The 121,896-nt window shown below is 39.7% G+C and overlaps 1 protein-coding gene across 2 annotated transcripts; it reads right to left on the reverse strand.

Annotated features, from left to right (window-relative positions):
* Positions 1-1,984: 1,984 nt before the first annotated feature.
* Positions 1,985-120,931, reverse strand: kirrel1b (kirre like nephrin family adhesion molecule 1b). Of its 2 annotated transcripts, none has more exons than XM_057857318.1 (15): positions 120,622-120,931; positions 47,008-47,157; positions 37,589-37,738; positions 35,724-35,881; positions 33,508-33,658; positions 31,573-31,678; positions 31,353-31,501; positions 30,666-30,793; positions 28,738-28,864; positions 26,315-26,415; positions 21,673-21,889; positions 17,659-17,766; positions 14,432-14,559; positions 13,381-13,491; positions 1,985-13,267 (listed from the first exon to the last, which is right to left on the reverse strand). In XM_057857318.1, exons 1-15 carry the CDS (start codon positions 120,695-120,697, stop codon positions 12,674-12,676), a joined length of 2,454 nt encoding a protein of 817 aa, XP_057713301.1. In that variant the 5' UTR covers positions 120,698-120,931; the 3' UTR covers positions 1,985-12,673. The 2 variants fall into 2 exon arrangements, with proteins under 2 accessions (XP_057713301.1, XP_057713303.1); XM_057857320.1 differs by having other exon boundaries at positions 1,986-13,267; positions 13,381-13,455.
* Positions 120,932-121,896: the final 965 nt, after the last annotated feature.

Genomic DNA, 121,896 nt, shown 5'->3' on the forward strand with positions numbered 1-121,896 from the left:
CAATACGGTATTTAGTCAACAACTAACTGTGCAAATTCTCCCACTTGAAAATATTAGACAGGCCTGTAATTGTCAACATGGGTAAACCTCAAACATGAGGGACAGAATGTGGGAAAAAAACAGAAAATCACATTGTTTGATTTTTAAAGAATTTATTTGCAAATCATGGTGGAAAATAAGTATTTGGTCAATACCAAAAGTTCATCTCAATACTTTGTTATGCACCCTTTGTTGGCAATAATGGAGGCCAAACATTTTCTGTAACTCTTCACAAGCTTTCCACACACTGTTGCTGGTATTTCGGCCCATTCCTCCATGCAGATCTCCTCTAGAGCAGTGATGTTTTGGGGCTGTTGTTGGGCAACACAGACTTTCAACTCCCTCCACAGATTTTCTATGGGGTTGAGATCTGGAGACTGGCTAGGCCACTCCAGGATCTTGAAATGCTTCTTACGAAGGCACTCCTTTGTTGCCCTGGCTGTGTGTTTGGGATCATTGTCATGCTGAAAGACCCAGCCACGTCTCATCCTCAATGCCCTTGCTGATGGAAGATTTTCTCTCAAAATCTCTCGATACATGGCCCCATTCATTCTTTCCTTTACACAGATCAAAGTCCTGGTCCCTTTGCAGAAAAACAGCCCCAAAGCATGATGTTTCCACCCTCATGCTTCAAGTGGGTATGGTGTTCTTCGGATGCAATTCAGTATTCGTTCTCCTCCAAACACGAGAACCTGTGTTTCTACCAAAAAGTTCTATTTTGGTTTCATATGACCATAACACATTCTCCCAGTCCTCTTCTGGACTAGCCTTTGTTACTGTGGTCCCAGCTCTCTGTTGGTCATTCACTAGGTCCCTCCGTGTGGTTCTGGGATTTTTGCTCACCGTTCTTGTTATCATTTTGATGCCACGGGGTGAGATCTTGCATGGAGCCCCAGATCCAGGGAGATTATCAGTGGTCTTGTATGTCTTCCATTTTCTAATAATTGCTCCCACAGTTGATTTCTTTACACCAAGCGTTTTAACTATTGCAGATTTAGTCTTCCCAGCCTGGTGCAGGTCTACAATTTTGTCTCTGGTGTCCTTCGACAGCTCTTTGGTCTTGGCCATAGTGGAGTTTGGAGTGTGACTGACTGGGTTGTGGACAGGTGTGTTTTATACCGAAAATGAGTTAAAACAGGTGCTATTAAAACAGGTAACGAGTGGAGCCTCGTTAGACCTCATTAGACCTCGTTAGACCTCTGACAGCCAGAAATCTTGCTTTTTTGTAGGTGACCAAATACGTATCTTCCACCCTAACTAGGTAATAAATTCTTTAAAAACCAAACAATGTTATTTTCTGTTTTTTTTCCTTTTTTTCCCCACAGTCTGTCTCTCATGGTTTTGGTTTACCTATGTTGACAGTTACAGGCCTCTCTAATCTTTTCAAGTAGGAGAACTTTTGGAGCACAATTGGTGGTTGCTAAATACTTATTTGCCCCACTGTACGTATTTCAAGTGGGTCTTAATGTTGTAATGTTCTGTGATTTACAACATTAAGTTCATTAAGTTCTGTGATGCTGAACTTTCAATTCGTGGTATTATAATAAGTGGCCATGTAGTCTACTATTATTGTTTTTCTTTTTGTTCATTAGTCTTCATGTCCATTTGATGCCCTTCAAAATGACAGTTGATCTCTGTGACGCTAAAGCTTGTAAGCCTCACTGTTGCGGGCATGTGCACGTTGTGAAATGATGTTATGATGACCTTTATTATTTGGATTTAGGGGCCCGGTGATAATCAGTGCCTCTGGCCCGGCGCTGATTGTACCACCAGTGACCTACCCCTCCCAACAGGAATAAGAAAAAAGCGGAAACAAATAGCCATTGCATGTCCACTCATGTGCTTTACTGTCTTTTTCCACAAGATGGAGACAGCTTCCTACCAAGACCCTCGAAACCCAGGAGGGGGGGGGGGGGGGGGGGGAGTGGGCTCATCAGCCTCCCACACATAAGACTGTGATACCATGTGCACGGAAGGATGGGAGGGGGACTTCAGTTTTTTATCAGAGGGTGTGCGAAGGACAAACGTCTTGAATTGCATGACATCATTTTGCACTAATATGATAATATATCTTCGGCGGTGCCAGCCATGAGAGGGGCCATAATCCGTCCGACGACCGCTTGAGATGTGAAGGGGGGAATAAATGGGCAAGTAGGGGAGGAAGAGGAGGAGAAGTGGAGCGCTGAAGGTTATTTCAGACATTACTCCTCAGACGGGAGGAGAAAGCAGAACATTGGCGACATCACGTTAAGTAAATATGGGACAGCAGAGCTCCTTTTCTTGACATTTTTCATCTCGGTGAAACAAGGTGAGACAAGGAAAGGAGTATTCCTAAGGTGAAAGGGAGAGGAATAAGTCAGGAAAAAAAGAGGGATAATGGAGAATTAGCAGAAGTTAGAGAAAGGAAAGGGAAATGAGGTTGCAGGAAAGACAAATGACGGAGGTACAGGAGGAAGTTAATTTGCTCCAGGACCTTGTTCATAGTGCTGCAACGATTAATCAATTAACTCGAGTAACTCGACAAGAAAAAAAATTCAAATTAAATTTTGCTGCTTCAGGTATTCATTTAATTAAAATGGCGTTGTAATGGTTTGTTATGAAAGTGTTGGCATCTACTTTTATTGATTTGGGTCTATACACTGCCTTCTAGTGGCAACAGTCAGTATGACATAACCCATTTCACATGGCTGAATCCATCTGCTCCCTGTTAAGACCAACATAAGCTCTTAAGTTTTTTTTTGAGCCAATGTTTTTTAATGCATTTGTAATTTAGTTTATAGGTATATTTAGCCAATTTTTGTGGGAATGTGTGTTCAAACCATTTGTTTAGAGCATTAAAAAAAAAAAAAACTAGCATTTTGTAGCATTCAAGCGAGCGGACTTTTGCTATGTAAGTTAGCCAATTGTTCTTTAGTTGTACTTAGATCCTCATTTATTTATTATCTATACCGTTTATAATACCTGAGCTGATCTTCAATCCTTTATGTTCCTTATCCGATTACTTTATTATTTGAACTAACTAGTTCATCGATTAATCGACTACTAAAATAATCGATAGCTGCAGCCCTACTTGTTCGTGAGCCGAAATTGTCGTATGTCAAGCAGGATTTTCCCATAAGAATACATTATATTTCCATTAAATCATTCCACAGCCCAAAAAAATTACACTAAATCCTTAATATACTATACTGCTGGTACTATTACAAATGGCAATTACACGTACTAGCAAAACAAATAAATTATTAATAAAAATCGCAATAATAATTTAATAATAATTATAATTCCTGTAATAATGTAATGAATCGGGTTCTAATGAGGGACGTTTTTTTGCTGTACTTGAACGCACTGCGCGGCCGACGTGGCAGAGAGAGGGAGCGGTGAGGTCGAGATTTTACTTTCACTTTCAATGTTTTCTTGAGAACACCGTCAACTGCGGCGGACAGTAAGCGTTTTGAGTTGGAAAAGTTCTGAAATAAATGATAAAAACCTGACAAAGCTGGCGATTTCTTTGGCGATGTTACCACAATAATAATTGTCACCTTAACTTGTAAAGACTGACGAACGATGGAGATGTATTGTTGGGCCAGTTCACGGATGCGCACCCCACGCTCATATTTTTCTATAATTTGCATCATCATTTCAATGGTAAGCGTCACCCTTTTCCTTGTTGCACCACCTCTACCAACTTTTTTGAAACCTCTGTTGATTTCTCTCACAAGAAAAACCGCCGTGCGTTCGTCTGCGGTGCTGTCATGTCGTATTTCGAGCACATCGTTGGATGTAGAAACAAATGGCGAGTCAAATTTTACGTCAGGTGTCGAAAAGATCATGTGTCGAAGCGATCGTATGTCGAGGTACCACTGTATTGTGAAAAAAAAATTCATCGTGGATAATCAACAGACATATGCCAATTTAAAACAAAATAAAATAAAAAATAAAAAAATTCAGCCCAGCGCAAATAGCCTGTTATCTTGAGTGTACAGAATAGACTAATTGGTTGCTATCAGAGTTCATTGAGAGTGGTTATGAAAACCTGCAAACTTCAAACGATTAAACCAGTAATCTCCAAACTAACTCCACTTAGAGCTGCAGTGGATGCAGGATTTTGTTTTGACAAAACAAGACAAAACCTTTGCACCAATCTGGTGTCTTACAAGTGTAATCATTTTATTGCAGTCAAGTGTTGCTTGTTTTAGCAGAAACCTCATTGGTTAAAGTGTCTGTGCTCGATCGGTATGAACAAAAACTAGGACCCACAGCAGGCCTTGAGGACCGGTATGAACACCCTGGGGTTAGACCAATACAAGCTACACACCTTGCCACAATGTCACTTGCAGCGACAAATCAAGTCAGAAATCTTTGCGTAATTATTGACTCAGACCTAAAATTTCACAGCCATCTAAAAGTTCGTCACCAAATCTGCCGATTACCACCTAAAAAAATATAGCCAAAATTAAGGGGATTTAGTCAAAACAAGACATGGCAAATTTTATCCATGGATTCATTTTTAGTAGAGTGGACTATTGCAATGGAATATTTACAGGCCTTAATAAAAATCAGTCAGGAAGCTGCAGCTAGTACAGAACGCTCCTGCCAGAATCCTTACAAATACAAGGAAAGTGGACCATACTTAACCAGTTATGGAATTGTTACCCTGGCTTCCAGTGAGTCGAGGGATAGACTATAAAATACTACTTCTTGTATACAAAACACTTAGTGGCTTTGGACAGAAATACATGCTTGATCTGTTTGACCCCTATGAAGCATCTCGTACTTTGATTTAATGTGAGTTTTACAAATAATTTTATCTCTGTTTGTGGATCTTCATGAGATGTAAAGCACAGTGAATTGCTGTGTTTAATTGTGCTATAGAAATAAATTTGCCTTGCCTTGCCCTATGAGATCGAAAGTACCAGTCACATGATTGCGCATGTGCACACATTCAAAACAAGACAGCGATGGCAGATGGAGAAGACCAGAGTTCAACTGCGGCCCGCTGCCCAGTGTTCAATGGCCCGCTGCAAATTATGAAAATATCATTGAATACGGCCATACAAGTCCAGCCTCCATTCTGTTGTACTATTCAGCTTTAAGCTAGTTAAGACTACTTAAAGCGCACCTTTATATTAGCTCAGGAGTGGAAACCAACATGTTTTATGTAAACTAAAATAATGGATTGTTCTGCGTTTGTCATTTTTTATCTGCTCAAATAAATCCTGGTCTTTTTGCATGCTTTTTTTTACTTATCCAAGCCAGTCGGTCTTTCGTGACAAGTAGCTTAAAAATTCCTACTCCCTCCTATCGTCTTCATGATCTGAAGCCAAGTAGGGAGCAGTTGACCCCTGGCATCATTTGTGAATCCTTTTCGGAAAATGTTTCAGATTATTTCTATATCATCTGTGAAAAAAATGAAACTCATGCAAACACCAAGCACGGCTACTTGCGCACCTTTGCCGCCACGTTACCTGCCATAAACACTGCACTGCACAGACAACTGACTTCAAATTCTTCAAATTTGTAACGACATGGGACTGGTCGATTGGCTACTGTCCTGCCAGAACCTGGACAACGCGCCTGCCTGGAAAACATTTTAACGTCTGGATATTGTGGAGGATAGCTGGGGTAGATGGCGGCCGCTGTGTCTCACCACACTCGAAGAGGAACGATATCGAGGATGTTCCTTTTGGTGCGCTGCTGGCAGCTTCTGATTGTGCCAGGTGGGACAGTGATTGCTGGGACGGTCCTTCTGAAGGACCTAGCGACGCCAGTCCCCCAGGCCATGAGTCCACAACCGAAATGGCGATGCAACCTACTACGAAGCTGCGCAACCTTGAGATGAATGTTCGTCGGGAGTCAGCAAATAACGAAAACTGCGACGAGGATTAAGTCAACAAAAGGAGTGTGGCGGACACGGCCTACCATCGGTCCTCAGCTATTCTCTATCTTCTGGATCGAATTAACTGAATAAACTAAGTACTAAATTATGAACTAGTCTACTGGATCTAATCAACATAACGAGCACATCGATCTGCTTCTCCCGTCAGCCCTTTTCTTTTCGGGTTGAATTAATTGTAAACACATATACATGCTGTATGTTTGTTTGGATTTGTCATGCCTGAAGGGGAAAAAAAATAAAAATAAATAAACCAAAATACAGAATTCCACCTTTAAACCTTTCCTTCATGAACTTTGCTGCCATTGACGACGAAAGACATTCCAAAGGATTTGATGTACGTATGCTGCTGTCAATGGCAGCAGATGAGTTAAAATGCAAAACACCTTAACTTGGAAAACAGGCAAAATTACATTACTTTGAAAAATTACCACCGAGCAAACAAATGAATATATGTTCAAAGGGTATTTTTTTTTCTTCTTGTTGTATGAAATTCTTTTATTTCTGAAATTGTGTGAAAAAATAATTTGAAACATGGGGAAAAACATTTTTAAAAAATGAAAGAAAAATTGCGATCATACCGTATTGGCCCGAATATAAGACGACCCCGATTATAAGACGACCCCCTCTTTTTCAAGACTCAAGTTTGAAAAAAGACTTTTTGAACACCAAATTAATTTTTATACAGAAACGACCACGGAAAGCTTTTCTCTGACTGTGAGCATTTTTTAGGCGATCTTTTTGAGCTCTACATCTCCGTACATTACACTCTGTGACACCATATTTCACAGCCGCTTTGCAGTTGTTTGAAGACACCGCCTCATTTATCACCATCAACTTGAAGTTTGCGTCATAACTTCTCCTCAGCTGCCGGTGTTCTGCCAAAATGTCCTACATCGGCGAAACGTCCTACATTAGTCGAATTTGACACCTAAATTACTACCGTGTGCTCTAAACTTGTTTTGTTTAGATGCATACAGGAATAACGTACTAAAGAAATGCCTGCAGAAAATACTTAAATGTAGTTATGTCAAATAAGGACGGTTTAAATACGCTACGTGACTAATGTGGTCAACTGCTTCAAAGCTAACACAAAAAAACACAATGGTTAAAAGTATGAGAGGGTAATACATGCAAAAAGTATCTTTGAGGCTGTGAAAAGGTTCTAAATAACTAAATAAAAACAAAAATAGTGAGTACTCGCCGCTTCCAACCGATGTGCGCATGCGTGTGAATGCATATGCAAGCGCCCTGAGCATTGTGTAGGACGTTTCGCCGCGTAGTAAGGAATGGCCAAACACCGGTTAACCTGGCCAATCTTCGACCCACTTTTCTCCAAATTGTCGCGAAGTTTCTCCATTTTCGGTTATCTCTTCTATTACCGGTATTTTCTTCTCTTTTCCTTCTTACCACTTTCTTCTTCGTGTCAGGGGTTCGCTTTGGCCGCCCGAGTCGCGTTCAGCATTCGATTCATTGATGACTGGCGCCATCAAGCGTTGTGAATGGGTATATGTCTAGGCCGCAGTTTTTTTTTTTTTTTTTTTTTTTTTTTTTTTTTTAGGCCGCAGTTATAAGACGACCTCCTCTTTTTCAATCTTATTTCAGTGCAAAAAACATCGTCTTATATTCGGGCCAATACGGTACGTCATGAAATATTACATGTGGACATCACACAATATCAAACTCAAAACTGGACCATCAAGGTTGTATTTGTACATGTTGATACGACATGAGCTCTTTCATTAGCACGCGTGATTGGTTGCTATTTTGATCAAAACAAGACGTTTTTTTTTTTTTTTTTGTCTTGCGCGGCTATGAGTGATTTTGTGCAACACGTCAGTCAATACAGTGGGGCAAATAAGTATTTAGTCAACCACTAATTGTGCAAGTTCTCCCACTTGAAAATATTAGAGAAAGAAAATCAACTGTGGGAGCAATTATTAGAAAAATTATTTCTAATAATTATTAGAAAATGGAAGACATACAAGACCACTGAAAATCTCCCTGGATCTGGGGCTCCATGCAAGATCTCGGCCCGTGGCGTCAAAATGATAACAAGAACGGTGAGCAAAAATCCCAGAACCACACGGGGTGACCTAGTGAATGACCTACAGAGAGCTGGGACCACAGTAACAAAGGCTACTATCAGTAACACAATGCGCCGCCAGGGACTCAAATCCTGCACTGCCAGACGTGTCCCCCTGCTGAAGAAAGTGCACGTCCAGGCCCGTCTGCGGTTCGCTAGAGAGCATTTGGATGATCCAGAAGAGGACTGGAAGAATGTGTTATAGTCAGATGAAACCAAAATAGAACTTTGTGGTAGAAACATAGGTTCTCGTGTTTGGAGGAGAAAGAATACTGAATTGCATCCGAAGAACACCATACCCACTGTGAAGCATGGGGGTGGAAACCTCATGCTTTGGCGCTGTTTTTCTGCAAACAGACCAGGACGACTGATCTGTGTAAAGAAAAGAATGAATGGGGCCATATATCGAGAGATTTTGAGTGAAAATCTCCTTCCATCAGCAAGGGCATTGAAGATGAGACGTGGCTGGGTCTTTCAGCATGACAATGATCCCAAACACACAGCCAGGGCAACAAAGGAGTGGCTTCATAAGAAGCATTTCAAGGTCCTGGAGTGGCCTAGCCAGTCTCCAGATCTCAACCCCATAGAAAATCTGTGGAGTTGAAAGTCCGTGTTGCCCAACGACAGCCCCAAAACATCACAGCTCTAGAGGAGATCTGCATGGAGGAATGGGCCGAAATACCAGCAATAGTGTGTGAAAAGCTTGCTAAGAGTTACAGAAAACGTTTGGCCTCCGTTATTGCCAACAAAGGGTACATAACAAAGTATTGAGATGAACTTTTGGTATTGACCAAATACTTATTTTCCACCATGATTTGCAAATAAATTCTTTAAAAATCAAACAATGTGATTTTCTGTTTTTTTTTTTTCCCACATTCTGTCTCTCATGGTTGAGGTTTACCCATGTTGACAATTACAGGCCTCTCTAATATTTTCAAGTGGGAGAACTTGCACAATTAGTGGTTGACTAAATACTCATTTGACCCACTGTACATTGCGCGCACACACACACAATGGACACTTTACTGGCAGCCCGTCTTTTGGTTGCAGTGGAGGGAATAACTTAGTGGCTTCAGTGTTGGCTTTGCAGGAGACTGTGTCCTGGTTGTAAAAAATAATAATCTGGGAAAATGTCTTGATTATCTCCAAGTACTGAATGTTGCTGGCCACTTAAGTGTTGACTGAACATGGAATGTTCTGATGAAAGCTCAGGAGATAATAGGAGGGAAAATCAGGTTAATTCCATCCTAATTCAAACTTGATAGCACAATTTGGATCTGTAACCCTACTGTGAAACCCTAACCTGGTCTTAAAACCCTGAATTAGCAGCTTAATTTTGCCATGAAAACCTAATTGGAATAAACTTGAAACTGTATTTTGGAAGCCTAACTGTGTTCATAACATCATCTTAAAGCCTTGATTTGGAACAACGCTGTTTGCAAACCTCAGAAGTTAGAACTAGCTGTTTAAATAAGTATCTCAAAGTTTGGATAACAAAATAGGGCTTCAAGTCATGGTTAGGAGTTACAAAATAGTGCTCCGGACTGGGGTGGGGCTTCAAGGGTGGATTAAGGTCCAAAATGAGGTTCCTAAACTCAGATGAGGTCTCAAGTTTAGTTTTCCAAATTGTGGCCTCAAGTCTGTTCGTGTTTTATACATACAAATATATGTCCATATTAGCCTTACAAGACTGTGTTCTGGCTTTAAATTAAAGATTCATTAGTAGATTCCAATTTTGTTGCTGAAACAATTCTGACACTGGTATGCGAACCATTCTTTTTAACAAAACAGCTTTTCTTAAAGATATTAGCTATATATGGGTTTTGATCGATATGATTATGCTTAACAAATCAATATATCGATCAGCTCAATTAACGTCTACAACCTTATTAATTAGGGTAGCAGGGCAGGGGTTGACAACTGAGCAATAGTTTTAAACACTAACTCATACCTGAAACCCTAATTTAAAACCATAAATGTAATTCGGAACATAGGCTTGGTTCATACTGCAGGTCTTAATGCACAAATCTAAATTTTTTGGGGTGTTTTTCCGACTCGATTGAGGCATTAACTTGACAGTGTGAACGTGACAAGTCGAATAGAAGTGGACCATTTCAAATCCGATCCGGGTCACTTTCGTATGTGGTTCAACTCCGATCCGGGCCACATTTGTCCAGAATGTCGCAGCGGTCAACTGTCAAGTCTCCCAAATCGGAATTCATGCAGCAATTACGTCAGCAAATAGCGAGAGTGGCAGGCAAGACAGCGCTGATGTAGCTGTTCATTAGCATTAGCGCCTAGCTTTTACGACGCAGGAGGCGGGCTTGATCACAGTCATAAAAAATACAATGAAGAAAAGGGTTAGCCTGATAATGCTCGGTTTCTTACTGTGTGCCAAATGAGCAATATTTCAGTATTGCATATTGCAGTATTGCGTATTGCATACATGGCTGAGTCGGGGCAAAGTGACGCACAAACAAGCGTAGTTATTTGTTTAGATGCTTCTGTGCATGCGGGTCAGTTTGCTCAACACGTGTCGGACTGCGAATTAGTGCGCATGCGTAATACTTGAACGGGCTCAATGGACAAAGGCAATTTGAATGGACACACCAAAAAAAACATATGATAAAAAAATTTGAATCTTGCATCAAGACCTGCAGTATGAACTTAGCCATAGTATAAACACAGATAAGTTCCAAATTCGGATTTGGAACCCTAACTGTGGCTTGAAACCATAAAATAGCTTGAATCCCAAACCCTTTAAACAGACACTGGATACTGGCTTCATTTAAAAGCCTAACATGAAATGATAGCTAACAAACAAAGAACAAAAATACATTTAAAACTCCAGGAAATGTAAAACTTTATGTGATCTGATTCTGTTCTGTGATTGGCCAGTCTGCATTTTGAAAGTATAATTTGACAAATGATCCATATACTATATAGTGTATGAATGGGACACCAGCTGTATACACAAAGTTGATCACTCAGAAATAGCCAAAATTAACAACCATAAAGTAAAAAAATAAATACAAGACATCAAAAAGCAAATCCCATTATTTTAGTTTTTGCTGCAGTGCGGAAGCATTTGTTTCATAAGTCGTTTCCGTCCCCCCCCCATATTCTTTGTTTACAGAACCAAAACAAGATCTGGAAGCATCTGCAGCTTGATATGTTAAGACTACGACGTCAAAAGAGAGCGGTCGCCTGTTGTCCAATCCATCAAGTGAATGCCATCATAAAAAGGCATTGCAGTCATTGGGGAATTGGTGGTCTGGGAGGCCTTGCTTTAACGAAATAAAAAAATAAAAACAAAAAAAATTAAATAAAACATTTGCCCCTTTTCACCTCCAAATTCAACAAAATCGTCCTGGCGAAAATGTTCTGTCGTAAAAATCCCAGTTCCCTTCACGCAAAATTCTGAACCTTTGGTCCGCAACTTTTTTTTCTTTTTTCTTTCTTAATAAAAATACAGTTAAATGTTTTTTATATATACACACACACACACACACAGATTCCTCACAGTTTCAGTATAAATATGAAAAAAACTATTCTACTGTGCAAGTGACATGAATCATATTTTAACACTTGAGGATTTAGGGTGCGGAGGTATTCTCTTTTTTTCGTACAAACTGCAAGTCATAAAATGGGCTAAAAAGCCAATGTCGAAATATGTGGTCAAAAATCAGCACGACGCTTTGCTACCTGCTGACCCTCCCGCCCGCCACCACCGTTTTCTGTGGTCGACAAGCTGCCATGTTGCTGCAGTGCATGGAAAGATATGTTTTGTTTTGATACAAAATTTCAGAATAAAAGCAATGAATTTAGCACACAAAACAAACCTTCTCAAAATCTCAAACTTTTGACGCTAACAATAGGTGGAAATAATTTTTAGTATCAACCATCGGTCCAGCAGACTTGTGTCTGGCCATCAGACCAGGTGCCCACATGCCTGCCTAGAAAACCCATGTGTGGCAAACCTGCATTCCTACCAGTGTCTCTGATACCCATAGCCGACAAGCTATCTCGGACACCCATGTCTGGCCGGTTGACTAAAATCAGACAGGATTTCTGTAGTCGAGATATACCCAAACTGACCGTTGTGGTTACTTAGACATTTACCTCTATGCGGGTCCCGTCATGACAGACCTGCTCACTGAATGTCAATAGGTGAAACTTATGACAGGAGGTACACTTGGGGACTTAGGCACCATCATAGTCCGTCATAGTCTGAATACGCCCCTAAATGGCTGATTCAATGCAAAATGGCCAACTTCCTGTTAAATTTTGGAGATGGGTGATTGTGACTATTTCGTTTGTCCACTGAAGATAGATTCGCCCACCAAATAGATCGACTGTGGAGGGGAGGACTAGTGCTTAGAACCATAGACTTTATGGACGCTTGGATAAAAAATGGCCAACCACCTGTCCAACTTGGGACAAGGTCTTTGAGACCTCTGTGGCTCGTCATGACAAACATAGCCATTGAATTTGATGTCAATTGGCAAACTGGTTTTGGGACACTACCACATGCATTTTTGGGAACATTTAAGGCCCCCGGAAAAAGAGCACTGCTCATCTTCGTCTTCTTCGCTGATTGTAGTTAGCGCTGACTAGCGTGCATATTGCTAACGACAACTTATGTTGTTTTGCCTTCACACGTGAGTCTGCATCCTCTGCGTGTGTCTTTGTGATTGGTCAGAAGGGGGCGACGAGTAGGAAAAGCGAGTGGCCGCGTCGTACTTCCCAAGACCCGCCTCAGGGCTCTGCTGCTCGGGTCCGCTCCCTGGTCCTGTAGGGTACATCTCGTAGGCCGGGCCCTCTTCCATTGGCGGTGCAAAGGCCACGCGGTAGCCGTGGTACTGCGAGGGGTATCCGTAGTTATCATAGGCTAGTTGGGTGCTGCCGTCGAGCAACCCGCAATCCCCCGGGTAATCTCCGGCTGGATTGGTTGCTGCCTGCTGGGCAGCCGCCGCCCGAGACAAGGTGCTGAACTGGGCGTAGGTGGAGTGGGACATACGAGAAGGGGGGCGAGGGTCATAGCAGCCGGCCCGGGAGCCTGGCACCCCACTGGGTGGGACGGCGCCACCGGGGGCCGTGGTCGGGGCGGCAATGAGAGCGCTGCCGCCGCCCGGCCCTCCACTGGGTTTCGGGGAGCGGAAGTCTCCTTGATAGTGGACGGTGCGGGATTGAGGGCGTGCCTCATCGTGAGTGGTCGCTCGCACGTTGTAGTAGCCGTTGGTTGGATCCTGGAAGCACAAACAAGTAGATGAACGGGAAAAATTCTCTTCAAACTCCAGGCGGAAACCCTAATTTGCCACTGTTCAATCGAATCGTTCGATCGAATCGCACGTTTGCTGACCTTGAGCTCATAGTCATCGCGCGAGTCGCCTTCGCTGCGCACATCCTGCTTGAGGTCCACGTCGTCTTTGAAGGGCTGAGTGGAGGGAGAGAGGGAGACAGAGGGCAGAAACTAAACCGTCAAACGACAAAACATACAGACGGACGATGGAAAGAAAGAAGAAGGGAGGGAGAGACGTCGGAAAGGAGGAAAAGAGGGAGGAGAACACAGTTGCAACTTTTATTCATTTAGCTCAGTAGGATAGTTGCTTGATTTAGTTGTTGTAAATGAAGTCAACAGTCTGACATAGTCATGTAACATGTTTTGTAATTTAATGAGAGATGAAAAATAATTTCTTAAAAAGTATTACATTATTTAGTTTTAGAAGTCTAAAACATTAATTTAGCTGATTAAATAGAAACTTGTGAACTTATTTTTGGTTAAAAATAGCAAAAAAAATATTGGTGGAAGAGATATTTTTTACATTTGTTATTTTAAAAACTTTTATTTATAATATTTGATTTAAAATATTTCAGTTGGTTAATTGAATTTAATGCAAAAATATTACTGAAGATAAACAACTGTACTTAACATTTTCTAGAATGTATTATAAAATAAATCAGAAAGACATTTATTCCAAATAAAATTTAAAAAGGAGAACCATTTTAGCAACAAATGAGTTTACACATTTAATGTTTATTCCTTTTTAATACGAATTGAACATGAATGAATGAATTTTATGAAAATCAGATTGAATTGTTAATGTACCAATAACGCAAACTCTTTGGCACACATTTGTTCATTTCAAAAATTCATTTATCCAATGGAATATTTCGATTGATTCATTGCAAATGATGAAATACAGTGATTTAATGGGTTAATGCATGCTAGTAAAATACAAAACAGATAATTTAAAAATTAAGGGAATTATTCAATGATTTAAACAAATATTTGATATTTCACACTAAACCTGATTCCCAGACCAACGTGTTGATTTGCTGCTCCCTGACGTAGCTGCTCCCTGCAAGTGACTGTTACAAGGTTTTTTTGGTCAACTTTCTCAAGTTCTCACCGAGTACATAGCCTTGACCATGCGTGTTGCCGTAGAGACGTTGGCTGCCTCTTCTTCTAGACTGTGTGTCTCCTTGTTGACCGTCTCTACTTTGATGTCGGCTTTACCCAGAGTCACTCCTCGACGACCTGCGAGAAGGTTTCAATTGTCACCAAGTAGAAGTTTGAAGGTTTTTATTTATTTATTTTTTTTAAAAAAATAAAAAAGTATCTGAACCTTTTGGAATTTCGCACATTTCTACATAAAATCACTCTCAAATGTGATCTGATCTTTGTCAAAATCACACAGTTAAAAAAACTGTCTGCTTTAACTAAAACCACCCAAACATTTATAGGTTTCGTATTTTAATTAGGATAGTATGCAAACAATGACAGAAGCGGGAAAAATAAGTATGTGAACATAACATTTAACATTTTGTGGGCCCCCTTTGGCAGCTATAACTTCAACAAGATGCTTCCTGCATCTGCAGATCAGTCTGGCACATTGATCAGGACTAATGTTGGCCCATTCCGCTCTACAAAACTGCTGTAGTTCAGTCAGATTCCTGGGATGTCTGGCATAAATCGCCGTCTTTAGGTCATGCCACAGTATCTCAATGGGATTCAAGTCTGGACTTTGACTTGGCCACTCCAGAATGTGTATTTTGTTCTTCTGAAACCATTCTCAAGTTGATTTACTTCTGTGTTGTGGAATAGTCTTGTTGCAGCATCCATCCTCTTTTTAGCTTCAACTGTCTGACTGCCAGCCTCAGGTTTTCCTGCAAAACATCCTGATAAACTTCAGAATTCATTCTTCCATTAATGATTGCAAGTTGTCCAGGCCCTGAGGTAGCAAAACAGCCCGAAATCATGATGCTCCTCTACCATGCTTTACGGTGGGGATGAGGTGTTGATGTTGGTGAGCTGTTCTAGTTTTCCTCCACACGTGACATTGTGTGTTACTCCCAAACAATTAAACTTTGGTTTCATCAGTCAACAAAATATTTCCCCTTCCCCTTCTTTCCCTTGTCAACAGGCCCACCACATGATGTTAACCGAAAATACATCTAGCTGACGATAGCACCAACATATTCATAGTTAGTGAAGGCATTCAACGTATTTCTGGTTTTTGTTTGTGTTTCTTTTGTGTTTCTCTTCTTTTCTTCTGTTCCACTAAAACCCCTTCCTGTTCGCTGCTTTGTCATAATAAACAAGGTATGTGGAATGATCACAATGGGAGTATGTCTTACTCTCAATGTGAAACATTAAAACTGTTCAGACCATCCGGACACTTACACTTCCATTCTCCGTGTCAAACAGCAAAGTATGTGGAGACAAAAAAAAAAAAAAAAAGTTCACAAAATATTTTGCCAAAACCTCTGTGGAGTGTCCAAGTGCCTTTTTGCGAACATTAAACGAGCAACAATGTTTTTTTAGACCGCAGTGGCTTCCTCCGTGGAGTCCTCCCATGAACACCATTCTTGGCCATAGTATTACATACACAGCAATTGATGTGTGCACAGAGATATTGGACTGTGCCAGTGATTTCTGTAAGTAGTAGACACTAGTAGTAGTGTCTTTAGTAGACACTCTAGGGTTCTTTTTTACCACTCTGAGTATTCTGCGCTGAACTCTTGGCGTCGTCTTTGGTGAACGGACACTCCTTTGGAGAGAAGCTACAGTGCCAAGCTCTCTCCATTTGTAGACAACTTCTCTGACTGTTGATTGATGAACATCCAGACCTTTAGAGATGTTTTTTCTTTCCCAGCTTTGTACAAATCAACAATCTTTGATCGCAGGTCTTCAGACGGCTCTTTTGACCGAGCCATGATGCACATCAGACAACGCTTTCCATCAAGACACTTCTTACCAGGTGTGTGCTTTACGCCAATCATCAGTGATTGGGCACACACCCGACTTTAATTCCCTGGTAAAAATTGGATTTAATTGCTCTTTAAGTCTTCTTAGTCAGCGGGTTCACTTACTTATTTTTCCCCCTTCTGTCATTGTTTGCATGTTATCCTCATTAAAATATGAAAACCGATAAATGTTTGGTTTTAGTTAAAGCAGACACTGCTTTTACATCTGTGTGATTATGACAAAGATCAGATCATATTTGATGGTAATTTTATGCAGAAATGTAAGAAATTCCAAAAGGTTCAGATACTTTTTCATACCACTGTAGATTGAGTATATGTCAAGGAAATTCTATCATCTCATTCCTATTGACAGCAGTATACGTCCATTCTGTTTAATTAAAAGAGCTTGCATTGATGATTCACGGTGTAGATAAACATTTCCATTTATTCACACAAATACATATCTGTTCATTTCATAAGGTTGTACATGGTATTTTTGAAGCTGTACTGTATATTTTATCTACAGTACAAGGACTTCAGCTTTTTTTGTTTTGTCTAGCTATGGGTGGCACTACACAGCGATATAACGGGTATGAGCGCCGAGATTCGGGGCACTTCTCCGGGGGTCACCTCGTGATGTTTTGGGAGATGTGTCCTGATCGATCAGCTTTAAATTTTTTATTAAATGCATTTTTATTAATGCTTCGTTTTTGTTCCTGAATTGTGTGTCGTCATCTCCTGTTCATTGAGAATTAGACAACCTGTAAAAAGGAAAAAAAATCGACTTTCTTTTCCTTCAACGGCCAGTGCTGTCAGTTGAAACAGATTAGACATCTATGGCTGTCAATAGTAGACAATGAGTTAAAATAGAAAATCCGTAACAATGACAACTGAATAAGAATTTCATCTTCTCATATTTTTTAATCATACTGTATCCCATGTTTTTATGGTTCAAATCTTTCTATGATGCAAGTCCCACATTTATAGATTCATTTTGAAAATGTGCATCCATTAATTATTTTATTTTTTTCTATCCCACACTAATGTTTTCCCCCACTTTAATTAATTGTGCAGCTTTTCAGTTCAGCGTCAGCTCTTGAGCATTTGCTGGCAATATTTTTCCTCAACACAAACAGCATTCTCGAGTTGGATGTAGATGAATGTTTTGAAGACAGCGAAAATTCATACATTTCAAGCCTCACCTGGTCTTCAGCTGCTTTCTCAAGTTGACATTATCAAAGATTATTCCAAGAATAATAAGAAGACGGTGTGTAGGCGTTTGGAGGCTGTTTGCCACGTTTGTATGAATATTCACGAGGCTCATTTGAATAAAGCGCTAAAGTAGACGACATATGTCGCAGAAGCTGTGTGACAGATACGAGAAACTCACTGCTTTTGCGTTGGCGGTACAGGAAGAAGGCTAGAGCCAGCAGCAGCATGAGCAGTAGAATGGATGAGCCCACCGTACCCCCGGCAATGATGCCCACCGGGACGATGTCTGAAAGGCACAACAAAAGCAACTAAATAATGACAACCGTATTTGACAAAAAGAGAAATCCAACAGATAACATAGCCTACAAAGAATCATTCCATTTAAAGCAATACGTTGTTACTTTTACGTTTAAGTCGATTTTAGCGACGCCGGTGGACAAAAGCGGTAGTGTTTTGCCTCAAGGAAGACTGCATTTCCCATGAGGACCATCGTTGTGTTCCCCTTGAGGACCAGCGCACGCCCGCATAGTGTCCTAAAATCATGATGGTCGCCTGGTGATAGTTGAAACGACATTTCTGTTTCCAGTGGCTGTGTGAAGGATGAAAAGCAATAAGGCAATGAATCTAGTTGTGGCTAAACAATAGCATATGACAGCAACCATGTGGCTTAGTGTAGCTAACGCCCACATCTCATCCGAACTCATCAGCTCTGAGGAGTTCAGTTAGCGGGCGTCATGCCAGTGAGTGAAAGCCAGGCAAATGTTTATTCTGTATGTCCTGGTAACCTTCTTTTTTTTCCCTCCTCAGACAAAACTTCTTTGTCTCTTTTGTTGCTCTGCCATCTTTTTGGAATTCGCGCGGATGCATTCGCATCAACTTCCATATTTATAATGAATAGGGAAAGGGGAAGTGACATATGCCGTAAAGCTGTCAGCACATTTGTAGTTTTTTTGTGTGGGAGGGTCCTGCCAACCTCCTCAAGCGATTCAGACCAGGGCTGCAGCTATCGAATATTTTAGTAGTCGATTAATCGATGGACTAGTTAGTTCGAATAATCGAGTAATCAGATAAGTAACATGAAAAATTAAAATACCCGAGCTGAGCCTGAAATGGAATAAAAAAAAAAAAATTAAATTAAATGAAGATCTATGTGCACCAAAAGAACAATTGGCTAACTTACACAGAAAAAGTCCGCTAGCTTAAATGCTATAAAATACGAAAGTTTTTTTTTTTTTTTTTTTTTACAATGCTCTTAACAAATGGTTCAGACATATATTACCACAAAAAACGGCTAAATACACCTATAAACTAAATCATGAATGCATTAAAAACATTAGCTCAAACAAAAACTTAGCTTACGTTGGTCTTAACAGGGAGCAGTTGGATTCAGCCATGTGAAAAGAGGCAGGCCAGAGAACAGTGTATCTACCCTAATCAATAAAACTAAATGCAAACAATTTCAAAATAAACCATTACAACGCCACTTTAATTAAACGAATACTCGAAGCAAGAAAATTTTATTCGAATATTTCTAATCGAATACTCGAGTTAGTCGAGTAATCGTTGCAGCACTAATTCAGACCCCCTCAAGATATAAAAGAGGTGTCATTCAACTAGTTGTCAGTCGACATATTATTACAAATGTTGTGAAAATATTTTATAAAGGTTGAAAAGTTACCTGGTGTTGCTTTAATACGTTTTTTTTTTTTTTTTTTTTTGCTGAAGGGGGATACCACAACATCAAATTAATTGATTTTACAAAAAAAGAGGAAAGAAACCAACAGGTTTTGGACTTTGGAGGATCAGCAGAGAAACACGTTGCCCTAAGGCAGGGACCCCCAGTCTCGTCCTCGAGAGCCCCTATCTAGCTTGTTTTAAATGTCTCTGTCCTTCAACACACCTGAATCAAATCATCAGGATCGTTATCAGGCTCCTGCAGAGCTTGCTGATGAGATGAATATTTGATTCAGGTGTGTTTAAGGAGAGAGACATGGAAAACAAGCTGAATAGCGGCTCTAGAGCAGTGATCCCCAACCACTGGGCCGCGGACCAGTACTGGTCCATGGCACATTTGCAACCGGGCTGCAGAGAAATAATAAATCATTTGTTAACGATAGTGCTGGGAGTAACGCCGTTATAAATAACGCCGTTACGTAACGGCGTTATTTTTTCAGTAACGGGGTAATCTAACTAATTACTTTTTCCACCGTTACAACGCCGTTACCGTTAGTGACGGTCAAAAGTGGTGCATTACTTACTCTGAATAAATTGAAGAAACTACCAGCCGTGTCGAGTCGACTCTCTGCTCTGTTGATTTGTCATCCAAGACTTGGGGTGTGTTCAGGTTTGAGAATCGCGCACGTACTTCTGACTCCAAGCTGTTTGTCCCTGCTCATTCAATTAGACAATGCTTTCCAAAGTTTGGTAACGTTTCTGTGTTTGCTACACCTGATGCTAGCCTCGTATCCATCTCCCACTGTCAGCCAGCAATAATTCTGCTTCCATCTTGAGGACGGCAGACGCTTTGAAGGTGACGTGAATTGTCGGGAAACTAGCCTACCTGAATGCAGCCCCTCGAGAGATGCGATGGAAGTGATTGTGATTGGCTGAGGGTTAGAGCCATGTGTCGTTGTAAGCCAACCAGAGCCGGTGATTTCACAAGCAAACCGGAACAGCGCGTGTGGCAAACACACACGCAAAACAGATGCACAGTGTCGGGATGGCAGAGCAGTCAGAAGAAAAAAAGTCCTTTAATCGGTGGAGATATAGAAACTAGTTCAAATTTGTCGAAATTAAAGGAAAGAACCTGCATATAATGTGTAATTTATGTCCCGGGGCAAAGCTTTTGTCGACATCTGTGGTAAGCAATTCAAATCTGCTGAAGCACCTAACAAGTTAACTACCTGTCTGTTCTTCTCTATTCCACTGACTCGAATACTGCTCAGAAAATTTCAAATTCTTTGACATACAACAAGTTCTTTTTAAAGTAACGGAAATAGTTACTTTCCCTGGTAACTAGTTACTTTTACTATAGAGTAATTCAGTTACTAACTCAGTTACTTTTTGGAAGAAGTAGTGAGTAATGTAACTAATTCCTTTTTTAAAGTAACGTGCCCAACACTGGTTAACGATCGCAATCTGGCCTGTGCCTATGGCCTTGATACAGTACATCAATATCCCTGTCTACTCTATAGAGTAGACTAATCAGAGTAAAGCTTTGTGTAGTTCGTCATCTAGTGGTTGACCGCAATTACTGGTGTGTTTGCTCAGTGTAAACAGTAACTTTAGCCGCTGTTGACTGTGCGTCTCGGGTGTCTTTGGACAGCTTTTTTTATGGGAAAAAGGCCACCTGCTAAGCCAGAAGATGAGCCGACAACCAAGTCCATTCTGCATAATATGTGGCTAAAAGCTAGAAAACGAGGCAACAAAAGCGAATGCACTGAACGCATCATACCTCATGGCAAACTGTATCGCTAAAGCCAAGAAACCTCATTATGCTTGCGACCACGGATATTTGCCGTCCAGTTTTAGGAGACGCCGCTGTTAAAAAAGGTTCATTCAGCGTATGGTGAGTCACATTTTCCCTGCACTTAATATTCATTTTTAGCTCCGTCATATTATTTTGTATTTACTGTCATTTTCTGCCACATATTACTGTTCCGTGGTGCAAAAAAGGTTGGGGACCACTGCTCTAGAGGACCAGACTTGGGGACTCCTGCCCTAAGGTGAAACTTTGAGTCAACTCAAAACTCAGCTGAAAAGTAGAAACCCGAAAGCTTGTTCGCAATACAGTACTAAAATAAATAGAATTTAACTTGAAAAATAAAATGAATCAACCCCAAAAATGTCACTTTAAAAGCAGAAGGGAATTTTGACACTGTGATTGTCTTCAGTGGGAGGTTTTTAACTAAAAAGATGATCTCCATGCTAGTTTTTCATATACTTAGCCAAATAAATAATTTGATAAAGCTTACTTTCAGTGGCCCCTAACTGTTGTCCCTAACTGTCGACCAATCACATGCATTCCCCTAAACCCAGCAGTAACTGTAAAGGTTAGGTTTAGGGGAATGCATGTGATTGGTCGACAGTTAGGGGCCACTAAAAGTAAGCTTTACCAGTTAACTTTACTATAAATTCTTAAACTTATGTCAGAAAGAGGCTATGGAATTGCCTTTTCGTTGGGTTTTCATACCTGTCTCCTCTAGAGTAATGATCATGGTCCGGGGCCCAAAAGAGTTCCAGGCTGTGCAGTTGTAGGGAGAGTGAAAGTCAGACTCCATGACGTTGTTGATGGTGAGCGTAGAGAGGACGGCGCCACCCTGCGACGGTGGCTTGCTCTGCTCTACTGTGTAGCGCTCCATCAGTGTGCCTTTCTCCTTCTCCCACACATTCTCTTTCCATGCCCACACCTGCAGTATAACACACCCACATCATTAGGAGTTAATGTGCCTTGTGACCTCACAATTAGGAATGCGGGGGAAGAAAAGCCAGATACATATTGACATGCCATTATAATTGAATACAACAAACTGATATAATTTCAGATTGAAATGCAAAAAGATTGTCGTACTGTACTGAACTTAATCAAATCATATAGCAATTGAAGCAAACCATATCATACTGTATTTACCAACATTTGGAGGAAATAGTTTAGTATGGCCACGACCCTGGAATAAAATGTAATGTAACTGAAGTGAATTGTGTAGTATCTGATTGTAATTACCGAACCGTATATCACACTTATAGTAAATTAAAATGTAAGTAGTCTAATACTCAAAAGTGAATCATATTACATTATAACTTAAAGGGGACAGGCAGCAGCTAGTATAAATGACCTTCATGTGAAAGACAGTTACTGAAAGCATTTAAGTAAGCAAAAAGTGCATTTTGTAGACCTCTGATAATAATAGAAAATCATGTTTAATCATGAGCAAGGCGGGCAATCCGGTATACATGCATTTGATTGGGTAAAATAGCACCTGCTTTAATAAAATGTCTGTCTCCATGCAGGCAGCCTGGAAATACTGGCTTTAACTTACGTTTTTTTCTCCATACTACCCATCAGAAAAAGGAAATTGTGTGTTTTTCTATTTGTTAAACAAAGATTCTTACCGTTGGGGTGTACATGATAGGGATGTACAGTGATCACTCAATTATCGCTGTTAATGGGGACCAGAACCGACCGTGTAAAGTGAAAAACCGTAAAGTGGTTACCCCCCCATTTTTAACATAATTTTTTTTGCGTATATGTAATATCAATAAGCGTACAGTATCTAAAATAATCTGTTATCATTACAACATGAAAGAATGCTTTGAAACATGTACCGTATTTTTCGGACTATAAGTTGCAGTTTTTTTTCATAGTTTGGCTGGGGGTGCGACTTATACTCAGGAGCGACTTATGTGTGAAATTATTAACACATTATGATATCATTTCACATGTTATTTTGGTGTTTTGGAGTGAGACTGATGGTTTGGTAAACTTGTTAGCATGTTCTTTATGCTATTGTTATCTGAATAACTTAATAGCTATGGCCACGTTCGCGTTCTGCCTTTGGCAATGTGTGTACAATTATATTATTGTCTTTTATATTGAAATGCATGCTTTTAGTTTGTGGCGCTTTCACGTCCACGTGGGGGTGCACTTGCACTTGTTTACGTGAAGAAGAGCGCTCACACACCAAAAGAAGACCAACAGCTACGTAGCTGAGTAAGTGGGCGAGTTAGCGAGAGAGAAACACGGCTGCGAACCTACGTTCATTGTTTATGCTTGTAAAATATCTCTACAGAGGCAACACCTGTGTGTATCATCTTTTCTGTTGTTGTTGTGTGTTTTCCACCTGCGATCGGACACTTAGAGCCAGTTGTGTGGTTGTTTGAACGATGCGCTAATGCTAGCGAAAGCATGCTAACAGTTTGTGTCATGTCATTGCTGTAAAAGCACCTAATTATCATTTATTTACGTCGATGCAAACCTGTTTGGTATCGAGGACGAAATTGATTCAGCAAATTATACGGGCGTCCAGCATCGTCATTTGGGAGTGTAGTCCACTGAATAGCCAGGACCGAGCCGTAACGTCCTGGTGAGGAAAGTATGTTCGCATTTCGTTGTTCATGCACTGTACACTGTACACTTATTCAGCATGTTGTTCTCTATTGTATTTTTATATTAAATTGCCTTTCAAGATGACATGTCTGTTCTATGTGTTGGATTTTATCATGTAAATTTCCCCCCAAAATGCGACTTACACTCCGGTGCGACTGTATGGTTTTTTTCTCTTCGTTGGGCATTTTATGGCTGGTGCGACTTATACTCAGGTGCGACTTGTAGTCCAAAAAATATGGTAAATAAAATATTAATATTCTATATAACATACATAAACTTTAGCAGGGTCCTCAGGGTTCATGGCAGTTTGCCCAACCAGTCTACATCTGGCTTGTGGACTCGGAGGAGGCATTCGACCGTGTCCCCCAGGGAGTCCTGTGGGGGGTGCTCTGGGAGTATGGGGTATTGCAATCCCTTATACGGGGGTTCCTGTCCCTGTATGACCGGTGTCAGAGTTTGGTCCACGTAGTCCGTAGTAAGTCTGATCCGTTTCCAGTGAGGGTTTGGGTCTGTCACCGGTTCCGTTCATAACTTTTATGGACAGGATATCAAGGCACAGCCGAGGCGTTGCGGCGGTCCGGTTTGATGGCCTCAGTATTGCATCTCTGGTTTTTGAGGGACGATGTAGTTATGTTGGCCTAATCAACGTGTGACCTTCAACTCTCACTGGAAAGGTTCGCTGGCGAGTGTGAAACGGTCGGGATAAGAATCAGCACCTTCAAACCTGAGACCATGGTTCGCAGTCAGGAAAAGGTTGAATACCCTCTCCGGGTCAGGAATTAAGTCCTTTCCCAGTGGAGGAGTTTAAGTATCTGGGGGTCTTGTTCACGATTGAGGGAGAAATGGAACGGGAGATCGAGAGGTGCAACGGTGCGGCGTCTGTAGTGATGCGGACTGTGCATCGTTCCAGTACGGTGCAGCTAAGTCGAAAGGTGAAGCTCTCTCTTTACCACTCGATATACTTTCCTACCCTACAATCACATATGGTCATGAGCTGTGGGTCATGACTGATAGAACAAGATCAACAAGCAACCGAAATGAGTTTCCTCCGTATGGTGTCCGGGCTCTCTCTTAGAGATAAGGTGATAAACCTGGTCATCCAGGAGGGAATCGGATTAGAGCCACTGCTCCTCCGCATCGAGACGAGCCAGATGAGGTGGCTCGGGCATCTGATTAGGATGCCTCCTGGACGCCTCCCTGATGAGATGTTCCGGGCACGTCCCACTGCGAAAAGGCCGCGGGGACGACCCAGGACACACTGAAAAGACTGTCTTCCGGCTGGGCTGGGGATGCTTTGAAATCCTCCAAGAAGAGGTGGATGAGGTGGATGGAGAGAGGGATGTCTGGGCTTCTCCGCTGAAGCTGCTGCCCCCATGACAGGACATAAAATGTATGAATAATATAAATACATACTGTACATTCCTCACTCACTGTCATATGATACATGTGTGAGGGTGTGTGTGTCTCGTGTCTCTTCTATCTCTCTAGCCTCTCTGCCGGAAACGCACGTGACAAAAGAGTTCCCCCCCCGGAACACAAAATCCCCCACATAAGTTCCATAGGTGAATTCTGTTGCGAGGTTGTGGTCACTACAACGTACATTAAGTGTGGATAAATATGCTTTTAGAACTCTTTTATTCTTATAACAAGATACGTATCTCATATCTGCGATAAACTGAGGGCACGAGAGCTGAGCAGCAGATTAGCGAGGGATCTATGTATTCTGTCCCGATGCTTATGCAATTTGTTTCATTTGGATAACAATTGGTGAAAATGGTATCATATAAAGCATAGTATGGTGTCGCATCAAAATTGGAATGAGTCATATTGCAGATACACTGGATTTGAAACTGGAGTAAATTGCATTGCATCATTGTCAATGTGACTCCTGTCATTTCTGTGGTGGAAAAAGACTTCCTTGGTACTTTTTTCTTAACAATGAATGACATCATTCACTCAAAGGACTTGGACATTGATTGGTGGCAAAACAGTAGACAAGTTAAGGACAACAATGGTCAAAACAATCCTTAAATCTGTTGTAACCCGCATTACAGAGATTGCAACAACTGAAATATAACTGAAATGTGATTAGTTACGCCCTAACGGTAGCAATAGTCCTTTCCACCACATAAATTCCAACAGATTTACCCTCTTTATGGAGAATAATGCGCACACAGACGGATTTATTTAGGAATATCTAGTGGTGCACACACATTCGCACATTCCATTTTTTATAAGTCCCTGTGTCTGTGCATTAAGCCGCAACTATAATGTCGTATCACATTATACGCTTGCAGCTCCCTGGCCATGCGGCGGGGTTTCTGAAGCCTCCTAAAAGCTCTGATTTCTGTCATGTCGGCGCAGCAAAAATTGGATAATTGCCGCTGAGAGCTGCAGCTGAAACGTCGTTTTTTGGGGGGGTGGCGGGATAAGAATATTCTCACGCTTGCAAGCTTTGAAATTCTCCTTCACTTTGTGCTAGAGTGTAGTTCCATCAAGTGTTCTTTGAAGGGGAAAAAATAGGGTTAACACATTTCATCAAAGAATAAAACTCACACTGCATTCAGGAGGTGGCAAACACAACACTCAACGCACAATAATCCGAGCTGGCGTGAAAACAAGCAGTTGACTGTGTCTTTTCTTTTTAATGCCGGTTATTTGCGCCAATTATATTTCGTACGATCAAAAAGGCGAAACTGAGAGACCGACTCCATGCGAGTAGACTTACAATTTTATCGGGGGGCGGGGTGCTGGCGATGTAGCACTTGATCTCGCCTCGCTCTCCCCGGACGGCGTACTGGACTGGATCGCTGGAGATTATGGGCGGCCCTGGTCAGGACAAGTCCAAAAATAAATGGACAGCAAATATGTCAAAAAATTATCTATAGTAAAAGGAAAACATGTAATTTGATTGGTAGCAAGTATATTGGCGCTGGAACTTAGAGGTGACGCCATATAGAGTTTCTAGATAAAAATGTATTTTTTTGCTTTGATTTGCAACCAAAAATTCGACATACAATCTCTATATGGAAGCACCTAGCTAAATTCAACTCCCTTGACAATAAACAGCAGTTAATGGCGGATAAATAATTCTTCAAAAGAGTCCATACGCTTGCTTCTATTTGTCTGCTGCAATTCCAAGTTCAAGTCTACTGTCAAACTACCGTAATTTTCGGACTATAAGCCGCTACTTTGTTCCTTCATTTTGAATCCTGCGGCTTATCGTCCAGTGCGGCTTATTTGTTGATTTGTTTGGGTTAATAGGTAACACTTTATTTCACAGTGGCGTCATAAGACTTTCATAAGACCGTCATAAATATGACATGACCCTATCATGCGCATTACTCAATGCTTATGACATCTGTCATTAAGTGTCCGTGGCACATTTTGTCAGTAACTCCATTTATGTCCAACTTAGATCTTTTACATCCATCCATTCAAAAGTGAGATAATTTGCAGGATAACACTAAATGACATCTGTTATAAGCATTCATTACTGTTCATGACAGAGTTGTGTCAAAATTATGATTATCTAATGACAGTCTTATGGTGCCTCTGTCAAATAATAGAGTGTTACCAAATACCATAACTAGCAATTAATGAAACAACTGGAACATTAACTGAAGAAATAATTAGCACAGAACATTGAATTTGGATTGTTATTTACATCTGTAGCGCTGCAATGCATGCTAGGAGGCATGTTGGACAACAACAGTGTTGACAGCAGGTTGCAGCAGAGGTTCACTGTCTCCTCCAAGGGAACAGTAATGGCCAAATGAAGTTTCTTGAAACAACAAAGCTTTGCAGCCAATTGGTTCAAAGCTTCATAGTGGTTCATTTGGTCTTATGACAGTCGTATGATGCCGCTGTCAAGTAAAGTGTTACCAGCTAATATATTTCGGTGTAAATATCCCATAATACAATGAGGACAACTGTGCCATAGTGCAGTGCGGCTTATCTATTAACAAATGCCGTTTTCGGGCCAAATTTGGTGCGTGGCGGCTTCTAATCAGGTGCGCTTTATAGTGCGAAAATTATGGGTAGTCATAAAACACATTGTGCATTTAAAACGTCCACATAATTGTGCCTTTACATAAATGTCTGGGATTCAGCAACACATGCACTGAAAAATACCGTATTGGCCCGAATATAAGACGGTGTTTTTTGCATTGAAATAAGACTAAAAAAGAGGGGGTCGTCTTATATTTGCGGTCCAGATATTATACCCATTCACGACGCTAGATGGCGCCAGATATCATTGAAGCGATGTTCTGTCATGACAGATCTCAGCTACTCTTTTTAGTTTAACCAGTTTGCATTATTTTATTGCAATGTTTTTCCTTATTCAGATTTGTTTCAAGACTACAGTTACAGTAAGACTTCACTTTGATGGTTAATGCAGGTATTGCAATTTTGTTGTTTTATCACAATAGATTGGTTTATTTACATTCCAAAAACCAGACGCCATTCATTTATGAATGTGATTGCACTTTAGTTTACATATTTAAATGTTCAAATATTAAGATTTGAATGAGGCAAAATAACATGCGATTTCTCACAGATATATTGCTATAATCATTTGTTTCGGATGTACTGTAATTATTTTCTGTATAAAAATGAATTTGGTGTTCAAAAAGTCTTTTTTCAAACTCGAGTCTTGAAAAAGAGGGGGTCGTCTTATAATCAGGGCCTCTTATATTCGGGCCAATACAGTATAACATTACTAACACAGGCATATAATTGTTATCTTTAAGGAAAAACAGCTAATATCACTGTAGTGTACTGACTACCAGTGTTGTGACCATCTTATTCATTTATATCAGTGAGTAAATATTATAATGCCCCTGGTGGTGTACACTCAAGGTGGCACCACCAACTGAACTCATTACTGTAAGTACATTTAAAAATGAATTGGGAATTTGCTTTTGTTAGATTTTATTTAGGGTCTAGAACAGATTAATGGCACGGAAACATGATTTTTGATTGAAGTGTTTCGAGTAATAAGTGTGTTCACGCAACTAATTAAACTGCTAAGTCACTGTAAGTAAGCAATAAGGTAGGTTGGTCGCAAGTCAGACTGGCTGATGGGTAATAGTTCGCTATAAAGATGGAAAAAGTAGGCATACAGTAAAGAAGGAGACGGCAACTCACCGTTGACCGTGAGCGTCACTTCAGTTTCACCCACACCGATGCGAGGCACTATGGCCTTGCACACATACTGGCCAGCGTCCGCTTGGCTCACCGACTTCAAGTACAGCTGGTTGTTGTTACTAAGCACCTGCACACACAGACAGACACACACGCTTAGACAGACAAGCGTAAACTAGAGTAAACAGCAGAGTCTGCTTGGGAGGCAAAGAGCTGAGCCAGACAGGGTGAGCGAGAGCAGCATATTTAATTCATAAAACATGTTGATTTACTTAGCAGGCTCCATTAGCTTTTTCTCCTGAAGCTTTCTCTTAAACTGTTGGGCATGAATTAAAGATTTAAGACATGGAGAGTCTTTCTACAAAGTGTCTACTTTACAACTAAGCAAACATTTATGAAGTCTGGCTCCTTTATTCGCCCACCCCCAAATTAAACGCATATTCACCGGCTTTCTGGGGAATTTCTACATTATCTAGTAAAGGATTTCCCCCTTGTGTTGCCATCCAACTGTATCCAGTGGCACCTTTTTACAGTAACTACTGACTACAGTAGGAGAGTCCAATTTTAGAGTTGCGTGCCTTTCTTGTAGTGTCTTACATTGTGCCACGACATCCACTGAGCTCTGCTTAAAGAGATGCAGCGTAAATAGGAATAAGAAGTGTTCAAATTTGAAGGAAGTACCCAACTTTAGTTCGCAAACTTTGCAGTAAAGTATATTGGTCATTACATAGGGTATAAAGTAACTGAGAATAAAGGAACATTTTCCCATTATATTGACTAGAGTTGCCCGATACTATCGGGTAGCCGATAATATTTTAAAATGACATCGGATGATATTAACATTTTTTTTTTTCCCGCTGTCATGACCACTTATTGCCTGCCTGTGCTGGCGCTTGGATGTGATTAGTTTTGATAAGTTCCAGCACTTCTGCTGACATAATCATATGTCGATGCGATGTCATTGCGAATAGAGAGAGTTAAATGGACGAGCTAACGTCTGCAGCCAATGTACTATAGCAGTTCTTGCCATCTCACCACGTTGTTTGTGCCTTATACAAGCATCGATTGTAAGTTATATTCTTCCTTTGTTTTATATTCATGAGCGTCGTGTAGTATATTTGAGATGTGCATATTTCATTTTGTTTACATTTGTGGTAAAAAGTGGTAATATTATTTCTTACTATAAGTTCCTATTCAAATTGAAACATGGTGTATACTTACTTTATTTCATATTATTGACACAATGTTTTGTTTTTAGTTTAAAAAAAAAAAAAATAAATAAAAAAAGGATCCATGCTTTTGTCAAGAAAAAGATCATCACAGTAAAGCCAGTTCAACTTTACCCCAGCGTCTTACTTCTCTTCAGAGTCTAATTTGTTCGCTATCTGTCGATTTGTGTAACCACACACACATTGAGGACAGAATAAGTGTTTTATTGGCACTTTGCACTTGCACTTGATCCAAAAAACTGATGTTTGCACTATTTTGATTTCAACAATAAGTATAGAGGTGCAATGTAGGCACTTTTCCATAGCTTCATTTGAAGTTGTTCCCTTATTTTTAACAAAATGTTTATTTGGAGTTGAAGTTGCTACATTTATCATAATTAAAGCATCGAGCGGGGAATCACAATCCAATTAGTCCACGACTGCATATATCGGTATCAGATTTTTGAAGTATGACAGTATTGGGATATCTGTTATTGGTTAAAAAAAAAATCATTATCGGACAACTCTAATATTGACTGTTACATTTAATTCCAAAAAAGGTTTCAGTAGAGAAGGGTGAATGTGTTCTAGCTGCTACACTCTGGACCGCATGGAAAAGTCAGAGCATCATGGTATGTAATGGTACATGCGCGCTACACAAAAGGAGTGTACAATAAATGAGACATTATGGTAAGTAAGTAGGTAGGTAGGTCAACATCTCACCATGTTGGAGCCCTTCTTGGTCCAGGTGAGGGTAAGAGGAGGGTTTCCGGACCACTTGCAATTCAGGGTGACATCAGAGTGAACGTCCACTGCGATGGGCCGTGGTTCTACCACTAAGATGGGGCCGACTGAGACAAAAAGAAGAGAAATTGAATCAGTAGATGTTCGGTGACTTAACCCTTAAATACCTGCAACATGAAGCAATTATCAGAGAATCCAAAAATTTGAAAAATAAGGTCCTAATGAAACCTTTTTTTCAAATTTGTAAAAAGAAAAGTAAAAATGAATATGTGTAATAAGCACTCTGATATCTATAACCCTTGCTGAATCCAGTTTTTTATTTCTCATGGAACCTGCAGTTGTATGTGTTGACTTGCATCCATCATTTTTTTTTTTCCAAAAAGAAATGTCAAAATTCAGAATTAGTCTCAAAATCATGAAATTTTAGGTGTATCAAATGTGATGCATTTGGCAATATAGGGAAACAGGATGGAAAGGGAGTTTATTTGGTGTAGGCAGATGGGATGACTAGAGACTCATGATTCTGTTTTAGACCATTTTTTTGTCAGAATTCTGTTCCATTTGTTGTACAAAAAATTGTGACTCTGCCATGTATTCATTTCATTTCATCTTACGTGGTTAAAAAAACAATATATCTGCTGGGTTGGATAGTTCAATCTTATTTACAGTGTACGTCCACCAGGATGCTGACGTTGGTGCTGCCCACTGCGTTGAACACTTGACAGGACACAGGTTCGGTGAAGAAGGAGTGGTCTGCTGTGGTGGCAAAAACGCTCTCTCTGGCACCCTCAAGCAGCACACCACCCTTCGCCCATCTGACAGACACAAGATTGATGGAAAGTTTAAATCAAGCTAGGCAAGTAGTACGACAACAGGTCGTCCGAACCTGAAGCCCATGATGGGCGGATTGGCGGTGGCCTGGCAGGTGAAGGTGACTCTCTCCCCTTCCAGAACTGAGCGAGGCTCAATGGACAACGTCACCGTTGGTGGATCTGGAGACAGCAACATGGACAATATGGACACTAATTTGTAGCAAGGACTGCTGCTTAAGTATATGTTTTATCAGACCTGGACAACATGTAAATAAAGTATTGGCATGGAATTTGTCGATTTTATATATATATATATATATATATATATATTTTTTTTTCACCATTACTGGAGAATTAACTCACATATTTAAAGTATAAGCAAGAATTTTAGCAGCAGTTGTATCAAAATTAGGGCTGCCAAAAGATTAAAATTTTTAATCGAGTTAATTACAGCTTAAAAATTAATTAATCGTAATTAATCGCAATTCAAACCATCTATAAAATATGCCATATTTTTCTTTAAATTATATATATATTCTGTAAAATAAATTGTTGGAATGGAAAGATAAGACACAAGATGGATATATACATTCAAAATACGGTACATAAGGACTGTATTTGTTTATTATAACAATAAATCAACAAGATGGCATTAACATTATTAACATTCTGTTAAAGCGATCCATGGATAGAAAGACATGTAGTTTTTAAAAGATAAATGTTAGTACAAGTTATAGAAATTTTATATTAAAACCCCTCTTAATGTTTTCGTTTTAATAAAATTTGTAAAATTTTCAATCAAAAAATAAACTAGTAGCCCGCCATTGTTGATGTCAATAATTACACAATGCTGATGGGTGCTGAAGCCTATAAAATCAGTCGCACCCAAGCGCCAGCAGAGGGTGGCAAAACTCCATAAAACACAATTAACAAGTGGGCATTTCACTCTACTGACATTTAAATCTGTCTGAGTGGGACATGTGCGTTAATTGCGTCAAATATTTTAACGTGATTAATATAAAAAATTAATTACCGCCCGTTAACGCGATAATTTTGACAGCCCTAATCAAAATGTAATCAAATTCAGTCTGAAATCACGCTTGTGACTCACAACACTCACACAGTGTATCACAAAAGTGAGTACACCCCTCGCATTTCTGCAGATATTTAAGTATATCTTTTCATGGAACAACACTGACAAAATGAAACTTTGACACAATGAAAAGTAGTCTGTGCAGCTTACTAGTATATAATAGAGTTAATTTATTTTCCCCTCAAAATATAGTCACTAATATCTAAACCCCGGGCAACAAAAGTGAGTACACCCCTATGAAAAATGCACATCTCTGAATGTCCAAATTGAGTACTGCTTGTCATTTTCCCTCCAAAATGTCATGTGACTCATTACAGGAGTGCTGTCAGCATTGCTGCAGATATTCAAGATGTGGGGGGTCAGCCTGTTAGTGCTCAGACCATATGCTGCACTCTACTAGTACATAAAATTGGTGAGCACGGCTGTCACCCCAGGGGGAAGCCTCTTCTGAAGACGGTACACAAGAAAGCCCACCCGTCTCATCAGACCATAGGACATGGTTCCAGTAATCCATGTGCTTTGTTGACATGTCTTGTCTTCGCAAACTGTTTGCGGGTTTACTTGTGTACAGTCTTCAGAAGAGGCTTACCGGTACTCCTTTTGTTGCCAGGGGTTTAGCAATTAATGGCTATATTTGGAGTTATTTTGAGGGGAAAATAAATTAACTCTATTATATAAGCTGCACAGACTACTTTTTATTGTGTCAAAGTTTGATTTTGTCAGTATTGTCACATGAAAAGATAAACTTAAATATCTGCTGAAATGCGAGGGGTGTACTCACTTTTGTGATACACTGTAAATCAATTAATCTTTTCCTTATTTGTTACGGAAAAGCTGTGTTGAATACAATTTGAAATTCTCTCTATTTCATATTTAGCTCATCATAAATGTTCACGGCATTTTTATTAGAACCTACGGTGCACATTGAGCATGACATTGGCCCGCTTGCCCATAGGCACAGCCGGATTGCTGGCCACACATGTGTAGTTGCTGTGGCTGTCGGTGTCCAGCGGCACAATCGGCAGGTAACTCCTGGTGGTCACCCTCTTTCGGTCCGGCAGCACCTCCTGTCAGGATAGCAACATTGATCAGACACATTTTTATTGGGTTTCCTGCGTGTAAAAAAGCAACAATGTGATTTGGAAGGGTGTGAGAAGATGTCAAAACATGTGCGTTGGAGTGTGTGAGTCAGTGTTTGCTGCTGCGTGTGCATATGCGAGCCGGTGTCTTTGCGGCGAAGCTCTCAGGCATGATTTCACGTGTAAAGTTGAGTTTGCCAGAGTGAGAGAGAAGGCAAGGGAGAATGTGACAGAGAACGTAAAAGAGAGAGAAAGAGAGTGAGAGAGAGACAGAGTACATGCGGAGGTGGGCGAAAGAGGGCAAAGTGTTCATATAATGCAAATGTTGACATTTAAAAAGTTCGGGTCCTCCCACTTGTTAACCTGATTATGAAACATGCATGTTACAAAAGCAACTACATTCATGTCAAATTGACTGAAGACCCTTAAAATGGATATGAAAAGAATGAAGAATATGTTCGATCCAGTGTACTGTCGACTGACTTGTTTCTAATAGCCACGAAAATGTGTACATTCTAAATACACGTTTGTTAAAAAAACCTGCACTTTAGTAGAATGATGGGAACTATTAATTGTTTCCAGTAATTATGAAAACCATATGTAATGAACTATGTACAGGGGTTGGGCAAAATAATGGAAACACATAACATTTTGGCATTATAATCATTGAACATCATTGTTAAAGAATGTCATTAGGAACATTTAAATGAAGTTGAGCATCTTGTATGGCCGGCACTTGAAGACCTCAACATTATTGAGCATTTATGGTCAGTTTTAGAGATACAATTAAGAAGTCGATTTTTGTCGCCATCGTTTCTAAACGAGCCGGTATTCTAATTGAAGAATGGCTTAAAAGTCCTTCGGAAACAATTCACAAGTTGTATAAATCAATACCTCGGAGAACTGAGACTGTAATTGCCCCAAAAAGCCACCTACACCATATTAAATTATTTTTTAAAATTTTTATTATTATATTATTATTTTATTTTTTTAAGGTATTTCCACTATTTTGCCCAGCCCCTGTATGTTAGGTTTACTCAAGTTGTCTTTAATTAGCATGAAAATGTATAATACAAAAACATGTTGTGAACACATCACCAAACTGCGGTATATCCGTTACATTGACTGAACACGAAACCACTAAATTCAGCAATTACAAAGACACACAAAAACATATGTTAGTTTTCTGTGATGAATGCGACGACTGGTATCTGGCAAAATAATAATTGAAAGTTGAACAATTTTTCAATGCATGCAAGTAACCTCAAAACACATGGAAACAAAAAGCCTTCATTTTCACACCATGATGTTTTCTTGTATCATGGCAGTACAATTCATCGCCTTAGCTTTTCTGATTGTCTTTGCTAAAGTGTTGTTTTTAATATTTTTTTGCACAAGACTCCTAAACTGCAGTCTGCTTTGGGGGAAATACTCTCTAATTCCTCCTTTTCTATGCCAGAGGCAAAGACCACTAGACTGTGCCAACAAACAAGCTGAAGTAGCTTTGCTGAGAGTTTAAAATGAACTTGTTCTGCTTTTGTAGCGGAATTTTTGCTATAACCCCGCTTTAATCCAGCACTCAGCGTGTGAGATTAAGTGCAGATCTGTCGGATTCGTCTGTTTGTTCGTCTTTATTTCCTGCTTTAGACTTAATGTCTTTGTAAAAATGAAGTCACTTGCCTACCATGACTTAAATACCAGACAATAAATTTGACATCTTTTTTATCGAATTAAAGGGCTCCGAATAAATCGAACATCTCCAAATCCAACAACACTGCAGCTCTACGAACTCTCGTATAGTCTTTTGCCTATTGCAGTGTTTCCCGAACTTCTGTTTTTGTTTTTTTTTGTTTTTTTTTTTGCAGCACCCCTTCTTGGAAGTTTCACATTCAGACCCCCCCCCCTGACATAACACCCACTAGCGTGCCATACAGTTTGAAAACTACTGACTTAAGACTAGAATTTCTGGAGCATTTGTATTGGGAAGCATTCTACTGTTAAATTAACCTTAGTTGAGGTATTATTTAAATGTGTGATGAAGTGTTTGAGTCACCGTGGACTGGTGGGCGCCTTCAATAAGCAGTCCGTTTTTGACCCACTGGATATGTGCAGCCGGCTTAGCACCACGAGTAATGCAGGTGAGGTTGTGCGGCGTGCCTGCCATGAGCAACAGCTCCGGGGTTCCCTCCACCACAGGGTCCTCGGGTGGGACTGGAGGATGAAAACACAAACAGGGTTACTCACAATTATTAGTCATGCATGAGTACGCAAGCGTGGATGTAATGCATGTCACATTTTTGGAAAAAGCCTGAGACAAGGCTTTTTTTCTCTGCAATTTTTAGCATCAAATGTTCCTATTTATTTTTGATGTGTTCAAACAAGTTTTCTTTATCTATCCAGCCATCCATCTTCCGCTTTATCCGAGGTCTGATTGTGAAGTTGAGTGAGCAGGTTTAGCACGGAAACCCAGACCAGTTTTTTGAGGTGCTGATACTCATTTATACTGTTTCACACTCCGCTACGATCCACTCCAGTAAGGGTTGAAGGTTGTCACATAGGATCACATAGTTTGCAAAGTTCAGAGAGGCAATACTAAGGCCGCCAAACAGGACATTCAACAATGCCTCCGTTGCTCAAAAATACTTCATAAAGATTGTGAACACAACTGTGACATAAGGTATCTTTGATGTAGTCCAACCCTCACTAGAAATTAATCCGACTTATTTCTGGCAAGGTGGACCAAACTCTGACGCAGACATAAAGAGACTGAAAATCTCATATTAGGAGATCAGTACTCCATATTCCTGGAGCACACCTGGCACGACTCCCCGAGAGACATGGCTGAACACCTGCTCAAAGTCCACAAAAAACATACAGACTGGTTGGCCAAATTCCCATCAATCCTCAAGGACCCCGGTGAAGGTGTAGAGGTGGTCCTCAGTTCCTCGGCCAGGATGAAAACAGTGCTCCTCCTGAATCTGTGATGGACACTGCTCTCCAGTGCCATTGACCTTACCAGAGAGGCTGAGGATTGTGATCTCCCTACAGTTGGAACATACCCTCTGCTACCCCTTCTTAAAATGAGCGACCACCACCTTGGTCAACTGAGACGATCATCCAGAAACATCCAGAACCTTTGGAAAACTCTGGGCAGATGTCATCCATGCCTGGGGCCTTTAACCACCTCATTGATTTCAACCCCAGAGATAGGGAAGACCTCTTCAGTGTCCCCAGGCACGACTTGCTAATGGGAAGGTGCGTTGGTGGAGTTGTTGGGGTTTTCTACGAATTGAACCCACCTACTCACAACATCCCAAATTGAGGTCAGCCGAGAACCAGAATTTCTTTAAAGTCGTTCTTCATTGCCTCACTGAACTCCTCCCATACTTGGGCTTGGGTCTTAGTGACCACCAAATTTTGATTCTGCTTGGCCAGTGGCTACACATCGGCCAATAAAATTCCGATAGGACTCCTTCTTCAGCTTGATCGCATCCCTTACCGCTCCTGTCCAACAATGGGTCTGGGGATTGCCGCCACAACAGGCATTGATCCCCTTATGACCAGTGTTTAACTTTGCCACCTCAGCAATGAAGGCATGGTTCATTCTGACTAAATGTCCCCTGGCTCTCTTACCAAAGGTGGAAGTTGAAGCGCTTTATGAAAAGGGACGTTCCCACCACACCAACACAAAATGTTGGGTCTGCAGGGCACCACTGGAGCCAATTCCTCACCAGGTGGTGATTAGTTGACAGCGAAACCAGTGCTCACGCAGAGGTCTTGCAACACAACAAAATCTTGCGGTGTCAGTAGTATAAATTTGATGATCCTTTTCCACATCAAACTTTAATAGATTATCGCCTAACAGTTACTAGTATGATTATTAAATCGACAAATAATGGTGAGCTGGCAGTTACTTACTGAGGACATTGAGCTTGGCTCTCCGGGAGCGTAGGGCAGCCTCAGTTGCCTGGCACTCGTACAGCGAGTCGTCGGACAGTTCAGCACGGGAGATCTCCAAGTTGTACTGGCCCGTGTCCAGAGCACGAAGTACTCGGTAACGGGGCCATGCTGCAAAAAGTGAGACAACACAACAGCAAAAAAAAATCAGTCAAGGTTACTTTAGCAAACCATCAAAATTGCACAATGTATTTGCAATTATGTGGTGCCTTTTTAGTTGCATTTGAAGGCCCTCTAAAACATCAAACAGGTTCGCTAAAAATATGTTCCCTTTAAATTTAATTAGGACAGGAATTCCCAAACTGTGCTTTGCACACCCCAGGGGCTACAACAGATTAAAAGTCTTGTATACTAATGACAAATGCATAGAGAAGTTGATCGCTAGAAAACAAAGTTGCTTTGATTGTACCAGTCCTTAAGGATTTTTTTTCATAGCGAATTTTGGAAATGAACAAACTTTTATGCTACCTTTTTTCACCATTATATAGCATGAGCATAAAAGCATTGCAATTTAGAGTGTCCCATCTGTCTCATAAACCTGCTTTTGACTTTGGCGCATCTAAAGAATTCCCTAGTCAGAGTTGCTAAAATAACTTTCTGAGGGTGAGATTCAGGGCAAAATGGTTACATCTCACCAGAACGTATGACCTATTAAATTCTGGGCATGTATCATGGGTGATTAGTACAAAAGGAGTCAAGGGCTAAAATTTTTACTGACTTTCAGGGATGCACGACTAAGGGCTAAACTGCTGCTTCAAACAAAAATGGTTTATTTCCATTGTAATTTGGGGTGTGGGTGTTTGAGAAGTTTGGGTGTGACCTGTTATGAAAAAAATGTTAGCCCTATTTCATAGGGATTAGAGAAACATGTCTATGGGGCTGATTTTCCCTTGACATTTCGGGCGGTGCGAAATGGCTACCTTAACCAAAATGGCCTACTTTCCATGCAATTTTTGGCATTTGCTCATTTTTCTGCCTCCTCTTATACAGTAAAAGAATGTCCAGAAAATCCATACATTTGGTTTTTCCTAATGCTGTTCTCAAAAAGACATGACTAAGACCTGAAGGTCCCACAAGGGGGCGCTCATTGGCATGTCCTTGAGGGCATGACATCATAGATTCAGATGGCAGAGGCAGTCGAGCAGGTGGTTTGCAGTGAGTGAAGGAAGAAAAGGGAAGGGTGAGGTGCGATTCGAGGGGGGCAATGCTGGACAAAAGTATTAGTGGAGATTACATCATCTTCTCCAGCACTTCACAGCATAGCAACCAGAGAGGTGACAGCACCCTGGGGAGATGGGAGAGAGCCGAAGAAGGAGGAGGACGAGGACAAGGAAAGAATAGGGAGAAAAGGGATGCCCGCCAGAGGGGAACACATGACAGGAATGTTGATAAAATGCTAATATGCTAACCAGAGGTGGGTAGTAACTCATTACATATACTCCGTTACATTTACTGTAGTAACTTTTAGAGAAAAATGTACTTCTAAGAGTAGTTTTACTAAGCCATACGTTTTACTTTTACTTGATTAGATTTGTGAGGAAAAAACGCTATTCTTACTCCGGTACTTTGGGCTACACAAGAATCATTACATTTTTCCTCTTTATTCTACATATTAGATTTATTATTATCATTATTATTTTATTGTCAGCGATCCCGAGAGTAGCTCTACCAATTTCACCAAGGAGACGTCGCAACAATAATCACTTGACTCCATTATACCAATCGGACGCAAACTTGCCGTTATATGATCACGCCAGCCCGTTCAATCAAGTAGCGTCTTTTGAAGCACTGTAAAAAATGAAGTATTTGACATAGAGTGCTGCCCTCAACATGGATCAAAAAGTGCAGATTTAAACCGTTCTCCCAGTTTTTATTTGGCACTGACTGACCACCGAAAACCAGAGATATGATCCTTTTAATTTCATAATAATGACTATGAAGGAACTATTCACCATTCCAACTATGAAGGAACTATTCACCATTTCAACTAGGAAATATTTTCTCCACTAGAGGCCACTCATGCTCTTTGGACGAATAATGCGTCATTTATGTTTTGTTTTTGCTTTTTCTCAGCGGAATTCAATTATTTTTGTACTTTTTGTATTTATTTGTCTTAATGTGGTTATGTAACGGGTCATTGTACATTATAACAACAGTTCATATACCATAATTTTCTAAGTATAAGCCGCTACTTTTTCCCTTCATTTTGAATCCTGCGGCTTATAGTCAAGTGCGGCTTATTTGTTGATTTATTTGGGTTAATAGGTAACACTTTATTTGACAGCTGCATCATAAAACTGTCATAATTATCACATGCCACAATCATGGACATTACTGAATGCTTTTGACAGATGTCATTAAGTGTCATCCGGCAAATTATGTCACTTACTCCATTTATGTCCACCTCGGATCTTTTACATCCATTCAAAAGTGAGATAATTTGCCGGATAACACTAAATGACATCTGTTATAAGCATTCAATAATGCTCATGACAGTGTCATGTCATATATATGAATGTCTAATGACAGTCTTATGACGCCACTGTCAAATAAAGTGTTACCAATTACCATAGCTACCAATTAATGAAACAACTGGAACAGTAACTGAAGAAATAATTACAACAGAACATGATTTTTTTATTGTTATTTACATGTGCAGCGCAACAATGCATACTTGGAGGCTGAAATGCATGCTAAGTATGTTGGACAACAACAGTGTTGACAGCAGGTGGCAGCAGAGGTCGACTGTCTCCCCCAAGGGAGCAGTGATGGCCAAATGAAGCTTCTTGTAGCAATGACGTTTTGCAGCCAATTTGTTGAAAGCTTCATGGTGGTTCATTTGGTCATTGGACAGTCGTATGATGCCGATCTCAAATAAAGTGTTACCGGTTAATATCTTTTGGTGTAAATATCACATACCATACATACTTATACCTAATATAAGGCGCACCCGTCTATAACGCGCACCCCAAATTTACTTGTAAAATTTAGGGAAAACTATTGTAGCCGTGTATAACGCGCACCCTAATTTTAGCACCACTAAATAGAAGAATACAAGAAAACAGAGCTTGTGTACAGATACAGAAATGTCATTTTACTGACTGGTGAAACACAGCACAAGCATAGCACATTGCTAGTTCAAAACATTACCGTAAACTGACCAAATGTACGGTAATAATATGATCTGATAACTTCTTGAACTTACCAGAATCCAGGAGAAAACAAACAGATATGACTTTTCTTTTAAAGGCTGCTGTATAACTTGCTCGCTTCATCATGATGAATAAATGTTTCCTCCATGGACTGATACGGTAAAATGAAAGTGAGAACGTAAGTCGGAAATCCGAGAGAGCTCATTGCTGATGACACGACAGTAACAATAGGAACTATTGTTATTTGGATTTGAGTTTCCCGAGGGACAGAAATAGTTGACGGACAAAAGAAGTTTGTGTTGTTACGTTTATTATGGTCCGAGTTGCGGAGCTGCAATAAACGTTAACTCAAATGAGTTCAAGAAACTAAATTCTGTGCTTTATGAAGAGTGAAAAAAGCAGAAACTAACACAGACGAAATCATTCGAGCGATCAGAGTGAAGTATTACCGAAACAAAATGGTGACGTCATGTACTGTAATGGTCGGCAACGGCTCGCCGCATACGTTTCTTCAACACAACATGGCCGTGTCAATTAAAAAAAAAAAAATCGGTTTTTAAATATATATATATATATATATATATATATATAATTTCTGTGTCCATCCATGTACCCGTTTATAATGCGCACCATGATTTTACAATCTTTTATTTTTATTTTTTGATTTTGAGGAAAAACAGTGCGCGTTATATTTGGGAAATTACGGTAATACAGTGAGGACAGTTGTGGCATATAGTCCAGTGTGGCATATCGATGAACAAATGTTGTTTTGGTGTCAAATTTGTTGGGGTGGCGGCTTATAGTCAGCTGCACCTTATAGTGCGAACATGACTGTAGATAAGTTTGTGCTGAGAGAAAAAAAATACCATCGTTTTAAAAAAAAAAAAAAAAAAAAAAAAAAAATTTTTTTTTACTTGTACTTGACTACATTTTTTAATGACTATTTTTACTTGATTAATATTATTTTGAAGAAATGCAACTCTTAGAGTAAAACGTTTGGCTACTCTACCCACCTCTGATGCAAACACACAAACAATGAAAAATATTACATAATAATGATATTATATGATGATATGACAATATATGGACAAAACAATACAGCCATCATGTGATAACAGATTTAGTGTGTCAAACGATGTCTTTATACAGTACCTAATGAAAGGAAAATTTCAGAATTGTATATAGATGAAGTAGTCAATAATATGTTGATAATTGAGTTGTAACGACAATGTTGCTTAGATATTCCAGAATAAGCAATACACTGGAAGCAAAAAGTATGTTACAGCAATTTACAAAATCGATATTATCGCTCGCTCCCTCTAAATACATACAAGTGGGTGATATCTCAGAATTTGTGATTCAAAAAAAATGTTTTTTTTTATTCACATCAGAAAGAACTCTGATTGCGTCATAATCAATACAATGAAATGTAGTGTTTAAGCTAGCAATACGTGTCATCTAAATCAGGGATCCCCAACCACCGGGCCGGGGACCGGTGCCGGTCCGTGGCGCATTTGCTACCGGACCACAAAAAAATAATAAATAAATCTTTAATGACTGCAATAAGGCCTGAGCATCTTGACATATAACAAATACGAGTAGAGATTTGTGTATGTCGCCCTCTTGTGGTTGGCTGCAATTACTGGGGTGTTTGCATACCTATAGCAGCCCAGCGTCAGTCAACGTAAACAGTAACGTTAGTTGCTGCTGGCTGTGTGCTGCAGGCTGCACACCTGCACACCAATGGCGGACGGGGGACTTGGGGTCATTTTGCTCGGATTAGTCAATAGATATAATAATAACAACTGGATAGGAAGTCGTCATTTAAATGCATTTGAGCTAGCATCTAGCATCTATATCTATGTGCGTTTGTCCTCGATAATGACGTAGGCGCATCAGATCTGTTCCCCGGAAATAATAAGCCCACATGATAGCGAAAATGACTGAAAAACAGACATCTTTGGACAGCTTTTTTACAGGGAAAAGGCCACCTGCTGTGCCAGAAGAGGAGCCTACGGTATAACCAAGTCGATTCTGCATAATATGTGGCTAAAAGCCAGCAAATGAGGCAACAGAAACAAATGCACTGAGAGCATCATACCTCGTGGTGAACCATATTGTTAAAATCAAGAAACCTTTTACGATTGGAGAAGAACTCATTATACCTGGGATCAAGGATATTTGCCATCAAGTTTTAGGTGAAGCTGTTGTTAAAAAAAGGTTGATTCAGTTTATGGTAATTTAAAATTTTACATTCACTTAATGTTTGTTTTTAGCCGTTACATTATTTCAATATTTACTGTAATTTTTTTTTGTTACTTTTTACGTGCATTATTATGGAGCATTATTAGTCATTATTAAAATCTCTTTTACGGATGGTGGACGAGTGGTTAGGAGGTTCGCCTCGACAGTTTTGAGATTAAGTTAAACTTGCATGTCGTTGTTGACATGTGTTGGAACGGATCAATAGCATTTCCCTTGACTTCAATTCACTTCAAGTGTGGACAACACATATCAAATAGCAATGATACTATTTTTCAACCCTTGAAAAGTACACATTTGTGAAACCATTTCAGAATGGCTGATTCAAAACCTAATCTGCTGTGATATTAAGGATTTTTGCACTGGTAAGGATGACAAGGAAGGTGAGTATTACACATTGTCATGCTATTTAAAAGGACAAATAGCCAGTGGTTTGTGGTGGACCAGGAAAAAAAGCGGGAAGAAGAGGGTGACATTTTGAGCAAACGTACGCACTTTCCTAATTGGTGGAGAAAAGGGCTGCAGGGACAAAGAGTGTGGCTTAAAGCCACTGACGATAGAAGTTGAGTGTTTGTATGCGTGTTGACCTTTGCAGAACACATATCAATTCTCCAAACTTCTTACAAATGATAACTCACATTCAATCATAACTGTATTTGATTCAGTGATTATAGGACTAAAATGATTTAAGAGTATTTAATTTTCTTGATCCTGAACAGCTAGTAGAGGTCAGGTAGTTCCCCTGCCAAATTGTGAGGCCTCCATTCTCAACACCTCACACGTACAGCTATCAAATACGGCTAGTGCGCCGATAAAAGGCGATAAGCTCTCCACAAACGCTCCGAGGCACATTCCCTCCCACCACAATTAATAAACAGCACACATTTTGTCCGCGGGAGACGCTAAAGTGATTATAAAGCCGCCATTAAGCCGCGGCACTTGACATTTAATAACTTTTTATTGAGATTCTGGCGGCGACCGCAGATGCCGCCGCGTTCGCCTCGGACAGTAAAAACCTGGAAAGAGAGAGAGAGCGCGTGCAAGAGGTCTTCCATTCTTCAAGTGTCGCGGCGACGTTTATCACCGCTCGTAAAGACAACGAGAAAAACTCAGCCAGGGCCAAGCGATATAGAGCCGCATCGTCGGTCATTTCCTTTTTTAGTCTAGCGACTAGCATCGTTATCTGAATGAGGGACTCGGATGAACAACTGTGGGAACAACAATGGAATTGCAGTTACTAAAATGTTTAAAACAATCTTTCCCACAGAGCACTATGCGCAAAAAATGGACCAATCGGCGGCGTATATACAGTACTTGGCAGTAGAACAATCAGAGGGTTTTGGATAGCCTCTTACTATGCTAAAATTACAGTATTAGGGAAATGGTTTTGGATTTCCCTGCTTATTTTAACTCTTGACAACGTAGAATTATTAAAATCGGTATGAAATTACCAAAAAGCAATTTTCATCTTTAAATTGGTACCTATAAATTAGGGATTCCCCGTATGGATATATCTGAAAACAATATGGAAATCCTTTTTATTTTTGGTTGTTTTTTTAAGATAATAATGGAGTCTAAATGGAATAGCTGTTACAAATAAGAATTTCTAAACACTTTAAAGTGTTTACTAATGATAATGGAATTTTGAATTAATACAAGAGGTGTTCATGGAATTTTTAATTAGGAAATCTCAATTTTGAAATTTCCATCAAGTGAAACATTTTTGCCTTTAATTTTGAAATCTTTCTGTGCAACCTCTTACTCATTTGGCTATGCCATGTCACATATTTCTTTCAAGAACAACATTTTTAGTCACTTTTTGCATGGCTGTTGAATGGAGATATATTTATAACTGCCTTGCCAGCAATTATTATAAAGAAGTCACTCGAAAAGGAAATAACATACAGTATCAAATAGATCAAATCATAGCATGATTACCAACAATAAATCATTTAAAATATATTATATTAAGCAGTTGTAATCTCATTAACTGGATGGTGAGTGTATATGGATATTAGCAGTAAGATTATATTTTAAAATAATACATTTCTGTAAGTTTTCAAATTATTCATTTATTCATCAATTTTACTTTGTCTAAAGTTAACTAACAATAAAATTTTGCAAGATTTGCTGGATTTGATAAGTGATCATTATGATGGTAAATATAAACTCTTCACCTTATTTTCATGTCATCCTTTTTACTAGTGATCGACTGATCAGGGTTTTTCAGGACCGATACAGATTATTTGTAGTTAGATGGGCCGATAACTCATTTTGGAGCAGATATTCATTTTCAGTGAAAGTTTAAAAATTGGCGCAAAATAATTGAGTAATACATACTAAAGATGTCCCGATCGAGACGTCATTTTCAGAGTATCGGAATCGACAAAAAAATATCGGCCATGCCTTTTTTTAAAATAAATATATATTTTAATTAAATCGTTTTCTAATTGTATTTAACGTTACAGATGATACACTCATCCAGAGTCTTTAGTTTAGGCTTAAGGTAGTGTTATCAAAAATACCCCGATATCGGCGGCAATTAATTAATTAAAAAATGTGTCTCGTTAAAATAGTTAACGCAATTAATGTGTGCGCTGCACAACTCTCTCACTAAGTGTCGCACTCAATCTGTAATGACGCCGTTTTACCTATATGGAGAGATAAAAGTAGAGTAGAGTGAATTTTGGCAGACTTTGGAGCCTTTTTTTAAGTGGCTAAAGCCTTGCAATCCCTCTCCCTATTAATAGAAATATCACGGGAAGCAATGTGGTGAAGCAAGGTGGCAATTGATTGAAGTTATTTCCCAACGCAGAGAAGATATATCAATTGCTAGCACGACGCACAGTCATGGTTCCACTTCCCATCATGCATTTGGGATGGCCACAGTATCATTTACTGAAAGCTCAACAAATACACTAGGTGGCAATATTTAGTCACAATATACAAAGTCACAAGTCTTTCTATCCGTGGATCCCTCTCACAGAAAGAATGTTAATAATGTAAATGCCATCTTGAGGATTTATTATCATGATAAACAAATACAGTACTTATGTACTGTATGTTGAATGTATATTTTCATCCGAGTTTTATTCATTCTTTTCTTAACGCATTGCCAAAATGTATATGATCGGGAAAAATTATCGGGAATGATTGGAATTGAATCGGGAGCAAAAAAAAAAGCAATCGGATCGGGAAATATCGGGATCGGCAGATACTCAAACTAAAACGATCAGGATCGGATCGGGAGCAAAAAGACATGATCGGAACAACCCTAATACAAACACATGAACTTCAATGATATGCCCATGGCATGTTTATTGAATCACACAAATAGAAAATAATAGCTCCAGAAGTGCCTGAATTTCCTACACTTTCTTAAACATCTCTTATAAAGTTGAATGGATAGCATCTCTTATAAAACTGAATAAATAGCTCTCTGAAAAATTGACCTCGTCTAAGTATCCTTGAATAAGATACTAAACCCCACTTGCTCCTGGTGCTGCGTTACCAGTAGGTAGATGAGGATACAGCGGGATGTGCTTTGAGGGCCTTAAAAAAGTGGAAAGGCGAAATCCAAGTGTAACTCCATTTACCATTAGCATTTAACCAATCAGGACAGGGTGAATACTAGTGCAGGAGAGGCGTGTCTGCATCTGAGCTGAAATAACCTAGTTTTAAATTGATTTTTTCGTATCGGCCAGTCAGACAAAAAAAAAAAAAAAGGCCGATCAAATTTACAACTATCGGCGCCGATAATCAGTTGATCTCTACTTTTCACACAAAAACTATAGCACACAACTTAAAGATAAAGTGAAATGTAGTTGAATGCAATTAAATTATGCATCCTTGGCTTACACTTGTAAGATGCTATATCAATCTAAATGATTGATATTAAAGAAAACAAAGCAATAAATAAACTTAACACCAGGATACCTGGTTTCTATTAAATCTAAAATCCTTTACCTCGTAATCCCTCGCCGACACCAAGCGCCAGACCATCTTTGGTCCACTGGACGATGCCGCTGTAGTTGAAGACCACGCAGGAGAGGACCACTCGCTCACCTAAGACCACAGACTGGTCGGCCGGCTCCTGGGAGAAGCGAACGCACCTCACTGCCAAAAAACAGAGACAAAATGCTGCTCTGTGAGTAAATCTGTATTGTAAAGATGTCAATAACAATATTGAGGCATGGACATTTATTCTGTCATAGACTTCATAGTGATATTGACGGGTCACATTCATCAGACACTGCGCCACGCCTTCAAGTAGGGGGTCGTCCTACTCTCCGCTTCAGTCGGTCGCAGTTATATTCCAACACCGGATTTAGGTTGGAAAGGTACAAAAGCTGTACCGCATACAAACAGGAAGGATCGTCTCATGAGTGATTTGTTTGAGGATTCAAAATAATGATTATATCTTTTTGTGCCATGCATGCATATTGAAATGTTGTGAAAAAAATCAATGGGAGAAATTAACCGCTACGGCATTGGCGTCATAATTCGCAATATTTACGAAAAATAAATGCTAAATACCCGTTTCTTTGCTTTTAACATAGAATTCTGTTTTACGTCCATATCTATAAAGAAATCAGGGATTTAACCATTTATTTCCAAAAATTTCTGCGTAAAAAGCTCTTTGTTGTGATAATGCGTCACCACAGAGGCTTAAAGACTAGCAGGACATTTGACATATTTACATAAAATAAATGCTAACTGCGCTTTTTTTGTTTTTGTTTTTTGTTTTGCTTTTAACCAAGAATCGAGACTGTTTTATGTCCATATCTATAAAGAATTCAAGGATTTAAGCATTTATTCACAAGGATTTTCAACGTAAAAAGCTCTTTGTTGTGATAAGGCGTTGCCACAGTGGCTTAATGACTAACAGGACATTTGACATATTTACGTAAAATAAATGCCAACTGCCCTTTTTTGTTGTTGTTTTTTTTTTTTTGCTTTTAACCAAGAATCGAGACTGTTTTACATCCATATCTATAAAGAATTCAGGGATTTAAGCATTCATTCACAAGAATTTTCAAAGTAAAAAGGTCTTTGTTGTCATAAGGCGTCGTCACAGTGGCTTAAAGACTAGCAGGACATTTGACATATTTACGTAAAATAAATGCTAACTGCGCTTTTTTTGTTGTTGTTGCTTTTAACCAAGAATCGAGACTGTTTTACGTCCATATCTATAAAGAATTTAGGGATTTAAGCATTTATTTCCAAAAATTTCAACGTAAACAGCTGTTTGTTGTGATAAGGCAACACCACAGTGGCTTAAAGACTAGCAGGACATTTGACATATTTACGTAAAATAAATGCCAACTGCCCATTTTTTTGTTTGCTTTTAACCAAGAATCGAGACTGTTTTACGTCCATATCTATAAAGAATTCAGGGATTTAAGCGTTTATTCACAAGAATTTTCAACGTAAAAAACTGTTTCCACTCTGTCAGCTTTGACCGAGATAGAACCCCTATTAATCGGCCCCGCACCCAGTGTTCCATCAATTTCATTATGAAGTCTATGATACTGTATATTATGTAATGCCAACATACATCACACAAAATGTTCAGCATCATGTTAACAAACGGATAATTTAATGCTCGTAACTTACTAACTACTGCCATCCCTCCGAGTCTAAAGCGATTGGATGACTTTTGCTGTATTGACACTTGTTAAAATTATCAGACTGTAAAAGATTCAGTAGTAATATGAATGTGACCACTTCCTGTTTCCTGGCATAAAGGCTCTTAAACAACCGAACAGTCTCATTTGCATTCTAGTCTTCCGTTTGTTTTTTTCTCCTTTTCAACGACTTTTCAAGGTCTCTTGGCATATTTTGCTGGTATTTGAGTGTTTGTGTTGTGTGTGTATATATGTGTGTATGCGGGCATTTTTGTTGTTGTTGCAAGAACATCACTGCAGAGTCCCCCCCCCCCCCCCACCCCCAATCACACAGTACAAAGGATTCTGCTTACACGCTTGCATTTCCCCTGGCAAAATAAGCCTTTTGGCTACCACAGCACCCCACTAGAGCGCACAGCGTGTAAAGACTACAAGTGTAGCGTGTGTATGTGTATAAACACACAATCACGCACAGAGACACTCACACACAGTGTCAGGTGTGGAGGCGACAGTTTGCAGCCGTTTGCATCATCAGGTGATATTGTTTCATATTCTCAAAGCAAGTCTTGCACGCTAATTAAGGAAGAGAAGGCACTTTATATACACACAAGCACACACACAATTTCACAATCACACGCATTCCTGACACATTCACCCACACACACATTCCCCAGACAGACACACACAAATACACACTATGACACACGCACAAAGCTGTGAGTAATTCATAGCACAAAGCGAGTCACAAAGTGATTCCACGCCGGCACACATAAGTTTAGGTGTTTGTCTTCCCTCCGGGCGCTTCTGTTCTTGGAACCCTCTTTAAAACAATCCCATTAGCTAATGAAGGCGACGATGGCAGCTAATGAGGCGAGCAGCGAAGTCCCCGTGGCAGCAAGGTGCAAACAGGGGGGAGACGGTGGGAAAGACTAAGACGAGCGTGCAAACGTATGCTTTTAATGTTTGATCACCTTCAGCTGTTATGGACATAAGAAGGAACTCTGGGAATGGACAAAATCAGCCAGTCCACATCAAGCCGCTGGCTTACTGTGTCTTTCCAGGCATAGATGCTTGAGACATTTTTGGGTCTATTAAAAATAAACATACACGTCAAAGTTAATGTTACTGAATGAAACTGGATTTGGAGGCTGAATTTTAAGGGGGAAAAGTGTATAATCACACTTGCTTTGCCAACTTTCACATCCAGGCAATGGCAAATACATTCTTCAAAATCTAGTTTTGTCATTCTATCCAGTTTGCGTGGGTCAAATTTGATAGCAATCAGACACAATATCTGAGATGAGTTCAACTGTGAAGGACCCCTGGAAACTGTCATAATCATTTTTGTTAAATTTCAGGTTTTTTTACATCAAAATGTTATAGGGATATCGACAATCCGATCAAGATTGTCTCTACTCATGATTGGAAATTGGGCCTGACCACAAAATTTTTAGAGGATTATAATTGGGTGAAAAAGATCAGGATTTTTAAAATGTATTTATTTATTTTAATTTTGTATTATAAGGGCTACAAAGCAACATAATAATCCAGATGTAAAAGGATATTGCCAAAATAAACAAAAATTTATGTTTTATACTACACAACATCACTAAACAGGCGGGAAAAAAAGTAGTAAAAAGAAGTAAAACACTGTTAGAAGGCAAACATTGTGGTAGCTTTCATGGGAAGCTAACGCGAAGATAGCATCGTGCAAGAATGATCATTTTTGCAGATGTATCTTATCAGGACTCTGTATTTGTAGATCCTCAAAATCAGGGGACTTGAGTAAAATAAAATATATGATAAGGACATCCCTGAATGTTAATGAATATGGCTTCAGAAGGGCATCTGAAAATGGCCAAATGTACAGTTAGTAGCCTAAAACTGCCAATCTGAGCACAAATGAGTCAATTCCTGTGTGTTTTTATGGTCCAAGAATTCTTGATACTTTTTTTGTAGGTTTATTCATGATAGACATGCCTACCAAATGTCATGTCTTTAGTTGAAACTGGCTTCAGGAAATGTTCAATATTAAAGGTGTGTGAAATTTCTGATTCTTAGATTATTCGCGATTTGGCCGTGGAAGATTCGAGAACCATTCAAAAACATCCTAATTCTGATTATTTAAATATGCCAAGTAAAGCAACTAAAATACAGTCAACGGCTTTCAGGACTCTGTGGGGAGCGGACCAAGAATACACGTCCACAACTCACTTTTCCTTGATACAAAACAGCAACACGAATGGCTGACCTAACCAACCAACTTCTCCGTGAGATCAGACTTGCTCCCAAAAATTTAAGAGCAGAAGTGTGGAATTATTTTGGATTTGACTATAAAATTTTATAGAAAATGGGGGATTTCGAAGAATCTTGGAAGCAATAGAGCCGAGGTACGTCACTATTTCACTGACACGGCAGTCCCGGCTCTCGGCAAGCAGACAAAAGTAGAAATCATCCAGTCGCTGTCGAATGTAGACCAACTCGCTGTTACGTGCAATGCATGAAAACCACACGGGTGCTAACACGGCTGAGCTGCTAAGCGGTGCTGTAAATGAATGGAAAATCGCAAAAGAAGGCGTTTTTGTTGTCACAGGCAACGCAGCTAATATGGTTGTCGCTGCCCACCTGGGTAACTTTAGCCATCTGACATGCTGCGCCCACACTCAGAACCTTGTTTTTTCAACTGCAGGAGTCAATGCTCAGCACAGCACACTTTCATCTGAGCACGTGGATCAACTCCTGTTCATATTTAAGAACATGGAATTTTCTCAGTAGCTAATCACACTTGACCTGTCCTGCATATTGTTGAGGTTAGGATGCAAAAGGACTTGAGGGTTATTTTTTTATATTTTTTTATATTTATTTATTTATTTTTATTTATTTGTACTTCAGGGAAACCCGTTAATGTTTACATGTTAATGTTCACACAACTTAAAAGTAGTAAAGCACGTTATGAGCCATTTGTATTGAAGTAGTTGAAGTAGTAGCCAATATTGTCTTTCATTTATACATTACCTGAGTGAACTTTGGTTGGATAAAAATTAACATATTTCTGCAAAATGTCTGTTACCATGATACTGAAATAGTACAACCTCTAGCAAAAAGTATGGAATCACCAGTCTCGGACGAGCACTTACTCAGACATTTTATTATGTAGAACAAACTCAGATAAAAAGCTTGAAAAAATAATGAATTAGTTCAAAAGTTCGACTCCTTGGCATCAGGAACACTAAAAGAAATGAATAAAAAACAGCATGGTGGTCAGTAACTGTTGCTTCTATAAAGCAAGTCCAGGGAAATAAATATAGAATCACTCTATTCTGAAGAAAAAAATATGGAATCACACCATTATGAGTCGAAAATACTGTCAATTTCCTTTCCTTAATTGGGCCCCTGCCTCAGATTGGATCTGCTCGTTAGTCAGCAGTTAAAAACAGTGCAATTATCACACCTTGGAGGGCTGCTGGACCAAGTGGATTCACAAGAATCATGGCTCCAACAAGAGAGATGTCTCTTGAGACCAAGGAGAGGATAAAAAAACTTCTTGAAGAAGGTAACGCTACACGTATGGTTGCCAAAGATTTGGGCTGTTCACAGTCAGCTGTATCAAAAATATGGACCAAGTACAAACAGCATGGCAAGGTTGTTAAAGTAAAGCGTACGGGTAGTGTAGACTGAGGAAGACATCCAAACGTCATGACAAACAACCAAAGGCCATAAGACTTGAAAACAGAAGATGTACAACAAGACAAATGAAGAAGAAATGGGAGGAAGCTGGATTCAAGGTATTTGATAGAACTGTGTAAAATCGCCTAAAGGAAATGGGATTGTCATACAGGAAAGCTAAAAGGAAACCATCATTGACACTTAAACTGAAAAGAACAAGTCTGCAATGGGCTAAGGAGAGGCAATTATGCACTGTGAATGAATGGATGAAGGTTATTTTCAGTAATGATTCAAGAATCTGCATTGGACAAGGTGATGATGCTGGAACCTTTTTTTGGTGCCGTTCCAGTGAGATTTAACCAAATGACTGCCTGTCGAAAACATCAAAATTTCCTCAGTCCTTGATGATATGGAGCTGCGTGTCAGACAAAGGCACTAGAGAGATGGCTCTGAAGGTTAAATTTTCAATGAATGCACAAGTTTACATTGACAGTTTTTTTAATTCCTTCAATTGAAAATGTGTTTGTCATTTTCTAAGATGACAATGCATCATGCCACAGAGCTAAAACTGTTAAAGCATTCCTTGGAGAAAGACTCATCCAGTGAATGTCTTGGCCTGCAAATAGCCCAGATCTTAACCCCTATTGAAAATCTGGAAATTGAAAAAAATGTGTCCACAGCAAGGCTCTGACCTGCAAGGATGATCTGGCAACTGCAATCAAGGAGAGTAGGCACCAAATTGATGAAGAATACTGTTTGTCACTCATCAATTCCATGCCTCAGAGACTGCAAGCTGTCATAAAAGCCAGAGGTGGTGCAACTAAATACTAGAGATGTGTTTGGATTGTTATTTCTTTGTTTCTCATGATTCCATATATTTTTCCTCAGAATGGAGTGACTCTATATTTATTTCCCTGTACTTGCTCTATAAAAGTAACATCTACTGACCACCGCAATGTTTTTATTCATTTCTTTTAGTGTTTCTGAATGTCAAGGAGTTGCACTTTTGAACTAATTCATTATTTTTTTCAAGCTTTTTATCTGAGGTTGTTCTACATTATAAAATGTCTGAGTGCTTGTCCGAGACTGGTGATTGCATACTTTTTGCTAGGGGTTGTAGCCATTTAAGTCCGAGAGAATTTTTGTACTATTTTTGTAACTAATGTAGGAAACATGAAAAACAGCTAAAAGCACCATCATACAGTAGATGATGTTTGGATCTTCTCACTGTAAGGCAGGAGCACTAACCACTGCGCCACCCAGCTGAAATATGTGTGTCTGTGTGGGGAGGGGGGTGTTGAGCATCACTAACTGATTTATAATCAAATCGTAGCCTCTGAATTGTAAACGCAATCTAATCGTGAGATGCCCCATGATTCCCACCTCTATTTAAAACTATCCAAGAATTACCAATTTCAGCCAAGATGGCGGACTTTTCGAGCATTTATTCACTTTTTTTTCATGTTGCTAAGTAAAATCGGTTCTGAGTAGGGTTTTGTTGAAATTTCATTATCAACAATTAAAGACAATTCTTTGATCTTCTTATTCAAACATTCAAGGTCTAACCATGACGTCCTTTTTAGCTGATTTATGGACATTACAGGGTATGGATGTAGATGTGTGTGCGTGTGATTGTCCTGTCAGCCTGCAGCGGCGGCAGCTCAGATAGTAGACGGGAGAATTGTACCGACAGAGAACAGAGATGTAATTAACCCTACGGGATACACCGCCGCCTTCCTCATCCTATTTCCCGCAACACAGCGCTGCCACACATACTCCCACACTCGTCGGCATTCTCCACCATCAGCATTCCCTAGTGATTTCTTCTCCCGTGTGCTTACGCTCCCTTATTTACAACACCGTCCTCGTTTCTCCTTCCCTACTTTCTTGCCCTGACAACATCCAAATGCTTCGAATAAGGAAGGTTTGGCCTTGGTGGAGGTCTACTGCCCCATCGTTCTAATTTGTTTTCAGTTAGCAGGACTGCAACAAGAAAGAAGACCAACAAAGGAAGAGACCTTTCCAAAGGAAAACAAAACCTTGTGTGTGGGTGTGATTTTAAATATATTTAATTTCAGTATTGCATAAGAGAGCAACCAAGTGGTGTTGTGAATTTTTTTCTGTAGTGAATGTAAGAATGTTCCAGTACTCTGTGAACAAGGCTTTCAACGTTCACGAGAAAATTTCAATTGTCTGTGAGCAAATAATTCTTAAGTGTGGGCGTGGATTTGTGAAGCAGTGATGTTTTGTGTGTGTGTATGTAAGCAATTCAGTTGGCTGAGAGAAATTCCAGAAGTGAAACGTAATTTTTAACAATTTGTGAGTGAATAATTTCATAGTATTTGTGAGTGACAGTGTGTGAGTGAAATATGTGAGTGTTTCTGTAGAGTGCGAGTGAATCGATTTTTAGTAGTTGAGTGACTGAAAAAAAATTCAGTATCTTCCTGTGCATGTGAAAAGACAATTTTTCACTATTTTGTTTAATTATTGCATGTGACATCAAATGTATGTGAAGTTGTCTTACACTGTATGTTGTTCGCAGCCGAGTGTGAAGCAGTTGGGATGAAGATCAGTACCTCCAAGTCAGAGACCATGGTCCTTAGTTGGAAAAGGGCGGCGTGCCCTCTCCGTGTCGGGGATGAGATCCTGCCCCTAAGTGGAGGAGTTCAAGTATCTTGGGGTCTTGTTTACAAGTGCGGGTAGTGGGAGCGGGAGATCGACAGGCGGATCGGTGCAGCGTCTGCAGTGATGCGGACTCTGCACCGGTCCGTAGTAGTGAAGAAGGAGCTGAGCTGAAAGGAGAAGCTCTCAATTTACCAGTCGATCTACGTTCTGACCCTCGCTCATGGTCATGAGCTGTGGGTCCTGACCGAAAGAACAAGATCCCGGATACAAGTGGCCGAAATGAGTTTCCTCCGTAGGGTGTCCGGTAGGAGTGCGAACCTCAGGGCACCTCACGATACGATACGATTCATGATACAAGGCTCACAATAACGATTGTCTCACGATATCACGATACAGCGATTATCGATATATTGGTCAGAAATTTGATACATGATATTCTGCGATACAACAGTTATTTCAAAATAGAAAAAAATACTGTTTAAGTCATTTATTAAACAGTGACACCTTTTTTTGTGCAACATTGCTGTAAAATATAAATCTACTGCAAATTGTGTACCTGCACATATAGACAAAACAAACCACAACCACTGATATCTCTTGGAGAGATCATGATGAATGGCACCCTTAGTAAAGTTTGAAATCTTTAAAAAAAATAATAATAATAACAGTGCTGTAGGTGTCAGTCAGCAGATGAGCTTGGAGTGGGGCAATGATAAAATTGGTGGGTCTTTTCTTCGTATATGACCTTTGTTGCCAAAAGCATTGGTTTGAGCACTTCCACCATCTTCTTCAGCATTTGAGATGTTGGACTCAGCCAGCCACATTCTTCCTCACCCTAAAAACAACAAAATGAAACAAAAAATATTAGCTACTTAATAGAGTTAAAATGCTGATTTTTTTTGTGTGCGTTGGAAGTATTGAGTGAATTAAAAAAAATATGAAATGAATGTATAGAAATTAAAAATGCAATAATTACCTATTTTTAATATACAGGCTACATTAATTATCATGCACATGACCTTATACATCTTGGAAGCTATTCAAACCATTTTTATAGCTTATTGTATCAAAGTGGCAGTAATAACAGTTTGTGTAGTAAACTAGATGGAAAGTGGTTCTCAAATAATATCAAATAAATCAGTAAATTCATGTAGGCTTGTTCGATATTCATTTTCATCCAGTTTAGGGTCCTGGTTTATTTTAGATCATTCAACACCAAATGTCATCAAAATAATACATGTAAATTAAAAAATCAATTACATTGTAAAAATATCTTACCTCAAGTGATAAAAGCGAAGCAGTAAAGAAATCCGGTGTCCACTTCGTCACCAGCTGCCAGTGAACCTTATTTTTGTTAGACAGTTCTTGCATACAGTAAAGTCCTTGTTCACCTTCCTTTCTTGTTGGTCTAAAATCTAAAGTGTGTCCACATGTGTGATTTGTAGCAATATTTTTCTCACTATTTCCTCCATCGTTTTCACGAAGCTTTCTTATTTTTTTCTATCCACTTGGAGCTTCCTCTCTTCTTCTCCAGACAACTTGTGCGCACTTTACCTTCACCGCCACTCTTTAGCGCCGATAGTGGACCGCCAAGGAATTGCTCAACAAACATTGAGCAGTTCACAGCATCCATACGCCATTGTATGGCAAATATGTCAAATAAAAGTATCGATACTTGGCGGGAGCATATCGCTAACTGATCGGGTTGCAAAATATCACGATATATCGCTGTATTGAGATATTGCCACACTCATACTGTCCGGGCTCTACTTTAGAGATAGGGTGAGAAGCTCGGTCATCCGGGAGGGACTCAGTGTCGAGCCACTACTCCTCTGCGTTGACAGGAGCCAGTTGAGGTGGCTCTGGCATGTGATTCGAATGCCTCCTGGACACCTCCCTGGAGAGGTGTTCCGGGCATGTGCCACCGGCGGAAGGCCCCGGGGACTACCCGGAACACGTTGGAGAGACTATGTGTCCTGGCTGGCCTAGGAACGCCTTGGGTTCCCGCCGGAGGAGCTCTGTGAAGTGGCTGGGGAGAGGGATATCTGGGCTTCCCTGCTAAAGCTGCTGCGCCGCCACCCGACCCCAGACTAAGCGGTAGATGATGAATGGATGGATCTTGTTTATTGTGAAATCAGAATGTGGTTATGTTTACTGAGTCAGTTGTGTAAAGCTCATAGAAAATATTCATTTGCATTTGTGTGACTAACCAACTGCCGAGCTCAAATATGTTGTCATTTCCTTCTTTTATTGTGACGCCTGTGTCACTGTTGCTGAAGAGACGCCACAATGCAGCTCATTGACATGAGCGAGATGACTTGGCGATGTGTTTTCGCCCACACAAAAAGAGTGAGTGTACACTAATGATGGAAACGAGCTTTCTTGTCGGCAAACTGTAGACACATTGAGAAGAGAGTGTATAACTGATGTGTATCCTCCCTAATGGTATTACAGTGATTTTATCATTTGACCTGATGTGATTTGTTTGTGTTGGATCCAAAGAACAGTTGCGGACAGGTTGTGTCAGCAGCCTTTATAAAACTCCACAAAAACAAACAATTGTTGTTGATCATCTTCACAATCTCTTATTGAGGTGCGTTTTTTTTGGGCTCCATTTCATATTGGACTTTGTGCTCCCTTAGTTGTACTTTGTTAGTGTTGCGTACTTTTTGGCGTGCTCTCGTTGTTGTACTTTGTTATATTCGTGTATTTCGTGGCATACTCCCTTTGTTGAACTTTGTGATACTCGCATAGGTTTGGCGTGCTCACTTGGTTGTACTTTTTACTAAATACAAACCTGTTCGATATTTCTGGTCTGAGTCTGTGATTGAGATCCACATGAACGGCTTGCCGTTCATCACACCTTGGAATGTAATGCAAAATGCACTTATGGTAGAAGGCATCTGAGGGTTACAAATATATTCTATAACATTAGAAAATCGGCATTTTACCTGCTCTACTTGGAAAACGTCAGCATTTTTCGACCTCGAGAAATTCCAATAAAATCATATTACGATGCAAAAAATACGTATGCGTGTGTAAAAGTCTTGTGAGTCATGTTTATCCGTTCTTGCATGACACGTATGCAGACTCATCGCTGGAGTCGAGCCGGTGTTGAGGCTCACACTCGCCAGGGAGAAAGCAAACACACCAGCATGCATGAACAGGAATTGGGCCAGCTGAGCGAGTCTACCATCACCCGGATGAATGCATGCAGACTGCTGGTTTTATTGTCGACTACACTGAAATCACCTCGATTCCTGATTTGGATGTCATTCGAGGTTGCTCAACTAAGATCAAGGGTTCTCTACTACTTGTGATTCCTCAAACTGTTTCTTCTTTGTCAGAGCATGAATACACCCAAGTTTTAAAAGGTGACCTTCCATATGTTTTTTTGTAACATTTTATCAGGTGAACATCCTTTTTCAAGCAATTAGTTGGCCCTTTTTGCTCGCCTGTGCAACAGATGGATTTAATATCCAAATAAAAATTTCATTAATATGTGACTGACTTGATTTAATTTGAATACTAAATGGGCTAGTACTTTCATCATAAGGCCTCACGATGTCACCAATTTAAAATTTGCTCATTTTCAGAGCAGTTTGACTTGCAAAAGCAATCAAATAAAGAAATCAAATAGGAAATGACTAACTTTAATATGGTCACATACTCATTTTCAACTTTGAAAACATTGAAATTGGATGCCAGACCTTTAAAACACCCATTCTATGGTTTTTCACCTTATTCTAAGGGAACCTTGGATTTAAAGACTTGTAGGCTCTAATATGCCACAATTGTTCTCTTTTACTAAAATGTTATTAGAAAAATATAAAATATTGCCATTGATTTAAAAATCTATACTATTTAGTATATATTTTGGCCAACAGAGGGCATCATGTTTTTATACCTGCAAGGACGATCCCGGTGATGATGTACATTGTCACTGTCACTCATTCTATGCGGCGAGACGTCCAACACATGCGGTCATCGGTTAAAAGCGGCAGGTACTTACTATTTGTGTTTTTATTGAGTCTTTTATTACCTTTTCATTGCCTCAAAATACGTTTTGCAGGTGTTTCCCTCTCATACTTTCAAGCATTGTGTTTTCTTGTGGTAGCTTTAAAGAGCATACGACAGGAGAAAAAAAAGTCTTAAATAGCATTATTATGTGAATTAGAATCATATTTTGAGACGATTCGACTATATACAACAATTTAGCAAAGCGCAGATGACGAGAAATTAGTCTTTTAATCTGCCAGTAAGCCACGTCTACCATTATAGGGCTCTAGCGTCCCCAACAGGTGGATGACGTCAGCGGGAGACTGGGCTCATTGGTTTTACTATTCAGCCCATTGAGGGGAAATTATTGAGAACGAGGAAAACGCGATGAAGAGAGCCACAAAATGTCATTGTTTCAGTCTCTCTACTCCAATATTTTTACAGGATATTCTTTTTATCCAAGTATTTTTCCCCAATAGCTAAATAAATGGCTTGAGAAGGACCAGTCAGCCCGTCGAGGGGGAACTATTCACACCGAGGAAAACGCGCCGAAGAGAGCTGCAAAATGTCATTGTTTCTGTCTCTTAACTTCAATATTTTTACAGGATATTCTTTTTATCCAAGTATTTTCCCCAATTGCTAAATAAATGGGATGGTCATGACAAATAACAGTCTTGTGCTAAATGTAAAATGAAATAATAAAAATGCACTTATTCAGGACGACATGGCAAAATTACTCCATAATGGTCAAAACTGTCGACTTTACCTTTACTGTCACACCTCCCGAACGATATTTTATGACACCTAAATCGGACATATGTCATTTCCCTTCCCCGGCTTCGGAGAATGTAAACAAACCAAGAGGCGTGACAGCTAGCTGACATGCTAACCCGAACTGAGTGATGTTTCAAAGTCTTCGGAGTGGAAAATCAAACATAACTAGCCCGGATGTTTTGACATGACGACTGGTTTGTCGACTGTCTTCGCCGGAGAGCAATTTACAGCTCGTTCCCCGGAGGAGGGCGACTACAGTTATTGTGCAGCTAACGTGCAGCTAATGTGCATGAGGAGAGCTTTTTAAATGCCTATCAATGATCAAACGTAAGTAGTCCTTAATTTAAAGAAAGTTTCTAGTGTTCACTTTGTAATCCCTGTATTCGCGGCTATTTTTAACTCAAAGTTTAATTTCTGATCGGTCGGAAAATTTGACAGAACACCGGGCACATGAGCACAATAAGCCGAATATAGTGCTCTCCCGGCGGGGGGATGTGCGACAAGCCGCCGGTGTTGTGCCAAAAAATAGCCGCCCGCATGCATGTCAGCCACAAAATGCAAGCCACCTACATAATAAAATGATCCCAGTATTTCACATAATACAAAACATAATGTTTGCTCACTTCCTCGTAAGTCCAAAGGTCCCACAGTAGTAGGGCTTGTTTTGGCCAATATCCACGGTGAATGGGAACCTTTTGAAACTCTAAAAAGGCGCACACGCCTCTCCCTCATACAGCAAGATTTTTCTGCAGCCGTTTGGCTGGCGTGATGCGAAAAATAAACGTATTAATCCGCAAAATCAGCTGAATCCTTAGTCCTCATACACAACAGTACGGCTGTATAGTGAGCGGGACGCCTTCATCCGTCCACGTCACAGCGCTCTCCTCCTCAATGCGAGACCGAAGCCAGAAGTCACTCATTTTCATGGCGCGGGATTAAAAAAACGAAATAAATATAGCGATCGCTTCTACACACGTCCAAGCGGTCCATATCATTCAGGAGCATAAAATACCACGTGTATTATGAAATAAACATGCTTTTTCGTGTCACATGCAGTAGATTGCTGATCTGTTGACCACATTAGTCACGTAGCATATTTAAACCACCCTTATTTGATATTACTACTTTTAAGTATTTTCCTAAGGCATAGGCTTTAGCACAGGGGTGGGCAAACTGTTCCACAAAGGGCCGCGGTGGGTGCGGGTTTTTGTTCATACCCATCATGAGGACAGCCTTTCACCAATCTGGTTTCTTACAAGTGCAATCAGTTGATTGCAGTCAGGTGCTTCTTGTTTCCACTGAGACCTCATGGTTAAACTGTCTGTGCTGAATCAGTTGGAACAAAGACCAGGACCCACTGTGGCCCTCGAGGACCGGTTTGCCCACCCCTGCTTTAGCATGTTCTGTCTGTATGCATCTAAACAAAACAAGCTGAAAGTGCCCCGTAGTACTTTGGGTGTCAAATTCGCCTCTTGTAGGACGTTTCGCAGGTGTAGCACATTTTGGAACACTGTTTTTCTGCCCACTCTCGTCTCGTCTCATCCTGTCTTTCCTGTTCATTTTGCGTTTGCTGCTCGTTTTGTGAAATATCGACAGTGCTGTCATGCTCATTAATGTTCCTCTCGGGTTCAAATTGAAAGGATTGAACAGATGAAATTTTTATGTCGCTAGAGTCATACTCCGGAAGCCCGGCAGCATAACCATGTGACATCACCGCCCTGCGACGTCAACAACAATGGCGACCTACTAGTTAAATTTTACAAATCGTATCAAAACAAAAACATCAAAAGGGGTTTCAATATCAGATTATTTTAACTTATAATTATGTTTATCGTTTAAGAACTACAAGTCTTTCTATCCGTGGATCCCTTTAACCTACATCGTATTCAGCATTGTTGACAAAGAGGAACCCTTTAGAAGCAGAAAAAACACAAGGAAAATGTTCCAGAAATTTTGTTGTCTGTCTTTTACACCAAACACAGAGGTTAAAACATGCCTTTTTATTTACTTATCTATTTTTTTAACTTCCGTAGGTTTTTCTACATCACAAAGACTGAGCTCTGATGTCCAACTTCAAGCTCCCGCTTTCCTTCCCCTCTACCCCTTACTGTCCACCCACATGTTCAATTTTGGCCGCAGTTGCTTTCTTCCAATTGGTTCAATCTTCTTTTTCCATGTCTCTTCTTCGTGGGTCAATGATGGTTGGCAAACCAACCAAATGGTGTGTTACCACCTCCTCCAATTGCTGAACATTGAATGAGTACAGCTGTAGCAGAGGACAGTATGCCAGGCCAATGTTAATGCTAACACATGCGATAAGCTAAAAACTAAGGTGTTGTGTCTGTACGTTATAGAGCAAGAAAGCTATTCTTTTCTAAATCAATTTGACCCTAAACTACTTTAAATTTAGCAGCTATCAACCATCCAATCACAACAAAGTAGCACACATGCTGACCCTATCACAATTCTCAAAGGGTAACCTCTTTTGTTCCATTTTCCCCACAAGAACACTATTGATTTTGAAGTAAATTTGATCCAAGACGCGCTGACGGATCATAAATGTCATTGCGGGAACAGACGCACAAGTTTTATCAATGCACACAAACACACACGCATATGTAACACTTATATCCAGACAAACCGTGGGCCTACATACAACAATCTGAAGGACATTTCCCAAGTGTGCATTACTACATAGACGCTCACGTGCAAAGATTCATAGGCATAGACAGACACATGCACATGCACATAGGGCCCACACTACACTCAAATGTGGAAAATACAACAACATATGTATTGAACATAAAGACAGACACATACAAAGACACGCGCACACAGTCTCTGTTGTTGTTTGTTCCTTTCCCAGCGTCCCCTCGCTGCCTCTTTCATTTCCCTTCCGGCAGCGTGGCGCCAATCACTGAGGAGACGAAGAGCAAACTGAGCGCTTACTGCAAATCAGACACTCTCACAACAAAAACCTCAACCGGGGCATTTGTCAAACACACCTGCACACACATTCAGAAAAAAACATGAATCAAGTCCACTCAACACAATAAACACATACACACAGGCAAACCTGTATATTTTACCTGTACATAGGCATGTACATTTTTAAAGAAGACACACATAAATTAACACCTTTATTCAGTGGTTTGGGGGTAGGAAACAAAATTATGGAAGCAAAAATACCTGTATCATGCAATGTTCTTTCACAAATCAGCCAAAAGACAGGATGGAATTTTCATCAAAGATCGACAAAAAAGACCAAACCATTTCGGTGCCAACCTTCAAAGTTTGAATAATTTTCTGAATAGTGTGAAAAGATGGTCACAGGACACGGGAGAAAGGCCTACCATCTGACTAAAATTGAAGTATTTGCTGAATTGTGTCCAGATTCCAATGGATTTTGAAACGACAGGGTTGACAAAAATGTGTTTGTTAGTACACTGATATGGTGCCGTGATAATACTGTTTAAGGAATCGGTGATATGGATTGACATGAGTAGAGCTTCCATTGTTGCCCAAATAGGGACATTTTTCTCATGAAATTATGTTACCCAGTATGCCAATTTGAGATACTGTATATAATGTCCAAAGATAGTTCTGAAGGTTTGGGTGACCCAGTCCAACTTCAGATTTGGGCCTTTTCAAATAAATTCTCAGTCAATGAATTGAACAGATCCATATAAATGGAAATGCTTATCAAGTTTAGCAAATAGCTATTTTGCAAGCCAGATAAGTATTTCCACAAATAAATACAGAAATCTAGGTAGCACTGTCATCTTAAGGACATTAATGTGACCTGCTGGAGAAATTGAATGGCATGACCACCTTTCCAAATTGTTCTTTATGTGCTCCCATAAGCCCCTTTCACGTATACGTACCTGAACACAGTTAAAATCCCGGGATTTAAACGGGTAGCCCTTGTGTGTGAAAGCAATTTCCCGGGTGGACTGACACGGAAATTACGCGGACATTTAACGGGTCGTGTCTTACTATTATGTCCGGGACTTTCCCAGGACAAAGCCTTTGTGAAAGTATGCGTTTATTTCCCGGGTCACACCACTATTGCTGATGACCTAAATATCATGGCGGGCCGATCATCATTTCCCTCTTTTTTCGAAGTAAGACGAAAAGCGGTAAACAAACACCACAATTATCAACATGGCAAAGTGGAAATGGCAAAATTAAACTAAAAACATAACTAAATTAAATCGCTACTGGATCGTAGAGCCGAGGAAGAGAGTCCATGCGTGTGTTTATTAAATACAAACAAAAATACACGCGAACGCGGAAAAGGGGGACTAACACAATGGGTGTGTGACAGTAGGTCGGCGGGATCAATAATACAAACCTGAGTGGTAGGCAGAGAGTCGATAAGACAACAAAAATAATATAGTCAAATACCAGCACAATGTAAGGAATTTCAAAACAAAGGAAACAGACGAAAAAGCTAGCAAATGCACAAAATTCGAAAGTACAAGGTGCTGAATGGCGCCCAGCAAGTTAATATCTCGGCATCCTTCTCTTGGATCGTCTGTGTTTCAATACAGTCTTAATTAGGGATGGGAATTGAAACGATTTTTACGATTCCGATCCCATTATCGATATTGCTCAACGATTTCATTCATTATCGATTCTATTATCGATTCTAATTTGGGGGAAAAGAAGAACAAACGTTTTGATTGGCATCGAGTTTGTTTAATCAGAAGTCACAACCTTACAAACTCACAACAAGGTCAAATGAGGCCCAAAGTCTCAATGTTAACTGTGGAAATAAGTGGCAAATACACAAGAATGTGTAACATTTTACTGAAACATTTTTCTAATAGAAATTAAAAAAAATTAAAAATTATATATTGGCAATTAGGTCATTGTTCTGCCTTTGGCAATATGTGTTAAAGTGTATTATTTACCATTGTATTGAAATGCATGGCTTTTAGTTTTTAGTGTGCTTTCACGCTCAAGTGGGGGCGCCCTTGGGCTTCTTCACGCGAAGAAGAGTGCGCTTACGCGTGAAGAAGTGCAGCTTCAAAGCATCCAAGCGAGTGAGCGAGTTAGTGAGAGGGAAACACTGCTACAAGCCTACGTTCTTTGCTAATGTTTGTAAAATATGTACAGAGGCAACGCCTGTATGTATTATCTTTTGTGTTGTTGTTGTTGTGTGTTTCCACTCGCGGACACTTAAATCCAGTAGTGTAGTGTTTTGAAAGATGTGCTAATGCTAGTGAACGCATGCTAACTGTTTGTGTTATTACTCTATTAGCAGCTAATCATCGCTCATTTACGTTGATGCAAACCTGTTTGTTACTGGGAACGAAATTGATTTGTTTCATTTCTATTTTTAGTTTCACTCTTCAAGTGATGGTGTAATAACGACTGCTGAATAAAGTCAGCATATTATACCAACGTCTTCTGCAACGTCATTTGGGAGTTTAGCTAGCTGTATAGCCAGGACAGCCTTAACATCTCGGTGAGGACAGTACAGTTGTATTCCCTCCCGATGCAGTTATATCCACCTTGCAATGACTGCAAGTCGCTTTGTTGCAATTTTTCCTCGCGAAGTGAAGACACACTTTCGAGCGTTTGCACCTACGTGCTGTATTGTTATGTTTATGGCTGCAATGCTCGTGCTAAACCATCGTAACCTTCCATTTTCACCCTCTTTCCTGGTGAAGTGTAGCCAAACGTTGGAGCGAGTGGTTCTTGGCGCCATGCTAGTTTGATGCGTCTGGACAACAAGACACGTCACGTTACGTGACGACGCAATAGTCTTTAGGAATCGTTAAAGGGATCGTTAAGGCTTTTTCATTGTGATGTCGAAGCCTCGAAACACTAGGAACCGGTTCGGAATTGGAATCAGATTTCGATTCCCATCCCTAGTCTTGATGAGCTTGAATTGGCTCTGTAACAAAACACGATCTGACCAAAAGAATATGACAGCCGATGCCCACCAAAAATGACGTAATGTTCGGGTTTTAAAATCACGCCAGTAGCCCTCCCCGCACAGCGGATGCCGAGTCGACAACACGGGATAAGTCTGTGAAAGTGTCGAACCCGCGTCATTCCCGGGATATCTCTCCATCTATGAAAGCAATTACACGAGAAAAATCCCAAGTCACTTTACACGGGAATTTACCGGGATATGTGTGTGAAAGGGGCAATAGAAATTCAAACACTCTTTCAGGTCAACTTAAGCCAGAGGTTCATTGTTTTCAACTTGTGAAAAAATAAACAACAACTCAAGTGTAGGAGTCCTTTGTGGATATTCTTGTAGTTGGATTGGCATGACTCCCAGACGACATGAAGCTCAGCAAATGACAGTGGCAGACCGCCGCATTACAGTTGATGAGTCACTCTAAGAGTATGCTCTGCTGATCAAATTATTGATGAAAGAAAATAAAAATCATTAATGGTGCGAAAAAAAAAAAAGACTCCGCCAGTATCATTTGTTGAACTTGCCGAGTCTTCTATTCACTGTAAGAGATTGATGGACATCCTGCTCCTTCTTCATGTCTCGCTACCTTCAATCTACTCAATCCATTCATGCATCGTTCTTTTTACTCGCGCACTGTTTTCAAATTGTGCCAAAAGCCTTCTGTGAATATCAGCCCCTACTACACCTTCTGACAAGAAAAACTGGCTCATTTCGAGGTGCCTTTTTACTGATGCATTGTCCTACAGGAACAGCCGAATGTTCATTTTCATTGACTGGAAACATTTTGAAACAACAACAAAAAATAGAACAAGTAGATCATAATCACATGACACAGAAGTCGGCGCGTGCAATAAAAATGCCCATGTGCTGTACTACACATGTACACGCATCCGTGTGCACACGCACACAGGGTAGAAACAAATGGGACACGTATATGCAAACCACACATACACACACAGATAACACTGCACGCATTCCCTGCAGCCTCAGTAAATGACTAGTGCTTTCTTACATTTCATTCCATCTCTTATTTCACTTTTATTTCGTTTTACGATGCCCTCAATTATTCATCTTCCCTCTTTCTTTCTCGTCCGATTTCTTTCCATCTGGTGGCGCTGATGTTTAATTCACTTCTTCATCTTCTCCCTCTTCTTCATCATCTGCTACTGCTGCTCATTCTTAATTGCTTTTTAACAGCGCTAAGTGCACACACGTGCACGCGCACACACGCCCCCCCACCCCCCAACCTTGCCTCTCCTTTGTCGTTAGAGCACACCATACACGTTTGATAACATTAGCATCAGCCAATGAGCCAAAGCGTGTGTGTGTTTGTCTTTTTGGTGCATGTGAAAGCCATTGAGCGGCTGGAGGCCGTAAATGTTGAGCGGTCGATAAAAACAAGACCGAGCGAGTAGAGTATGGGTGTCAAACCAATGGCCCAGGGGCCAGACCAACCTCGCTACATCATTTTGTGTAGCCAAGGAAAGCAAATCATGTGCATTGACTATTTTATTTATTGCTAAAATACCAAAATTTTAGATTGCTGTCAAGAGACATTGAGATATTGCAATTCCTTTGGGGGGTAGAAATTAGGGTTGTTCCGATTATGTTTTTTTGCTCCCGATCCGATCCTGATCGTTTTAGTTTGAGTATCTGCCGATCCCGATATTTCCCGATTCGATTTCTTTTTTTTTTTTTTGCTCCCGATTGAATTCCAATCATTCCCGATGATTTTTCCCGATCATATACATTTTGGCAACGCATTAAGAAAAAAATGAATAAAACTCGGGCGAATATATACATTCAACATACAGTACATAAATACTGTATTTGTTTATTATGACAATAAATCCTCAAGATGGCATTTACATTAACATTCTTTCTGTGAGAGGGATCCACGGATAGAAAGACTTGTGATTTTGTATATTGTGAATAAATATTGCCATCTAGTGTATTTGTTGAGCTTTCAGTAAATGATACTCTAGCCATGCCCAATGAATGATGGGAAGTGGAACCATGACTATGCGTAGTGCTATATTTTATATATATGCTATTGATATATTTTCTCTGCGTTGGGAAATAACATAAGGTGTTAAGAAAAAGATCAATTGCTACCTTGCTTCCCCACATTGCTCCCCATGATATTTCTAATCGTGGGAAGAGGGATTGTAAGGCTTTAGCCAATTAAAAAAAGGCTCAAAGGCTGCCATGATTCACTCTACTCATTTTACGCTGCCTTTTATCTCTCTATATAGGTAAAGCGGCGTCATTACAGATTGAGTGCGACAAAGCGTGAGTGAATCGTTAAATATTTTAACGTGATACATTTTTTAAAAAATTAATTACCGCCGTTATCGGGATAAATTTGATAACCCTACCTTTAGCCTAAACTAAAGACTGTGGATGAGTGTAACATATTATGTCTGTAACGTTTAATACAATTAGAAAACGATTTAATTAAAAAATATATATATATTAAAAAAAGGCATGGCCGATATTTTTTTTGCCGATTCCGATCCTTTGAAAATGACGTGATCGGACATCTCTAGTAGAAATTCCACAATACATTTTTACTGCCTTCTGATTTTACTACCAGGTATCGTTCAATTTGATGTGCACTGTATATATAACAATTTAATGGCCCTCCGAGGGAAACATGTGGCCTGTGATTTTTTTTCTTTTGTTGACACCTTGGGCATAGAGTAGAGGGACAAGTATGTGTGTGTGCGTCCAACGGACATGTATGATGTCTTGCTTAGACAGGATTGTAGTTAGTCCCACAAACTCTCTAGTCATACATGAGAGCCCCACCACCACCGCTTCACAGAAGAAATGAGTACAAAAAATCTGCATAGTCAAAATCTAGAGCACTCTTATTGTGTCATGTTGAACGCCTCCATTTTCAAACTATCCAATTTACAAACCACAGTACTCCAAACAAGACAGATACCGAAAGACATACTGTGACTTGGAGTACTCCACTGTCTCCACACAGTCCAAAAAGAAATGCTCAGTGACGATAGAGGCATCATATAACAAAATACGACAGCTCCTATCACCACTTATTTGTGATGACGCCACCACCTTGAAAGGACAGAAAACTAAACACGAGGACCAGAAATAATCCACAAAGTGGACGCCAGCAGGAGACAGGACAATAAGGGCTGCCAACCATTTAAAGAGGAAAAGCAGCATTGATTAAAGTGGAATGTGTGCGTCAGTGCTGCTTACTTTGCGTGCGCATGTGTGTGTGTGTATTCCCAGACAATACGCCCACCCCCCACTCCCCCCATCATTAGCTGCATCCACCGAGCGCGACCTGGGCCCGCCGTGCAAGCAGATGAGTCATTATCCAAATAAGCGGCGCGCTCAGTCAGCAGCGACCGCCGCGCCGTTACTTCCTCTTCAATAAGAATCGGCGATGTGAGCGCTTCGCTCAGGCGGAACCTCATGATCAGATTCCAGTGGAGGGGGAATAAATGAGAGTGAGAGAGGAAAAAAAGCTTGGAGAACAAAATTTGGAAGAAATGGAAGACGCAGATGAGAAACAGAGGTAGAAGAATTGGACGGATGTCAAGTTACAAGTGGGACTTTTGGCAATAATACACAATTCAATCATAAAATTTGGATGTGTGGCTTCTCTCACAAGTAGAAAATTACAATTGGGATTATTGAAAGTTGATTCATTTTTGTACACAGGGTTCTTACACCATTTAAAAAGTGAAATTTAACGCTTTTTAAGAAATTTTTAAGACCTTAAAAATATAGACAAGTTTCCGAGGTACTTCCGTTTTACTTCCGCATTTCTGCTCGCAACTTCCGTTTTACAATTTCTCCATCCAAAACAACAGTGGAGTTGGAGTATCATTACTCATCAAAATCCCTTGAAAAAGACTATTTGGAATAAGCCTTTAGCAATATGCAATAATTCCATTTATCGCTCGGTAAATAAAAATGAAGGAGGTAATTTTTACGCTGTGATTTACAGCCTTTCGTGCACGTGTGCGGCAGACGTGCCCTTAAAAGTTCAGCTTCCTTGTTACCAACTACGCAAAATGCATCTTCATTCCGGGTCCAGCAAAAAATAGTGCCGGAGCCAATCCGTTTCCATTATATCCTATTGTTCAACGTATACCGGCTGCGTCAGTGCTCCGGATTGACTGCGGACCATCTCCACCGTGCCAGAGCCCGCCGGACAACATTAAAAAGGAAGGAAGCCCTATTATTTGTGTTTTTCTGGCAATGATATCAAACACAACTGACAACTTTGTTTTTTATTAACACACTGCGCTAAGAACACTTCCTCAACCTGTGGCTCTCGGCAGTCGGCAGGCTGTGTCTCTCCCTCTCTCATTGCCGCGTCACATGAACAAAACATCACCGTTGCATTCAGGGTGCCTCGGAAAACATACAATCAGAATATTACACATGGAACGCCATAGCAGAAGCTATGAGGGGAAAAGTTTTCATTTCCTTAAATGCTTAAGTTATTAAGTGCAATTTAATTTATTTTCTTGAAAAGATATTTTATTTATTCTGCGTTTCTGTGCGGTATTAATATTGTCTTTTACTTAAAAGAGGCATGGTCTATTGTTTTTAGTTGTGATTTCTTAAAAATTATTTGGAATTTAAGAGTAAACATTTATCGCATTTAAATGGGTGTACTTGATCCATTAATATATACTGTATTTTAACTGTGTTATTGTAAATTGGTTAAAAAAAAAAAAAAAAATTAATTGGGGGGGGGGCGCAATAATATCGCATATCGCAATAATTTATGAGATAAATTATCGTACACTAAAATTTGTTATCACGACAGGCCTAATTTGGAAACACCGGATCCATCTGTCATCATCACAACAGGGGAGGACAACATGTTCATGTAGGCAGATGTGGAACCAAGCTCGTGTCACTACAAAGACCGGGGGGTTTTGTTATGGAAGGTATGTTCTTCCTATCCTTGCATTTTCATGTGTCCGGTGCTCAAAAAATACTAAAGCTAAAATGTTACGCATGAAATGACTTTGCCTTTGATATTGTTTTTACGATAATGATTGTACTGTAATTATGATCTTTAATATTATTTACTACAACTACTGTACTGCTGTGGCTGCTAGCCTGTTGCTAATCAGTACGTGTAGATGGCACAATTATATAAACGTATAAATGCAAGTGTTACAGGTTTTTGGTTTGTTTGTTTGTTTACAGGTGGAAAACGCTGTTCGGCAAGAGAATACAAGTTGGTGTGCTTCACAACAAAACTTACTGTACGTTGATGGACATATAGCGAGACTACGTGTGTTCTACCCGGGGGCGGCCGAGAGGCTGGGAAACAGTGGGTCGCCTCACGGCGTACTGCCAGCTCGATCCTGAGATCCAACTACGAGCTTTTTAACTGCAGCCACTTTAAGATACGCTATTGGAACTGGAATTACAGAGAACAGCAGGAGAAAGCACGTCTGGAGGCCACCGAGGGTCTCTGTAATGTCGGGTGAAGGGTTGGCGAGGCTCCAGAGCTCTGCTGTCTGATATCACATTCAAGTAGGCTATTTTTCTAATCTTTTGAATAAATTGTGATTTATTGACCTGTTTTGCGCATGCACCAATTGTTTTAAATAAAACAAGACATGGAATCATGTTATCCAAATGTTTTATTGCGATCAACACCTGCAATAAAAAAGAATGACATACTATTTTTGTTTCTATGTATATACCTTGTCGTATTTCCTTGTAACAACAAAATCCATGACAGCGTTTCTGCATTTGGCAAATGCAATATTATATGTAATTTTACCTCATTTTGGTAACTCAAGTGGCCGGCATATCAATCTACACCTCACGTCAACACGGGCTGACAGGTTGTTATAATTTTGTCCTTGAACGATCAACAAAGTGCTAAGTACAATCATACAATCTATTAGGTATATTCTAAGATTTAAATCACACCCTTAACTTCGTGTCTGCAGCTGGTTTAAATTTAAGATATAGGTATATATATATATATATATATATATATATATATATATAGGCTCTTCCAGGAGACTACCCACAGCACAGAAAGTCTATGTGTCTCATCTACGTCATGCTGAATCAATTTTTGGAGATTCTGTGGGTTCCTCTGGTTTGAATTTGCAGTTTTAACTTTGTCAACACACTGCACACTTCAACTGCAATTCACGTTGTTCTTTTTAAACCGGAATTTCGGAGCAGAAATTTTCCTAGATGGCGCCGCCCATGTTTCGCTCAGGAAACTTGTCTATAATTTTAGACCAAAACATGTCGCAACAAATTCTGATAAAGGAAAAAAAATTGAAATCTTATTTCACTGTATCTTTTTCTCCTCTCATGTGCAACTCTACAGCTTTGAACCCCATTGTCCCCAACGAAAGAGTATTTGCACTGGGGTGGGAACCTCTGCATACATCAAGATACGACAAAAGGCTCATAAAAACGAGGATCTCACTATATGGTGATACAACAATTATTGATCATTCTAGGATATTCTAAAAAAACAACTAATAAACAGAAAAAAAAGCTATTTTCATCATTCTTCTAATAGACGTACAATCCGTTTGAAGTGTGAGAGACGGTCCCTTCCACTTCAAAAGGATTGTACGCCCGTCACCGTTAGTGGCAGCCCATTCCAAACAACGAGTTAATTTTGGGGCATTTGCCGTCTTTTCCTCTTGATTTTTGGTCAATTCCTTTTGTGGGTCACTTCCTGTTTATTTTGGGTTCTGAAAAGGAAGTAACTCAAGAATGGTAAATGGTGTTATACTTGTATAGCGTTTTTCTACCTCTCAGGTACTCAAAGCGCTTTACACTACATTGCCATCTACCTACTGGTGACACAGCACCAGGAGCAATGCAGGGTTCAGTATCTTGCTCAAGGATACTTAGGCGAGTTCATCAGGGTGGAGAATCGAATCCACAACCTCTGGGTTGGGGCACAACTACTCCACCACTGAGCCCGCCATGTCCCCAAATAAATAGGAAGTGACTCAAAATGAGCAGGAAGTGACCTGTAAATGCCCTAAAATAAACAGGAAGTAACCTGTAAATGCTCTAGTTTAAGTGCCATTGACGGCACTAGACGTCCAATCCAGTCAAAATGAATTGGATGTCTAGCGCTGTCAATGGCAGCCAGTAAGCTAACACTATTCCAATGGAAGATTTTGGTAGCAACCCTGTCATTAAATTCATCTTCTGGATATTTTATACCTACTGCAATTCTCCATTAAATTTAAGAGAATTTTAGACCTTGATAATCTGGATTTTAAATTTAGGACATTTTAAGGACCAGCGGCCTTGTGTACACAAAAATATTTTACATACTGCACTTTGCTACTGTAATTTTCAGACTATAAACTACTAAATTTCGCCCCATGCTTCCAAAAGTACTCTCCCATTATGGTAAGTGGATTGGCTTAATGGGCACTTCTTGGTGACCATAAGGTATAGCTGCTTCCACACCATTCAATGGGGTTAGGATGTAGTGAATGTGCTGGCCACTCCCTGACAAAGCAAAATTTGAAGGAGAAAATAATTTTCACGAATAAAAAATTACAGTGTATCACAAAAGAGAGTACACCCCTCGCATTTCTGCAGATACTAGTATTTAAGTATATCTTTTCATGGGACAACACTGACAAAATGACACTTTGACACAATGAAAAGTAGTCTGTGTGCAGCTTATATAATAGAGTTAATTTATTTTCCCCTCAAAATGAGCCCGCCCGTTCATCAGACCATAGGACATGGTTCCAGTAATCCATGTGCTTTGTTGACGTGTCTTCAGCAAACTGTTTGCGGGCTTTCTTGTGTACAGTCTACAGAAAAGGTTTCCTCCTGGGGTAACAACCATGCACACCAATTTGATGTAGAGTGCGGCGTATGGTCTGAGCACTAACAGGCTGACCCCCCACCCCCACCACCTCTTTAATCTCTGCAGCAATGCTGACAGCACTCCTGTAACGAGTCACATGACATTTTGGAGGGAAAATGACAAGCAGTACTCAATTTGGACATTTAGAGATGTACGTTTTTTCAAAGGGGTGTACTCACTTTTGTTGCCAGGGGTTTAGATATTAATGGCAATATTTTGAGGGGAAAAGAAATGAACTCTATTATATAAGCTGCACACAGACTACTTTTCATTGTGTCAAAGTGTCATTTTGTCAGTGTTGTCCCATGAAAAGATATACTTAAATATCTGCAGAAATGTACTCACTTTTGACGGTATTTCTAACCTTGTCAATATCTTGTCTATATTTTTTATTCAGTCTGCAACTCATTTGTTAAAAATAGATGCCTTTTCAAGGAAAACTAAATTGTCTGGATGATCCCAAACTTTTGAACAGTAGTGTAAATAGTGTAGTGCTGCAACGATTAATCGATTAACTCGAGTATTCGATTAGAAAAAAAATATCCGAAATACACTTTGTTGCTTCGAGTATTCGTTTAATTAAAGTGGCGTTGTAATGGTTTATTTTGAAAGTGTTTACATTAAGTTTTATTGATTAGGGTGGATACACTGCCCTCTGCTCTGCCTCATTTCACATGGCTGAATCCAACTGCTCCCTGTTAAGACCAGCGTAAGTTACATTTTTGTTTGGTTTGGTTTTTTAATGCATTCGTAATTTAGTTTGTATGTATATTTAGCCCTTTTTTGTGGAAATGTGAGTCTGAAGCATTTGTTAAGAGCATTGTATAATTTGTTTAGCATTTTATAGCATTTAAGCTAGCAGACTTTTGCGATGTAAGTTAGCCAATTGTTCTTTTGTTGTACATAGATCTTCATTTATTATTTTTTTATACCGTTCAAGGCTCATCCCATGTATTTGAATTTTTCATGTTCCTTATCCGATTACTCGATTATTCAAACTATTTCATCGATTAATCGACTACTAAAATAATCGATAGCAGCAGCCCTAAAATAGTGTATAGATTTTTGCATCACGTATGTTTTTCAAAACTGTTGATATTTATGTGGTATTATTTTACATACATCACAGATTGACGAAAACACACAAACACCTTGATTTACAGTATTTACACAAATGCTCTATTGGCATATTTGTTTACTACTTGGGCAGTCGAATGCAGATAAACTCGATTCAACTTGGATTAAAAATTTCGCCTTCATTACTAACATGCATTAAACACATGCACGCACAAACACAGTGAGTGAGTGAGTGAGTGAGTGAGTGAGTGAGTGAGTGAGTGAGTGAGTGAGTGAGTGAGTGAGTGAGTGAGTGAGTGAGTGAGTGAGTGAGTGAGTGAGTGAGTGAGTGAGTGAGTGAGTGAGTGAGATGCCTCGAGACTGAAAAAGGATGCGCAAAACAAGAGCGGTGGTGTTCTAGGATGGGGGTGGAGTGGGGATTGGGGGGGGTTGGGGCATGGAAGCACAGCCCGGAAACAAATCCAAACAGACAGCAGAGCGACAAACAAAAAAGACGGACAGGCTGGCGAGAGGGAGAGAAGGTTTTCAGGGTTTTCTTGTATGTCCTCAGTTACTCCTAAGGGGGAAAAAAATGTTTGAAGATGCCAACAGGTGCTACAAAAGGCACATCAGTCCTAAAGATTTTGCCTGTGAGGTTCCCAGATCATCATCACGGGCAGAAGACATTTTGCTAGATTTAATATAAATGTCCACATATATCTTATATTACGTTTATTATTGCTATTTTAAGGGTTTTTAGCTTTTAGCAACACATATCTTTAAAAACTAAAATACACTACGTAGTATTGCCGATTTAAAAAAATTATGTATTGTGTTCTATATTATATATTTATACGGCATATTTTTCCTCATCAAAATATAATACATTTTCCGTTTTTGTGAGGCAGCTCGAACTAGGGCAGACATCCACAGTGAATATGAATTTATATTGTTTTTTTGTTATTATTATTATTTTTAATAATAGGTGTACCCAGTTCTAACTACTACCCCACCCCCCTATACATTTATTATGAATTAGACACTGTTTTGGTCTGTAACATAACTGTAATCATCAAAAATGTTGATGGTTGACTTTCAAAATGCAAATGTATTATTTTGGTTCAACACAAAGAAAGCCAGCCAGCTTTTATTGCCAACCTCAGAAATCTCTGAATATTTACTGCCGAGAGGCTCAAAGTCCTGGGAATTTAGAGAATTTTAGGTTTACACAGCATGGAAAATGAATGAATGAATGAACATTCATTTCAATGGGAAAAGATGTTTTGAGATATGTGTAAGAATAGTAACAGAACTAGGGCTGCAGCTATCGATTATTTTAGAAGTCGATTAATCTATGAACTAGTTACCGTAAATTCCGGATTACAAGCCGCTACTTTTTTCCCTCATTTTGAATCCTGCGGCGTATGCAATGATGCGGCCAATTTATCAATTTTTCTAACGACCGCCAGGAGCGCTCGAGCATAAAATGCAAGCATAAGACACGTGGAATATGTGTGTCGAGGAAGACGCTAGTTGGCACTCTTACCCGTATTTTAAGTTTGTGCTTTGTGCACGAATAAAAGTAGCAGACCCTCATCTTTGTGCATTAGTAGAATTAGCATAGCCTGGTACTCCAGACTCACCGCTGTTCCAGCTATTGAGTCTGGCCATCATTAAGCGGATAAAATTTTCAGAGCGGAGCAAGCCAGAGCAGACAGACAGCGGAGTGGACCAATCAGCGAGGGACTTGCGCGCGGAAGTAAACATACGAGGAGAGCGGAGTTTATTCAACATGGCTAGCGCGAGACAGACTGTTGTCACTGACTTGTGTCGATGTGTTTTTGGTAATTTAAAACTGATTTTACCGTGGATTGGAACATATTTTCGGCTCTCCTGTTCGCCATCTGTGTTTTGGAGACGACTTCCGACGCGGAAGAGTGACACCGCTCGTTAAGAGCACGTCACGCAAATAAACGAATGTATCGATTGATTTTGTACTTGCTCGAGAGGGCGTTAATTGGCTGGGTCTCAGACTTCTCTCAGTGTTTGAAAAACACACGGAGAACAGTCTGGCCGTGCCAGGCAAGAATTAGCATACCCGCATCATGCTAGAAGAAATGGATATGATGTGCCGAGTTGAATTGAAGGCTTGGATGGCCAGCGGCGTCAGATCGTTTACAAAAGTGGTCGTATGCGAAGAGCAACTTTTGCAAAAGTCTGACAGCGTGGAGCAGCGTGAAAAAAATCCACCATCACCAACGGGTTTCGAAAAGCCGGTCAGCTGCGTGATGAAGAGGACGACACGCTAAGGAGTGAGCTTGAGGAGTCAGCTAAGTGCCGTGTTGCTGGCGCTGTTTGGAAAGAAAAGTTAAGGTATTGTAACGATGACAAATAGTAACCCGTTAAGTTAGGTTGCAATTCTTTATTTTGGAAACTCGTCGAACAACACACGACTGCTGCCTCTAGCAGCCGACGCACACACACAGACACACCCGCAACAACAACGACAGCACGTCTCTTGCTCTTCCGCACCTCCCTTACCTGTAAATCACGCGCTGTATCATAACCCGATTTGTTAAAATATGGTATTTAAACTTGGAAAACTGTGTATTTCTTTATAAATATTTCAGTTTAATATGTGGGCACACGCGGCTTATAGGCAGGAGAGGCTTATGTATGTACAAAATGCTTTTTCCTTTAAAAATGTGCTGGGTGAGGCTTGTAATCCGGGGCGCTCAATGGTCCGGAATTTACGGTAGTTCGAACAATCGAGTAATCTGATTAGGGACATAAAAAATTAAAATACTTGAGCTTAGTCTCTAACAGTATACATAAATAAATAAATGAGGATCTATGTACAACAAAGAACAATTGGCTAACTTGCATAACAAATGTCTGCTAACCAAAATGCGATAAAAGGGTAACTTTTTTTTTCTATTTTTGCAATCCTCTTTACAAATTGTTCAAACACATATTCCCCACAAAAAGGCTAAATATACCTTTAAACTAAATTACGAATGCACAAAAAAATTAATTAGCTTAAACAAAAACTTACCTTTTGTTTGTCTTAACAGGCAGCAGCTGGATTCAGCTATGTTAAATGAGTTATGTCATATTTACTGTTGCCACTAGAAGGCCTTGTAGCCACCCAAATCAATAAAAAAATAAATGGAAACACTTTCAAAACAAACTATTACATTGCTACATTAATTAAACGAATACTCGAAGCAGCAAAATTTAATTCAAAGCTTTTTTCAAATCGAATTACTCGAGTTAATCGATTAAGCGTTGCAGCACTACACAAAACATAAGGCATATGAAAGACAACAGTTTTTAAACATCTTTCCACTGTAGCAATTGCAGTACACCTATTTAGTTGCCTTCCTCCCTTCATAACCATTTCCATAAAGATTAAAGAAAAGGGCGAACGCATTTTGATATGCGACAAAACACTGAAACCAGAGCTGTCCAGTGGGTTTTCCATGCCCCATAAATGTAGCCCGTGGTTGGTAATAAAGGTAATAATTTCAATTTGAAGAGACTAGCATAGCGGCAATAAACGTTTACTAAAGACTTTCCAGACTGCACAAAAGGGAATATTTGATCAGTTCAGAGACCAAAGAGCTAAACTCAATACATTTTTTGAAACTACTCATTTTACACTGAAATGCTGCACTTGGTGAAACATTTGCCTTTTATTTTTAAAGAAACTAACAATGTGAATTATGTGGTATTTCGCCAAATGATATGGATAATGTTATCTAGCCACATTCCCCACATTACCCAAAAAAAAAAAAAAAAAAAATCTACGATGTAACTTTCATATTAAGCACATCGGCATGCAAAAAGTATTGATTGAATAACTATGACCTTTATTCTCATATCAGGCCAATAAATTGTGTCCAATTAGGCTGTGTGGCTGGCCAAATGACTTTGTTTCAGACAAATAGTGTGTATTGGGAAACACTTTAGAATATTTGGAAAGGTTGTTGCCATATTTGTTGTAATCAGGGCTGTCAACAGACTTGCAGGGGCCCGGGAACAAGAGACCATTATAGAGCCCCCCACCCCTACCACCGGCTTGTCACGATAACTATAATATACTAATTTAATTTGAGATGGACAGTTAAATTTAACAGACCGTCATGTGATGTGACACAAAATAAACAATATCCTTCTATTGTCCAATGTAGGCTACAATACAATACAACTGAGTGCGCTATGCCAGCCTGCTAAGCAACAAAACAGTATAACTAAACATCCTGTGCCTGCCCCCTGCACATCCCTGGGGTTATCAAGCCCTCAAACAGCGATGCGCCTAGATTTTTTGACAGCAAACTCATTTATAACATCATTGAAATGGGAAGCATGGTGTTACCAGCATCCCCAAGAAGCTGGTGTCCTCAACAATATGACCGGCTTTACCAATTTGGCGCAGACGAAGAGGTGGGTGAGCATAAGGGAGTGAGATAGGATTTGCTGAGAGTTGTTGCGCAGTAGTGCGAGTTGAGTGGCTGTGAGTCCCCCATTGTGAATAAAAGTTCCAGCAAAAAGCCATCTGACGTGTATCTGCGTTTTTATGCACATCTCCACCTTCCTGAAGGAAGACTCGGATGAAGTGACAACAAACGAGCCGTCCACCCGTCTACTCTACACTACGGTGCAGAGCTGAGAGGACCGCAATTTACCATAAAGTGCAGTTTGGTAACAATGGCTTGGTAGTTCAGCGTGCCCTGTGATATGGTGGAGCTTAGGTATTTTTTTTATTACAATATATTCATTCTACTGAAGCCTCGCTCTCTCCTCCGGCTACAGTCACTGGCAAAGACAAGAAAATGCGTAGCACTTGTGTGTGCTAGAGCGGGGTCAAACCATTCTTTGCTAAGACAGGGGGGTGGCGTTGTGCAATAAAAGGAAAAAATGTATATTTAAAATATTCAATATGTTAAAGTTTTTAAGTATATATCGAGTAGAACATAATATTTAATCAATGATTTAAATAAAAAAGAAACATGTGAATGTAAAGTAAAATAACTTAAGAGTCATTCAGGGGCCCCTATGGTCCTGAGGCCCAGGACAACATACCCGGTTGACCCCCCCCCTTGTTCGACGGGCTTGGTTGTAATTACTTTTACCACGAAGCATTCCCCCCTCAATTTTATTGAATAGTACTTTCCTGTCTTTTATTTATCATGTACCATAGACTTCATAATGTAATCGATGGGACACGGGGTGCAGGGCCAATAAATAGGGGGCCTGCATTGGTGGCGAGCTTTTTCGTTGAAAATTCTTGTGAATAAATGCTTGAATCCGGAATTCTTTATAGATATGGACGTAAAACAGTCTCAAATCTTGGTTAAAAGCAAAATAAAAACTGTGCAGGTAGTATTTATTTTACGTAAATACGAGGGGTATTCAAAAAGTAATGCACCCAACTTTATTATGTACACACAAATAGCAACATGTATTATACATAAAAAGAAAGGTACAAGTGTGAGGATTACATTTTTACTCCTCCACATAGTCTCCACCTCTCTCAAGAGCTACAGTCCACCTATGAGCGAGGGCATGTATACCAGTGTTGTAGAACTCAGCCGGTTGATCTCTAAACCAATTCTTGACAGCAGTTTTCACTTCGTCATTGCCATATCGGTTGCCCAGGGGTCCTTCTTTCATTGGACCAAAGAGTTGGTGGTCTGACGGTGCCAAATCAGGAGAATATAGTGGATGTGGTATCACAGTCCATCCAAATGAAGTGATGACCTCCATGGTCCTGTGTGAGGACTAGAGGAGCACATTTGCTATGTCCAAGTTAGGCCGAATACGTCGAATTCTTGCTTTAAGCTTCCTAAGAGTCTCCATGTATACCTCAGAGTTAATGGTTTCCCCCTTCGGCAAAAAATCCACAATGATTACACCTTGAGAATCCCAAAAAAGGGTGGCCATAATTTTGCCAGCTGATTTTTGGGCCTTGAACTTTTTGGCCTTATCGGCTATGCTGGCTTTACCCAACTCTTCGTGGTCTTCAGTACCATCTTTTTACAGTACTGCAGTCTACGGTATCATCCTTGTAGACATTTTCCAGCCGTGGTTGAATCATCAGAGGGGTTTTTCCCACTGCAACAAGGAATTCGATTACAGCTCTTTGTTTCTGACGAGCTTCAAGAGGGGCAGCCATTTTGGAAGCTAGTTTAAGCTTTAAAAATCTGAAAATAAGAAAAACACATAACAATCGCAGGAAGATTTGTCCTATCATGTTTGTGCCAAATATGAACAAGATTGGTAAAATCCTGTACGAGCACTTGAGTGCATTACTTTTTGAATGCCCCTCGTATGTCGAATGTGCGGCTCGTCTTTAAGTTCACTGTGGCGCCGCCTTACCACAACAAAGAGCTTGTTACGTTGAAATTCTTGTGAATAAATGCTTAAATGCCTGAATTCTTTATAGATGCGAATGTAAAACAGCCTCGATTCTTGGTTAAAAGCAAAAAAAAAAAAAAAAACATTTATTTTATGTAAATATTGCGAACTATGATTCCAATGCCCAATGCAGCTAATTTCTCCATTTTTTTCCACATCATCTAAAAATGCATGCATGGTACGAAAAATATAATAATTACCTTAAATCCTCGAACAAATCACTCCTGAGACAATCCTTCCTGTTTATATGTGGTACAGCTTTCATACTTTTTTAACCGAAATCAACAGTTAGTTCGCTGCGAGCCTGTTTGTGAATAGCTCCTCTTAATGTGGGCGGCCCTGTTTGAAGGAGTTGCGCAGTGCATGGCCGAGCAGACCCATCAATAATGATTATGTCTATTCATGAGCTATATTTTTCTTTGTTGTAAAGACCTTTGAGGAATGGCCTACATAAATAAAATTGATTTGACATGAATTTACACTACTACTATTAGCCTGTCAATATATACCTACACTCATTATTTTCACGGATCAGCTGGATCTTATTTCAACAAGCACACCTGCCATTCAAATGTTGGAATATACTGTGTATATATATATATATATATATATATATATATATATATATATATATATATATACACTGTATATATTTTATTAAAACTGTTCGCCAACTTTCGTTAGAGCTCTCAGATATGAGTGCATGGCTCTCAAACCAGCAATTAAGCAGGAAAACTGTGATTTCCTTTTAAGGGGAACTTTGTGTTGCACATCTAAAAGCTACAGTACAGAGTTTAAAATATAACACGCCAACCTGACAGTTGAAAGCAAACGCCTCTCAGAATGTAAAGATGAAGATGTTCAAAGGACCGCTGAGGTATCTTGTGCCGACATCAGAGGGAAACATGATGAATGTTGAATGTTTCCTGGCCCGCCAAGTCGCTTTTTTGGCAGCAGCGACGTAGAGGAAAACGTCAAACCTTTGCCGCGGGAAAAGCAGAGGAATGTAAAGGGAATTTTTGAAACGGGAGTGGGATGCGGCAGGGGATACGGCGCATGCAAATTAGCCGCTGTTCCAGTGGGCCCTAAAATGGACTGATTCCGCATGCTGGCGTTCCAAAAATTGATTTCTAATGTGCAAGTTGTTCAAGCGAGACGACGGAAGCGCTTTTTGTTCTCCGGATGGAAATCGGGGAATGTATTAGTAGTGACTCTTCTAAGCGGCAGATAGAAGTTGGCTTTCATCTTCTTCCCCCGCAAATATCTCTCCATTTCTTTCTTTTTTTTAAAGCATCTCTCAGTGGTAAAAGGTGGGAAAAGGCAGTGCCAAGACCTTCAGAGCTGCTGACATGAGCCTGAACAGTTAACAAATACATCAAGAGTGCTCGCTTGTTGCCGAATGAATCAAAAGAAATTACAAGGCTACTACTTGACTCAGCTTTTAGTTTTTAAAAGGTAAAGAATTGTAAAGTCATTGTAATTCGCCCAGTCACAATAATTACTATATCAACTTACTGTCCGATATAATAACTAATGTAGATTACGATTTTCATGTTGTGAAAAATTGTGTCATTAAAATTCATTAGTACTACCCCTGAGACATGATTATTAGCCCTCCCTTCGCCCACCCGGGACCTTTATACGTCTCCTAGAGGCCTGGGTGCGGCCACACTGCCAGCGCCCCCTCAAGCTCCGTCCCTTTGCTGATTCTAACATTTGTCTTAGAGGCAGAGAGTTTACATGGTGACGTTCCGACAAAAACAATAGAACAAGACCCATTTCATGTTGGCATTTACATGGTTCGCACTTCATTCCATCGCCGTTCGAACGATGTCTAAATTCCGCTTCAAAACGATGTGGTATTCATGCCAGGCCATAGGGGGCAGTGCGGTAGGCGACAGCCCCACAGAGTCACTATGTAAACGGCCCTTCAGTCATGCAGAGAATGAAACTGCTGCGCGGCAGCCAATATTTATGGAACTGGCTGCCATAAATTGGACGTCTATCGTTGTCTATTTGAACAAGGAGGACTGGAAGTTCACGCTCATGTTTTAGTCCCATTGATAGCGCTAGACATCTAAACCATTTTGACTTAGAACTGTGTTTTTCAACCCTTTCTGTGTCATGGCATATTTTTACATTGGAAAAAATCTCGCGGCACACCACAATCCAAAAATGTTCCCAAATTACTTTCTGCACAGTATATTTATAAAATAATTTCTAACTATTTATATTTACTCAGTGTGAAACTTGAGCCTGAATGGATGAACACAAAGCCGACATCCTGGCAGGAATCTTCGTCAACAGCTCTTAGTCTCTCTCTGATTTTATTTTTTATAGCAGTTAGGCTTGAAAAGCTCAGAATTGTCAGACGGGGAACTTCAGACTTCAGCAATGTTTTTAACCACATCAGGGGCAAGCATCTTGCTGACAATGGCTTTGGAATGGCTTTGGTAGTATTGTCTCTGCCACAGTATGGGACTTTTTGGATTTAGCAACAAGTTCAGTAACAAGGTAACCGGCTTTGAGGGCTTTCTCATTTACCTTTGTAGTTTTTCTCCCAAAAAAGTTTCTCTATGTTTTCACAGAGGCGAACAAAATAGTCCATCGACTTTTTTTGAAACGAGGGCAAATGCAACTGCTCGTGTCGCGTTCAAGAACTGCTCGGATTTCTAGCCATCACCCACCTTGCTGTCCTCGAGAATGTGTTGGAATAAAACACGGGGAGGATTGACAGTCGTACGCCAGACCCACTTAGAGTGTTTGTTGCCAAAAAGTTCAATCTTGGTCTCATCTGACCAAAGCACACCGTCCCAGTTGAAGCCTGGGACCTTGTGTATTTTTGTGTGAGACCAAGATTGAGCTTTTTGGCAACAAACACTCTAAGTGGGTCTGGCGTGCCACGAAAGATGCGCATGCTGAAAAGCACCTCATACCCACTGTGAAATATGGGGGTGGGTCAGTGATGCTGTGGGGCTGTTTCGCTTCCAAAGGCCCTGGGAACCTCGTTAGGATGCATGGCATCATGAAGGCTTTGAAATACCAGGACATTTTAAATCAAAAACTGTTGCCCTCTGCCCGAAAGCTGAAGATGGGTCGTCACTGGGTCTTTCAGCAAGACAATGAACCTAAACATATGGCCATATATACACAGAAATAGTTCACCAGACACAAAATCAGGCTCCTCCCATGGCCATCTCAGTCCCTAGACCTTGTTTTGTTGGCAAAAGGGGGTTGTACAAAGTATTAACACCAGGGGTGCTAATAATTGTGACACACATTATTTGATGTCAAATATTTTTTTCTTTATGTGGGATTTTTTTCCCCACTGAATGAATGGACTTGTATTGAAGGTTGGATTTTTCTCTTTTCTTCCATTCAGGTCTCATATTATTTGAATTAAAAAATATATGTATTAGAATCTAAAAAACACATCTTTTTCAGGGGTGCCAGTAATTATGAAGGGCACTGTATAATGACACTTGACGACTCTAATCAAATGATGTGCAGTAGACGTGCTGGGGTCCACATTGTCGCGGACGGCAAGGTGGCTGATGGCTAGAAATCTGAGCAGTTCTTGACCGCGACACGAGCAATACCTTGCTCATTTGCACATGACCGCAACCTTCTACCTACTCCTTCTTTCCTACGCCAGCTACTCCGCCCGATGACGTACAAAAAAAAAAAAAAAAAAAAAAAAAAAAAACGATATTGGATAACTTCTCGCGGCACACCTGACGATCTCTCACGGCACACCGGTTGAAAAACACTGACTTAGAAGATCTGGCAGCTATCATTTGCTTGCCAGCCTCCCCCAGTCAAAATGGATTGGGCAGCTATTGCTGTCAACGAAAGCCAATGAGTTTGCAAGCAAAATGAGCTCATATGGCTGTATTACTAATGACGTCAGAAACTGTGGGTGTTGATAAAAGTGTCATGTTGCGATTCTATCATTTCAAAGACAATACAGTATCGTAGATCTCAAAAACCACGACTTCTGTTTGATACACAATCATCACAATCACACCAGAAATAATAATTCATTTAAAAAATATGATATGTCATTGGCTGTCATTGACAGCGACAGACGTCTAATCCATTTGGACTCCCATTAGAGATGGATTGGATGTCTATTTTCATTAATGAAACCGAACTGCAGCCCACCCAGTTGGAATGGATTGGATAACAGCAAATGAGAAACTGCTAACAATGTACAAATTGCACATAATGGCAGACAAATAGAAGTGAAATAATCATACAATATAAAGAATACAGATATGAAATAATACAAAAATACACAAAATGAGAAAATATATACATCATCAAAGTATTTCTGTATAAAATTATGTCCAAAATCTAAATAATACATATCCCAAATGGATCCAGCTCGACTCTGAAGCTCCCGGTGTACCCCCACCCACCCAACCTACCCCCCTCCCCTCTAGCTGTCACTTTGAGTATTTCCATCCGTCTGTTTATCTGTTTATCTGTTTTGCCTCTTTGAGGTTGCCTTACTGTGTCTCACACTCATGCACGCACACAAAACATAAACCCGCGCACACGCTCACCCGCTTTCCTTCTCCAGTCTCCTGGGGGGGTTCTTACGCAGAGGAAGTGGGACAACAACGAGCAGATCAAACTTCACTCTGAGAGCTTAGCCCCCCTGTAAAACTCTGACACACATGTGAAGCTAATTGGCTTGTTGACAGTGAAATATTTAAAGCCAGAGATGAATTATATAAAAGGAGACATCGATTGTGTATTTACGGCATGATTAATAAAACATTGACGTCCTGCACGCTTCCTGTGTGTCTTCCAGCAACAAAAAATATGGGAACAAAAAAACAGTCATGAGAGAGAATGAAAAAAATAAAGGCAGCGGATGTACTTAAGAAAAGTGTTTCCCTGTCTAGGTCACGGTGTCACCGCCTGTTCACACTTTTGCACATTTTCGCACTACGCTTGACGCTTTCTCGACTTTTCTCACTTGGCTTTCTGTTTTTGTTTGTTTGTTTCTGTTGACTGCGAGGGTGCATAAAATACTCTCTGACTGCAATGTTTCCTCAAATGTAAATTCTAAATAACGGCCAGAAAGATGTTTTTATTTTTTTGCTAATTCAAATTTTTGGCAGAATAAAAATCGATTAATCGTCCGATTAATTCAACAGCGATATAAATAATACAATGTAAAATAAACTGCCTTTTAACACATACTTTCTAGCAGTTTTCCCTTCACAGACATAGAAAATCACAGGAACTACAGTGGTACGTCTACATATGAAATTAATTCGTTCCAGGACCTTGTTTGTAAGTCGAAATGGTCGTATGTGGAGCAGGATTTTCCCATAAGAATACATTATAATTCCATTAATTCTTCCACAACCCGAAAACCTACACTAAATACTTAATTAATAAGCCCTAATTAATGTTACTATGGCAAATAGCAATTACAAAGAGCAAAACAAATTATGACTAAAAACCGGACTATAATACAATAATAGTAATAATAAGAATAATACCTGTCATAATGTAACAAATCAGGGTCTAGTGTTGCGTATGTATTTTGCAGGGTGTACCTGAACGCAACGCGTGGCTGACGACAGAGTGAGGGACAGCGAAGTTGAAATATATCACTTTACTGTTGTTGCTGGCGTCAACTGTCGCAGACAATTGGCGTGTTGTGTTGCACAAGTTCTGAAATAAATGATTAAAAACCTGACGAAGCTGACGATCTCTTTGGCGATGGTACCACAATAATAATTGTCACCTTAACTTATAAAGACTGGCGAACGGAGATCAGAGGAGTATTGTCAATCACTTCACGGATACGCACCCCACGCTCATATTTTTCTATCATTTCCATCTTCATTTCAATGGTAAGCCTCACCTTTTTTCTTTTTTTTTCACCACCTGCATTAACATTCTTTGAACTCATGTTGATTTCGCTCAGAAGAAAATCCATCTTGCGGGAAAACAATGAAACTGCGATGCTGTCATAAATTGTCGTATTTCGAGTATTTCGTCGGAGAATCAAATGGCAAGTCAAATTTTACATCGGATGTTGAAAAGATCGTGTGTCGAAGCGATTGAATGTCGAGGTACCACTGTATTATTATTCAAATATTGACATTTGACCTCATAGAGTCAACCAAATAGAGGTGGGACCTCCCAATATCGTAATAGTATCTATAACTACAGAAAAAAAATCATATGACTACAGAAAATAAAGACGTTACATTGTGTTTTAAACATTTTTTTTAAACACACATGCTCCTCAGAGGTCCTTCCAAGTTTTTCCCTCTAAACCTTGCCATGCCAGTTATTGCCAATATTGCTATATAACTTAAGCTGTGAGCCCAAATGTAAAGTGTACACATCTTCCTCCAGCTCTCCACATGCTTCTTGTCAAAGCGTCACAGCCACTATTGATGTGGAATGTTACCAGAGGTTTCATCACACACATTGCACACCAGTGCCACAGCTTTCTGCTTCAGTGATGCCTTTTCACACAAATTATTTTACGAACAACTTAGCTTATCTAACCCACTCTCTAATAGAAAAAAAAAACAACGACAGCCTCCATCCATCCTGTCCAATAGATAAAGTACTGTAACATAACGTCGAAAATACAATAGAATAACTCAATAAACTCACTACACTTCCATTTATTTGTGATCGTATTGTTCTAGTGACTACATTGATGGTAAACTTAATTGTGAAGATTCAACATAAGAATCACAACGACAAAGATGCTTTAACTTGCAATTCTTAGCAAGTGAGTTTTGTACTGTAGTGGGTATATTTTGAAATACAGTACAGGGGCAGATCTTTTCTGATCTTGTAATGCACCTGCAGGACTGCAAGGTGATTAAATGAATAGTAGCGGCTAGACATGTGCCAATATATGCTGTGGTCTAAAAACGTCAAGGTTTCAAAACCGCAAAACTTTCCGTCATACCGTCCCTAAGGTATTTGCTATTTTTTATGTCCCAAAAATGCATGGAGATGTCCCTCGCTTGCAGCTGTAAGGCTCAACCGTCCCCCACCGGTTGCAGCTCAGTGTCAGTGAGTCAGTTGTGCTACATGATGGCTGGAGGAGGTGAAACTCCTGAACTTTTCCCCCATCGAAGAAAACGAAATCGCTGGTATGGGAATACTTCGGCTACAGAAAAGTCACAGACGGCCGCAGCTTAGAGGAGAAGGGCCAACCGACATGTTTGCAGAGGGTGGCATACCTTCAATATGATTTTGCATTTATACATAATTAAAGGTTAGTAAACGCTGTCATGAACGTTTCCCACGAGCTACGAGAGTTAACGCCAGCATGTTTAGTGTGTCCAGTGGTGGTAAAACATGTTTTTTTTTTCTCTATAGCAAATGTCTGTGTTGAGAAAGAGAGTGTGTGTACAATGTAAACATGATACGAGTCATACACACGTGCTTTTTATGGAAAATAATTCTATTATTTTTGTTCTGATGGTAATAAGGTTGAACCGTGGCGGTGGGTTTAGGCTCACCGAAAGGACTGCGTTTTTTAAAAAATTATTTAGAATTAAAAAAAAACAACAACAATTATCTTAACATTAAATTTATGTTCCAATTTGCTAAAATGTTTTGAAAAGTAAACTTTTTTCCATTGAACAGGAGTTTATTTTTTTATTTTTTTTAAACCCATATATCTCAAAGTCACACATTTTAGAGCTGTAATTGCAATACCGTGATACTGTGAAACCATTATATTTTGGCTTCAGGTTATCCTACCGTCAGAAAATCCTACCGACACATGCCTAGGGCCTAAATAAACAAAGTACCTCAACCAACCAAAGTGTAAAAGATATGAAAATGCAATAAGGCTAAGGGCAGATTTTTCTCCTTACGCAACAACTCATAATGGACTGATGTTTGAATAGAATAGACAATACAGGGAACAGTCCAAAAATAGCCAAGAGAAATCAATAGGGGAAAAATACAATTGATTAACGAAGTTATTTCACAACTACGATCCTCATGATCTGTAAGTTGCGCATCTGTAAATGAATGCACTTATTTAAAATAAAAATAACATTTGCACTCGAAAGAAGAAAAAAAGATTTGGAACAAGATAATCATCGTCATTAAATGTGAATATTTATAGAAGTGTTGTACGTAATTTATATTTTGTCCTTTTTGAGCTGAGCGGCGAAAATGAATTATTTGTCATTTATTAGGCCAAAAATATATGGGTCACCCCACTTGAGCTCAAACTGCCTTGAATGTTGCCCACGAGCCAAAATGAGTTTGACACGCCTGGACTAGAGGAAGTGGAACAAAACAACCTAGGGGAAAGTAATCAATTGCAATCAGTGATCAAACATCAATAAAATAAATTAAATACCGGATCTGCATATTTCTCCCACCCAGCAACACACAGTGGGCTGAAGTCTGATTGGATGTTAGCTCAAACGCACCCAGACAATACAGGGAAGAGCTAAATACAACCTAGGGAAAAGCAATCAAATGGAGAGAAAATACCTATTTGGGAGCAATCAGCAAATCTGACAGTGGCAGAGCATTCAGAAAATATACACGCACGCTCACACATGCACTGTAACGACTCATCCCTTGGTCTGCTTTCCTCACCTCCCACTCGCTTTCCTCCCTGGTTTGCTCTGGAAGAGTTTTAATTAGCTGTGCTAGCCTGAGGTCAACCTCTGCTCCTCTGCGTGACAACACAAACACACGCGCATGATGTGTTTATGACAAGCAACACTAATTTTTCTATTTTGCTCAGGCCAATGTGTCAGTTTTCCCTAAAATGAATGGATTCCTGTAATACATTGCGTGTTGTTGTCCATACCGTCGGTGTGTATGCAGAGAGTGCGTGAAGCCATATAACTATAATATGCGTGCACGTGAATGTGGACCGCAGCCCCCCAGAGGTTGCGGCGGCGGCATTAAGAGTGACACAGAAAAGCTGCATCTTAAGACACACACACACAACCTTTTCAAAGTTCTGCAACGTTCCTCCAATTTAATGAATTTTTTAGTTGCCTATAAAAATCATCTGTGAGAAAAATTGTGTTTTTGTCTGCTGCGACAAGCAAAACAAAGCCTCGGCGGAATTGACTAGGAGTGGGAACCTTACGATACGATACAATTCACGACACAAGGCTGACGATAACAAGATTTATCGACATATTGGTCAGAAAATTGATGTACGATGTTCTACGATACAACTATTGAAAGGGAAAACAAGATATTTTAAAACAGAAAAAAATATTTTTAAGTCATTTATTAAACAGTGACACCTTTTTCTGTGCAACATTGCCACAAAATATAAATCTACTGAAATTTTGTACCTGCACATATAGAGGGAACAAACCTCAACCACTGATATCTCTTCTGAGATCATGATGAATGGCACCCTTAATTTCTTTAAAAATGTAAAGCTTTTAATTTTTTTAACAGTGCTGTAGGTGTCAGTCTGCAGTTGAGCTTGGAGTGGGGCAATGATAGAGTTTGTGGGTCTCTTTTATTCGTATATGACCTTTGTTGCCACAAGCATTGGTTTGAGCACTTCCACCATCTGCTTCAGTCAGTCACATTCTTCCTCACCTTAAACAACAAAAAATATTAGTTACTTGATTTGGATACCGATTATATTTTTTTGTGTGTGTTGGAAGTATTGAGTGAATTTAAAAAATATGAATTGAATGTATAGAAATAAAAATGCAATAATTGCTCATTTTTAAAATGTAGGCTACATCAATTAACATGCACATCACCTTATACAGTGGGGAAAATAAGTATTTAGTCAACCACCAATTGTGCAAGTTCTCCTACTTGAAAAGATTAGAGAGGCCTGTATTTGTCAACATGGATAAACCTCAACCATGAGAGACACAATGTGGGGGAAAAAAAACGAAAATCACATTGTTTGATTTTTAAAGAATTTATTTCCAAATTAGAGTGGAAAATAAGTATTTGGTCACCTACAAACAAGCAAGATTTCTGGCTGTCAAAGAGGTCTAACTTCTTCTAACGAGGTCTAACGAAGCTCCACTCGTTACCTGTATAAATGGCACCTATTTTAACTCATTATCGGTATAAAAGACACCTGTCCACAACCTCATTCAGTCACACTCCAAACTCCACTATGGCTAAGACCAAAGAGCTGTCGAAGGACACCAGAGACAAAATTGTAGACCTGCACCCGGCTGGGAAGACTGAATCTGCAATAGGTAAAACGCTTGGTGTAAAGAAATCAACTGTGGGAGCAATTATTAGAAAATGGAAGACATACAAGACCACTGATAATCTCCCTCGATCTGGGGCTTCATGCAAGATCTCACCCCGTGGCGTCAAAATGATAGCAAGAACGGTGAGCAAAAATAACCAGAACCACACGAGGGGACATAGTGAATGACCAACAGAGAACTGGGACCACAGTAAAAAAGGCTACTATCAGTAACACAATGCGCTGCCAGGGACTCAAATCCTGCATTGCCAGACGTGTCCCCCTGTTGAAGAAAGTACACGTCCAGGCCCGTCTGCGGTTCGCTAGAGAGCATTTGTATGATCCAGAAGAGGACTGGGAGAATGTGTTATGGTCAGATGAAACCAAAATAGAACTTTTTGGTAGAAACACAGGTTCTCGTGTTTGGAGGAGAAAGAATACTGAATTGCATCCGAAGGACACCAAACCCACTGTGAAGCATGGGGGTGGAAACATCATGCTTTGGGGCTGTTTTTCTGCAAAGGGACCAGGACAACTGATCTGTGTAAAAGAAAGAATGAATGGGGCCATGTATCGAGAGATTTTGAATGAATATCTCCTTCCTTCAGCAAGCGTATTGAAGATCAGACGTGGCTGGGTCTTTCAGCATGACAAGGATCCGAAACACACAGTCAGGGCAACAAAGGAGTGGCTTCGTAAGAAGCATTTCAAGGTCCTGGAGTGGCCTAGCCAGTCTCCAGATCTCAACCCCATAGAAAATCTGTGGAGGGAGTTGAAAGTCCATGTTGTCCAACGACAGCCCCAAAACATCACTGCTCTAGAGGAGATCTGCATGGAGGAATGGGCCAAAATACCAGCAACAGTGTGTGAAAAGCTTGTGAAGAGTTACAGAAAACGTTTGGCCTCCGTTATTGCCAACAAAGGGTACATAACAAAGTATTGAGATGAACTTTTTGTATTGACCTAATACTTATTTACCACCATGATTTGCAAATAAATTATCTAAAAATCAAACAATGTGATTTTCTGTTTTTTTTCCACATTCTGTGTCTCATGGTTGAGGTTTACCCATTTTGACAATTACAGGCCTGTCTAATATTTTCAAGTGGGAGAACTTGCACACGTAGTAGTTGACTAAATACTTATTTACCCCACTGTACATCTTGGAAGCTATTCAAACCATTTTTATAGCTTATTGTATGAAAATGGCAGTAATAACAGTTTGTGTAGTAAACAAGATGGAAAGTGGTTGTCAAATAATATCAAATCAGTAAATTAATGTAGGCTAGTTTGATATTCATTTTCATCCAATATAGGGTCCTGGTTTATTTTATATCATTCAACACCAAATGTCATCAAAATAATCCATGTAAATTAAAAAAATAAATTGTAAACTTTCTTACCTCAGGGGATGAATGTGAAGCAGTGATGGCAGTCAAGAAATCCGGTGACCACTTCGTCACCAGCTGCAAGTGGCTGTGCATAATTATTGTTTTTCTAGTGAACCATATTTTTGTTAGACAATTCTTGCATACAGCAAAGTCCTTGTTCACCTTCTTTTTTTGCTGGTGTAAAATCTGAAGTGTGTCCACACGTGGAATTTGTAGGAATATTTTTCTCACTTTTCTCTAAACTTTTTTTTTTCTTCATCCCACTTGTAGCTTCCTCTCATCTTCTCTAGACGACTTGCACGCACTTTACCTTCTCTGCCACTCTTGAGCACCCCAAGTGGACAGCCAAGGAACTGCTCAACAAACAATGAATGAGCAGTTCACAGCATCCATACTCCATAGTATGGCCAATATGTCAAATAAAAGTATCGATACTTGGCGGGAGCATATCCATAACTGATCGGGTTGCAAAATATCGTGACATATCGCAGTATCGAGATATTGTCACATTCTTAATTCTAATGCAGGAGTTTAATTTTTATAGGAACGATGTATATGTGCTATTTAGTGTTTCTATTAGTGATAGTCCAGGAAATTTGGCAAATCACTGTACACTCAGGATGTATTCGTCCATGGCTTGTCCCCCTCAGTTCTGCTCCAAGTAATACAATGCCAAAAGTATTTCAAGACAAGGTTAGGATTTAAATCAAATCTGGGATGGCACCAGACAAGGGTTTCAAATTAAAGTTAGTGTTTTGAGATTCAAAACAATTACAGCTTCAAGCCAAGATTAGGTTAGGATTTGAAGACATGGCTAGGATTCAAAGCCATGGTTAGAGTTTCAAACTAATATTAGGTTTTCTATGTGGGCGAGTTAGTGTATCAAGTTATTGGGATACATTTTAGTTTCAATCATCTAAAATTAGGTTTATCAAGCCTGGATAAGGGTTTAACATTTTAAACCTGGGTCAAGGTTTTACACAAGACGTTCAACCTATGGTATGACTTCAAATCTGGGTTTCAAACTAAATTTACTGCTTCAAAAGAGACATGATAAGACGTGATTTGAATTTCAAAATAGTGGTTAAAATATTTTGGAGGATTTAAAATCGCTGTTAGGGCGAGTTGCAAACTAGGATTTCAATTTAAGTTCTACGCCTGCGGTGGGGTTTCGAATCCATCTCTCCATTCCATCCATACATATTTTGAGAACATTATTGGTACAAAATGGTGCATTTGGACAATGTGGGAAAATGTTTGAGAAATTCAGTTTGTTGGACTACGTAAATTTCCTGTATCCATGTACTATCATTACTTTTTGTGTTTGCGGCTGATTTGAACGCGTAGAGGAGATAAAAGATGAACAGATAAATAAAACAGAAAACAAAAATACTGATGTGTGTCGATGCATTCAGAAAAAGAAGGATATTATAATACTGGTTTGAATATTCATAAGAGGCAAGACGGGGGCCTTGGGTTATTGATGCGGGATTGCAGAAATAGCTGGGAAACAGCTATTGATTCACACTGCACGCTGGAATATGAAAGGCACAGAGGGCAGAGACCTTATCAATGAACTCTGAGATCACCAACACTGGTAGGGCGGGGGGTCAATGCAGATTGCCCCTGAAAATTAAAAATGCAGGCCAGGATAGAAACAGGACAAGGGTCAGGGGCAGCCTGCAGTCAATCGTTGGCCTCAATTGGACACACCCCAGAGGGCAGAAGACTAAATGTCACACTTTACATTTTCTTACACAACAACAAGACCGCAACGGAAGAAAGATTGTTATTTTAGTTCATTCATTCATTCACCTTCAATTCCGCGTATCTTTACGAGGGTTGTTGGGGTGCTGGAGCCAATCCCTGCTAACTAAGGGCAGTAGACCAGGTAAATCCTGAATTGGTTGCCAGCCAATCGCTGGGCAAGACAGACAACCAAGCAAGCCCACACTTATACCTAGGGATGATTTGAAGTGGTCAACAGCCAACAATGCATATTTTGGGGATTTGGGAGAAAACTGGAGCATCCGAAGAAAACCCACGCAGGCACAGGGAAAAAAAGTCCACGCAGGATGGATGGAGGCTGGGATCAAACCTTTGATCTCAAAACTTTGTTACAGTGCCCTCCATAAATATTGGATTTATAATAATTATGTGTTTTTTAGCTTCTAATAATTTTTTTTCTAAATAATATGGGACCTTAATGGGAAAAAAATTCAACCTTCAATACAAGTGCATTTATTCAGTGGGGAAAAAATCCCACATAAAGAAATAATTATGACATCAAATAATGTGTGTCACAATTATTAGCACCCCTGGTGTTAATACTTTGTACAACCCCCTTTTGCCAACAAAACAATCTTCTCCTATAATGTTTCACAAGATGGGAAAAGACAGAAAGAAGGATCTTCAGCCATTCCTCTTTGCAGAATCTCTCTAAATCATCCAGAGACCTGGGTCATCTCCTCTGTCCTCTCCTCTTCAGCTCACCCCACAAGTTTTCAATGGGGTTGAGGTCTGGGGACTGAGATGGCCATGGGGGGAGCTTGATTTTGTTTCTGGTGAACCATTTCTGTGTGGATTTGGCCATATGTTTAGGGTCATTGTCTTGCTGAAAGACCCAGTGACGACCCATCTTCAGCTTTCGGGCAGAGGGCAACAGATTTTGATTTAAAATGTCCTGGTATTTCAAAGCATTCATGATGCCATGCACCCTAACAAGGTTCCCAGTGCCTTTGGAAGCGAAACAGCCCCACAGCATCACTGACCCACCCCCATACTTCACAGTGGGTATGAGGTGCTTTTCAGCATGCGCATCTTTTGTGGCACGCCAGACCCACTTAGAGTGTTTGTTGCCAAAAAGCTCAATCTTGGTCTCATCTAAAATATCAGGTATCAAACTCTTTTCCCGTGATCATATCTTTCCCGCCAGATCATTTTGTGTGGCTCGAAGAAAATCAAGGGTCAATAATTCAATTTTTTTGTTAAAATTTCAAAACTGACAATCGTTGTCTTTTTTACAACTAAGGAGATATGGCAAGCATTTTTTTTTTTTTTTTTAAACAAATCCTTTTTTTTTACCAGCTTCTGCTTTTACAACTCAGTAACATGTAATACTAATTTGATTTTATTATACAGATTCGCAGTCAGGATGACCCTCGAAAGGAAACCATGAACTGTAATGTGGACCTTGAAAAGTTTATCACCCTAGTGATGAATAAAAATAACACATTTACATTTTTGAAAAAATATTCATCAAAATTAATTTGCTTATGTTACAGTACATCAAGAAACATTTCTTTGTTGTTGCAATCAGCGACTATTAAAGGAGAAAATTTTATTGCGCAATTATTGAATATCGTATTGGCCCAAATATACGTTTTTTTGCATTGAAATAACACTGAAAAAGAGGGGGTCATCTTATATTCGCGGTCTAGACATTATACCCATTCACGACGCTAGATGCCGCCAGATATCATTTAAGCGATGTTCTGTCATGACAGAGCTCAGCTACTCTTTTTACTTTAACCAGTTTGCAATATTTTATTGCAAAGTTTTTCCTTATTCAGATTTGTTTCAAGACTACAGTTAGTTAGACTTTACTTTGATGGTTAATGCAGTTATTGCAATTTTGTTGTTTTATCACAATATATTGGTTTGTTAACATTTCAAAAACCAGAAGCCATTCATTTACGAAGTGATTGCACTCTAGTTTACATATTTAAATGTTCGGATATTAAGATTTGAATGAGGCAAAATAACATGCTTTTTCTCTCAAATATATTGTTATAATCATTTGTTTCGGATGTACTGTAATTATTTTCTCTATAAAAATTTGGTGTTCAAAAAGTCTTTTTTCAAACTTGAGTCTTGAAAAAGAGGGGATCGTCTTATAATCAGGGCCGTTTTATATTCGGGCCAATACGGTATTTAAAAATCTAAAAAAAATACACAAATGTACAATGGTTTAATTTCACATAGTTTACATTATTATTTGCAATAAATTAATTTTTATATAAATTATCCCAAATGAATTTCAAAAAATGAAAGAACAGTACTTGAGCCAAAAATATTTCTTGAAGATTTTTAAATGATTTACCATGAAAAAAAATGAAGTAAACACTGTAATATTGTGTATTTATCCCACAATATAGAAGAGGTGTGGCAGCTGGAAGCGACAGGAAACAGCAATGAGGACGGGAGAAAGGCGCTGACGGGTGGGTGTCATCGCGTTCGATTTGTCGCTGCGTCAACTGTCAAGCATGACCTTTAAGGAGCCACTTTGTGTCCGACAAGCGAGCGCTTAACATTTCGACGGCCCCTGTGTTTGTTTGCCCGACCCAAATTAAACCACCCCTCAAACATCACAACCCCCCCTCAGAACACATCCCTTCTGACATCACACCACTAACCAAAGTCCTCATTGACGCAGCCAGGCTGAAAACTAAATAGCCTATTCAGCCATTGTTTAAGAAATGTTTATTTAAATTCTTTAACAAATTCTGGAGATTGCTGGTTCGTTAAAAAAAAAAAAAAAAAAAAAAAAACAGGGTGTACTGAACTGTTGCTATCATACCGTACTGATGATAGCGAAATGGTCTTTTGCTGTAAAAGTCGAATCACACGTCCAACTATAGGTCTTAAATATGTACATTGTATGTGCACAAAATGGATTTGACGTATAGTGCCGTCAACGGCAGCCAATGAATTAAATGAGCGCCCTAGAAAGAATTAAAGGCTTTGGTAGAGGCTTTCAGTTTCTGTAAATATTTTCTTAACGTCGCCTGATGTAATGATGGAATGACTAAATATGCTTGTTTTTTTTGTTTTTTTTGCTTTTATAGTCAAAATGCTTCATCAACAAGCCCTAAGGAGTCATACATCAAATTAAAGCCCGTCATGAGCTCTTTCCATTTATGCCATTATTTTGTCATTATGGTCTCCTATGATGATGTATAAAACAACTATATATTTTGCTTGGAAATGTCAATGTTTGGTGACTAAAAAGGGTGAAAAGTTCATTCATTCATTCATTCATTCACTTTGAGTCATAATTCAAAGCCTTTATGGGGGCTTTCCTTCCCCCTCCTTTTTTTGATTTAACCGATATGGCATAATAAAAAGACATAATAACTAAAATAGTAGGCGACGTTATTAGTCATTGCAATGCATTGCAAAGTCGGCACTACAACCCAAGATGTAGCGCCGTTTAATGAAGACTTCTCCGCTGCATGAATGACAGCATGAAATTAAGATGCATTGTTTTACAAGAAGCCTGCTTTTTTTGCCTTTTTCCAAATCGTCTATGAGTGTTTGTTTCCTTGTCAAAAACAAATCGCAGCGCTTTCTCCTGTCTGGCCAACTCCACTCTACACCCCCTTTCGCTTTTACTCTTTCAATCCCCCCATTCATCCCTCGCCACACACGGCAAATCCAAAAGTTGTATCGCCATGGCAACAGCTGCAGTCTGTAGAAATTACCTAAATCCCTCTGGTAGTTTAAAAAAAAAAAAAAAAAGAGATAGCAAATAGACAAATGACATGAGAAAAAAGAACACAAAACACAGTAAGACTGAAAAAAAAAAGCAATGGAAGGAAACAAAGAGAAAGAAGAGGAAAGAGGACAAAGAAAGACAAACAGGTAGCAGGCAGGCAAATAGACATGTTGCCATGGTAACAGTGACAAAGGAGAGATGGTGGAAAGAGGGAAGCATGCCGTCGTCATGGTAACAAAGGAATCCTGAGCAGGGATGTGAGTGAGTCCTAAACTCGCACAAGGAGACAAAAAAGGTCTTTCCTCACATTGCAAGGAAGCCTGTGTTGGACATGCAAAAACTCCTGGAAAAGGTTGGGTGTGGATTGCAATCCTATTTTGAAACTGACATCCTGAATTTCTTTTTTAAAACCCGTAATTCAAAATCCTTAAGCCCATTGTAAAACCCAACATCAATACCCTAACATCTTTTTGGAACCTTAATTTCCAACCTGATCCCAAGTTGAAACCGTAGCTCAAGTTAACTTAGGCTAGGTTCATGCCGCAGGTCTTAATGCACAAGTCCGATTTTTTCGTGCTTTTCCCACTCGAGTGAGGCATTAACTTGACAGTCTGAACGTGACAAGTCGCATAGAAGTGGACCATTTCAAATCTGATCTGGGTCACTTTCGTATGTGGTTTAAATCCGATTAGGGCCACATTTTTCTAGAATGTGGCTGCGGTCTGAACTGTCAAATCTCCCAAATCGGAATTCATGCAGCAATTACGTCAGCAAAGAGCGAGAGGCACGGAGGATGGCACACACGTACGATGCATGCATTTTTTCAATTCGTATAAACTTTGAATACAAGACTAAATGAGGATTATTTGTCTGTTTTTGGGTCATCTTTTTGGAAATCAAAATATAATCACCCTAAACTGATGCAGAGCCAACATGTGCAGTCATTTGTTTTGATGCTTTTGCGCATGCGGGTCACGCTCAGCGCGTGTCGCATTGCGAATTAGTGCGCATGCTTAACACTTGAACGTGCTCAGGCAGTCTGAACTGGCACGCCAAAAAAACAGAAATGACAAAAAATCGGAATTGTGCATTAAGACCTGCAGTATGAACCTTGCCTTAGTTTATACTTAGATTTTAAACTCTATTTAAGATCACAACATCCGTTGGACACCTTCTCTTGGGCTTCGAACCTTAATTTGAAATCCTAATTTTACCACACTAGCACTGGTTTGGGATCCTTATTTAAAGCTTTAATTTAAAACTTAAACTTGAAACTCTAGCATTTAACTAGAATTTGAAACCATAATTTGAACATTTAATTTAATTAAAACTATTTCACAACGATATCACTGCCTTAGAATTTCTTTTTTAAACTTTCGAGGGATCCACAGATTGAAAGACTTGCAGTTCTTAAAAGATAAACGTTATTATGAGTTAATTGATATTAACCCCCCCGCCCTCGAAAATGTGTCAAATTAGTTTAACTAGTAGGTCGCCATTGTTGACGTCGCAGGGCGGTGACATCACTTGGTTACACTGCCGGGCTTCCGGAGTATGACTCTAGCAACATAAACATGTCATCTGTTCAACCCTTTCAATCTGAAGCGGACAGGAACATTAATGAGCATGACAGCACTGTCGATATTTCACCAAACGAGCAGCAAAAGCAAAATGAACAGGAAAGACAGGATGAGTCGAGACGAGAGTATGACAAAACCAGTGTTCTGTCAAAATGTACTTGATCAGCGAAACATCCTACAAAAGGCAAATTTGACCCGCAAAGTACTCCCGTGCTTTTTCAGCTTGTTTTGTTTAGAAGCATACAGACAGAATATACTGTACTAAAGATGCCTTAAAAAAATACTTAAATGTAATAATATCAAATAAGGGTGGTTTAAATACGCTACCTGACTAATGTGGTCAACAGTTCAACAATCTGCTCTAAAGCTACCACAAGAAAACTGTTTAGAAGTATGAGAGGGGAAACACATGCAAAAAGTTTTTTTTAGGCAATGAAAAGGTAATAGAAGACGCAATAAAAACAAATAGTAAGTAATCGCCGCTTTTAAGCGATGTGCGCATGTGTTGGATGTCTCAACACGTAGAAATAATTGCAGAAGACCGGTCGTGTTCGTCTAGTGCAGTACTTCTCAAATAGTGGGGCGCGCCCCCCTAGGGGGGCGCAGAGCGATGCCAGGGGGGGCGCATGTGTCCTCGGGGAACATGCTTTTTTCTTTTTTCTTTTTCCCCTACTGGAATAAAGTGTACTTGCACATCCACTCAGTGGGTGGCAGTGGCGCTCTCATCAGGGTGCGTGCAGTATTTTTTAACTAAGGAAGAGCACTCAGCACACAGAAAACAGATATGAAGAGCAGTGCGCCACCGCCGTTTTCGAAAGCCGTTTTCCAACCGGACTCACTCACGCAGCGGCCCACTGTCTTGTCCGGTTCTCACGTCGCCGCCCGAGAAGTGCCATTTTCGGCTTGGGATCGTCACGACGACCGCCCTCACCTACGGTTCTACCTCGGCCGCCGAGAATGCGTTTTTTTCGTGCCGTTTGCCTTTTAGCTTTGACTTTTAATACGGTGGGTGATGAGGAAAGACCACTGTTTACTGTGTCTAAATAAAATAATTATAGCGGACTGCCAGAAGCCAAATCAATTAAGACGCCACTTAAAGACATTCGACCCCAATCTCATTGATTGTTTTTCAGCGAAAACGTGCCGAATATTGCCAACAATCGTCCTGCTTTGTCAGTGTTATATCAGTAAACCAGTGAGCATTGTTAGCATGCTAATTACAAAATGACTCCACACCATTGCAAAGGAGGTATTACTGAGTGTGAGCAGCAAAAATAAAAACTGTCCTTCTGTCCAAGGACACTCTTTTTTTCCCTTTATTTTTGTTTTTTCGGTCAAATTTTTTGGCATATTGTCCTCATGAGTGAATGTTTCTAATCAATTTGAATTTGTTATTATTTACTGATTTTATTACATTTTATTTTTCTGTATCAAATGGTCAAAAATGTACCTTGAGTGTATTTTTACAGTTTGAATATGACTTTTTTTTTTAAAAATTTAGGCAAATTGATGCACGTCAAGTCTTCTCTGTTACAAACAAAACAATGTTAATAAAGTTATACTTTATTATAAGTTGATCTACGTTACTTTTTTTCTTTATTAGAAAAAAAGGACACAATGTTAGGCAGATGCGTATTTATAATAGTAATTTTATAGACAAATCATAATATTTACAGTGGCGGCAGAGAGTTTGGGGGGGCGCGAAACATTTACGTCTTGCTTGGGGGGGGCGTAACAGAAAATAATTGAGAAGCACTGGTCTAGTGAGTGACAAACTACATCATCACCCCGAGCGTCTATTGCACGTATAAAACATGGCGCCCTCCGTAGGTCAAAACATATACTAAATATTGTACATTATTAAATCAATGGTAATATTTTTTTTTATTTCTAATCACATATTTTAGTAAAAGAACAATGGTGGCTGAATAGAGCCTACAAGTCTTTAAGTCAGAGTTTCCCTTTAAGTCCAAGATCCTTTTCAAAACCACAATTTAAAATAGAAAGCTTCAATTGAAACTAACCTGTGTGTAAATCCCCTATTTAAAACGATAACCCAAGCTTGAAGCCCTGATTTGAAACCTTAACTTGAAAAGTTTAATAATAATAATAATGAAAATAATAATGATAATAGACTCCGTTTTCCTGCCACATCCAAAAAACATGCATGGTAAGTTGATTGAACACTCCAAGTTGTCCATAGGTACGACTGTGTGTGTGAATGGTTGTTTGTCTCATTGTGCCCTGCGATTGGCTGGCAACCAATTCACGGTGTACCCTGCCTACTGCTCATAGTTAGCTAGGATAAGCTCCAGTACCTCCGTGACCCTCGTGAGGATAAGCGGAATGGAAAATGAATGAATGAATAAATAATAGTAACGCATTGGATTCATATAGCGCTTTTTTGGACACGCAAAGATGCTTTACATTGCATTATTCTTTCACTCCACACGCAATGGTGGTAAGCCACTACTGTAACCAAAGCTGCCCTGGGGCAGTCCGACAAAAGCGAGGCAGACAATCCATAGACCCGCTTAACCACCTGCGCCACCATCGTCGCGATATTTTAACTGTTTATAGCAACTGACTTTTTGGTAATTAAAAAAAACAACAACTCCTAAATGACCTTATAATGACCTGAGGTGTACATAGGTGGACATCACATTTTGGGTCATGTAAATCACAATACTATAATTTGGGTTAAAAGTACTTGACAACCCAAAGTGATATCAACATATGTGGACCCCAGTCTGATTTATTATTATGAATTAATGTTTTTTTTATCATTAATATTTGTAGATTTTTTGTTCAATATACAGTATGTATTTAAATGTAACAGAATTACAGAGATATACTTTTTTTTTACAAAAAGAAAAATATACATATTAACAGTATATAACCCCCCAAAACAAAACTAAACTCCACTGACAGTTATGTACATCACTGACAAATAATTTGACCATAAGCATACAGCAGCATACACATTGTTTCTGCCATTGTACTACAAAATGTTGATTTCTTTTTGTTGAAGGATGATCAAAATATCTCAGAAAGACCCCCCCACACTTGATGAAATTTTTGTTCAGAGCCTGATCAATAAAAACATAGTTATACACTCTTTAATGGCCCCCAATCACACTCAACAGTTGATTTTTTTCATAGTATTAAATTCATTGCCTGTCATTGGCAACAATACACATCCAAATTTATTTAAACTGGGAGGACTCATCGTGACAGTTCATCTTTCAGTGCCATTGACTGCACTAGACGTCCAAACAATTTTGACTGGGAGGGTTGGCAGCTAGTCGCTGCCTAACTCTCCATGTCAAAATGGTTTGGATTTTTCGTGCATTGACTGAAATAATTACCCTATAAGGCATTCAATCTTGGGATTGAAAACCCTTGATCTCATCCCGATTCAAACACACATATTGAAACCCTAACCCTTGTTGGAAACCATAACCCAGGCTTGAAATCTTAACCTGAAAATTTAATAAAGGTTTTAAATCTTACTTTGAAGCCTGAACCCTTGAATGAAAGCTTTTCTCAACCTTTGAAACCCTACTCTGAAACCAACCCATCTTTTCATTCAGCTGTTACATTTGTAGGCAGACATTGTTCATGGTTGCCGCAACGAGCGTCAGCCTGTGCAATCTGCGCTATTAACACTGGTGTCAGACGCAGCTCGCTTCCAGGGTGGCGGCGATGGGGCAAATTTTTGGGGAGTGTGTGCGTGTACAAAGACAAAGACGGTGAATTGAGATAAGACCTTGGTGGGCTTTCTTATCACAGGCTGCTAATTACACATCGGCGAACACTCTTGGCAACATGGTGGTGTTGCCCCCGCATTGTGACGGAGGAAACTGCCCCAGGCAGAAAATGGGATGGAATTAGTGGATTTGTCAATTTGGCGGGATTAAAGTAGGAAGTGGAGGGTGAATTGAGCAGGGTTTGCACACAACAGGCACCTCGGTTTGCTCATTGATAGGCCGAAACAATTTTACTTGTAAGAATGCTGACTTCTGTAGTTGTTGTATGTTTACTTTTGGCTATTCCGTAACACTAGGGTTGGGCATCATTTGAATTTGAACGGTTCCGATTCCAGGTTTCGATTCTGGTTCCAAACGATTCTTTATTCTGATTCTTTTAATAAGCAGGGTAAAAAAAATGCATAGTTTACATTGATTTCTTAACTTCTCGATTATTTTTTTTTAATTATATGAAATTTTCAATTACCTTTGCTATGAATTTCTCACAAAGCGATTTTTAGCTGTATATATAAATATCAGTCTTTGAACTTGAATGTGATGAAGTTTCTTTCCACAGGAGTGCACTTTCACAAAGATGTTTATTTTTCGAAAGCTCTCGGAGAAAACATTTACACATATTCCTTTGCCTATGTTTTGGAGTGTGGTATGCTGCAGGCATTTGTTGTATTGCATCGTTTGTTTTAGGTGGTATTTCTACAAGTTGGTTAAGGGCTGACATCTACAGATGTCAGGCGGGGAGTGTTCTGTCCCTTGATTTTAAGTTGACCACTTTTTAAGTTTGCTTTCTTTCTAAACTGATATATTGTTCATCCATCCACATGATGTTACTATTGTAACTCCGGACTCTACTGTTTTTCTTTGGTTTTGCTATGTGCTCTTGGCTTCCCCTAGTGGTGACTTACTGGAAGCAGCAGGCAAAAAGAATTTCTGAGGTGTATAGACGCTACACACCTCTGCACTACACATCGTTGAGAACCCTTGATAAAACAAATCTAAGTTTGCACGTTTGAACAGAGGGTCTAATATCATTTCGGTGTGTTTATTCTGTTATTTTGTTGTCATTTCTGTGAAGCAAAGCAAAACTTTTTTTTTAAATTAGCCACTTGTTCTGCAACTATTTCTTCCGGTCAGCAGTCAAGACATTGAAACCTGGAATCGAAATTAAAAAAATAAATAAAATCTAACGGTTCCAGGAGAACCGGAGTGTTAGTACCGGATCCCATCGAGGATCAATGCCCAACCCTATTTAACACCTAGCTGTAGTTGGCACGTTTCACCTACAAGCTTAAAGCATGCATACGTTCAGATGTCTTGTGCACCACCAAAACGTGGTGCACGCGAACGTGGCCTTGAAACTTGGCGCCTGTTATGGCACTGCCTTTATTAACAGTGAGGAGTGGAGGGCAAATGGACACCAGTTAACTCTATGGGTAATGGCACCAAGGGTTTTTCCAGTTGTATATATACACAAAATGTTGGAACCAAAACACAAGATAAAACTAGAAAGTTTAAACCCAGTTTGAATCCCCTTACCCTCTAACCCTAACCCTAATTTAACAGGCTTACCCATGACCCTAACACTTTATCCAGACTCTACGTTTCAACAATATAGTATCTTATCTATCATGCAGTCCCCAAAAAGCCTCCCAAGTGTTCCGCCGGCATATTTAGCGCCGCGCCGGGTCGTTAATGCGCGGCGCGCTCATAACGAGTATATTTCCCGCCGCATAATTGCAGCGTGCGGCAGATGGCCGCCGGCGAACTGGCTGGCAGTTAGGCCTAATAGCTATTTGCTATCCATGTAAAACAGGCCAGCGCTTGGCTGGCCAGCAGCTATAGCTTAAAATAGACAGATGTCCCGCGCGAGCGGACCGCGACCATGACGCCGTACCGTACATGCGCCAGTCTCATTATGCCGCCGTAAAAAAATAAAATAAAAAATCCGGGAAGAAAAACGATTTCCCACTTTATGTCTGAGCACACGCAGGCAAGCAAAAAAAAGGTGAATTTATGCGGGAGAAATTCTAATGGCCCTTCCTTGTGGAAAATAATTAGCCTGGTGAGCTTGAGTGCAGCAAACAGAAATGATTAATGAGCACGTGTCACGTAAGCGCGTTTCCGAAAGAGACGAAGAGTGTTTACAAGGCGGAAGAGACTTTTTTTTTTTCTCCGACGCGCTTTTATCTCCAGACTCACCGGGGGAAGAAGTGGGAGAGAGGAGGATATTCCTCGGCAAACGAGAAGACTAATTACTGGGGATTAAGCGCCAGTGCAGGGAATAGTCGGGAAATCTGGCAAAAAAAAGCTTTTGTTCCCCGACACGAGGCTGCTAAGTCTGCAAACACGGCGGATTTTTCTCTTCCTTTCAAGAGAACAGAGTGCTAACCGTTCCGCAGAGGTGGAAAAGTCGAGAACAACTTTACAGACAAAACGATGAGAAAGTGCCACTTTAGTTATTTGACGTTTCAAAGGCTGTCTAGCTTGTCAGAAAGATTCCCTAACAAGGGAAAGGCATTGCGATGAGAGTTTCATAGAAATAAGGGGGCGCATAGCTAAAGAGAAGCTGAAAATCAGAGGTAAACGGCAAAGAAAACAACTTCTCATTCACTTGTCATTCAATGAATATTGGAAATGGTGAAATATCAGATACCCGGGGATAAAAACAGAAAAATACAAGTAAAAAAATCTGAAAATTTATTAGAACTCTGATGAATTCAGGGAAAAATCCGAGGAATGAGGCAAATCCTTAAAAATTGTAATTCTGAAAAATGTAAGAAGAAAAATACGAGCAACACACATTTCGTGAGAGAGCGGGACTTTGGGTACTTCATCGGAGATTTGGAAAGACTTGTTAATGAGAGTGGAAACTGATAGTTAAGAAGCTCAAATGGATTATTCTAGCATCAGTTATATAAACTAAACCTTACAGTAGTGTTCCAGGCATCTTTCCATTTTCTTTTATTTTGCCTCGTTGATGGAGAAACCCTACGAGGTGGTCACGACTGCCTGAACCACGAGACTCCCAATCAATCCTCCTGTGGCTGCAGACCGCCCCCTCACCCTTACCCCGTCCCCTCCACCACTCATTGCTCACTTGGCGATAGAGGTCATGTGAGGTCTTGAGCTAAGAATCGAAGAAGCAAAGCCAAACAACGCATCCTGTTCAAAGAAACCAGAAGCCTGGAGAAATTCCTGTTTTAAATCAGCATAACAATGAGAATGTTCCTTGGAGCTGTGCCAAGACAAAATCAAAACCTAAAAAATATTTTAACGTTAATTTGGTAAGACACTTCATTATCTTTCGCAACTGAAAGCACCAATTTCATAACAATATTGACTACTTGAGTAATGGAACAATATTTTTGCTGCTATACCAAAGTCTGCCACTATTTGATTCGATTCAAGGGCATTTGGTCAGTAAAACACAATCTCATTTAACACATTTAACACAATCAAGATCTTTTTCATTCTTAAAAACATCAAAACGGCATGTCTAAAAGATTTTTGCAGTTCGATCAATTTTTATGTAATTGGGCTTTACCGATCAGTATATCAATCCTTGATGTAGTGTGAAACTCCTAGTACTGTACTTATAAACAATTGTAAGTGATTACTCAATGCACGTAAAAAAAAAAAATTGTCACGAACTTAAAGGAGTCATATGTGAGAAATGCACTTCAATTATTCATTAAATGGCTCTAATATTTCAATAGACATTAAAGTAACATCTTTATTTCAAATACTTCTAACAATGGTATCAATGGTTAAGCATTTTAAACCTTTAACACCGAACGTGTCGGCAGCTACGCGTTTACGAATATCGTCTCTGAAGCTTCGTCACGCTGTAATTATGTCACCCACGTGCCGCTGGTTGGTCTCATTTGAAAGTGCAGAAGTTGATGTCCACACCAGTTTTTATTTGAAGTCAATCAACCAAGAAAAACGGGAGATAATGTCATTTGAGTTTTATAGTTTTATTGCACTTATAAATATGCATTAAAACGCTGCATGGACCATGTATCTATCTCCATATTTCCATCATTTATTGTACTTTTTCAAAACCGAAAGCAGCACAAAAGACCACATATCCCAAGAGCTGTTGTGATGTCAAGAAGGACGAACCGAATGTGATGATTTTTAATAAATTTCCAAGTGAGGCGACAACTAATGAAAGCAAAGCAAGCAACGACCGGCTGGTTTGAGCGAGGGACTTCGAAACGTGCACAATGAATCTAAAACTACATTTAGCGCAAGCTAATGCATTATTTAATTCACTCAAGGAAGAAGATGAGCCGTATTTGTCGTTGTTTTCATTGGATGAGTGGGCGTCTCGGCGAGTAGAAGTGACAGCAGCGCACAAACGGCGAAAGAGTCGGCTGTGTGACGTTGTGTGTGACGCAGCTTCGTGACCTGTTCAAGAAGAAGCTTTATTGAGTGCGGAAAAAAATATATATATATTGGGTCGCATGCCTGAAAAATTTGAATTGAACTGAACTACTTGTCAATACTTTTTTTCAATGTTATATAATTTTTCTTCACTATACTCTTTTTTTTTTTGTAGATGTGTGTTCGAGAAGCTTGATTGCATGTATGTATATACTTTTGATAAGGTGATGGGTACGACACCTCACTTCACAAAGAGATATCCTCCAAACCATTTTTGTGTTAGATGATATACTGAATATAATTTTTTTTTCTCACTATTTTGCACTGTATATAACCTGTTTTGACCACAGTATGTGTAAAGGCCAAAAACGCCTATTACCATACTTGCTATTTGTGTGGAAGTGAATCTTATTTATTTTTTTCCACTGAAAGTTTATCCAAACAAGTTGAAAAAATTTTATCAAGCTTCAAAACGGTTGGTCGAGCATGTTTGGTTGTCAATGGGACATCAACATTACACATTTGAAAAAAGATTTTGGGATTTTTTTGTCTTTTTGGGTCCAAAATGTGGATTATAATTGGTCAGTGAAGAAAACAACAGTTTGGACATGAAGTTCAGGGTGTCCTGAAAAAAGGGACCCAGCTTGGCCATTGTAAACTATTTTTTCTTTGAAATATAAAGGCAACATCAAATGCATGCAAATTCGGCCAAAACAGGCTTAGGTGTTAAAGGGTTAAAAGTAAATTGTCAGCCCGTAAAAGTTCTATTGTTTTGATTTGATTTGTTTAGATAACTATGGATGTCCTACTCGCCACCAATCAGCCAATTACGAGATCAGTTCTCAATCTGTATTCAAGGTTGCCCGAGCTCAGTAATCTGTAGGGTATTTAAAACGAGGCTGCTACAACTTTTACAAAGTGTCCGAATTAACAATGAGCATAAAATTTCATTACAAATCTCAATTGAGTGATGACAAAATCTGAAATTAGACAAGGATATGCATTGGAGATGCCTTCGATCAATGTAAACTACAGAAAATGAAGAAAAAACGCGATAGATGGCAAACTTGTAGGGTTTCTCAATGACCTAAATTACTATCCTGTATGGTAAACTGCCATTAAAAATATTAAAGAAGTTGGCATGCTTGTGATAAGATGTTTAGCAGTGGGTTTAGTGACTGGGGCAAAGATAGTGTCTTTACCTGGGTGAATATGTTGTTAGGTAATTGAAATTGAAATGGACTGAGGAATAGAATCATCTTTGTGGATGCTGTCAGTGTCCAGCCACTTGATCCAGCTTTTCTTGGGGGAACCCAAGGCGTTCCCAGGCTAGCCGGACAACATCCCTGAGGACATTCCACATTTTCCCAACTGAGGACCAGTGTTGTTAATCTTACTGAAAAAAAGTAATTAATTATAGTTACAAATTACTTCTCCCAAAAAGTAATTGCGTTAGTAACTCAATTACCTGAATGTAAGAGTAATTAGTTACTTGGCAAAGTAATTGGTGATAATTACTTTTTTTTTTTTTCCTCCCAAAAAAAAAAAAAAAAACATTGGCCACACTATGTGAAGTTTTTTGTGAAGGTTTTGGGTACAATTGGCCCGAGCCCAATTCTTTACCCTAATTTACCCTTTACCCTGAATCAGCTGTTAAAAGTTGTTAAAATTGCTCCCATTATTGCATTAGTTCCCTTCTCTCTACTTATGACATATGAAAGTTTTAAAACTGTTTCATCATTTAAAGATAGATTCAAGTCAAGATTTTGCCGATTTAGAAGTATTTTAGATAAAAAGTTACTTAGGTTCGCTAGGAAGGTTCTCTATAACAGAGCCGTCCTAAAAAGTACTGCTTTAAGATGGCGGCTGTCTACTAACTCATTTAGTGCCATGTCTGTCATTTTGCATCTAGTTATATCTATGTACAGTACAAGTGATATCTATCAAGTCTACCATATCTACCATAACATGCGCGCGTAGTTTGTACTAGCTATCGGCTACAACATGTATTATTGGAGCTACCTAGCATCGCGTTTGCTCGGCGTCACAACTTTCTTGCCTCCTCCATACTCCTGCTCTGTCGTCTCGGTGAGTCCGTCTCCCTCAGACTTTTCGACCAATATAGTAACGCATAGTAACGCATGCCTTTCCGTCCTCAGTAACGGTAACGGCGTTGCCAAGATGAGAAAAGTAATTAATTAGATTACCCACTACTGAAAAAAATAACGCCGTTAGTAACGCCGTTATATTGTAACGCCGTTATTAACAACACTGCTGAGGACCAATCTCAGATATGGAGATGCCAATTCTCATATTGACCACTTCACACTCGGCTGCGAACCATTCCAGTGAGAGTTGAAGTCAACAGCTTGATGAAGCCGAAAGAACTACATCGTCTGCTGAAAGCAGAGATGCAATACGGCCACCAAACTGGATTCCCTCAATACCTCAGCTGCGGCTAGACAACCTGTCCATAAAAGTTGTGAACAGAATCAGTGACATAGGGCAGTCTTGGCGGAGTCCAACCCTCACTGAATACGGATTTGACCTACAACCGGTGTTCTGTCAAAATTTGCTCAGTTATAAAATTTTGCTCCCAAAGATTTTGTGGCGGTGAAAAAGCCCCCTTTTACATTCAGTTGGACTCTCAATATAATCCAAGGTGCTAAAAAAACTAGTTACATCATAAACATACATGTGCAACATGAAAATGGCGTAGTAAATTAATACTTAACGGCATGGCAAAGTCGTTAACAGTGAGAGAGCGGGTTGCAGTTGTTGTGTGCAGCTAACATGGTAGGAAGTATCTGAGGAGTACTTTTCTACATGTCCTTCCATGATTAAACTTAACTAAATATTCCTTTCTTTAAAGAAAGTTTGTAGTGTTTACTTTGGAATCGCTGAATTCGCAGCCATTTTTAACGCTACGCGCATGCGCAGAACCGCAGAGTTGCAATTTTTGATGGGTTGCAAATTTGTCAGAACACCTGCTATGCGGAGCAAACCTAGACACCAGTCATACAGGGACGGGATCCCCTGTATCAGGGATTCTGATTCCCATACTCCCAGAGCACCCGCCACAGGACTCCCCGGCGGACACGGTCGAACGCCTTCTCCAAGTCCAAAAACACATGTTGACTGGTTGGGCGAACTCCCATGACCCCCCGAGAACCCTGCTGAGGTTATCGAGCTGATCCACTGTTCCACGGCTGCAACGAAAACCACACTGCTCATCCTGAATCCGAGATTCAACTTCCTGACGGGAAGTACCACTGAGTAGAGCTTTCCAGAGAGGCTGAGCAGTGCCATCCCCAATTTGTAATTTCGCAAAATATCATCATTCTAAAAAGAACTACTACTAAACTGTATCATGAAAATGTTGATTAAATCTCTAGTAGGCACAAAAATTTAGAAATACATTTCTCTGGCGGTTGTTGTAAATTGATGATGTGGAACAAAAGTTTCAAAGTGTATCTCACATTTTGCCAAGACATGTATGTCGAGAAATTTCCAAGCAGTTTCATTTCAAAAATTACAAAAATATTTCCGAGCGCCTCTCAGGCCGGCACAGAAACTTATAATATGGGGAAAATTGCCAACATAGTGATAGACATCCATCGCGGTTGTCCTGACAGACGTATGCTCTGACAAATTCGTTACATTTTCAATAAACTCTTGGCCTGTTTAATTAATTTTAACTGCACTACACACTGGTATTTTTTCACTTCAAATTTTCTTTATTCAACCTCTTCCTCTGTTGCCACGGTAACGCTGTCTCTCTCAGTCTCCCTCTTTCTCTGTCTCTCTTACGCTCTCTCTCTCCTGGCGGTACACCCCCACTTTCCCCTCTTTCCTCCAGCGGCCGGTTGCTATAGAAACACAGTTATTTAAAAGAGGAGCGAAGAAATGATTTTTTTTTTCTTAGTAGCTTCCCCCATTTAACTTCCTCCCACTTCCTCTTTCGCACACAAAAAGATCATCGAGCTACCTGCTGGGTGCGCTCTACACCTTCGGCGTCAGCAGATGATCAGCCAGCCATCGTTTCTTACTTGCATTACGATTAACGCAATCTATTTACATGCAAGATAAATTTCACTTGAAAAAAAGGGCCTTTTTGGGGATTCTTTGTCCTTTCAGTTGGCTACTTCTCCTGGAATCGAAAGCAAGAACGAAAGAAATTGCATATGGTGATATTAAATCATTGGCTGCCATTGATCGTGATGGACGTCCAATACATTTGAACTAGGACGGCTGACAGCGATTGAACAAATGCTCATTCGGTGGCAGCCCTCCCAGTTCAAATGGATTGGACGTCTACTAGTAACAGAATAATAAAAACTCACAGCAGAAGGATGAAATGGAGCATGATTGGACTTTAATAGTCAGTAATGGCACTGAAAGAGTTACAGTAAATAAGCTTGAGCACTGACGCTATATGAAACTGTCATATTTCAATTTTGGACCACACTAGCGTTGCTGCTTTCATGTTGTTTTAATGAAAAATTCCATTAGTAAGTGTCAAAGTACAGTATCGGTATTACAGGTGACAGGAAAAAAAGTCATATCACAAATATTTGTAATTATTTTTCCCAACTATTACTATTATTAAAGTTTTAAATCATTGTATCATTAAAGTCAAGGTACATCATCAATACTGAGGGGTGTTACAAAATATTAGTATCAAAATGTGAACTAGATATCAATGTACTGTATATCAAGGCAGCAGGGCTGCAGCTATCGATTATTTTAGCAGTCGATTATTCAATGAACTAGTTAGTTCGAATAATCGAGTACTTGGATAAGAAACAAAAAATAAAATACCTGAGCTGTGCCTCAAACAGTATAAAAAAAATAAATGAGGACCTAAGTACAACAAAAGAACTATCGGCTAACTTACATAGCAAAAGTCCGCTAGCTTATTTGCTGTAAAATCCAATTTTTTAATTTTTATTTTATTTTATTTTTTTTTTTTACAATGCTCTAAACAAATGGTTCAAACACGTATTCCCACAAAAACGGCTAAATAGACTTATAAACTAAATTATGAATGCATTAAAAAAAAAATTTGTTCAAACAATAACAAAGGTTATGTTGGTCTTAAAAGGAAGCTGCTGGATTCAGCCATGTGAAATGAGTTATGTTATGTTCAATGTTGCCAATTGAGGACAGTGTATCCATCTAAATCAGTAAAACTAAATGCAAACACTTTCAAAACAAACCATTACAACGCCACTTTAATTAAACACTTGAAGCAGCAAAACTCTAATCCTTTTTTCTAATCAAATTATTCAAGTTGATCGATTAGTCGTTGCAGCACTACAAGGGAATATCAATACTAGGATTGGGACATAATTTTGATAAATAATATGGCCTCAAAAATGCCGTAATGATATACTTACTGTATATTTAAAAGTATTAGTGGAGTTGTCTTTCATTCTATCAGTGGCCTCTTATGAACTGATGACATTTTTTGTTACATACATTATTCCAAATCTTTTCCTTGTCTAATTTTGAGTTGAAAGCCTGTCATTTTTACTTTGATCAAATGTTCAATTTCAACTTTTGAAGAGCGGAACTTTTATCTGCGGACACGTCACATTACTTGAGCGCTTTCATGAAACATCATCATCACATTTCAACAACCGAGGGGACGTTTAACAGCACACTCGTTGCAATTGAATCAGCAGCGCCTAATCTTTGCTTGGCCTCCGGTAGCGCCATCGTCCCGGCCGCAATTCAACATTTTACCACCTTGCGCTCTCTCTCCAACTTATTTCCTCTTATCTGTAATTGAACTGTTGCAAGCAAAGCCTTTCATTCTCTCCCAAGCTCCTTTTTTTCTTTCCGCTTTCTTGTCTCGTAAACGGCGACGGATGATCATGATGATGAGATAGGGTGAAAGCTGGGATTGTTGGCCACCCACGCTGCCGCCAACTTGTGTTTGAACGTGCGTTTCTGGGTGTATTGTCAGTTTGGGTGCAGTAGTGTCCCTATTTCCATCACTATTACGATACATGACAATTTAGAAATTTTGTATTGATGCCGTACTTGACAATATTGATTTCTTTTTTCCACTCCACCTACGTAGAACTTGACAATACGATATATCACAACGATATTTTCATTATGTCTCAAGATACTGCGTTCTTGCCATTACTCAATGATATAATTAACGATTATTTAGTCGGACCCCAATAAGATATATTAGCTTCATATCAACATTTTGTCCCACAACAAGTATTGATACCGTGCAGTAATAATGTGATATAGCACAATATTTAATTACTGATGCCATGCCATGACACTTAACAATTAATTGCCATACATTTCATTCCACCACTTGCGCCCATACGGTACCTTGAAAATCAAAGCTCAAATTATATTATTATATATTTTGTTACTGTTCCTCAACACAATGATTTAAAGTACAACAGCACAATGTTGTTTATTTTTGCCTTACTTTGAATACCGATACCGCACTGTAAAAAGTATATTTAAACCAATATCCCCTTTGACACTTGTCAATTCATTCATCATTTTAAGACATAAAATCCCTTTAGATTGGGACAGTCAAACTAAACTGGACATCTATTATCGCCTTCAATGGCAGTGAAACATGATCACTCAATGCCAGCCTTCCCAATCGAAACGGAGTTGATGTCTATAGCTGGCAATGGCAGTGGATGAATTAAGGGCTACAAGTCCTGAGGTATAAGGGTATTGCAATTTACAATACCGTTCAAAAGTCTGGGGTCACCCGGACAACTTTGTGTTTTCCATAAGTCACACTTTGATTTATCAAATGAGATGCAAAACGATTTGAAAATATAGTCAAGACATTAAAAAAGTTAGAAATGATACAAATTCATTTGAATAATAAGATAACCAGATCTCAAGCCCATTAAGGTATTGTGGGAGCAGCTTGACCGTAAGGTAAGGACGTAAGGTGCCCATCAAGCCGATCAAATGTATGAGGGGGGCTTCTGGTGGGGTCGAATTTCCCCGCATTACCACAGAAAATTTACAGCTAAAATGCCAAAGGTCCGCAATGCTGTAAATGCTACAAACGGAGCATTTTTTGCCGAAAGCCAACTTTAAAGTAGAAAATTAATATTTCAAATAAAACTTATTATTCTTAACTTTGTCAATGTCTTGACAATATTTTCTATTCGTTTTGCACCTCATTTGATATGTAAAAGTGTACAATTTCATAGAAAAAACAAAATTGTCCACGTTTGGACGGTAGTGTGTATATACACTACAGATTAAAATCAAGCCACATCAACAAATGTATGCAGTAAAGTTATCATTAACTATACAGCTACACTTTTTTCTTCCTCCAGAAAATAGAGATTATAAGCTTTCCAGTGATGTACTGTATCACACATGCATATAGGACAATTTTGAAATTTGGCCAAATTGGGGGTCTCGGAGCGGAACTTCAAGTCACCCGAGTGTTTTCCGCCATACATATATTTGATTTGATTTGAATAGTTATTTTGTCATCATCACCGGTATCATTGACAATCATTGACAATTACAAAATGTGATATTATTTGAGAAGAAGACAAAGGCGGACGGGAAGAAGCAAATGCTTATCAGTTTCCCGTCCCCCATACAACTAAAGACGCACATTCAGACATGGTACATACATCAGATGGCCACAAAACTGTACAATAAACAATCTGGGTTTAGTAACTCAGCGTCCAGTCAAGCAGCTCGATTAATTTCAGGGCGTACAAGGTTACAGAGCTTGCTGGCCCTGAGCGCTTATCGGTTAAGATAAGAGAGTGCTTCAGGAGCTCAGAGTGCGTCTGTACATGGTGAAGTTCAGCCACGGAATGATATATATATACATATACTGTATGTATCGAAAAATCTTTTCCAGGGTTATTTTGGGGGTTAAATAAAATTTTAATTTTTGCAGTGGGCTTTTGAAATATTTTTTCAATCATAATTAAATAATGTGAATACATGACTGCTTTGACTGACAATAAAAGGCTGCACATGCATAAAGGGAACATACAAATGTGAGTACATAACCCTACAGTGATCCCCCGCTACTTCGCTGTTACGTCCCACGGACAGCTCGTTAAGGGTGTAACATAAAACGAGCCACACAAATTCACAAGAGGCACAATTTATTTACACGAGTCAAACCTGCAATGAACAAAATATACAAAATACGGAGAAGCGCGGCTTCAAGGTAAGCCCAGGCCAAAACAACACACAAAAGGAAACTACACTTAAATCCCACCCTCTACTAAAACCTTTGTCGTATAAAGGAAATAACGAAAAGACAGCCACTACCCTGGCTTCCTAAACTAAACAAAACAGGAGAAAACGGGTTGAACAGAAATTGCAGCTTACCCCTAATGCTTCTGTGTTCTCTTTTACTGTGGTGAACAAAAACGATCCAATAACGAATAGACACAAAAGATCTCACCCAAAAAGCGGGAGTGTATCAAACTAGCGATCAAATGCACACGAAAGTGAATGGCGAGCAAACAGCTGGCAAGGAGGATCGCGGAACGAATGCTGTCAATGCAACCTCAGCTGTCAGTTGACAGCGTCTGACTTTTCAAGCGTGGCGCCCTTTCTTCGTGGCCAATCAGCAGCGGCGACGTTGTCTGTCCGTCCGGCGTCGATCAAAATGTCACAGTGGGAGGGGAAGCAGCCAGCTGGCAGAGGCAGGGATCAGCTGACTTTAGCTTCTCAAAATAAAACACAGTTAAACGGCCAGGACCATCACAATCGCGCTTCAAACTTCGGGCCCACAGTCCGTCACGGAGTTTTTTGCAATTGAAAAAAAAAAAAAAAAAAAAAAAAAAAAAAAAAACAGATGAGCTGTCCCGAGCTGATCGCTTAGTCTCACTCTCGCTCCCTCCCTCCCTCTCCTTGCTCATTGTTCCCCAGGCAGGCAGTGCACGTGCGCTGGAGTTGCTTATTAAAGTTAATGATGTTGACAGATGTTTGTGTTTGATCTTGCCAGAGTCACGGGCTTCAAAAGCGCCGCATGAGTCAATCATCGTTTAACTTGTTAAACAGTTGCTGTGGCAACTCATTGTGTGTAAGTGAGAGGATTTGAGTAGCCTCAATGAAGTGATGTCTTGTAACAGACAGCCTCTGTGTGCATTGCGCGGGCAGGGGGATAAAAAAGCTCATGCTGGAATGAATGTGTGTGTGGCAACGTTCAAGGCAGAAGGACTTGTTGTGTTCACGGCAATAAATGCCAAATGTTAAACGTGATCCTGAGCAGTTTGTAATTTCCACATGTCACTCCAAGAGTCCCAGCCAAGGTAGGTAACAGAAGCATTTAATGAAGCCAAGCATTTTTCTACTACAGTTCAGTACTTTATTCTTCTTTAAAAATAATTCGGTGGGACATTAACATGTTTAAAACTTATAATTATTACATTTGAAGTGCTTAAAACCCATTTATTAATATATATACGCACATTTTTTAAAAATTATACTTTGGGAAAAAAGTGAAAAAACGTGTTATATGTAGCTCATTCCAATGCTGAATTTGAATAAATATATTCAACACACAGAAAAAAAAAAAAAAAAAATACTTCAGGGGGAGCGCTACTTCGTGGTGTTTCACTTACCGCGACAAGCTGTGGTCCCCATTAACCGTGAAAAACGAGGGATCACTGTATTGAATTGAATTGAATTTGACTCCTACAATTCCACTGGACATATTTTTTTCTTCGCACAGATTAAAATCAAGCCAAATCAAATAACGTATGCAGTAAAGTTATCATTAACTATAAAGCTAATTATCCATTTAGCCATTTAGCCATCTATACAAAATAATACACAGGGCTAAATTTAATCTACATTTACTCACACAATTTCCTTTTTTATTGTACATCTACCCACATGGCTGAGTGGATGCGTATTGATTATCAAAATTACAAAGAAAATTTCAAAGTTCTTAAAACCATCTATTTTTCACTCACCTGCTTTGACCTACTTTTAAGGTGTCAAAAATGCCCTCCTGTTCAAAATTTTTCTTCCCCCCAGAAAATAGACATTTTAAGCTTTCCATTGATGTACCACACATGCATACAGGACAATTTTGAAATTTGGCCAAATTGGGGGTCACACAGCGGAACTTCAAGTCACCTCAGTGTTTTCCCCCTTATATATATATATATTTACCCGACTGAAACAAACTTTGCTGAGCAAAAGAGAAAATGTCAAGTAACAGCACAAAATTAAAAAAAAAAAAATGCAAGAAAATCACAACCGAGATAAAGACCAGACTGTAGACTGAATTTAAGCTTTTTGTGTGGGCCATAGTTAATGATTCTTTTTTTTAACAATCTGTGGCGGGCCAGTAAAAATTGGACAGCAGGCCTCAGCTGGCCCGTGGGCTGTATTTTGGTCCCCTGACTTAACGTACCATCAGTGGCAGCCAATAAGTGGATACTAAACTCTACTGTGACTTCTATATTTATTTTACACACACTCTCTCTCTCTCTCTCTCTCTCTCTCTCTCTCTCTCTCTCTCTCTCTCTCTCTCCACACTCAAACAAAAGCATATGATTATATTCTTTTGAAGAAAAATGCCAACGATTGAACATGTGGTGTTGGTCGTTATTGGTCAAGATGTGCGTCTCAATGGATTTTCACGTGGGCGGTCCATTCAGACGGGCAAGCGAGCACTGCGAGAAACACTTCAAAGAGAGAGTTCTTTCTCTCACCCTTTTGGTTAATATCAATGCTGCTGCTAAAAGAAAAAAAATAAGGGTGATTCCAGCTTTGTAATGCCTTGAATCTGCCTCTGCTTACATTGGCAGAAGGTAACGTGAGTCTGTGGTGTGAAAACCACAAAACAGCCCCCAGCAGAATAACTTACATTCTGTTAACGATCATATAATACTTCCAAAAAATGTAATGTACACACATGGACGGAATTGTTGCTACTCCTCTGGTAATGACAGAAAAAGCCATAATTGTCACTGAAATCAGGCAAATGTGTAAAAGCAACAATAAAATAAAAGATTTTTTGGGGAAACGGTAATACCCATAACTTAATATTTCATTGTACAATTTTTTGGGGCGATCACGGCAATCAAACGATTTCTGTGTCAACGAGACTTCGGCACCTGCCAACAGCTATATCGGCCCAATCCTCATCTGTACTCATCTCCATTTGTCTCCGTTTTGATGGGTGTCTTCTCCAGAAAGCATGTTTCAGCTTCTTCCACAATGTTAAATGGGCTTTAGCACTTAGCTTGTAGAAAGCCACTTCCGAATTGTCCAACGCTTTAGCCATTCTTCTCTGATTTTGGCTTTTGGATCGTAATCACATGACCTAGGACTGAGACCAAGCTTTGTGGCATCCATCAGCACATTCTTCTGCAGAATACCTTGATAATCTTGAGATTGCATTGTACCTTGCACAGATTCAAGTAACACTGTGTCCGATATAGCTAAGCAGCCTAGAACATAACCAAGGCAAGAATTTTACAAAGGTGTTTTATCTATGATACTACTTTCATAGAAGACGTTTCGGATTTCAACATCTGAAATGGCAAATTCATATATCGACTCCACCACCTGATTCCTTGCCGGTGTGATTCTCAGAGTAATCGATTTATGGATCGGTGTGAAAAGAGCCATCATCACATAATCCATCGAGGCCAACAATGCATCTTTTCCTCATCGGGGCCTCAAACTCAGCGTGTGAAGACAACGGCTTCGTCTCTGAGCTGTCGCCACACATCAGCGTCTGTGGACCACCACCGCGGCAGCCTGGGGGCCGCGTTGGTGCGGACCCAGGTGGTGAGGCAGGTACAAGTGCGTGTGCACACACATACACACGGCCATTACATGCACTAATTTTTCCCTTCAGTTCTCTCACAGACTCACACAAAAACACACATGTTGCCATCCACACATAATTCACCGCCTACACCAACACACACACGCACACAAGTAATCACATAGAGGCCCCCACACACACCCATTCATGAAAAAGATGTACACACTCACATACAAAACACAAACACACACTTTGTGTTGAAGAACTTCATTTTTTTCCCCGTGTATGCTGCAATAAAAGTCCAGTTGAACGCAATTAATCATGAGCACAATTACCTTGAACTTATTTTGCACCACAGGATGGTTTGAAACAAAGCCATACTCACGTGGCGACTGACCATTGTTTTTGAAGATATGATATTGGTTTTCACTGGAGAACGATGCTTAGAGCAGGGGTTCCCAACCTATTCCACTAAGGCACACTGTGGGTGCAGGATTTCATTCTTACCAAACAAGATGACAACACTTTTTCCCCAATCTGGTGTTTTACAAGTGCAATCAGTTGATTGCAGTCAGGTGTGGCTTGTTTTAGCAGAAGCCTCATTGGTTCAACTGTCTCTGCTGGATCGGCTGGAACAAAAACCAGGACCCACAGTGTGCCTTGAGGACTGGGTTGAAAACCCCTGGCTTAGAGATACGAGGGATCTGAGATATGAATGTATTAAACTCTCAAATCAACAGAAATATCAGTTACACTGAATGTAACCAAATAATAAAAAAAAAATATATATATAAATACATATATATAAATGAGAGTATTATTGCAAATATGAGGTTATGTCATCACGCGTCTTTCCCAATCAAGCGGAATGATTTCCAGGTGCGATCAATCAACAGACAATCCACTTTCACGACGAACAAGAAAAGCAACAAAGCACCAGATTGCAATGCAACTTTATGTGCGTGCTTGCTCACCTGGCGGCCAAGTAACGAGCAAAGTTAGGATCCACAAAGGCTGCTTCATGATGCTTTCAGCCACGCGCGTGCACATGGTCGGCTCTCTTTGCCGCCGCTGCGCGCGCCTCAGTCAACTCCCGCCGGATTGAACTCATCAGAGAGGCCAAGCGAGATTTATTGACTGATATTAATATTAATCATTGAAAAAAGAGGGAGAAAAGATCAAGAAAAATCCTCTCCCGCTTGCGCTCTTTACAATGTTGCGTTCACGCACGTCCGTTCCTCGCAGCCCTCTGCTGGCGTTTGAGACGCGCGAGCTTGCTACAGCTCTCCCTGTTTGCCCCCCTTCCTAAGCACGCCCCCTCCCACCTCGCAACACCCACCCCCCTCATCATCCTCATCCTCATCACCCCCCCAACCCCTCGAGCTATCCCCGCTCCTCGCAAAGCTCCGTTTTGGATGGCTAGAATGCGGTGGGCGTCCTCCAGTGGCTGACAGGAAAACTGCAGTACAAAAATGTTGAGATTGACAATAATAATAGGAATATTTCTACAATAGGAAATGGAAATAAGGTTTTATTTAGAAAAAAAAAGTAAAATGCATATAACTTAAACGTGATATTATATAAAGAAATTAACACATTCACATTAAAAGAAAAAATGCAATTTTTAAAAGATTTTACCCAAAAATTTTTTTCATTCATTCATTCATTCATTTTCCATGCCGCTTTTCCTCACGAGGGTCGCGGAGGTGCTGGAGCCTATCCCAGCTAACTATGGGCAGTAGGCAGGGTACACCCTGAACTGGTTGCCAGCCAAATTATGAAAAAAAAACATAAAAAGTAGGGCTGTCAAAATTATCGCGTTAACGGGCGTTAATTAATTTTTTTAATTAATCCCGTTAAAATATTTGACGCAATTAACGCACTATGCCCGCTCAGACAGATTTAAATGTCAGTACAGTGAAAGGCCAACTTGTTAATTGTGTTTTATGGAGTTTTTCCGCCCTCTGCTGGCGCTTGGGTGTGACTTGCATATGTTATGTGGCGTAATGTCGCCCTCTGCTGGCGATTCAGTGCAGCGGATTATTTGGGTTTCGGCGCGCTTTTCTGACGTAATTATATGTCGACGCGAACTCACACTAATAGACAGTGTTATTCAGACCAGCTAACGTCCGCATCTAGTATTCAGTGGCAGTTCTCATAGCCCCATCACACTGTTTGTGTCTAATACATGCATCGCTTGGGAGTTATATTCCTCCTTTGTTTATATTCATGAGCATTAGATAGTTATT

Source organism: Corythoichthys intestinalis, chromosome 14 (genome assembly GCF_030265065.1).
Source record: "Corythoichthys intestinalis isolate RoL2023-P3 chromosome 14, ASM3026506v1, whole genome shotgun sequence".
Taxonomy (NCBI): Eukaryota; Metazoa; Chordata; class Actinopteri; order Syngnathiformes; family Syngnathidae; genus Corythoichthys; species Corythoichthys intestinalis.

Bases quoted from the DNA above. Each gene is read 5' to 3' on its own strand.
- kirrel1b (XM_057857318.1), bottom strand. From the start codon at position 120,697: ATGTGCACGCGCGTGGCTGAAAGCATCATGAAGCAGCCTTTGTGGATC. The intron at 21,890-26,314 runs GTAAGTCTACTC...GTTATACTGCAG, and splicing joins CCCCGCCCCCCGATAAAATT to GTGTGGGCATGGAAAGAGAA. The intron at 14,560-17,658 runs GTGAGTTTCTCG...ACCTTCTCGCAG, and splicing joins GTACCGCCAACGCAAAAGCA to GTCGTCGAGGAGTGACTCTG.